Consider the following 144,179-nt stretch of genomic DNA (forward strand, 5'->3'; position numbering starts at 1 on the left):
CCCTGATCCCTTAACTTTTTTGAGCAGTCTATTAGTCTGAAATAAATAAGGATATTCTCAAAAACTGTAATGAAACACTATGTATAGTATAAAAGAATCATAACTTCCATGCCTTTGCTGGAGTCTTGCTTCAAATACAGAGTCGACAGCCTTGTCTCATTTAAGTCAGCACATAGGCACAGGTAAAGCCTCAAACTCTCGACCTCTCACAGCACATCTTGGCCAAGTCACTCCTGGCAATCACGAAGCAGAAGGCATAGAAAACACAGGTGGAACTGCATGTTGAAAGCACTCACATCAACACATTCTGAACTTCCAGAGTCAACACTTGTTGAACATCTATCTCTCAGGGGCCAGGCAGAGAGGCCACAGAGGAAATAAGACACAATCCCTCATAAGGAGGCTGAAGTTGCCCCGGAAGATTCACAATCACCACATAACAGGATCCGTGTGGTGAAGCTAGGCACAGAAGGCTGTGGGTGCAGTGAGGAGAAAGTGGACATGTGCCTGAATAATCAGAGTGTGTTTCATGAAGGAGTTTCTATCTGATCTGGGACTTGAAGGATGAGTATGAACTGACCAAGTGAAAAAGGAGGGGAGCCTGACCTGTGGTAGCGCAGTGGATAAAGCATCGACCTGGAAATGCTGAGGTCGCTGGTTTGAAACCCTGGGCTTGCCTGGTCAAGGCACATATGGGAGTTGATGCTTCCAGCTCCTCCCCCCTGTCTCTCTCCTCTCTCTCTCTCTCTGTCCCTCTTTGTCTCCTCTCTAAAATGAATAAATAAAATTAAAAAAAAATTAAAAAAAAAAAAAAAAGAAAAAGGAGGGGGAAGAGCATCAAGAAAATGAAAAGAGGGGATGACATATTCATTGACCGTGATAAGAAGTTCAGCGTGACACTTTGTTATTGGTAAAAGTAACTCCGGAGGGCAATGAAGACCGTAAGACTGGAGGTAGGTAGCTAACTAAACACATTCACTTCATATATATATATTTTCTGCATGCTAGCTTCTCTCTAGAGGAGAATAAAGACAAGAAAATAGTCATTAACAAGCTAATAACATAGTAAGTGCCATGCCCAGGAAAAAGCTGCTAGGAGCAGATTCTCCCAGACTTGAGTAACTTGGATTGCAGAAATACAATGAAAAAATACTTGGTGGAAGAAGGTAAGAGAAGTGATAGATTTAAAGGCTATTTAGGAGATAGATCATCTAGGAGATAGACCATCTAGTAGATTCTATATTGCTCGCTGTGCCCATGCTCCTTACAGTTTGCCACTGCAAATATCTCTGAGTCTTCACCTGTTGGCATCAGTGTTTGGCTTGCACAGAGCCAGGCTAAGAAGCACCAGGGACTCAGTAGTGAGGACCACCCATGTCAGATAGAAGTCAATGAATAAGCACCCCAGGTCTGCTTGTCCCTCAGGTGGGACACCTGTGAAGAATGCCTTACAAAGAGGACCCAGAGGGACTGAGTCCCACTTGACAACAGTGGTAACTTGTTCACTCCCAGACCTTGTCCTGTCTCCCCTCGCTTTGCTGTCTCACTTCCCCATGGTCCCGCCAGTGCTCCCTGGAACTGCCTCTCAAATAAACGACTTGTACTCAAATCCCTGTCCCAGAGTATTTGGGGGAACCTAACCTGAAACAACAGAAAAAAACTTTGTGAAAGTTTAGCTGATGAAAATGAAGGCTCAGATAGGAGGCCATGAGATTTCTAGCTTGGGAGATGCTGACCCCATCAGCTGAGATCAAGACTCTTCAGGATAGGAAGACAGAGTCAGGGAGAACAGAAAGATCCTGGAAAGACTGAGTTTCAGGTGCCAAGGGACTTGCTATCTCAAAATCCCGAGTACATGGTTAAGACTCTTGACTTAGGAAAAATTAAAAAGAAACTGAGCCAAAAAAGGACTATACAAGAGAAGAAACCACCAGAAATTAACATCATATCACCTTAAAGGGCAAGTACAGGATCTTCCTTTGACCCAAGAGCATATAAAGCCCTAGCTATTTCTTCCAGCCAGTTTCTGTATTTTAGCTTCACATAGTTGGAGGGACTCACTCCTTTGAAACCATACATAACTCCCCACCAGCAGCCAGCGATGGCAGCCGTAGAGTCACTGTCTCCACCATGGAAAAAGGCTCGGTGGGCAAGCTCCTTCCAGGAGTCTCCTGCAGCCAGGATGGCATCGAAGGCGATCATGGGGGCATCGTGTCCACTGCTGCCACCCCAGCCAGAATAGCTCACGGAGGTGTAGAACTGATCCCTCTCCTTCACATCATAGGGCTTGGGGAAGGTAGGGGCTGACTTGCCATTCCAAATCCCTCGAAGTTTTAGGTACGTTTCCCAATGGTCTTGGAAGTAGGACCAGTGCTGAAGATTCTTCTCCACAAAGTAGCCCGACTCGACAATGTACTTTTTAGCTTCCGGTAGTACCTCCATCAGTCCCTTTCCCCATTGCCAGGGAGGCTTGCCATTCACAGCATAGGCTGTAAAAAGAGCGGACACAAGGGCTCCCAGGTAACCGGTGGGGTGGTGGTGGGTCATTCGGCCACTCTCAGTGCTCACCTGGATCAGCATGTCCAGCTGGCTGAGGTGAGGGAACCTGAGGCCGATGCACATGGCTCGCATGGCAGCCCCGCACCCTCCCCCATGGTCATTGAAGGGAATCCTCCAGCCATCGGCTTTGTCTGGCTCCAGCTGCATGGCATAATGCACCGAGGTATCACCTGGCGCCGGGCCATGCATGTCTCCCATGCAGTCTTGGTAATGCTTAGCAAGGAGGGAATACAGTTGACCCAAGTCTGAGACTGTTCCAGCTTCCGCAAGAGCTTCTGCCGTGGCCAAGTGCATCACCGTGTCGTCGCTGACCCTCCACCTCTCGACATCTATGGCGTCCAAGCCACCAAGCGGGGTCAGCTGCTGGTGAATGTTCTCCCCATTCCGGAGTAACTCCCACTTGCCGTTGAAGTACCCCAGGGCATCTCCAGCTGCACTCAGCACCATGGCAGCCACATACTTCTCGATCAGTCCCTCACACATGGTGAGGCTGTCTTTGGGGGAAATTACTGGTGGCCGCAAAGCGTGGAGCGCGCGGGGCAAGGGCAGGGCCGAGTGCGAGGAGCTCAGGGTTCCGGGAAGAGGCCTGGTCGCTGCCGGGACCCAGCCGAGCTTTGCGCGACAGTTGTGGAGCTGCGTCGCCAGGCCCTGGGACCACGCCCCTCGTTTCACCAGACCCTGCGCGAGTGCAGAGGGAAAGCCCTCGGCCGGCCGGGAGAAACCGCGCTCTCACTGGTCTGCATTATTATACAGTGCAGAGCTGTATGTAAATAAGAAAGTCTCCAATACAAAGTCACACATCTGAGGCATAAACAGGAATTCTCTTAAGGCCAGGAATCCATTTAAGGCATAAACAGGAAAGCTCCTATCATGCATAAATGAAATCACGCAACATTATTACAAACAAAGGGTGAGAGGAAGGGCACGTAAATTGCCTCTAACAACTTAAACAAGTGGGGATGGGATGAATAGAAACACTCAGCTTCCTGGCTAACATGGAGGTGTGGGGAAGAGCTTAGCCTTTAGCAACTTAATTAAGTGAGGTGGGGGGATGGGCAGCAAGGACCTTGTCAGTTTACGGCCAGTCCCTCACACCTCTGTCCCCCCCAAATCTAAACTGCAAGGACCCTGTCAGTTTACAAGCTCCCACATAGAAGTATCCCACACATAGGTTTCAGGTAGACATTTCTATAGCATCTGAATTCTTGATTGTGTTGTATGCCCATCACCCAAAGTCAAATCATTTTCTGTCACTGTATATTTGTCCCTCTTTACTCCCCTCCCCCACAACCTCCTCCCTGTGGTAACCACTTCACTTTTCTCTGTGTCCATGAGTCTCATTTTTATATTCCACCTATGTGTGAAATCATATTGTTCTTAGCTTTTTTTGATTTACTTATTTCATTAATATAATGTTCTCAAGGTCCACTGATATGTCATAAATGGCAATATGTCATCATTTCTTATGGCTGCGTAGTATTTCATTGTATACATGTACCGCATCTTCTTTAGCCAATCCTCTCTTGAGTGACACTTTGGTGTTTCCATGTCTTGGCCACTGTGAATAATACTGTGATGAAATGGGGGTGCACGTGTCTTTGGGTACTAATGTTTTCAAAATTTTTGGGTAGATAATCCAGGAAAAAGATTGCTGGGTCATATGATAATTCTGTTCTTAGTTTTTTGAGGAACCACTCTATTGTCTTCCATTATGGCTGTACCAGTTTATATTCCCACCAGTAATGAGTGAGGGTTCCTTTTTTTCCACAGCCTCTCTACCACTTATTACTTTATTACCTGTCTTGTTGATAACAGACAATCTAACAGGTGTGAAGTGGTATCTTGTAGTTTTGATTTGCAATTCTCTAATTGCTAGCATAGATGAGTGTTTTTTCATATATCTGTTGGCCATTTGTATTGTTTCTTGGGAGAAGTGTCTATTTAGGTCCTCTCCCCATTTTTTCTTTTTTTAGATTTTATTTATTCATTTTTTAGAGCAAGAGGAGAGAGAGAGAAGGAGTGAGGAGCAAGAAGCATATGTGCCTTGAGCAGGCAAGCCAAGGGTTTCAAACCAGCAACCTCAGTGTTCCAGGTCCATGCTTTATCCACTGCACCACAGAAGGTACAAGTCAGGCCTCTCCCGATTTTTAAATTGAATTGTTTACTTGTTTGTTGCTGAGCTTTGTGAATTCTTTATATATTTTGGATATTAACCCCTTATCGGAGCTATTGTTTGTAAATATCTATTTGGTTGGGTGCCCTTTGGTTTTTTTTGTTTGTTTTGTTTTTTTTTTGCTGTGCAGAAACTTTTTAGTTTTATATAGTCCCATTCATTTATTTTTACCTTTATTTCCCTTGTCTTTGGGGTCAAATTCATAAAATATTCCCTACAGCCAAGGTCCATAAGTTTAATACTTATGTTTTCTTCTTTGTAATTTATTGTTTCAGATTTTAATTTATTTATTTGAGAGAGAGAGAGAGAGAGAGAGAGAGAGAGAGACAGGAAGGGAGAGAGTGAGAAACATCAATTTGTAGTTGGGCACTTTAGTTGTTCATTGACTGTTTCTCATACGTGCCTTGACTGTGGGACTCCAGCTGAGCCAGTGACCCCTTGCTCAAGCCAGTAATCTTGGGCTCAAGCCAGTGAACTTGGGCTTCAAGCTAGGGGCCTTTGGGCTCAAGTCAGTGACCATGAGATGTCTATGATCCCACGTTCAAACCCATGACCCTGTGTTCAAGCTGGTAAGCCTGCACTCAAGTCAGATGAGTCTGCCCTCAAGACGCCAGCCTCAGGGTTTTGAACCTAAGAATTCAGCGTGCCAGGTCATCGACATTCTATCCACTGTGCCACCGCCGGTCAGGTGAAAGCTTATTTTTCTTTAATCCAGCCTTTTATTTTGATTTTTTTCCCCTTTGATTCAAACTAGCATTACCTAGTGCTCTGACTCACCCATCTCCCTCTTCCTTGTTTAATCTTTAAGTCCTCTTGACAATGATGTTCTTCTGGTCAGCATCCAGCAGTCCTAGAAACTAGGTCCTGGGTCTGTAGACAGTGTCCAATCAAACTAATCATAGTATCTTGATCTCAGTTGTGTTTCAGTTCCAGACCCAGGAAAACAGAATGATCCCACAGAACAAATCCTTGCAAAATTGGACAGAAGAACTCTGTAAGGTATTTTTCCCCACCGAGAAGGAAGGAAGAGGTCAGAGCCACAAAGTGTGGAATAGCAAACGGCTTTATTGAGTACAGAGCACATTCTGCCCGGCAAGGTTCCCTGGCCCTGAGGTAAGATGGAGGCTAGGGAAGTTGCCCGGATTAAACCACGTGGGAGATATTTAAAGGGGTCCCTTTAGGGAAGTGGAGCTAACATGACGTGGTGAAATCCCACTGGCTGGTAGACGGTTGCTTTTTTTCCAAGGGTTCCTGCGAAGTTTCTTTTGGTGCGCTTGGTTGTGGGCGGTCCCAGCCAAATTTCGGGGGCCTGGGTTCCCACATGACCATCCCTCATTATCCACCGACCTTACAAACTCCATTGCTAAGATCAGGACCAAATGCAGTGATCAGTTATCCTCTCTCCTAATACCAACCAATCAGTAGAGACCACCATCTTGACTCTATTAGTCACTATGATTAATGATTCCCCCCCTACATAATCCATTCCCTGGAAGCCATTGGAGAGCCAGGCCTTTGAGCATGAGCTACCTCTGAATCCAGGCATCACACCATTTACTTGATTAATTGTTAGTTTCTTGGTTACAAACTCCTGTTTATGTCTTATGGGGCTTTATTATTTCTTTTTTAAAATTACTTACTGATTTTAGAGAAGAAGAAGGAAAGAGACACAGAAACACAGATCTGTTCCTGTATGTGCCCTGACCTGGGATCGAAATCGCAACCTTTGCATATTGGGTTGTGATAGCCTATCCATGGGCTATTGGCCATGGTTCTTTTTATTTTTTTTTTTTGGCCATGGTTCTTACTGGGCTTTGATGTGTGCAGGTAAATGGACCCTTTTAGTTTAGTAACACTCCCACTATTTCTTCTATTGATGAATGGCCCACTATAACCTAGAGTCTCAAGTCAGAAATATGGGGGTTCAATTGTTCCTCCCTCATATCCACATCCAATTAATCACAAAGACCTGACTCCATTTTAAAAAATATCTTCAAATTTTTCCCCTTCAACATATCCTCTGATATACTTCTGACCGCCATAATTTTTCCAAGTAGGTTTCTATTGACTCTCCTTGTCAATCCTCCATGATAGCGCAAAGTGATCTTTTCACAATATAAATGTGTTCCCTGGAGTAATAGTGCTTAAAATCATTCTCAGCACAAAATTAAACATCTCCCCTTCCCCCCAATCTAGCTACTATTTCCATTGCCTCTAAAGTCCTTCTTATTTGCAGAGTTCACTTCTTAAGGTACTTTGTGCTTTAACTCCTTTGGAAAGTTTTCCCTTTTCTCCCCAGCAGGGATTGTGTCTGTTTATTTTGGCACCATTAGCTGACTTGTACATACCTGTTGCAAGTCTTATCATGCTGCACTGTTATTAAAGGTTTACCATTTGACTTTGACTAACTCTGGAGGAGCTTACCATTCATCTGTAAACTTGTGCTTAAAAAATGTGGAATGGCCTGACCAGGCACTGGCGCAGTGGGTAGAGCATGCCATGGGATGCTGATGACTCAGGTTCGAAATCCCAAGGTCTGCTGGCTTGAAGCCCAAGGTCTCTGGCTTGAGCAAGGGTTACAGCAGTGGTCCCCAAACTACGGCCCGCGGGCCACATGCGGCCACCGGAGGCCATTTATCCGGCCCCCGCCGCACTTCCAGAAGGGGCACCTCTTTCATTGGTGGTCAGTGAGAGCACATTGACCATCTCATTATCCAAAAGCAGGCCCATAGTTCCCATTGAAATACTGGTCAGTTTGTTGATTTAAATTTACTTGTTCTTTATTTTAAATACTGTATTTGTTCCCGTTTTTTTTTTTACTTTAAAATATGTGCAGTGTGCATAGGGATTTGTTCATAGTTTTTTTTATAGTCCGGCCTTCCAATGGTCTGAGGGACAGTGAACTGGCCCCCTGTGTAAAAAGTTTGGGGACCCCTGGGTTACAGGCTCCTCTGGAGAGTGTTTCCTCCCACTCCTTTCAAGGCACATAGGAGAAAGCAATCAATGAATAACTAAAGGTGCCGCAACTATGGGTTGATGCTTTTCATCTCTCCCCCTTGCTGTCTGTCCGTCTCTTTCATTGTCTCGTTCACTAAACAAACAAACAAATATGGAATGAATTGCATCATAGGACTATCAACAACATACATAACCAATCTCTTTTAGGAGCACATGTTAAAATTTATTTTGTCCTGCGATTCTATTTTGGGAGGCTAGCACGGGGTTCCATGACTCTGCATTTTTGACAGTTTATGGATGATTTTCATGCAGAAAGTTCAGGGATTACATTCTGTGAAATCTTTACCCTTTGATAAGAGTGCCATTTCTTCTTAGGGGCGATTTTGAAAGCTAATTAAGGATAAGGGCTGTTTCCTATTACTCTAGGCTAGCGCCTAAATTCAGAAAATGCTTGTTGAGTGAATAACAAAACAACAGTAAATGAACAAACTCAAGGTGCTAAGTCAGCCATTTTTTATTTTATTTTATTTTTTATTTAGACGATTGGCATGGAGACTCATGGACATAGATAAATCAGCCATTTTACCCTAAAGGTCCCAGCAGCTCCCGATACTATCTACTGAAGCAAAAAGGGCCTTTCAAACCAAGCCTCTTGTGCAGTCTATCTCCTGCGCTGCAAGCACACTGGACTACATTTCCCAGAGGGCCAAGGATCTCTGCGCAGGCGCATTTGAAAAATGAGGCGTCCGTCCCTTTCCAGAAACTGTCAGGTCACTCCCATCCCGCCTCTTCCTCTGTCTGTCTGCTCCCTGTCCTGCAGTCTGAGCCCCAGAGTTCTGCTCGAGTGTGTCGTTGCCGGCCGGACTCATGAACTCGCCGCTGAGATTCGACGGGCGGGTGGTACTAGTCACCGGCGCAGGAGGAGGTGAGCACCGCAGGGCTGGAGGGCAAGGCCCTCCTTGATCTCACGCCGCGAGTCCCCCTTTTCGGGCTTGGGATTGCGCGCAGCCGCAGCTGCGCTTCCAGCGTGGGGGGTTGCGGGCAGCGTGGGGGCTCCGAGAGGAAGCGACTTGAGCTCAGGACTGGTCCCGGTGGGGCTCGGTGAGAGGGCGTAGGACGGCTATTGTCGGCGGACGGAATCTCGTGCAGGGCCAGGTGAGCGGGCCAGCCCTGCGTGGAGACCCAGAAACACCTAGTTACAAGGTCAGGTGCAGCTGCTTACCCGGCGCTCCCTGTGGCTGCCTCCCACCGGCCCACGTCTTGCGCGAGAGGGGCGGGCCGGCCAGTGTCGCGGGACAGGTGAAAGTCCGAACTGACGCTCCTCGCTGCGCACCCCTTGCGACCCTTCTTGCCCACAGACTTTCTTGGATCTCTCTCACAAGCCTTGTAAAGGTTACGGCAAAGCGCCTGGGAGCTGCGATCACCCCCGGAGCGGTAGAGCTATATCAGTTCCTCGCTTTGGAAAAGTCAAGCATTTAGTGTCTTTTCTTCTGCCGGGTGGTTTAGTTTTAGTTCTTGAGAGGGCCTTCTTTAAAGAGGGCATCCAAGAGTTCTCGCTGAGTTTGTGTGCTTATCAAGCCAGGCACTAGTAGTCCCCACTTACCCTTGGTCCAAAGTTATTAAATAGAAAATTCCAGAAATAAACAATTCATAAGTTAAAAGTTTTGCTGATTGATTTTAGAGAGGAAGGGAGAGAGAGAGAGGGGGCGGGGGGGGGAACATAGAATCGTTGTTCCATTTGTGCATTTATTGGTTGATTTCTTTTATGTACTCAAACTGGTTATGGAACCAATCCCCTGCAACCCTGACCTATCAGAACACGCTCTAACGGAGTTACCAGGCCAGGGCCATTGGTTGCTTCTTCTATGTGCCCTGAACCTGGATAGAACACACAACCTTGGTGTACGGGGAGGATGCTAACCAACTGAACTACCCAGGGATGCAATTCTTAAGTTTTAAATTGTGCATTGTTCTGGGTAATCCGATGAAATCTGGAGCAGTTCTGCTCTGCCCACCTCTATATGTTAGTCATCCCTTTGTGTAGCGTTATGATAAAGGTAAATCCTGACATATCTTTTTTTTTTTTTTTTTGCATTTTTCTGAAGCTGGATACAGGGAGAGACAGTCAGACAGACTCCCGTATGCGCCGGACCGGGATCCACCCGGCACGCCCACCATGGGGCGACGCTCTGCCCACCAGGGGGCGATACTCTGCCCATCCTGGGCGTGGCCATGTTGCGACCACAGCCACTCTAGCGCCTGAGGCAGAGGCCACAGAGCCATCCCCAGCGCCCGGGCCATCTTTGCTCCAGTGGAGCCTTGGCTGCGGGAGGGGAAGAGAGAGACAGAGAGGAAGGGGGGGGGGGTGGAGAAGCAAATGGGCGCTTCTCCTGTGTGCCCTGGCCGGGAGTTGAACCCGGGTCCTCCACACGCTAGGCCGACACTCTACCGCTGAGCCAACCGGCCAGGGCGTGACATATCTTTTGAAAGAATTATATAGTTTGGTTTTACATTGAGACAATTCTCTGATTAACTTAGGTCAATCTCTTTTAGAGACCTACCCCATTTCTTTCATCTGATGATTTTTTACTGTGCTACCTTAATTATTTGCATTCTGTTCGTAAATATTTGATGTACCTAAAAACCCTGTGTTTAGAACAAGTGCTTCTTCTGCCTTGATCTGATATGTTTTATATTTAATATATGAAGGCTTAAGTTAATATTGACTGAGTTCTCTCTAATTCAGAGTGGATTAAATTTTAAAATAAATTCTTTGGTGATCGTTTTAGTTTATATTTTAGATTCTTTTTAGAAGAACCTGATACTTTAGCCATCAATTTGTTATTTGTATGTTTATTTATCAATTAATTTCAATTTAAACTACCAATTAAATTCGTTGACTCATTTAAATTTAGAAATATGTACATGTTAAAATAATTTAAACAATACAAAAAGTAAGCCTTCTACCCTTGGTTGTTAGTCACATAGTTCTGGTCCCCAGAGGTAATTATTAACTGCCAGCCTCTTACATAGTTTTCTGTGCCTGTAAAGCTTATATAGCTATATATTCATTTTTGGATGTATCGATTTACACCTTGGATCTTTGAGTTGGAATTAAATACTCAATTACTACTTAATTAAGAATTAAATATGTGTTTGGTGATTATGTCAGAGTCCACTGCAGGATACAGAAATCACTAGATATTTGAAGCAGAAAAGAATTTAACTTGGCCATTTGTATTTTAGGCAGTTCTTCTTGAAACGACCTGTGGAACAATACAGAACTGGCCCATTAGGAGCCACAACCTGTGAGGCTGCCATTTGAACTGCCACAGCCCAAATAGTTATTGAAAACCAGGGACATAGAAAATGGAAGCTGCCATCCACAGATAGGGAGCTAGATCAAGAAATTGCTGCTACATCCCGTTTCTTTTTTCCTTTTTTTTGTTTTTTTTTTTTTACAGAGACAGAGAGAGTCAGATAGGGACAGACAGACAGGAACGGAGAGAGATGAAGAGCATCAATCATTAGTTTTTCGTTGCAACACCTTAGTTGTTCATTGATTGCTTTCTCATATGTGCCTTGACTGTGGGGCTACAGCAGACCGAGTAACCCCTTGCTTGAGCCAGCGACCTTGGGTCCAAGCTGGTGAGCTTTGCTCAAACCAGCTTAGCCCATGTTCAAGCTGGTGACCTCAGGGTCTCGAACCTGGGTCCTCTGCATCCCAGTCTGACACTCTATCCACTGCGCCACCGCCTGGTCAGGCTCCCCTGTTTCTTTAACACATAAGAAGCTTTAAGAATCAGCTTCTGAACCAACACAATAGCTGGAAGTTACAATAAGGTGGCTTCCCCCTTATTTCCACTTTCCAGATTTCATGCATTAATTGTGGAACCCAATTCACATCTAGCATCCTATCAGCTAGGTAGAATGGTAGGAAATGATAAGTAGACTAGGTGGATAGTAGGTAGAATGGTAAGAAATGATAAGACTAGGTGGATAGTAGGTAGAATGGTAGGAAATGATAAGTAGACTAGGTGGATAATACGGTTTTAAGCTTTCTCATTTCTGCAAGTAGAAGTGGGTGAAGTACATGTTGAGAGCACTAAATGAAGACATTATACTGTAGTTGATTACTTTAAAATAGAGATTGAATTAAGTGGACCAAAAATAATTATGCTAAATAACATTTGCTCAACTTTTTAATTGTTTTGTTTTTCATTAGGACTGGGCCGAGCCTATGCCCTGGCTTTTGCAGAGAGAGGTGCATTAGTTGTTGGTAAGTTGGATATTTTTTTCTTTTTAATCAAGTAGCTGGTAGCTAAAGAAATACATTCTTCACATACCAGCCACTTTTTTCTTTACATCAAATAATTTGTCAAGGTCAAATTTCAGTGCTGATTTTTTCTTCTGCCAGCAAAAATTTTTCCCCCTTGAGGCTGACTTTGTAACTTACTTTTTACTGTTATTTTAATTTTATTATTATTTAACATTAAAAAAATCTATTGATATTGAGAGAGAGAGAGAACATTGGTTTGTTTTAATTATTATTATTTTTATTTTTTACAGAGATAGAGAGTCAGAGAGAGGGATAGACAGGGACAGACAGACAGGAACGGAGAGATGAGAAGCATCAATCATTAGTTTTTTGTTTCGCATTGCAACACCTTAATTGTTCATTGACTGCCTTCTCATACGTGCCTTGACCGCGGGCCTTCAACAGACCGAGTAATCCCTTGCTCGAGCCAGCGACCTTGGGCTCAAACTGGTGAGCTTTTGCTCAAACCAGATGAGCCCTCGCTCAAGCTGGTGACCTCAGCGTCTTGAACCTGGGTCTTCCGCATCCCAGTCCAACACTCTATCCATTGCGCCACCGCCCGGTCAGGCTGTTCTAATTATTTATGCATTCCGTGGTTGATTCTTGTATATACCTTGACAGGGATCGAACCAGCACCTTTGGTGTATTGGGACAATGCTCTAACCAACTGAACTACCCAACCAGGGCTGTAACTTACTTTTTAAAGTCAGCTAGGTCATAGAATTTGCCACTTAACAAAATTGATAAAGATGGGACCTCATTCATTGTATAAAAGGAAATTATTTCATTTGGTGTAGTATGGGCTATAATTTTTTGAGATAGAAGGCTGATGTAAGATAAATCTCTAAGTGTAGGTATATTGCTAAGAGTATGAAATATTCAATAAATACATTTTGCCAGTTTAGAGTCAGGGAACCCAAAGTATGTTTTGTTTTTTGTTTTTTAATTTCTTTAATCAAAATTTTTCAAATGGAAATTTTTTACAGCAATTTTTAAAATTTTTAGTTGAAGAGTCTTTGCTTGAATTTTATTATGAGTGTTGAGTTAAAGGTGCTGTGTGGAAGAATCCCAAAGGGAGCAGGTTTCAGTAATCTAAATGGTTTGACCTGGCTCGATGTACTTGGTAGTTGGTGTGGGTACAGGAGCAGGTTTGTCTCCAGCCACGTCTGTGGGGTAATAGCTGAGAGAGAGAGCTCAGTGCAGGTTAGGTGCAGGTCGATGTTATGGCCCAATATTTATTAATATATTTTCTAGGTTGAAATGATTTGCCCACAATGACTTCCGAAACCCAGTTTTTCTACATCTTACCAGAGGAATACATGGAGACAAATTTCCCCTTCTTTGTTGTGATATAACAAATGAGTAAGTGGGCAACCAAATTTTCTACACAAAGAAAACTAAGCAGAACATTAAACAGCCTCTTCTGCCTCTGTGTGGATATGTAACTTACTTTTATAGAAAGGACACAGAGACCTTGGATGTTTTTTGTTTAAGATCATAGCCCTTGTTTGTTAATACATCTGCTTCTGTGGCAAGGATACATTTTGACATTATTGTATTTGGGTACAGGGAGTGTGGTTTTGGTCATTGTTGCCAGACTTTCCTGAGACTATTTCATGTCATGGCCTGATGACACACGTTGTTACTGTGTTTTTCTCTTTTTTTATATTGCAGTTTATATTTTGATATTTTTATCTTATAACTTTTTTTGTGTGTTTTTCTTAAGTGAGAAGCAGGTAGGCAGAGAGACAGACTTCTGCCTGTGCCTGACTGGGATCTACCCGGCAAGAACACGAGGGGCAATGCTCTGCCCATTTGGGGCAATGCTCCATTTCAACCAGAGCCATTTTAGCATCTGAGGCGAGGCCATGGTGCCATCTTCAGCGCCCAGGCTAACTTGCACCAGTGAGGCCTTGGCTATAGGAGGGGAAGAGAGAGAGATAGAGAGACGGGGAGAGGTGGAAAAGCAGATGGTCTCTTCTCCTGTGTGCCCTGACTGGGAATTGAACCCGAGACATACACACGCAGGGCTGATGCTTTTAACACTGAGCAAACTGGCCAGAGCCATAACATTTTTCTAATTTACATCTTTTCCACTCAATTCTGTAGGTGCAAGGACCTTGTTTTATCTTCTGTATCAGAGGCTCTAGAATGTTGCTTTGTACAAAGAAGGTAGTTTGTTCATTGGTTCTTTTATTGTTTGACTCTGGCTCTTTTGGAGCTGTGTGTCTTTGAGATTTGTTGAATAAATTTTTTTTTTTTTTTTTTTTGTGAATAAGATATAATTTTAGCTTATAAGCTTGTTTTATGAAAAATTTACAACACTGTATTTCTGTGGGGATTAGTTTTCCTATATTTGTGATCTTTGTTAGATTCTGATTTGGCATTTTTGAGTTCCAAGGAAAAGGTGAACAGTATTCTATTTCGTAACTGGTTTAGAGTTGGCATTGCAGCAAGTAGTGGCTAAAGTCTTAACAAAATTTGCCAAACTTAGCTGAGGGAGCCAGATTTAGTTTAGTTTCAGGGAGAAGAACTTGTGTGAAACTTTTGGTTGATTATTCCTATTGCTTTGTAGTCTGTGACCTCCGTGTGAGCTTTCTAGGCCACGAATGCTTGTGTTCGTCCCAAACAACCGCTGCCCTCTACTTGAGCTTTCTAAAACATAGATACTCCGCCTCTAGGTTGCTTCACATTTGCTAACCTTTCTCCTGTTGATATCTGTTCTTCTGAGCATTTTTTTAAACCTGAGTAACCAAAATACAGTAAAGAGGAATAAGCAAACCTAGGACATTATGACATCAAAGTGTCATGTTTGTGGAAAGAGTTTAATCGGGTAAATCTGTGACTAGCTCAGAGGCCAATAAGAAGTAAGACCTTAAGAAATAGAGTAGCTTGTTTCTCTTAGAAGTCAATTTTTGCTAGCTTATGCTGGGTTAACAAACAAATTTAAATAGCTTACATTAATAAAGGATTATTTCATGCTTATGTGTCCTTTCAGCTTCTGGTGAGCATGTCTCTCCTCTGTGTGTCTTCCTGATTTCCGGACCCCAGCTGAAGGAGCAGCTCTTTCTGGGACATTGCTCTTCTTGGGACAGAGGGAAAACACAGTAGATCCACTTGGTGGCTCTGTTCAGAAATGGCATGCCACTTGTACTCACATTTCATTGGCCAAAGAAAATCACCTGGCCAAGCCCGGAGTTAAGGGCATCACTTAATATATTCTCTAACTTCATGTTAACGTGATCGGTATATTTTATGTTCTGTGAAATAAAACATTATGGGAGATTTAAATCTGGATGTAAGAATTACCAAGCCTTGGCCTGATATTGTAACGAGGGACATTTGGTTTTGTATAAATTATGTCTTTCACAAAATGTTTGCCCATATTTGAAGAAAGTATTGAGAATGGAATAGTTTTGAGGTTTCCTCAGTAAGTGAGCCATATGCAGGTTACTGATACTGAGTTTTATCTTGACATGAATGCTATGATTGAAGTGTTCTAGTAAGAACTACCTTTTTTTTTTTTTTTGACAATAAGAAGGCAGAAAATTTTCTGTTTTTGAACTGAAGAAGTAACACCTTTGAGTACTTGAAATTACAATTGTTTTAAGATAAGATTGACATGATTTCTTTTCTGTGCTGCAGTTACATAATGGCTGGTAGAGTTAAGTCTTAAGTGCTTGCATTCCGATCAGAACCTGTGTTTTTCACTGCTGTGTGGTCGGGATAGCTAGCTGAAAGGTGAATTGTAGTGGTGAAAGTGAACTGCCTTTGAAGTTGGTCAGGCTTCAAATCCTGGCTCTGCTTCCTAATTACAGGACCTCTTTGGGTATTCGTAGCCAATTTACCCATTCCCGGGATTATGGTGGCAATTAAATGACAGAAAAAAATTAAAGCCCCTTGTAAGGGAAAAGAAAGGAGCCAATACTAAGCACTGTTCTCATGTACTAGACATGTCAAAGTGAGCCTGAGGTCTTTGCTCTGAGGACATCCAGCCGCCTTATAGAAAACACGTTTCACTTATAGATGCTTAGTGAGAAGGGCCTGCCTTAGGCCCTGGTACATTTCTTCAAGTGTAAGCATAGTGCTTTGCTTAGTAATCAATTAAGGCATATGTGCCAGTTGAATGAATAACTTATATTTGACATAAGAAGAAAGATTTCAAGAAAGCATGTGTGGATTCTAGCTTATAATAAATGAGCCAAATGTACAATGCCCACATCTGCCCCAGATGGGCACATTGGGGTTTATTATACTATTAATTCTTTTTGTGCATGTGTAATTTTCCATAAAAAAAAGTGGAAGCAGAGAGACCTGTTAAGTTATTGCAGTAATCACCATAAGAAATGGTGGTGATTTAGACAGGTGGTAGTGATGGAGGTGGTGGCACTGAGGTTAAATTTTAGATATATTTTGAAGGTAGCTATGGTAAGATGTGCTGATTTGCTGATGTAATGGAAGGAGGGAGATAGAGTGGCCATTTACTGAGATAGGAAAGACTGAAGGTGGGCCAGCCTGCAGAGATGAGACATTCCTGTTAGACTTTCAGATGGAAAGATTGAGCAGCAGGAGTGGAATATAGGACTTTGTAGTTGGGGGAACAGGTTGAAGTGATATAAATCCAAATATTTTCAGTTTATAGATAGTATTTAAAGCCAGGAGACTGGATCAGATTACCCTTATAGTGAGTACAGATAAAACAGTAATTTTTAGTCTTTTTCATCTCATGGCACATATAAACGAATTACTAAAATTCCGCAGCACACCAAAAAATATATTTTTTTGCCAATCTGACCAAAAAAAATAAAAAGATATAGTTTGGATTCATTCACACAGGATGGTTATTGTTGCATTGGTTGTTATTTTTTTTATTTGACAATCTAAGAGAAAAGAGGTCAGGGCCCCTGACTAAATAGTCACATATTGTAAGTTTTTAAAAGTCTTGCTGCACATTGGTTGAAAATCCCTGAGGTAAACAGAAGTCTGAGGACTGAACTCTGCGTGACTCAGTCTCTCGTTTTCTTCCCCCTTTAAGGATGCCCTTGATAACTTCTTGTGTTGATACAAAGAAAATCAATGAAAAGGACCTGAGTTAAGACACTGCTGTCTAAACCACCACTTCATTTTGGAGTCCTTCAACTATTTATATTTTTTCTCGTGAACTTGGTGGACTGTCTGGAAAAGCTTTCTCGTGAGCTAGGATGATGATGATTGCATCTCTCTACCAAACGGCGAAGGTGGGCTGACGGCTCTGTGTTTTCCCTGTTTTCCTCGGCTGTCCGGAAGCTTACGGTCAGCCTGACGCGTCTCCAGCTATAGCAGCGACCAGTGTGCTTTCAGGAGGCTGTCCTTCCCCGACAGAACATTGTCAATTTTTCTGTTCTTTAAGTCCCTGCACATGTATTTTGTATTTAAGTCACTTTAAATACTTTTGGTAGCAGTTAGAACATAAGCAGAATAAAGGAAGAGATCCCTGTTGGGTCCACAGCTCTAAAATCAATGAAATTATTCGTAATGCTATTGTTTCTGATAGAAAAGTATCAAAATGGGAAAAGGAATCACACATTGAAAATGGAAATGTCTAGAAAGACATCCAGTGAATGGCTAATAGCAGTTACCCCTGGGAGAGATTGAGGTAGGCAGTTGTAGAAAGGGGCATTCCGAGTTTGCATTTCTTAAAAACATAAAAAAGGTAAATAACCTCTCTAAAAAATAAATACATTTATAATATAATATTGTCCTTATCCTTTTGTACACTTCTCGGATAACTTAGTACAAAGGATGTCTTACGCATCAATACTTATATCTGATTTTGTAGAATTGGAAGCATTTTACTTCAGACATAAAAATAGCTTATAGCTATGTCATTGGTACAAACATTTGGTGACAAATCCTTGAATAACTATGTGAACATGAGTATGTGTAAAGTTAGTTATAAAGTACTCTTCAAATGTAAAGCATTATAATATTACTCTGGATAATTTCGTGGGAAGTTGGAAACTTCTGTATGAGCAATTTCCCTCGTTGAGCTACAGCAGTGATAGTCAACCTGGTCCCTACTGCCCACTAGTGGGCGTTCTAGCTTTCATGGTGGGCGGTAGCGGAGCAACCAAAGTAGAAATAAAAAGATAGATTTAATTATAGTAAGTTGTTTTATAAAGATTTATTCTGCCAAACTTAGCGAAAATTCGACATAAAGTACTTGGTAAGTAATTATTATTATATCCTTTAACTTGCTGTAACTCTGCTTTATAAATTTTATAAAGTAAAGTTACTTCCCTACTTTATAAATCACCATTACTGTGGAACTGGTGGGTGGTTAGAAAATTTTACTACTAACAGAGATACAAAAGTGGGTGGTAGGTATAAAAAGGTTGATTACCCCTGAGTTACAGCATAAAGAAGGAACTGCCTATAGTAAATTGAAGCAGTGAAGCGAAGCCTTCAGGTAATGTTGACGCTCAGATAGTACCTCTGTTTTTCTCTCAACATGTCAGTAAAAGAATTTGTGATTTGCAATGCATATGACAAATAATTAAACTCTTTTTTTCAGGTAAGGACACTTCAAAATCTGTAAGAAGGACAAATTTCCCTAATAAAATGTGATTTTAACAGGAGAACAATAAGAAATATAAATGGAGGATTTACAAATCTGTCACATTTTGGGATATTGTAATGGTTTCAACTGAAAAGGCTTTGTCCTTAACTGTCATCATCTTACCATTTTTAGTACCTATTTAAAGCTATTTATAGTGCTGGCCGGGTAGCTCAGTTGGTTAGAGCATCTTCCTGATGAGCCAAGTTTGCAGGTTCCATTCCTGGTCAGGGCACATACAAGAATCAACCAATTATGGCATGAGTAATGGAACAATTTTTCTCTCTCTCTCCTCTCTCTAAAATTAATAAGTAAATTAAATAAATATTAAAGCTATTTGTTTGAGTGAGGTGGCCATTTTATCATTTCCTCTGTACTTTCCCCAAAGAAAACCGATCTTTTCTTTTCTTTTTTTAGTAGAAATAGTTATCTTTTCAGAATAAAAGAAACTCGCTTGCAGTATGAGAGAAGCAGATGGCATTGTAGTAGGTCAGGTACTAGTCTGGATATTGACATTTTATACAGCCTTGGAGCCTGGGACAACCTACTTCACCTTTCCAGAACTGTGTCCTCTTCTGTGAAAGTTGGAACATCTGTTATGCTAAACTCCTAGAAAGTCTTGTGGAGAACAAATGCAGCAGTGTAAATATGGGTCTTTGAAAATGCAGAGTAGACACGTACTGGTATATGGTGGTTATTTAAAAAATTATTTATTATTGTTAGAATTTTAAGCCATATATTTAAGTTTTTTTTTTTTTTTTTTTTTTTTTTTTTTTTTTTTTTTTTTTTACAGAGACAGAGAGTCAGAGAGAGGGATAGACAGGGACAGACAGACAGGAATGGAGAGTTGAGAAGCATCAATCATCAGTTTTTCGTTGCAAGGTCTTAGTTGTTCATTGATTGCTTTCTCATATGTGCCTTGACCGCGGGCCTTCAGCAGACCGAGTAACCCTTTGCTCAAGCCAGTGACCTTGGGTCCAAGCTGGTGAGCTTTGCTCAAACCAAATGAGCCCATGCTCAAGTTGGCGACCTCGGGGTCTCGAACCTGGGTCCTCGGCACTCCAGTCCGACGCTCTATCCACTGTGCCACCACCTGGTCAGGCTAAGCCATATATTTAAATGGTAACAGTGTTACATAGTATTACTATTTCTCTTGCAAACAATTACAAAAATGTTTATCCAAGTCCTTCAGCATGTAACCAGTTTTTCTAGTTAAGTTGTAATCCCTATAATTTAGCTCTGGTGATAATGGCATTACTGAATGGGGTCAGTGTTAATTTAATGCTCTCAATATAGCGTCTTACCTTGAATAAAATCTATTCTGATACAGTTTCACAGCACATTATTGATCTCAATAAGTTAGTTACTCAGGCTTCAATGCTTACCTGTGTGGTTGCACTTTGACCAATTTCCACTTGGGGGTGGTGTTTTATTGCACAATAGAACAATTCTTAAATACTGCTTTTGCAATTTGCTTTTGAACTTCCCCTTCTTAGTTAAAAAGGGTCTTAAAGACTGTTAGCTGCATGTCTTCAAATCTTGATGTTTTTTGCTCGTTGCTTCCTGTCATTTGCATGGAAATGAACAATTAAGAGGAATTTAGTCTTGAGTCTTACCACTTTTTTAAAAAAAATCTTTTGAGGGATACGATTAGCCTTTTTCTATTATTTTTTGTGTTTGCAGCATTTTTTACATACAGTAAGACTGATTAGACTATATTGATAGAAAAAAATATATACCAGCCCACATTCTGAAAAACTTATTTCCTTAAAAAATAGTTAAGTAGAAACACATTAATTTAGCCAATTTTAAATATGGACGGGCATTTGCTGTTTCTCTGTATTATCTTTTTATCTCCTTTCCCACCCGGCCCTACTTGCAGCTCTCTTTCCAATCTAAAAAAGAAAAGAAGCATTCTTCAGAAGAAAAAATACTTGGATTTTTTTCAGGTGTGGTCATCAATGACTATTAAAAGACTTTAAAACTTAGTATATGCCATCATGCCATTTATTATTTAGTACTTTGTTATATTCCTAAAAAAATCTATGTAATAACCTTATAAAATCATCATTTTGCAATGCAGATTTTTGTCCCAAGTATTTAAAAAATTTTTTCCCTAGTATTTCGTATTCTATGTATTTTTCATTCATTTTTGCTTGTTATTTCATAAACTCTACCTTAAATTATTGTGTAGATTAATTTTGTTATCTGTCCCTGTTTAGTTACTGTATGCTAAAACTTACTGTGCAAGATTATAAATCTTGTAAGTTGTATCATTCTTATAAAACTATGTGTTTCTCTATAGATTTCCTTGCAAATAGTATATGCTCAATTAATATTTATATCTATATAATTGGTTATAGGCAGATGTTATGTGGTAAGTGTGGTCAGTTAAACATATAAAGATGGAGTATAAATTAGTGACTGAACACATAATAGTTCTGTATGTAATTTTGACCTTTTATTTTTTTTATTATTTTTTTTTCATTTTTCTGAAGCTGGAAACAGGGAGAGACAGTCAGACAGACTCCCGCATGCGCCCGACCGGGATCCACCTGGCACGCCCACCATGGGGCGACGCTCTGCCCACCAGGGGGCGATGCTCTGCCCATCCTGGGCGTCGCCATGTTACGACCAGAGCCACTCTAGCGCCTGAGGCAGAGGCCACAGAGCCATCCCCAGGGCCCGGGCCATGTTTGCTCCAATGGAGCCTTGGCTGCGGGAGGGGAAGAGAGAGACAGAGAGGAAAGCGCGGCGGAGGGGTGGAAAAGCAAATGGGCGCTTCTCCTGTGTGCCCTGGCCGAGAATCGAACCCGGGTCCTCCGCACGCTAGGCCGACGCTCTACCGCTGAGCCAACCGGCCAGGGCCTGTAATTTTGACCTTTTAAAAATAGGTTTATTTCTTTTATTGTAGACTGGCATAGTCTGTTTTATGAAAATTTATAATTTGCTTCTCTAATAGTTCAGTATAATTCTTGTTGTTCTTTGCCATTCCTGTAAACAAAGGTTTTCTTGACATGGAGAAGGTATTTCACATTGTTTTTAATCTTTTTTTTTTTAAGAGAACAGTAGACAGACAGACTTCTGCATGTGCCCCAGCCAGGATCTTTTTTTTTTTTTTTTTTTTTTTAAAAAGATTAAGCCCTGGCCAGTGGTAGAGCATCAGCTCAGCATGTGGATGTCCCAGGTTCAATTCCAGTCAAGACACACAGGAGGAGTGACCATCTGCTTCTCCACCCCTTCCCTCCTTTTCTCCCCCCCCCCCCCCTCTGTCTCTCACTCTCTCTTCCCCTCCCACAGCCATGGATCTATCTATTCAAGCACATTAGCCTGGGGCACTGAGGATGGCTCCCTGGAGCCTCTGCCTCAGGCGCTATAAACATAGCTCAGTTGCCAAGCAACAACCTAAGATGGGCTGAGCACTGCTACTCTGTAGGGCAGTGGCATATCCCCTGCAGCAGTGGTCCCCAACCCCTGGGCCACGGACCGGTACAGGTCCGTGAGCTATTTGGTACTAGTCTGCAGAGAAAGAATAAATAACTTACATTATTTCTGCTTTATTTATATTTAAGTCTGAAGGATATTTTATTTTAAAAAAATGACCAGATTCCCTCTGTTACATCCGTCTAAGACTCACTCTTGACGCTTGTCTCGGTCACGTGATACATTTATCTGTCCCACCCTAAAGGCAGGTCCGTGAAAATATTTTCTGACATTAAACCGGTCTGTGGCCCAGAAAAGGTTGGGGACCACTGCCCTACAGGGTAGCAGTGCTCAGCCCATCTTAGGTTGTTGCTTGGCAACTGAGCTATGTTTATAGCGCCTGAGGCAGAGGCTCCAGGGAGCCATCCTCAGTGTCCCGGGCTAATGTGCTTGAATAGATAGATCCCTGGCTGTGGGAAGGGAAGAGAGAGTGAGAGAGAGGGGGAGAGAGAGAGAGAGAGAGAGAAGGAGGGAAGGGGTGGAGAAGCAGATGGTCACTCCTCCTGTGTGTCTTGACTGGAATTGAACCTGGGACATCCACATGCTGAGCTGATGCTTTACCACTGGCCAGGGCTTAATCTTTTTTTTTTTTTTAACTGTGGGAAGAACACTTAATATGAGGTCTACCCTCTTAACAAACAGTAGTTCACTCTTTTTTTTTTTTTACAGAGAGAGAGAGAGAGGGATAGACAGGGACAGACAGACAGGAATGGAGAGATGAGACACATCAATCATTAGTTTTTCGTTGAGCGTTGCAACACCTTAGTTGTTCATTGATTGCTTTGTCATATGTGCCTTGACTGTGGGCCTTCAGCAGACCGAGTAACCCCTTGCTCGAGCCAGCGACCTTGGGTCCAAGCTGGTGAGCTTTGCTCAAACCAGATGAGCCAGCGCTCAAGCTGGCAACCTCGGGGTCTCGAACTTGGGTCCTCTGCGTCCCAGTCCGATGCTCTATCCATTGTGCCACCGCCTGGTCAGGCCAGTAGTTCCCTTTTATTCATGGTTTAACTCCAAAATTTCAGTTACTTTCCATAAACCCATCTGAAGCTATTAAATGGAAAACTCCAGAAATAAAAACACATTATTGTGTGTCTAATCTTAAAGTGATCTTTAGGTTTTTTTCTTCTCCTTCTTATTTTTTTTGCTAAACATGGGTTGAATCATGTTTTTTTTTCTTTTTTAAAAATGCAAAGTTAAACATTTTATGAAAGACCTGTGTTTAAATAGTCTTATTACATCTATATTTAAAAATAAGGAGGCGTGTTTTGAATGTACATACCTAATGGTGTGTTTAGTAAGGTAAGGATGGGGTAGGATGGATTTTGGCAAATGACTAAAGAAATTAACACTATTAATTTTATTACTTTAAAGGTCTGGAAATGAATTCACATTTGTTCACTTTTGCATTGCAGTGAATGATTTAGGAGGGGACTTCAAGGGAGTTGGTAAAGGCTCTGCAGCTGCTGATAAGGTTGTTGAAGAAATAAGAAGGAAAGGCGGAAAAGCAGTGGCCAACTATGGTACGGTATTTGAAAGAGCTATACTGTTGAAAATTTTTTTTCTTCAACTGCTATTGCGCACATTAATAATCATTGAGCAAACATCTCTGCATTCCAATATAATTATGAAATTAGATTTTATCTAAGTCAGACAAAGCTCTTTGGCTACATATTTTATATAGTATGTGAGAATTTTTAAAACTTTCGATGGAGATTATTTCACAAGTCTAACTTTTACTGTTTATTTAATATTTTTATTAATACGTACATGATATAATCAGTAAATTATTATAGATGCATATATGTGGAAGACAGAAACTGCAGGCCAAATTGTAAACAGGAGGCTGTGGTGTATTCCGAAAGGAAAGTTTATTTTAAGAGTGCCTGGATGCAAGTGGGCTGAGACTAGCAGAGGGTGTCAGCTCTGAGCTGCAGGAGGGAGCATCAGATACAGGGGTTACTGCAGGCCTTGGCTGGCTGGGGTTGCCTGCAACTAGACATGCCCAGATTAGCATATTCTGGTTTGTAGCCTTGGTACAGACTGTCTCCCTTTGCCAACCCTCATGTTCCTTCCAATGGCCTTGTCCCAGGGACATTTCTCATAACCTTCTTTGGGTGGGGGAGTTAAGGGGAGGGAGTGGTTGGGCGAAGGAGATGCTTACTGAAGAAGTTGCCCTAGGGAGAAGTTGGGTGAGGGGAATTTGAGTTTTAAAGGGGCTCTGGATTTAAAGGAGCCCTGAACCTAAACCTAATAATATGAATACATTCTTATTCTTTAAAGACCTGTTTTAGCTAAAAGATCCTATGTATTTTTATAGAATTACATTAAATTATTCTTTTTGAAATTGCTTAAAATTTTTTTAATGTAACATATAAAAAGTCAAAAGCCCCCTTCTATACTCAGCCTCCATATTTCATTATGCATAAGTAATCATTGCTATATGTAACTTCCTTATAAAACCTTAAGAGTCAAAGTTAGGCATTAAAGTGAAGTGAAAAGAAAAACAGCGAATATGACCTTTATGTTTCATATATAGATTCTAATAATATTTGTAAGGAAACCTCTTGAATAGATTTACTTTAAAAAACTAATGCTTACTGATTTTTTGCAAATTAGATTGTTTTTATGGGCAAGGGATTAACTAAGATTACCAGTGACTTCATTTTGAAATGTTAGAGGAAAGGAAATAAGATTTCTTTTGAGTGTTTGAGGGAATGAGACAGACTTTTAGTATCTTCTTTCCACATTAAGAATCTAAAAAAATATTTTCAGCTTTTTTGAAAAAAATTTTGGGGTTTAAAAAACTGTTTTATAATGATAAAAATTCTAGACCCTCCCTCATACTCAAGTTTTGATATGCAACCTGTATGTATCAGTCAGGATTCAGTCAGGAAAATGGAAGCCCCTCTAGATTTTCTAGGTGTGAGGGCTTTAATACGGAGAGTGAGAGGCTTACATAGCCATTGGGAGGGCTGGAGAGGTGCATGTCGGGGAAACTGTCGGCCAACTCACCCTGCAGCGGGCGGCTCTCAAGAGCTCAACAGGCTGTGCTGCCGACTTAACATCTTCCCACGAGACTGCCTGCGTCTGCAGGCTTCTCCTGCTCTCCCACGCCTGTGATTATCTCTTTTTGGCACATCTAACTCAGGACTGGATGGGTCCTCCTGCAATCTCAGAGATAGAAAGAGGCAGTGCTGATGTTGAATCCACAGCTGACCATTTCACACACAGCTCTGGGGATGTGAACCCTTTCTCTCAACTGATTAGCAGAAATTATGAAGACATACTATTTTGTCAAGCTTTATTTTTTGTGGTTAGTATTACAAAAATAGTAGGTTTTCTTTTCCATTTGTAGTTATATAGTGTTGAACATGCGTTTTCAAATTAAATATGCACCTTCGCCCCCGCCTCCCAAATCCTGATTTGCATCCTTAAGGAACTGTACCTAAGGGGCTATTTGAAATTAAATATACGGGGTGGGGCAAAAGTAGATTTATATTGTTCGTGTGGAAAATAATACAATAATGAATTCATAATAATATGAGGATAAACTCTGTTTGCATGCTCACAACTATCAATGTACTTTTGCCCTGCCTCTCGGGTAAATGAACCCTCAGTCTGTTGGAATAGCCACATTTCAAGCACTCATGCCACATGTGGTCCGTGGCTACAGCGTTGGCACAGGCACAGACATTTTTATGTTCATAGAAAGTGGTGTGGACAGGGCTGTTTTAGACAGTATTTGCCCAATATGTCCTTTTATACCCCCCCCTCTTTTGGGGGTACGTTAAAGAATTATCTTAGGGGCTAAATTTCTTTTGTAATATTAGATCGTCTATACTGTGATTTATTATGTACCTGAAATATAAATGTGTTTTTCTTGTAAATAAGTTCTGTTGAGTGAATAGTATTTGTTGTGTGCTTTGATCCACAGAATTTAGAAATCATTTTGAGAGATACCACTGAAGTTTTGTATACTTTTCCTTTCCCTCAGATTCAGTGGAAGCAGGAGAGAAGGTTGTGAAGACAGCGCTGGATGCTTTTGGGAGAATAGGTGACGTTTCTCTGCATTTGTGGTACTAACAGAATAGTTAGTGCCTTCCTAAGGAAATATCTTTCATTTCACTTTTATTTCCTGAAAACTTCATCTTTCTTGATAATCCTTTCTTGATGATCAAGTATTTAGGTTTTTTTTACAAATTGATTACTTTACATAACCTGTCTTATTTCACAAAGGACTTGAGGTGTGCCAGTTTTCTGTGTTTATGTGTTATTTGTTTTATGTATTTCTACACTTTAAGAGCTTCTAAAAAACTTACAATCATTCTCTCAGTTCCTTTTTAAGAGAGAGCCATATTCTAAGGTTAATGTAATTCTTTGAAAGCAAAGTTATAAAATAGTAAGAAAACTAACACATTATTAATTTCGTATTAAATATCACTCACCTTGTGCCTGTGTAAGGATAAACTGTCCACTTCTATACAAGTCTTGCTCACAGTGTTTTACGTAATGACTGCTTAGGCAGTGGTGATGACACGAAATGTCTCATACAGTTCTTGCCATATATTTTCACACAGACACATATACAACAGATAAGTTTATTAACTGTATTACGATATGGGGATTATTTGCTGTTCATTAAGTGGAAGTGGACCATCATGAAGGGCTTCCTCCTCATCTTCATGTTGAGTAGGCTGAGGAGGAGGAAGAGGAGGAAGAGGAAGGGTTGCTCTTGCTGTCTCAGGGATGACTGAGGCCAAGGAGGTAGAAAGGGAGGCAGGAGAGGCAGGCACACTGAGTGGAACTTTATGGAAAAACATCATAATTTCTGTCTGACTGTTTTGCATTTTCATTTCTTTAAAAATATTCTACATGGTGCCATCCTTCTTCCACCATTTGCTTTAGTTTCAGTGCCCATCTCATTGAAGGGTTTATGTGGCCATAGCAGTCAGAGCGGTCTTCAGTAAGTGGAGCCTTCCGTAGATGGTCTGATGTCAGTTTGTTTTCTGGCACTCCTTTTTTTACATCTTCTTCCTCGCTGTCTGGTGTTGGTTCAGAAGCAATGCCATGAAATTGTCTTCTGTGTTTTCCTCTGGCATGGTGTCTTTTAGCTCTTGAATTTCTCTAAGATCCGTATCTTGAAATCCTTCCCTCCCTACCCTGCAGCCTTTTTAGCCATATCCACAACTTCTTACATGGTTTCCTTGGTCAGCTCTGTTGTAAAACCTCTGAAGTCATGGACAACATCTGGATGTAGTTTTTTCCAGCAGAATTTATTGTTTCAGGCTTGATGGCTTTCAACAGCTTTTTCTATAACAACAATGGCATACATAGTCAGTGGTGTAATCCTTCCAGACTTTCATTTTGTTCTCTCTATTGGTGTTTTCTTTCATAGCATTGACAATCTTTTTCATAGAGTACTATGTATAATGAGCTATACACATTAAGGCTGACATTATGTTAGGGAGCAAGTAGACCACTCCAGTGGCTTCATTGTTGAACTTATTTTGGGGTCGTTGGTGGCGAGGGGCATTATCTAATACTCAAAGAACTTTAGAAGGTAGTTCCTTACTGGCAAGATACTGCCTGACTTCAGGGACAGGTGTCAAAGCCAATCCAGAAAAGGGGTTGTTATTGTCCAGGCCTTCTTATTGTACAACCAAAGCATTGGCAGCTGGTGTTTCTCTCTTCCGTCAAGGCCTGGTGTGTAGCAGCATTGCAGGTAAGGGAGGTCCTGATGCCTGACTGCATTTGCACAAAGCAGTAGTTAGTTATCCCTTCCCACCTCAAATTGTGGTGTTCATTTCTCTTCCTTACTAATAAGTGTCTTCTGTGGCATTTATTTTTTCCAGAATAGAGCGCTTGAATTTGCATTAAAAATCTGCTAAGGCAGATATCCTTTCTTGTCAGTGATTTTCTTAATGGTGTCTGGGAACTTGCCTGCTGCCTCTTAGTTGACAGAAGCTGCTTCTGTTATCTTGTCATTTTTTAAGCCCAACCTCTTTCTAAATTATCAAACCATCTATTGCTGGCATTAAATTCTACAGCTTTAGCTCCTTCATCTTCCTTTTGCTTTGAGTTGTCATATAATGCTTACTTTTTCTCAAGTCATATTAATGTCTACAGCCATGCCTTTCCTATAGCAATTCCACACCCACATAAAAGCTGCATTTTCAATATGAGATAAAATGATATTATGCAAAAAGTGAAAAGTTTTCATGACTGCTGGCATAGCTACAGTGATGGCTTCATGAATTTCCTTTATTCGTTTCCATGGTCCTTGTGTTGCATTCATTTATCTTGAAGTGCAGGCAACCACACATACAGCTCTCAATTTATGGTACATAATAAGAAATTCATATTTTTTTTTTTTTTAAATTTAAGACAAGGAATATTTTATTCAAACCCATCAGAGAAATGAACAGGTTGGGCTGTAACAAAGCATCATGTTTTAAAGCATAGGCCAGTGATTGTATATTAGAGTATACATTGCTACATACAGATTAACTGATCAGACCACAAGGTTTTTTTTGTTTTTTTTTTTTTCTGAAGCTGGAAACGGGGAGAGACAGTCAGACAGACTCCCACATGCGCCCAACCGGGATCCACCCGGCACGCCCACCAGGGGCGACGCTCTGCCCACCAGGGAGCGATGCTCTGCCCCTCCGGGGGGTCGCTCTGCCGCGACCAGAGCCACTCTAGCACCTGGGGCAGAGGCCAAGGAGCCATCCCCAGCGCCTGGGCCATCTTTGCTCCAATGAAGCCTTGGCTGCGGGAGGGGAAGAGAGAGACAGAGAGGAAGGAGGGGGTGGGGGTGGAGAAGCAAATGGGTGCTTCTCCTGTGTGCCCTGGCCGGGAATCGAACCCGGGTCCCCCACACGCCAGGCTGACGCTCTACCGCTGAGCCAACCGGCCAGGGCAGACCACAAGTTTTTAATGTTTAAAACAATAAGCTTGCCTGACCTGTGGTGACACAGTGGATAAGATGTTGACCTGAAATGCTGAGATCGCTAATTTGCAGTTCCAGGCTTGCCTGGTCAATGCACATATGAGAAGCAGAGTTGATGCTTCCTGCTCTTACCCCCAACTTCCCTTCTCTTTCTCTCTCTCTCTAAAAATCAATCAATAAAAAAAATCTTAAAAACAAAAATCAATAAGCTCCCTGTTAAAGCAATACCTTTGTGACATTTTAACTTTATTCCTCTCCTTCCTCACCCTTTTCTTCAACAGAGTCAACATCAGCCACCTCATAACCCTTTCAGGGGCAGCCACGTCCTCATGGGCTTCAGAGAACTCTCCTTCCCCGTATCCTCACCAACATGCAGTGGACAAAGGCACATGTGGCATACATCAGTCACACTGTGGTCCAGGAGAGCCCCGGCCTCAGCACTAGCCGCAGGGTTGCTCAGCGTGCACACAGCTTGCTGTGTTTTGTCCTGATCTCCACCTGGTACCATGGTGGGAGGCTGGTATTTAAAGCTAACTTTGGAGCCAGCAGGGTACCAGTTCACAGAGTGGATGGCATGTTTGGTCTTGATGGTGGCAGCATCAGCATTGGCAAGTTTGGGAGCCACATCACCTCGGTACAAGCAGCACCTGGTTGTCTGGCTCAAAGCACGTGCTGATGATCCCTGCTCCTTGAGAACACTTCCAGCATCACTAGTGGCACTTTATGTGGGTCCCATGCTGTTAATTTAGGTTTATAGCACTGCACTAAAAAATGAAAAATACAGAAACATCAGAGATCACTCTTTATTGCTCTATGCAGTTTCCTGAAGAGAGGAATTTCTCATGCAGAGCAGTTAGCATCACATGGCACTTGTATTTTTCCATTGATTTGAGAGAGAAGAGGAGAGAGAGAGAAAGAGAGGAAGGGAGAGAGAGAAGCACTGACTCACTATTCTGCTTAGTTGTGCATTCATTGTTTGCTTCTTGTATGTGCCCTGACTGGGGATTGAACTTGCGACCTTGGTGTGTAAGCACAACTCTCTGCCCACTGAGCAACCTGGCCAGGGCCCATCACATGGCATTTTAAGCAGAAAACTTGTGTACTTGAGATCACTGCAATAGAAACAGGAGGTGGCTGGAAAATTATCTTGGTAGAACAATATATACTACAGTTAAATGTATGCAGTTATTTAATACTGCATTTTTACAGTTGTTTGCATTTCTCCACTGTGAATGGCACCACATATGGCATGTGTCTGTTGTGTTTTTTGTTAAATTTTAACTTTTTGTAATACATGTATGTGTTTTATAGTAATGATTAAAATAGACTACTAGTAGTTACACATATTTTATGTATACATGACATGCCTAACTTTTTCTTAAAACTTTTGATATTTCTAGAGTATGTGATTTGTCTGCAAGTTTTTTCACATTGCTCCAAATACCCAAATTTTTTCCAATATATTTATTGAAAAAATATCCACATATAAATGAATCTGGACGGTTCAAATCTATGTTGTTCAGGATCAACTGTATAATAAAAATCTTAATTTTAGAGGAGTACTTCCAATATATTGTTCAGTCCACTCTTCTCTAGATAATCTTCCTGGTCTAGTTTTACACATTTTAAATAAGAGATTGATTTTTGAATTATAGAGAGAAGCATTAGTGCACATAAGCCCAACATGTTTACATTCTGAAAATGTTAATCTTTTGTAATTTGAACGTACTTCCCCCCTTTTTTTTTGTTTAGCATATTTATTTTTCTAGCAATGTTTGAGCTCATAAGAGACATGTTTGCATATATCTGACAGAGGGGTAGAGACCACAAAGGTGTGAAGTCGTAGGGTGAAAATAGCTACATGATGATGATTCACCTTAAAAAATAATTTCTTTTCATCAGAATACAATTATATGTTAAGATAATACATCCCTTCTAGCTCTAATGGTTTTCTTTCTGGGCTTTTGACTTTTGAGTGGGAAGGAAAAATATTTTAAGCTTTTAACTTTCTGAGAGAATTTTGAGGTTAAATGCGGAATGGCTTGTAGTTACCTCTGAATCCTTAGAACCTAAGAGTTGTGCAGTAGCTATTTCTATACATAAACTGATAGAATTTCAGCAGAAGGTAGAGGCGAAAAAATTTAGATAGGTAAATTTGAGAGCAAAGCACTCAAGCCATGCTTCCTGTGGTTTTATAAATGAGATTTTGTTTTTTGTTTCGCTATAGGTGTAAAATTTTGTTCTGATAGCTCTCTTTATCAGTTATATAAACACTTTTGCTTGGGGAGAAACTAATTTGGAAATACATGTAAATTGTTAGCAAATGCAAATTAATGTTTGCTTATATATTTGTGACTTGAATCTTTTTATATTGCAGATATTGTGGTTAACAATGCTGGGTGAGTATTTCTTTTCTCATTTTTAGTAATGTGCATGCAAAGTTTTTTTTTAAGTGTATGCTTCCTCCCCCCCCACCACGATTGACATAATATTTTTTTTTAGAATCCTGAGGGACCGTTCCTTTGCTAGAATAAGTGATGAAGACTGGGGTAAGTTGTTTTTAATATATGTCTCTGGAACATACCTATCTATTTAGCATTTTAATTTTTATAAATTTATACATTTAAGGAAAAACTTGCTTTTATCTACTTCTGCTAATGTAAGCGATGAATAAGCTTTATAACTGAAAATGATGAACACGTGGAAATTTTTTTTGCAATGTAAAAAAAAGCCTATATTTTTAACATTTGAGAAATTAAAAAAAATTTAAATCAGTTGTCAGAAGTTATTCAAAAGGACTTTGTACCTTTCGATTTGTTTCCCCCTTTTTTTTCCTTGAGAAGTTGCCAGCACTTTCTAGCAGTATTAACTCTCTCTGACAGCCTTCAGCACACGTGTCTGACTGTGTGAGTCCTATTTCAGGAGTAAGAGCAGGTCATGGAAGGGAGCCGGGGGCACTAGAAGTGATGGAGGTCTTGGTAGTGGGTGGGAAAAACCAAGATGGAATTTTTTTTTTCCCCCGAAGTTGGAAACGGGGAGGCAGTCAGACAGACTCCCACATGCGCCCGACCGGGATCCACCTGGCATGCCCACCAGGGGGCGATGCTCTGCCCATCTGGGGCATCGCTCTGTTGCATCCAGAGCCATTCTAGTGCTGAGGCAGAGGCCACAGAGCCATCCTCAGCGCCCGGGCCATCTTTGCTCCAATGGAGCCTTGGCTGCGGGAGGGGAAGAGAGAGACAGAGAGGAAGGAGAGGGGGAGGGGTGGAGAAGCAGATGAGTGCTTCTCTTGTGTGCCCTGGCTGGGAATCGAACCTGGGACTCCTGCACGCCAGGCCGACGCTCGACCACTGAGCCAACCGGCCAGGGCCAAGATGGAATTTTGAGGCTTCTAATAAATAGAAAAATTTTCCACTAGGAATGCCACATTGGAAAGATTAAGTTTAGGTGAAAAAATCACAGTTATAAAAAACCTGTTTTCTATTTGTTCTTCTTTGCTCTTACTGCCTCTGGCCATCAGAACTACAGCAAACAATGGTGGCTGAGACAGTGGCAGGCCTGATAACTGAGGTGAAATATATCATTGTTCGCAGTGTGTGCTTCTGGGGAATATTACTGGAAGTTCTTTTGGAAGAAGCAAACTATCTTTGTGACTTAGATTAAGCAAAGAAGGGCTTTTAGTTTCCTCTTCCCTTGTAATAATTAGGGTAAAAAAGAAGCTGAGAAAGATAAGATTTGTTGGCAAAGAGGGCTTATGTTGGCGCTTTCCTCTGACCTCTGGTTGGGCTCTGAGGTTGCCTCCTCTGGTTTCATCCTAAGCGCAACACTCCTAACACCCCCCGCCCCCCGCCAACATCCCTTTTTTTCGCTCTTGCATTATTTTTCTAATATATGCAAGAAATCATTTGATGAGGCCCCAGATTGAGACAAAAATAAGAATGTTTGAAACTTAATACTTAAAATAATCAAATTAAATCTAAATAAATTGGGTTAAAAAACTAAATCTAGAGGTTTACGTTTATTTAAAGTATTCCTCAGGTTGTCTGTTCATTAGATTGTCATCTCTAAAAACAGATGAGATTCTCTCTCTTCCTCTCCCCTCCCTCCCTTTTTCCATTTTCTCCCCATCTCTCCTTAATTCTCACTCATTTACAAACCTTGGGAAAAATAGAGATGTGGGGATATACTGAGCATTCTGTAAAGATTTCTTGATGATGAACTGTGTAGTTTATATTTATGCTTTAACTAATGTTTGTGTTTGTCCCAACTATATATGTAAAATTTTCGGATGTCTGTATTAGTGAATTTTTATACGAAGTAGGCATAAATTAACAAAGGCAAAAATGTTTACTCAGAGAATCATGTGACAATAGTTGACTTTGAATGCTAAGTATAAAATGAGCATCTGTTTATAAGTAAATCATTGCTTATGTTGATTCTGAGACAAATCTATTGGACTTTTTGACAAAGTATATAATAAACATAATTTTTGGTTTTAGATATAATCCACAGAGTACATTTGCGGGGCTCATTCCAGGTGACCCGGGCAGCATGGGATCACATGAAGAAACAGAAGTTTGGAAGGTAGAGTTGCATATGGCTTTCAGGGGGGAGTAGAGATGTGTGTGGGTTCTTGTGCAGAGGGAATGGTAATTGTTTTGGCATTGAGGAAAACGTTTTTGGATATGGGTAGGTCATTTAGTTACAGATTAGCTGAGCTGAACAACTTTCTATATTTTTTTCGCCTCCTACTTTTCATTATTAAGGATTTTTCTGCTGTTCTGATAGTTTAGCAGTACAGATTTTGAGGGCTTAGCTGTACTTTGTAACCAAAATATCATTTTGTGTATCCAGTGAGCAACTAGGGAGAGATGAGTGGCTGTTTCCCGCTCGTTAGTACTTGGGAAATGTGAGTTAGTCTTTATAAACTGTTTAGGAACTGTGGGACTCCCCTGGTTGTGACTTTGTGAGTGACACAGGCGTGGTAGAGCTGGTGAGTGAGTGAGATTGGGTCAGATTATGAGATGACACTGTTTTAGTTGGAGGTATTTAATGTTATCTGGAAATGGATGGAGAGGGTCAAAGTAGTGAGAACTAAAGAATTAGAACTGTTTTATCTAATATATCTTACTAAAATTTTTAGTTACATATTGCCAGTTTATTTTATGTTTATAAATATTTATTTATTTTTTCAATGGATAATTGATGTGCAGTCTTACACTTGAATTTATTTGGTTTTGACCTAAGATTTAAAAAAAAATATTTTTATTTATTGATTTTAGCAAGAGAGAAAGGGAAAGAGAGAGACAGAAGTATCAGTCTGCTCTTCTAGGTGCCCTGACCGGGGATCAAACTGGCAACTTCTGTGCTTGGTGACAATGCTTTAACCAACCAAGCTATCTGACCAGGGTGACCAGGGAGTCTTTTTTTTTTTTTTTAAGAGGAGGGGAGATAGACTCCCACAAGCACCTGAACCGGGATCCATCCAGCAGCCCCATCAGGGGCTGATGCTCGAGTACCAAGTTATTTTTAGCACCTGAGGCTGACATGCTTAGACCAACTGAACTATCCTCAGCATCCAGGGCCGTACTTGAACCAATTGAGACACTGACTGTGGGAGGGGAAAGGGGTGAGAAGAAGATGGTTGCTTTTCCTTTGTGCCCTGACCAGGAATCGAACCTGGGACCTCTATACGCCAGGCAATGATCTATCCTACTGATCCACTGGCCAGGACCAGGGATTCTTTTTAAAAGAGTTATATCTTGTAGTTGAATTTTGAGAGATTACTTTTATTATTAATATTATTTTAAATACATAATTCATGACTATAAGAACCTAATTATAGTATATGGAGTTGTTTCTTGACAGGTGTAATAGTACCAAGAAAAAAAAAAAGGCTCATAGAGTTGCGACATTATCAAAACATACAAAAGATGACATTGGGGATTGATTTTCCTTTTAGGATCATTATGACTTCATCAGCTTCAGGAATATATGGCAACTTTGGCCAGGCAAATTATAGTGCTGCAAAGCTGGGTCTTCTGGGCCTTGCAAATACTCTTGCAATTGAAGGCAAGAAAAACAACATTCATTGTAACACTATTGCCCCTACTGCTGGATCCCGGATGACCCAGACTGTCATGCCTAATGGTAAGTAGCTTAGATTTTTCAGTACTGTTACCCACAGATCTGTGTGAAGTGAGCTTTGCTAAAGTTTTTAATTTTCTGAATAGTTAAAAATTATTTTTTTTGCAGTTTCAAAACGTTATGTATAATATGTGTTCATTATAGAAAATTTAGAAAAGCACAAAGGAAAACAATTAAAAAGGAGCCGTAGTTCTACACACTGAGATACACTTTCATTCTGTATTGGTACATATATAAATTAAAAAAATTTTTTTTTTTACAGAATGAGATAATAGCATTATTACTGTTTTATAATAATAAGAACTTTTAAGAATAATTAATAAGGCTATTAGTCTGTTGGTTATTTAGTAGCATGCTGTTTAGTCGCTATGTGTTTGCATTTTCTCTACTTTATTCTTGTAATTGATTTCTAGCTTCATGCTGTTATGGTCAGAAATTATACTTGATATGATTTCAGTATTCTTGAATTTATTAAGGCTTGCTTTATGGCCACACGTGACCTATCCTGGAGAATGTTCTATGTGCACTAGAAGAGTTTATGTATGCTGCAGTATTGGGATGAAAAGTTCTGCATGTTATCTATGAAGTCCGTCTGATATAATATGTTGTGTAAGGCCAGTGTTTCCTTGTTGGTTTAGTAGTGATGAAGTTCTTTAGTTTTAGCTCCTCTGGGAAACTTCTCCAGTTCTAAGTGATAACCTTGCCCTGTAGATATTCTTGGTTGTAAGTTTTCTCCCACTCTTCCTTCTGGCTTGCAAAGTTTCTACTCAGTAATCAGCTGATAGTTTTATGGGGTTTCCTTTGTATGTAATAAGTAATTTTTTCTCTTGCTGCCTTTAAATTTCTATTTTTATTTTTAACTTTTCCCATCTTTAGATTCATATTGTTTAGGACTTTCTGTGCTTCATGAACCTAGATACCTGTTTCCTCCCTCAGGTTAGGGAAGTTCAGTGACTATTTCTTCAAATAAGTTTTCACTTCTTTCTTTTGCCCCTTCTGGGACCCCTATAAAATGTGAGTGTTAGTATTCTTGTTGTTCTAGTGGTCTCTTAAACGATACTAATTTTTTCTATTTGCAGCTCTGTTTGGGTGATTTCCACTATAATGTCTGATCTGTTCTTCTGTATCTACCAGTCTGTTAATTCCCTCTAGTTTATTTTTTTCTTTCAGTTGTGTTCTTCAGTGCTGATTTTTTTTTCTTAATATTTTTTCTTTGTTGAAATTCTTATATGTTTCTCATTCTTCACCTTAGTTCAGTGAGTATCTTTATGACCATTACTTTGAACTCTTTCAAGGTAATGAACTCTTGATCAGGTAAATTACTTATGTTCATTTCATTAGTGGCTTTGTCTGGGGTTTTATTTTATTCTTTTGTTTAGAATGTGTTTCTCTATCTCCTCATGTTGTTTGCCTTTCTGTGTTTGTTTCTATGAATTAGGTGAAACAACTAGTCCTTCCAGTCTTGAGCAAGTCGCCTTGCATAGGAGTGATCCCTGTATAGGCCATGTGTGCCAGGTGGTTTTGGCAGACTGACTAGAACCGGAGTAGGCATAGTTCTGGGAGTCCCAGGATGTGCTGCGTGGGGGGCATCTTGGTGGGTGGCTGGAGCTGGGCTGGCGTGGGTGTGTGGGTTGTCCTGAGAACTCTGTGCTGGAGACGCCCTGATGGGATGGCTGGAGCCCCAGTGAGTGTGAGCCTAGGGGTCCAGGGGTGTACTGTGTTGTGCTTGCTTTGGAGGATGGCTGGAGCTGGGGCATGTACCGCTGGGGCTGCCTTGGCAGATGGCTAGTTATGGAGGAGGCACAGGCTGGGGGTGACCAGGGCTGACTCAACAGTTCTACTCTGGCAGGAGGGTTGGTTCGGATTTTTGGTTGGGGGAAGGGGACCCCGGACACTCTTCACTTGGGGCATCTTTTGGGGATGGCTGGAGCTTGTGTGGGCCAGGGACTCAGGGATCGGTGGAATAGCCTTGGCAGGCAGCTAGAGTGTCTCGACCATGCTCCTACTCATGCTATTAGGTGGAGAGGTAATAGAAAAATGGTGCTCTTTGGTACCTCTGATCCTGGAGAGAGTTCCAGCAATTCTCTACCCATCTGGCAGACTTTCTAGGATTTGTAAATGGATTTCTTTCACATGTAGCCTAGGTGTCCTTTAAGTTGTTGTTTTCTCGCTGTCCCGGAGGGTGGATGAGTCAGCGTGCAGGCCCCTCAGTGGTATCCCTCTTGCTGTAGCTGTTATCTCCCCTGCTCTGTGTGTCCCTTTCTCGCTGTTGGACAGACTGCTGCGTCAGCCTCAGGCCCTCAGGAGGACTTGCTTCCTATGCAGGTGTCAGTTTGGTGTGTTAATGGGAGGAGGTGAGTTCAAGATCTCTCTCTGTCATCCTCTTGGGTCCCTATTTTCATTTTTACTTTTTATAGCTTATGAAAAGCTGAAAATTAATTTTGTCCCAGAGTTTTTCTTCTCTTCCTCTGAAATACTCAAAGGCTATCAAAGGAATCATTTGTTAAAACACCAGATGTTATGACTAACGTGTGGAGACATCTGCAGTTTTTTTTTCTTAGAGATATATTTGATAAGTGGAAAGTAATGTCTGTAACTTGAATGTTTCTTATGTGAAATGAAACATAATCCTGGACTGCATAGCCATGAACTTACTTCCTAAGCTGTATTAGTTATTTACTCTATGTGATAAATTACTCTAAAATTTAGTGGATTTTAAAACATTTATTATCTCACGGTTTCTGGGGTCAGGAGTCTTCAGTGGTTTAGCTGGGAATTTCTGGTTCTGGGTCTGTAGTGAGGTTTTGTTGAAGATGTTTGCTGGCACTACAGTCATCTGAACTCTTGTCTGGGTCAGAGGACCCACTTCCAAGCTCATACATGCACATGACAGTTATCAGGAGGCAGTCCTTCCTTCCTAGTTTTTGTCTGGAGACCTCAATTTCTCATCATGTGAGTTTCTCCATTGGACTACTGCTGATATGGCAGCTGGCTTCCCCCAGAGCTAATACAGTTTGAAAGAGAGAAACCCATCCACACAGGAAGTTGCAGTATCTTTTAATTTCAAAAGTGACATACTATTACCTCTGTTCTGCTCTACTGGTCACAGAGAACAATGCTGGGGCATTATGGGCGGGGACTATAAAAAGGGGTGAATAAGAGGAGATGAGGATCATTGGGGCCATCTTGAAAACTAGCTATCATGCAACCCAAAGTTGGGGCATTACCAATAACTTGCATCTGTCTTTGTTACCCTTTCATCCCAACCCCTTGTTTCCCCAAGATGTAGTCACTTAAAGAAAATGGTTATCATTTCCTTGCCATTTTTTCTTAAAAAATATTTTAAAATATTTAAATATTAGTTAAAATATTTAAAAATAATAAATATATTGCTAAAAACCCTTTATTGTTTGATTTTCTTATTTTGATATTCATAAATCATAATATATTGTATTTTGGGGGGAATTTCTAGTTTTTATACAATATTTCTAAGATTAGTTTGTATTATGTGTAGCTATACTTCTCTCATTTTCATAATTCTATAATAGTTGCATAATAGTCTATTATGTGGATTTATCTAATGCTTATAAATGGACATCGGGGTTTATTTCCAATTTACTTGCTTTTTTGAACAGGGTTACCATTCTTTTTTTTTAAACAATGTTTCCATTCTTGTTCATGTATCCGGAACAAGAATATTTCTAGGTTGTCTACTTACAAGTAAAATTGCTGAGTTTTATGTATAATATATAAATGGTAAACTTGATATAATACTAAGTAATTTTAAAAGGAGTTAAGCCAGTGTACTATTCAACAGTGGTTACAGAGTTCTTACTGATTCCTGGTTGGGTGGGAGTTTTCCAGGGTCAGCTCAGGCTCTACAGTTCTCTAGAAGAATTCACAGAACTCTCAGACAAAGCTGTAATCCTCATGGTTATGGTTTGTTACAGTGAAAAGATAAGGAGTAAAATCAGCAAAGGGCAAAGGCATATGGGGTGAAAAACTCAGGAGAAACCCCCATGAACGCTGTAGAGCAGGGGTCCCCAAACTACGGCCCGTGCGGGCCGCATGCAGCCCTGAGGCCATTTATCCAGCCCCCGCCGCACTTCCGGAAGGGGCACCTCTTTCATTGGTGGTCAATGAGAGGAGCATAGTTCCCATTGAAATACTGGTCATGGCCCTGGCCGGTTGGCTCAGTGGTAGAGTGTCGGCCTGGCGTGCAGGAGTCCCGGGTTCGATTCCCGGCCAGGGCACACAGGAGAAGCGCCCATCTGCTTCTCCACCCCTCCCCCTCTCCTTCCTCTCTGTTTCTTTCTTCCCCTCCGGCAGCCAAGGCTCCATTGGAGCAAAGTTGGCCTGGGTGCTGAGGATGGCTCTGTGGCCTCTGCCTCAGGCATTAAAATGGCTCTGGATGCAACAGAGCGACACCCCAGAGAGGCAGAGCATCAGCCCCTGGTGGGCGTGCCAGATGGATCCGGGTTGGGCGCATGAGGGAGTCTGTCTGACTGCCTCCCCATTCCCAGCTTCAGAAAAATGCAAAAAAAAAAAAGAAAAGAAATACTGGTCAGTTTGTTGATTTAAATTTACTTGTTCTTTATTTTAAATACTGTATTTGTTTCTGTTTTGTTTTTTTACTTTAAAATAAGATCTGTGCAGTGTGCATAGGAATTTGTTCATAGTTTTTTTTATAGTCTGGCACTCCAGCGGTCTGAGGGACAGTGAACTGGCCCCCTGTGTAAAAAGTGTGGGGACCCCTGCTGTAGAGTGTCGCCAGCCAGGGAGGCTCCCCTGAGCCTTGTTGTCCAGGCTTTTTATTGGAAGTCAGCCATGTAAGCTTGCAGATCCTGAGTGACTTACCTCAGCTACTTGGACTCTATCCCCTCTGAACAAAGACAGGTTCCACCATAAGCCACGTTGTTAGCATAAACCATCTGATCAAACTGGTTCTTTTACTGGTTTTTTGTGGCCCAAGGCCTCAGGCACACAGTAAAACTCTTCTTAGGCAGCCTAGACCAAGGCTCAGAGCGAACCCCTCAGGAGCTCTGAAGACAGGTGTTCTTGGGATTGTGTAAAGTTTAAGTGGCCCTAGTTGCTGAGTTAACCCTTTCCTGTATCCTGGTCCTTCCCATAACTTAGCATTGTTAATATATGCCAATCTAGTAAGACTAAAATTATATCTCATTGTAATATTCTCTGGAATTTCACTTATCTCCTTCATCCTGTTTTTTGTTTATAAGATTGGGTATAATATGATGCTAGCTAACCCGGGAGTTTGGAATGTGTTTCGAGTACTGGAAAGCAAGGATGTTTACTTACATTATTAATGACAATATCTGAAATAAAATGTGACATGTTCTATTCTTTTTTTTCACTGAAGGTAATAGTTGATGATTTGGATTTCATTGATGTGTTAATTGTTGCATTCAATACTATTGATATAAAGTTAGTGAACTTAAACATCTGAATATATATACATCTATCCTTTCACATTCCATTTTGCAATTGATATGTAAAGGAAGTCAGGGGAGTGTTACATATTGAGATGAATGTTCTGTAGGTTAAGAATTTGTTGTGTAATTTGAGATGGTTGAAGTCTCCCTTTGGTTTTCTCCTCATGCTTATAACAGAGGGAGAACAGTATACTATTAGATTGTTTTACATATTTATGAGCTTTCAGAGGCTAAAAAGTGAAGTTTTTGGAGCTGCTCTTTAATTTACAGGTACTGTAAATATCATTGTTACTTTAGTGTATTAATATAAAATTACATTTTATCATTTCACAATTAAAAATTGCAATTGTTTGATTCTTTAAAGATTATAAAGTATATTAACACATTGTATCTCATTTGATCCTTGAACAACTTGATGGAATAGGCAGGGAAGGCATTTTACTTACAGAGAAGACGCATGTCTGGGGGAACTGGGTGATGTGCTCACAGTCCTAAATTGCCTGCATGGCAGGCTCCAGTAAAACCCAGGTCGTCTTACTACATGTAGGACCTTTCTGCTCTGTTAAGTTGCTCACAGAGAGGATGCAATGGAAAAATATTTCTTAGACTTTGTTACTCATCAGTAATGGTTGCAAAGATCATTTCACATCCTTAACTTACTGGCATTACAATTGTCAAGGCTGTTTTTCTTCTAGCTTCTGGTTAAATAGTTGAGAGAGCAAAATAGTTTTGGGAATGAATGGTACCTGAGTACCTTATGTTAGATATAGCTTTGCTCACCTGTCTTTGACTAGGCAGCTCTAACTTGTCTTCTCCTGAATAGTGTTACCTATTTTGAAGGGTATTTCTGATGTATTTAAGATTAGAAGCTTGAGAAAGCTTTAGGAATATCTCTACTGGAATGGAAAAAGTTGTTTTTAAAGCCTTTAATGTTACACTAATTAATTATATACATCTAATTTTGTTCTTTTTATTGAAAATGCCTCTGAATTGCCTATAATTTTGTAAGTAAGAAATTTTCAGAAAGTAAAATAATTGCTTGAATATGTATATATTCTTATTTATAAACTTTTTGGGGGTATTTCTTTCAGATGTTTTGGAAGCTCTGAAGCCAGATTATGTGGCCCCCCTGGTCCTTTGGCTTTGCCATGAGAGCTGTGAGGAAAACGGTGGCTTGTTTGAGGTATTCTGTACCTTCCTGCTGTCTTTCAAAGCAATATTTGTGTAATTAAATATAAAAGGTTATTTAAAAATTAGTATTTTCCAGTTGCTCACATTTGTTAAGAATCTGCATCAGTTGATTTTTTTTTTATAAATAAATTTTTATTAATTTTAATGGGGTGACATCAGTAAATCAGGGTACATATATTCAAAGAAAACATGTCCAGATTATCTTGTCATTCAATTGTGCGGCATACCCATCACCTAAAGTCAGATTGTCCTCCGTCACCTTCTATTTAGTTTTCTTGGTGCCCCCCCCTCCCCTCCCCCTCTTCCTCCTTCCCTCTCCCCGCCCCCCTTACCACCACACTCTTGTCCATGTCTCTTGGTCTCGTTTTTATGTCCCACCAATGTGTGGAATCATGCATTTCTTGGTGCATCAGCTGATTTTTAAAAATATTATGATTATATTATAATTAAGGAACGTGTTGACAGATGTCCTGTTTTGAGAAGGTAACTGCAACTTTATAAATTCTCTTTTTACTTTGTTCTTCATTTTTGAAACCCTTAAGAAATGAAAATACTCATGGTTTGGTGTGCTTTGCTGAAGAGATAAAGTTTCATTTGGTTTGAGAAGCTCAATGGTAAAGTGGAAAGATTAGCTTAGGGTTAGAGTCAGCCAGGCCAGACTGTGAAGTTCTGTTCTGGAAATTGCTGGCTTGCTGGAAGTTTGTACAGATTAATCTCCCTGAGCATTAGTTTTCTGGTGTTTTGTTGTGGCAACTAGAAATCATACTTTTAAACTCTTAGCATAGAACATAGTACATAATACATAGCCGTTACCACACAATTTGAAATATTATGTCAGTATTGCGGGAATTTAGTCTGGGTGTGATAGATCAGTAAACACAACTTACTATTTATCTTAACTTTAAAAATAAACTCCTTTTCCTTGTTGCAAAGTGTTAATTTAAAAATAAACACCACATATAATTCCACCATCCTTTGAGATCCATAGTCAAAGTCCTTTTTAGATCTCTTTATGACACTTTATATAGTACATGTTGGATTTCTCATTTGAATTTGAGCTCTTCCTTTCTAGCATGAACTGTTATATTTTATGCACCCTTCTCCTTTATTTGATTATCTGTAGCAGTGTACCTGTTGTATGAGCAATTCTATGATATCTAGAAATATTTTTCGGTAGGAAAATAACCTGACTCTCTCTCATTTTTTTTTTTTTTTTTTTTTTTTGTATTTTTCCAAAGTGAGAGGGGTCAGAGAGACAGACTCCCACATGTGCCCAACCGGGATCTACCTGGCATGCCCACCAGGGGGCAATGCTCGGCCCCTCTGAGGCGTTGCTCCACTGTAGTCAGAGCCATTCTAGCACCTGAGGTGGAGGCCATGGGGCCATATTCAGTGCCCGGGCCATCTTTGCTCCAGTGGAGCCTTGGCTGTGGGAGGGGAAGACAGAGAAAGAGAAAAAGGGGAGGTGGAAGGTTGGAGAAGCAGATGGGTCTTCTGTGTGCCCTGGCCAGGAATCGAACCCGGGACTTCCACATACCGGGTCTATTCTCTACTGCTGAGCCAACTGGCCACGGCCAATCTGACTTGGTTTTAAGTGAATAATATATTAACCTGATTCATTTAAATAAAAATCTGATAAGTAATTAAAAACAATCTACATGTGTTTAAGCAGATATATGTGCCTCGATTGTTTTGATCAAAACCATTGAATGTGAATTGTGAAAAATTAGATGTGGAAAGAACTTTTACAACTCTAAATTTACAGAAGAGGACAATTTGATAATATCAGGCTCAATATTTGGCCTCCTGTTTTTTATCTCATTAGGGAATTTTTTATAAAACCTTTTTATCAATCAATCAATCAGAAGTCTTTTTATCTTTTATAGTTATATTTATTATTAAGTCTTTTTTTTTTTCTTAGCAAGAAAGAGTGACAGAGACAAAAAGCATCAACTCGTAGTTGTGGCATTTTAATTGTTCATTGATTACTTTTCACTGTCTTACCGGCAGTGACCGCCTTGCTCGAGCCAGTGACCCCTTGCTCAAGCCAACGACCATGGGATCATGCTGATGATCCCATGCTCAAGCTGGCAACCCTACACTCAAGCCAGATGAGCCGTGCTCTGGCCAACATCCTTGGGGTTTTGAACCTGGGACCTTGGTATCCTAGGTCAATGCTCTAGCCACTGGGCCATCACCAGTCATGCTGTTTATTATTAATTCTGTGAACAAAAATAATACATGCTTTTTGTATATGCATATAAATATACACATACATAAAATATGCAGAAAATTTGTAGGAAAAATTACCCATGGTATTACTATTAATATTCTTATATATTGTCTTCCAGTTTTTTATTAGATGTACATTTTACACTAATAGTTTTTTATATATACTCATTTTACACACATACTCAAACATACACAGTTAGGGTCATGTATAGATGAAGTTTTGTATGTTTTCTTGTGAACATTTTTAGTGAAGGACATTTGGTATGCATGATTGATAAACATAGGAAGACGTGTGTGTAATATCCTGACTTAGATCTTGAATGTAAATTTCCACTTCATTTGTAAAACCTAGTAGATAATTGGAATAGTAGATATAGATTCTTTGGCTCAGCTAAAGCTGTTGTTTGTAGCCCCTGAGAGGAGCTTGTACTTTGTCGCTTCTCTCCCAAAATACAAAAGATGGTTATCTTTTGACTATTGCCAAAACCACTGCTGATTTATTTACTCTGACAGCATCAGCGCTGATTGGTCTATTGTAAAAAGTGTGGGCATATTAAATATAAAGGCAAAGGATGATTAAAAAGTCATACCCTCGAGCCTATAGCCACTAAGATGTGTCCTGTCTACTGATAAACTTTCCTCTGTCATACGTGTGAAGAATTCTTAGGATGAGTTCTGGCACATTGTAGTTGCGTTATTTGAAGAGATGACAGATTTTCTTTACAGCAAACATTTTCTTCTGATGATATCTTTGATGGCCTCTAGAAAATAATTCATCTTTCTGTGTGGCAGTTAATATATTTGGTTATTTGCTTTATTTTCATATAAAGATGTTTCATTAAAATGACTATCCGTAGTTCATTAAGTCAGATCCAGGCTTTATTTTTCTTTGCTTTTTAATATTTTTATTCACTAGGACTTCCTAGAGGGATGTGTATTTCAAGCCTGTGATGTGCTAGGCAGATTTACTATTTATATTTAACCTTCATGGTTACCACATGAAGAGTGTATTATCACCTTTATGTTACCCAAGTGGAAACTTGGATTTAGGGACGTCACATAATTTGCCCATGGTCACACAGCTAGTCAGTAGAAGAACTGGTATCAAACCTTGGTTTCTGATATCAGAGCATGCTTTTCTACTACATCATGCTGCTTTTTCTACTCTGATAACATGAGCAGTGCAGCCAGTGGATTTTTGTAGAGCTGTATTATTTTTATCCACTCATCTGATATTCTAGTATTCTTAGTAAGATAGCTGCCTGTTTTTTTAATTTTAAACATTCTATTAGTGATTTCACATTAGATGATATAACTTTTTTCCCTCTTTTTGGTAGGTTGGAGCAGGATGGATTGGAAAATGTAAGTCTGTTTTGCCATACATTATTTCCATTTCTTTAAACCTGTGTACATATTAGAGCTGGATAAAGATCTTGTCAAATGCCTAGCCATTGGATGTAGTGCACACATGCAGACTTAACCATTGTTACACCAGCAGCTGTTCTAAGACCTGGAGGGGGTCCTGCCGGCCTGTGGCTTTCCTTTCTGTTGGCAGCTGTTACTGAGGATTTGCCTTTTCTTGTTCAGAGCTGGCTCTTCCTTCAGACACACAGTCCCCGTACTGATGTTTGTCCTCCCACGTCTCTGGCATCTCACGTGCTTGTTCTCACTATGTCAGCAGAGACATGAGTGGGAGGGAGGGCTGTTTTTGAAAAGATGGGAAGAGCCACAGCAGGCAAGTTTTCTGGTTCTCTCATTTAATTCTTTTCTTCCTTGGAGCATGAGGCATTGGGAGGAGACAGAGAGGAGTCACCTGGACAGTTTTGTGGCACAGAAATTGCAACTGATTTGTCAAAATGATTCCCCTTCAGCCTTATAGTGAATGACTTTGGCTTCAGCCCTCTCTTACTCCAGCCCTTACACTTTGTGAGCTTCAAATTGGATAATTGCTCTAAGGCAGTTTTTTTTAACTTTGTGAAAATTCCAATGTCCCAGTGTATGGTTTTAGTTGGCTAGGGCTATCAAAATTAATTGAATTATTTAAAAGGTACCATTACTAGAGGGCATAGTTATAATATATTGTAGACTATCAATATTTTCATTTGTTCTTTCCAATTATTAAAGTGACATTACTCAGGCATTTAAAAAAAAGACTTTATTGATTTTACAGGGAGAGGAGGGGGGGGATGGAGCGAGAAGTATCAACTCACATTTGCTTTACTTTAGTTGTTCACTGATTGATTGCTTGTATATTCCTTGATGGGGGAAGCCCAGGGTTTCTAATCGGCCACCTCAGGGTTCCAGATGAATGCTCCATCCTCTGTACCACCACAGATCAGGTATTATTCAAGCATTTTTAAGTGTCTTATGACATCAGTTTACGAAAAGAAGATCAATTGACACAATAAAAGCTATGTCTGGAACTTTATCAATAGGAAAGCTCTAGAAGCAGTCATTTTTGTCATTCTCCAAGATAAGTCTTCAGTTTAATCATCATCAAAGTCTGACCATTATGTTTAAATAAGATTACTAGTGGTTATTTATTTCTCAGTCCTTAATAAAAGAAAACTGTTAATTCTCCTCATGGAACTTATACAACTATAATGATATTTGTGAAAACGTGTATTTTAGTTGACTTCCTGTGGAGAAGGTGGAAGAGCAGAGGGAGAAAAAGGGAGAATTATTTGGGAATATCTGATGTAGTATTTGGTTATCTAGAATTTTCATGGGTCATCATCACTGGCCCACATTGTGCTGTTCAACACATCTCTTTCTGTTATCTTGAAGTGAATTTCCTGAATGATCTCTGGTCACGAAGTCAGTTTTTTGGCATGATAATAAACAATTTCACTGTTTGTGATTCAGCATTTTATTCTGCCTTTAGTAGTGTCAAAGTCAGAAGAGATGTTTTTCCTTTAGTTTCAAATATTTTTTTTTAATTGACATTATCTTACTGGGTTTGTTATTTTAGGAAAAATGCATTTTAAGGTATGTAGTAAAATTCTTTAGACATTAGAATCCTTCTTCTGAATATTTTTTTTAATTTTTATTTATTATCATTATTATTATTTTTTTGTATTTTTCTGAAGCTGGAAACGGGGAGAGACAGTCAGACAGACTCCCGCATGCACCCGACTGGGATCCACCCAGCACGCCCACCAGGGGCGATGCTCTGCCCACCAGGGGGCGATGCTCTGCCCCTCCGGGGCGTCGCTCTGCCGTGACCAGAGCCACTCCAGCGCCTGGGGCAGAGGCCAAGGAGCCATCCCCAGCGCCCGGGCCATCTTTGCTCCAATGAAGCCTTGGCTGCGGGAGGGGAAGAGAGAGACAGAGAGGAAGGAGGGGGTGGGGGGTGGAGAAGCAAATGGGCGCCTCTCCTATGTGCCCTGGCCGGGAATCGAACCTGGGTCCCCCGCACGCCAGGCCGATGCTCTACCGCTGAGCCAACCGGCCAGGGCCTGAATATTTTTTTTTAAAGTTAAAAAATAGTTCAAAGGGGGCTGACCCGTGGTGGCGCAGTGGATATAGTGTCGACCTGGAAATGCTGAGGTCGCTGGTTCGAAACCCTGGGCTTGCCTGGTCAAGGCACATATGGGAGTTGATGCTTCCAGCTCCTCCCCCCTGTCTCTCTCTCCTCTGTCTCTCTCTCTCCCTCTCTCTCCTCTCTAAAATGAATAAATAAAAATAAAATAAAAAAATTACAAAAATAGTCAAACTATTAAAAAAAACAGTTCAAAGGGCACTTAGGAATTTTACTTTACTTCTGTCTCCACTTAAAACTATGTGCTCAGTATCCTAGTTTTGTTTCTCTAACCAGTACGCTGGGAGCGGAGCCTTGGAGCAATTGTAAGACAGAAGAATCAGCCGATGACTCCTGAGGCAGTGAAGGCTAACTGGGAAAAGATCTGTGACTTTGAAAATGCCAACAAGTTGCGGACAATTCAAGGTAATGAGTCCCACTCAGTCTGGTCCTGGTCGGGGAACCAGAGGCAATCTTTTCTCTCATGGGATTGCTTTCTATTTTACCTGTGGTGACTTAGACAGTTGAATCATCTACAGCAGTGGTCCCCAACCCCCGGGCCGTGGACCGGTACCAGTCTGTGGGCCATTTGGTACCAGTCCGCAGAGAAAGAATAAATAACTTACATTATTTCTGTTTTATTTATATTTAAGTCTGAACGATGTTTTATTTTTAAAAAATGACCAGATTCCTTCTGTTACATCCATCTAAGACTCACTCTTGACGCTTGTCTCGGTCACGTGATACATTTATCTGTCCCACCCTAAAGGCCGGTCCGTGAAAATATTTTCTGACATTAAACCGGTCCGTGGCCCAAAAAAGGTTGGGGACCACTGACCTACAGTTTCTGTTTTAGTAAGAATTCGAACTTCTCAAATTTAATTTATGTATGTCAGTCCTGCTGTCAGTTTTTCAGTTTTTTTATAGTCCTATTTTTTTGGTGTGTGCATGGTTGGGGGATGGTATGAAGTGGGTTATACATTTGTGCTTAATTCATGTGGTCCTCATCTGATGGTTGGTTTCAAAGTCTTCCATTCCCTAATGATCTGCACCTTATCTATTTTATTTAGGGTTATCTCTTTTCTCTCTAGTGAACAGATTTTGCTATTTTAGCACTTGTCTCTGCTACTGTTTCTCTGTCTTTCTAAAATGCCCCTTCCCTTCTTCCTTTTATTGGTACTTTAGAAACACTCAAGGCCCATGATCAACAAAACCTCTCCTGATACTCTGGGCTTTATTGATCTCTCTCTTAGCTGAACTCTTACCACTTGAGCATCTAATCATAACTCCTTTCCACTGTGTTTGTTTCATAATTATGTGGTTTCTTAACTGCATAGTAAGTTACTTTGGAGGCAGAGACTGTGTCTTGTATGTACTTCTTTTGTATTCAGTGATAGCATAGAAAGGATTTAGTAAATACTTGTGACCTTGGCTTGAATCATCAATGATACACCACAGGCATAGATAACCAATAAAAGTTACTTTATTCTTTCCTAGTATAACTCAAGTGCATATAATATATAAAATTTAAAGGACCTTTCTGAGAAATATCATAAATTAGGGTTATTTTACAGAAAACTGCTTTTTTCCTCTTAGCAGTTTTATACTTAAGGTTTGATAGAAGAATGTATCTGAAAAAATGACTCTTCTTTTTTTTTCTTAATGACACTTTGCTGCCTACTGGTTGCACTTAAATTTTATTATGCTTTTTCTCAGTCAGATAATAATGTAATTCTTGTATCATTAATGATAATGTTTTCTGTATCTTTGTATTTAAGATAACTTTAGTCTGTGAATAACAGTTACCTATCAGTGGAATTGAATGAAAGAAAAAGGGAAGAAATATATTGAAACTTTCCTCTCATGTTCAAGTTCTATTTTATTGCCTTAAAATTATTAAATGAATATAAAGAAAAAGCTAACTAAATGAATTATATAATTATAAATGACAAGATATGATTAGTATTTGAAGTACAGTTAGAAAAACCCTCACATTTTTAATACAATTGAGACTTTCTAGAGCATCTGTCTATTCCATTTCTCATTTTAGATGATGAACTAAGTCCAGAAAAACTAAATAACTGGTCCCAGCTTTCTCGGTGTTTGAGCCACGAGTTACTCTGGTTGTTCATCTCTGAGTGCTGTACTTGTAGCCTGTGTCAAGGTGACTTTCAGTTAGATAGGTGCCCGCTAGGCAGCACTCGGAATGGGGCGGCCAGGGGAAGATTAGTAGGAAGAATTATCTCCACTAGTGTCACCAGGAGTGGCAGATATGTCTGGGCATCTCATGTTCTGTAGTTTGGTTGTAGTTCTATGAGTTTAGAACGAAGTTCTTACCTCTAAGGTGTTTTAGAATGGTCCCATAGTCTTCAGAATCATATGGCATATGTGGCTGCTTTTAGACCCCAAAGCAGCAGGTTCCCAACTTGTGTGGAGTCACTGGTCATAGTGATGGTTTTCTCTGGAAGAATTTTTCATACAGTACTGTCTTCAGAGCTACTCCTTGCACAGAGACCTAACGGGTAATTTCGGCACTGTTCCATCCTGAAGAAGGGCTGATGATGGGGAGAGAAGGGAAACTACTTGTCCCTCCACCAGACAGAAATTGCAAGTCTGTGGGCACGGATCCCACTTTACGGAGTTGTGAATTTTTCAAAGACATTGCAAAGCTCAGAGCCTCCTTAAGACCATAACCTGCAAAGAGTATGTTGGACAATGTCTTGTTTTCCATTGAAAACACCCCATTATCTGTGGTCTGTTTCAAAGACTTTCACCATTTTTTCCCATAATGGCCTGGCATTATACATTCAGATCATGAGTGCCAATCCAGAGTCTAGAGCAGGCTTGCTGAGTGTTATAGAATAATTATCTAGCACAGTGATATTCAGCTGGTGTGCTGCAAGAACTTTGAAAACATACACTACCTGACTTATTTAGTCAGGGGCACTGACCTCTTTTCCCTTAGATTGTGAAATTAAAAAATGACAACGGCTAACACAGCAATCTGTTGTGTGAATGAATCTGGTGTGAGTGAATCAAAATTATACCTGTTGTGTTTGGGCTTTTTTTTTTTGACATATTGGCAAAATATATTTTTTGGTATGCCTCAGAGTTTTAGTAGTTAGTTTATATGTGCCACGAGGTGAAAAAAGTTGAAGGTCACTGATCTAGCACATTGCAGCTTTTCTTAGTCACATCTTTAACAAAAGCATTATTATTGTTATTATCATTTTTTTTTTAGAATCAACTGGCAGTCTGATGGAAGTTCTAAATAAAATAAATTCAGATGGAGGAGTTTCAACAAATCATACCAGTCATGCGGCATCATCAACAGCTACATCAGGATTTGTAAGTGGGGAGGAAGGTCTAATGCTGTGCCTTCTCTGGAGATCTTTTTATTTTTTCTTTGTTCTTTCCATTGATACAAAAACTTATTTTTTCATCTATCAATATACTGTTTAATAGGAAAGATAAGCGACCTCAAAACTTTTCATCAAATATGTATTAAATATTTATGGAATTTGAATGAACAAAAGGCAAAAATATTGAATGTAGACTTTACTTTCTCCTCCTCAGTATACTTAAGACAACTTTTTTTTTGAGAAAAATTGACAATCTTACTTTAGTCACTATTTTTCTAACTTTTTAGAAAAGGCTAATTTATTTTAGTGCCTCTCTGAGCCATTTCTTTTTCTTTTTTGTGACAGTGTCAGAGAGACAGAGAGGGACAGATAGGGACAGACAGAAAGGGAGAGAGATGAGAAGCATCAATTCTTTGTTGCAGCTCCTTAGTTGTTCATTGACTGCTTTCTCATATGTGCCTTTACTCATACGTACTCGGCTACAGCAGACCGAGTAACCTCTTGCTGAAGCCAGCGACCTTGGGCTCAAGCTGGCGACCTCAGGGTTTCAAACCTGGATCCTCTGCGTCCCAGTCTGACGCTCTATCCACTGCGCCACTGCCTGATCAGGCTGAGCCATTTCTTTTAAGAGAAAGCATTGATATAATGTGTCTTGGAAATATTTCAACATGGCTACAAGTGAAGAGCTGCTTCACAGTGTGTCAGAAATGATGATAGAATTATGGTTATAGTTCATGTGTGAAGCTTGCTAACTTACAATCTCTTGTACTTATCTTAAAAAAAAAAAACTTGTAGTGCATGAATAGTAAGAAGTAAGTCATTGGACACATTCGATGTTGGTGTTTTGTGACTCAGGACAGATATAGGATAAAATTAACCTAATTTTAATTCTGAGAATATGATCAGTTTATAAGTGTGATTTTACTTTAGAATAGAGGTTGGCAACTTCTTTGGTAAACAGCCAGATAACTATTTTAGGCTTTCTGGACCACATACTGTTCTGTCACATACTTGTCTTGATTTTCTTTTTTTCACCAACTGCTTAAAAATGTAAAAATTATTTTTGGTTCTCAGTCATTGGTGACTCCTGCTTTAGAATGAAAGTGATTGAAAATTAAGCATCATTCTTTTATATCATAATATATCACATTAGTTAGGCATGTCATCACTAAATAGAAAAATACAATATCCAATTATATAAAAGACATTATTGGGAAGAGACTTCAGGTAAGATCTCATTTTAACTAAAATCGTATGGGGCAGTCTAATTTGTAGGCATTAAACAGTGTTTTGCTCATCTGTTTATATCTGAATTTTTATACAATAGGTACTATAGGGCAATTTACATTCCTATATATAACAAACTTGTTTATTTTTCTCTTATTTTTGAGTAGCTAATAGTTGTTAATCCAGCATCAGAGACAGGAAAGTTGAAAATGAGACATACTATCTGTTAACAAGAAGTAAGCAATAAAAAGTACTTATCTGTAAATGAAGTCCTTTTTTACACATTATCTAATTAGTTTCTATTAGAAAATCGAATATAGTGAAACAATTATAAAACCCCATCAGATTCATTAAAATGATAATTGTAGTCACATCTTTTCAAAAGCAAAAGTAGGTACATAAGCAATAAATAAATAGTCTTGAAAAGTTAAAATTTTAAAGATTTGACCCAAAGAGTACAAAAATAATTTCTTACATTTGTCCCATAGGATGGAGCTATTGGCCATAAACTTCCTCAGTTTTCCTCTGCTTACACGGAACTGGAAGCAATTATGTATGCTCTAGGAGTGGGGGCCTCGGTCAAGGAGCCCAAGGACATGAAGTTTATCTATGAAGGAGATTCTGACTTCTCCTGTTTGCCTACCTTTGGAGTTATTATAGCACAGAAATCTATAATGGGTGGAGGACTAGCAGAGATTCCTGGGCTTTCAATCAACTTAGCAAAGGTATGCATAATAAAAAAACCTTTATTTTGCCTTTTTTTCTGTTTCTTTAAATATGCTTGATAAGTACCCCATCCTATGTTTGTGTGTGTGTGTGTGTATGTGTGTGTGTGTGTGTATTAGTAAAACAGTTTGTAATGGTTGATTCAGAAGTAAAGAGTTAGCATATATTTTGGTTTTTCTTTTTAAGAAAAAAGAAGAAAGTTAGTTGAATAGGCAAACAAAAAGAAGAAAACCACCAATGTTCAGTCTCACAACCCTGGCATAATGTTATTAATTCTCGCTCAGCCATTTACTTGCTGTTTGACCAAGGGTAAAGCTTGTTTCCTCATCTATAAAATGGATATGATCATCCTTACCTGATGATATTAATGAAGGAGCCAGCCAGGCAATTAAGGTAGAAGAGTATTTGAGGCATAAAGAACAAGTGTGAAAAGCCCTGAGGCAGGTGCAGAGTTGGCTTGTCTTTGGAACAGCAATGAGGCCATTATAGCTGTGGAGTGAGCAAGGGGGCAATGGTGGGAGCACAGGCCCTTGTCGTCATTGTAAGGATCTCAGTTTATACTCTCATTAATGAGTGAGGTTATTAAGAACACTTTGAACTGAGGAGTGATAAGGGTTGTCTGTGTTCACTCACAGGCTCAGTTTTGCTGCTGTGTGGAGGATAAATTATATGGGAGCCGAGATAGAAGCATGGCAACCAGTAAGGAGCCTGAATGACTATAGTCATTCAAGCAAAAGGTATACATGGGGGGAAAGAGAAAGGAGTCAAGGATAAAGGTTTTTGGTTTAGATAACTGAGATAATACATATGTACAGAATGGGGCAAACGTAGGTTTACAGTTGTTTGTATGGAAAATAATACAGTAATTAATAAATAATGATATAAGAGGAAACAATACAAGTTTTGCATACTTAGAACTGTAAACTTACGTTTGACCCACACTGTATGCATATCTATATGTTATTTATAAGTATATAAACATTTGAGCTGTATAGTAGTTATATATGGCATTACTATATAAATAAAATGGATATATATAGTTACTTTAAGGTGGGGATAATTAGGAGTTGTTTTGAACAGATTTGAGATGTCTATTAGACATTCAGGTAGAGATACAAAGTTGAGTCTATGAATCTAGAGTTTGGGTAAGGTCTAATTGGGGTTTGCAGCATTGAAGTGATATTTAAGGACATGAGAAGAGGTGAACTCCCCTACTGTGTGCAGGTGAGTAGAGAAGATGCTGAGTCAGGGACCCTGCAGAGTTAGTGGATGAAGAGATGAGGAGAAATTAGCAAGGGAGACTGAGAAGGAATGGCTGGTGAGGTAGGAGTTACAAGGACTCTCAGGAAAATATGGGATTTGGAAAGCAAAGTGAATAAACTGTTTCAAGAAGGAAGGCATGAACAACTGTGAGAAAGCTTTTTAGGTGGGGTTTATCTCATTTCTTGGAGTAAGGTTTAGATTATGAGCCCAGTGATAACTGTCGAGTCATAGGTCATAGAGCTATGGATGATTTCTGCAACTGATTGATTGGGGACCCCATTAAGTGGAGGTTCTGCTAGCCCATTGCTGCTCTGAACTTACAAGAATGTTTTAGAGTATCGCATGAAGTTGGGAGGAGGTGAGAAATGTGCCGAATAGTTTGTTGTTTCAACCCCCCCCCCCCCCATGGTAATTGCTGCATAGAGTTCTTCAGTTTGCATGATGTCAGAACAAACAAAGCAGATGTCTCCAAATTGTCCTTCCGAGTGGAAAGAAAATCATAAATGGTGTTCAGAGTCTGTGGCCAGGAATGATAGCTATCTTGGAATTTGAGTGTCAGTCTTCCCAACGTGGCGTCGCCAGGCCATGTGGTGCAGTGAGGCCCTCCCATCCCTGCCAGCCCTTGCTCTCTTTTCCCCCTGTGGGTTCTGAGCAAGACTGGAATTAAGCTGTCTCAGGGCAGTAGAGTCTGGTCATTTGGATGTACGGGTCAGGTTTTGTTTTTCCTATACCCTTGTTTTACTACATATATTTGTATATTACCGTTTCGATACAAGGAGGTTAAGTGGCTGTGAAGTTAAACAGTGTCCTTAGTATCTACTCTCAGTAGATAATTTACAAGACGTTATATTAAGGAAATGTTGGCATTTATTTTGAACATAGTTTTGAAAGTTTATGTTTGTGTTTTGGTTGAGTTGTTTGTATTTGGTGTGTGTGACCTGTAAATACTTTACTAGCAGTGGCCAGTTGGTTCATTTTCATTTGACAGATCTTTATTGGATACCACCAGTATGTTCCAGGTACAGAGATAAGCACTGGAAGGACAGCTTAGTTTAGTGTCTTCATTGGCAAATAATCCGGTTATCAGTCAACAAGGATTTATGAATGTCAAGAAAGAAACAAATATAAAATATTTTCTCTGCTCCAAAAGACAGTTTTTAGATTGGGTAGCTGATTATTTCTGAGTCTGGTGATTAAGAATTAGAAGCCACACTAGACAGACAATTTGAGGGGAGTAGTGATATGAGCATGTGGACAGTGAAATGATTAGCATCTTTGATAAGCAGTATCCACAGCAATATCCCATGGGAGAAGGGAGTCTGCTAGTAACATTCTGCTTGTCCTCACATAGATTCTTCATGGGGAGCAGTACCTGGAGTTATATAAACCACTGCCCAGAGCAGGTGAGTACTTGATAGACTGATGACATAGTCACAGCATAATTTTGCTTTCTGGCTAACCTCCCAAACTGTGTTAAATTGGCAAAGAGTGACCTAAATAAACCATATCACAAGTTATTTATGTACTTGTTAGCCATTAGAATAGGTTGATATTAAATAATACCTGTTTTGGTTATCTTGAACTTTGTCCTTTTATAATCTTATTTAATAAATTACTTCAAAATGCTAACAATTTATCTTTATTGATGTATGTTTTATTAACAACTGAGAGGAGCATTTTTGTGTTTATGTTCTAAACTTAGTGTTGTGCATCTTCAGTTTTGGTGCTGATTTTTGTATAGAAAACCCTTTTAAAAGGTACAAAAATTTTTGTATCTTAAATAATATTTTATTTTTTTCAGTAATATTTATGCAGTAAAGCTTCTCTTTTTATTCTTTCACTATAATTTGATATATTTGTTTTGTTTTCTACTTTGATGTCAGAATATTGTCTAATTATATAGTGACCATATAAGATGGTAAAATACAAAAAAAAATCATTTCATATTATATAATGTAGAGGTCAGCAAGTAGCTAGAATCCTACTTTAATTTTTTCCTCAATCTTCTTATTTTACTAAAAGAAATGATCAGATTTTTTAACATTTTATTTATTTATTTTATTTATTCATTTTTAGAGAGGAGAGAGAGAGGGAGAGAGAGAGACAGAGGGAGAGAGAGGAAAGAGAATCAGAGAGAGAGAAGGGGGGAGGAGCTGGAAGCATCAACTCCCATATGTGCCTTGACCAGGCAAGCCCAGGGTTTCGAACCGGTGACCTCAGCATTTCCAGGTTGACGCTTTTATCCACTGCGCCACCACAGGTCAGGCATGATCAGATTTTTAGTGCTTAAGGCTCAGGAGCTTTATTACAGTGCTCGTGTCACTGCACAAGTCCTCACTCAGCTATCTGAGGCGCGCAGTGTGTGCTGGCTGCATGCATCAGATACCTGCTGGGTGAAAGGCACAGTATTTGGTTTTAGATGATTTTATAATTTGGGTGCACATCAAGGTCACCTGTTACTACATTATATTATATTACGTGTTATGTTAAATAAAATACGGTTCTAGATCCCAACCCTGGTGATTTTGTGTGCGTACGTGTGCCATGTTTGCGTGTAGTGGTGGTGATGGTGGAGGCTGGGAAGCGCCCTACATATTTTTTATGCATCCAGCCTAACGTGGTTCATGTGGGAACCAATGTTATAGGGAAATAGAAATGTGTAAGGCGGGTTCTGTCATTAAAGATTTTCAATATGAAGAGACTAGACATATATTCAAAAATGATTGCAACTGAAAAGTGCTTTTAATAGGAAGGTGTGGAAAATACGTTTCTTAATTTCTTGTACCTCCTTGGTCTCAAGTTATGTTTCTCATGAATCACTTTTATTACCTCCTGTGCATTTTCTTTAAGTAGTTTTGAAGTTTACTGTGTAATAAACGTAAATATTTAAAATTGAAGATACTTATGGTTTGGAACATCTCTAAAAACCCGCAGAAAACCAAGGTTTGACTAATATTTGTAATATCTCCATAACAGACATCAGTTGATGAGACGCATGAACTCAAGCATCAGGAGAGTGAAGTCCACATCTCTGTATCTCTTAATAGCTCGTTTGTCAGCGTCAGTGGTACTATCACAGGCTGACTTCCTGCTCCTGGGGGTAAAATAGACACATAATTGGATGGAGTGAAAGAAACTTCCTAGCAGCACTCTGTCTTCCATTGTGAACTAGAACATGTACCAGTCCGGGTTATGCTGGTCACTGGATTCACTGAGTTCAAATGTTTAATCTTTTTTTTTTGTATCTTTCTGAAGCTGGAGACAGGGAGAGACAGTCAGAGAGACTCCCGCATGCGCCCGACCGGGATCCACCGGCGCCCACCAGGGGCGTCGCTCTGCTGCGACCAGAGCCACTCCAGTGCCTGGGGCAGTGGCCAAGGAACCATCCCCAGCACCCGGGCCATCTTTGCTCCAATGGAGCCTCGGCTGCGGGAGGGGAAGAGAGAGACAGAGAGGAAGGAGAGGGGGAGGGGTGGAGAAGCAGATGGGTGCCTCTCCTGTGTGCCCTGGTCGGGAATCGAACCCGGGACCCCTGCACGCCAGTCCAACGCTCTACCACTGAGCCAACCGACAAGGCCCAAATGTTTAATCTTTATTATGATTCTACTTGATGTCTTTTTTTTTTTTTTTTTTTTTTACAGAGACAGAGTCAGAGAGAGGGATAGATAGGGACAGACAGACAGGGACAGAGAGAGATGAGAAGCATCAATCATATCAATCATCAGTTTTTCGTTGCGACACCTTAGTTGTTCATTGATTGCTTTCTCATATGTGTCTTGACCGTGGGCCTTCAGCAGACCAAGTGACCCCTTGCTCAAGCTAGCGACCTTGGGTCCATGCTGGTGAGCTTTTGCTCAAACCAGATGAGCCTGTGCTCAAACTGGTGACCTCGGGGTCTCGAACCTGGGTCTTTCCGCATCCTAGTCTGACGCTCTATCCACTGCGCCACCGCCTGGTCAGGCTGATGTCTTTCTTTTTTTATCTCACTACTCTCTCAAGGTAATTTCTGTTATTAGGGAAAAACAATATTTTATCTAGGAAGTGATTACCTACCTCTTATATTGAATTATTCAACATTATATTAGAACTGTTTCGAACCATAATTTTTAGTTTTGCTGAACTTACAGTAGAAATTATGTTAAATTCTCTGATGTTTTAATATAATAATTTATGGTTTTTAACACAATTTATTTACTTATGGTCTTTAAAACAGCCTCTTTATTTGTTTTACTTTTCATTTTAGGAAAACTAAATTGTGAAGCAGTTGTTGCTGATATCCTAGATAAAGGATCCGGTTTAGTAATTCTTATGGATGGTAACTCATTTCCAGTTCTTATAATATACTGTTAGATTGATAGACTTTGTATGTATAGTACTTTATCAAAGTGATTAGTAACTTGTAGCACTTCTAAAAATTTATAAGCTCTTTCAGAAAGTAAGGGAGGAGGGGAAGAAGAAATAGATTGGGGTAAGGGTAGAGAGAGTGGGGCATTTCAGGGGTTCTTGAGACAGTGTAACTGAAGCACAACAGATATGTGGCTGGTTTGGAGAACATAGAGGAGAATTATCCTTGCTGGAGTATGTTTTTGTCAGGAAGATTACATATACCCCTCAACTGATAATTAGGCAGTATTGTAGATATTCTTTTCTATGTTAGCTCTTTGGAACTTGGAACATATTTGACCTCTGAATCATTGTTCTAAATGGTAGGTAGGTCCCTAAACTTGCACATTCAAACCTGTTGAAGACATAATGTGATTTAAACACCAGAACCACAATTTTATTTGCAGTGGTAAAAAAAAGGTTATAGTAGTTTATTTTTATTTTTTTTTATTTTTTATTTTTTTGTATTTTTCCGAAGCTGGAAACGGGGAGAGACAGTCAGACAGACTCCCGCATGCGCCCGACTGGGATCCACCCGGCACGCCCACCAGGGGCGACGCTCTGCCCACCAGGGGGCGATGCTCTGCCCCTCCGGGGCGTCGCTCTGCCGCGACCAGAGCCACTCCAGCGCCCGGGGCAGAGGCCAAGGAGCCATCCCCAGCGCCCGGGCCATCCCCGCTCCAATGGAGCCTCGGCTGCGGGAGGGGAAGAGAGAGACAGAGAGGATGGAGGGGGAGGTGGAGAAGCAAATGGGCGCCTCTCCTATGTGCCCTGGCTGGGAATCGAACCCGGGTCAGGCACGCCAGGCCGACGCTCCACTGCTGAGCCAACCGGCCAGGGCCAGGTTATAGTAGTTTAATGAATGTTGAAGTACTAGTAATTAAACATATGCTACAGATATAGTGCATAAAACTTTATTTATTTTAAAGTTTAAGAACAAAACATTTTAGAAATAAAGGCCAGTAGAAAGTTTAATATTGACAATGTAGGCATTATCATTTTTGTTTTAAGTACATAAGAGGTTATACTGTTTGGGGACTTATTTTTATTTAATATATTGAGAACACTTTTTGATGCTCTTAAATATTTTACTATATCTTTTTTGTTAACTTGTGGTATTGCATCAGATGTTGGTTATCTCTCTTCTTCTCTTGTCTTCTCTTGTTTTTTAGATTTTCATGTTTTCTTATCATTCCAGATGTTGGCCAGTGTTTGGCTGCAGTTCTCCCAGTTTTCTTTTAGTCTTTTCATCATTCTACCAATGTAAACTACCACAAAACGAAGGTTCTGTAGTAACCTTCACTTTAATTTGTACTATTTTCTCTTGAGCTACACCATTTATTTAAATATAGCTTGGTGACATGTAATAATGTTTTAGAATGTGTAGTTAAAGCATAGATGAAATTAGATATTCAGTTTCTTAAGTAATAAAGACAACAATTATATTTTATTTATTTCTTAGCAAGAGAGACAGAGAGAGAGGAAGGGAGAAAGATGAGAAGCATCAGCTCCTAGTTTTGGTACCTCAGTTGTTCATTGATTGCTTTCTCATATGTGCCTTGACCAGGGGACTCCAGCTGAGCCAGTGACCCCTTGCTCAAGTCAGTGACCTTGGGCTCAAGGCAGCGACCTTGGGATCTTGATGATGATCCCACTCCCAAGCCAGCAATCCCACTCTCAAGTGGAATGAGCCTACACTCAAGCCTGTGACCTTGGGGCTTTGAACCTGGGAGCTCAGCATCCCAGGTTGACACTCTATCCACTATGCCTCCACCGGTCAGGCAAAATTTTATTTTAGATATGAATTACTATGACTTTCCTTATTTTTTTGTTATGATTGGATTTTTCTTTTAATGCCATTCAAAATCATATTCCTAGTTTTCTATAGCCGAGATACAGATAATACTCAAACCGCAAACTCCCGCTAGGAAATTAGTCAGTAGAAAGAGGGACATCTGTTTTACATTTGTTTATTACTTGCTTTCCTGTTCACTAACTTACATGTCATTTATTCATTAAGTAATTTAATTAATATGTATTAGGTGCCTTTTTTGTCCCAAGTACTATTCTAATTGGTGGTAATATAATGGTGAGCAAAACATCCATGAGCCCACCCTCAGGAAGCTTCTAGCTTCATTCCACTTATTTCCTCTTGTACATTCCAGGCTCTTTTTGATGCTTTGGCAGAATGTTTGAAAGTTTGAGTGTGAGATTACCACCAGTTTATAGTGGGAATGTTTGAAATGGAGAGAATTGAAATATGAAAATTGGGGAGGTTTAAAAAGAAGTGAGAGAAATTGCTATTTTATACTCAAGTGAGGATTTGTGATATCCTCTTCTTTCTGCCTTCCAGGATCTGGTAGTGAATTAATTAAAATGAATGTTTTTTAACCCAAAGTTAAGCATCTTTAAATTACAAAACCTTTTAGTAACTGGATTTTGTTCTTGAAACTTAAAGGAATTGTTGGTCATTTATTGGTTAGCTAGTTATATCTTTTGACAACTTAAAAATCTTTTTTTTCATTTACTTTTCAGTCTATTCTTATTCTGGGAAGGAACTTATATGTTATAATCAGTTCTCTATATTCGTTGTTGGCTCTGGAGGCATTGGTGGAAAGCGGAAGTCGGACAAAGTCAAGGTAGGCTATGACTTTATAAGCAAAATATATGTGTAGTTAAGGATCCTTATCTATATTTTGAATTTGTCATTTTACCATATGGGTAATTTCATAGAATAGAAGCTCAGTAATCCATACTTTTCTGAATCAGAATATGTTCCTTGGATTTGAAATGCTGTTTATATTTGCATATTTTAATATACAACATGTTATACATAGCGAAGTTTGGCTAAGATAAGCATAATGTACTTGAGATAATTATGGGTATATTTTTACTTTCTTATACCAGCTTTGCATCACTCAAAAGTCTTTAGAAAAGCCTAACACATACAAGTGGTTTTTGTAGAAATTAAAACCTTTATTCATTAAATAACTTAAACATTTCTCTTATGTAAGACAATTCTAATTACCATATTTCCCCATGTATTAGGCACTCCCATGTATAAGGTACACCTTAATTTTGGGGCCTGAAATTAGAAAAAAAAAATTACATAAAGTTATTGAACTCAAGTTTTATGCATCATAAAATTTATACAACTCCTCATTACTGTCAAAACTCCCATCCATTAGCTTGTCCTTATCTGTGTTTGATGATGAGTCACTGTAACAAGTGCAAAACAATGAGCACAAAGATAACCGTGAAAAGGCGGGAAATGCAAGTAAAAAGATCTGCAACCACTGTATAAGACACACCCAGTTTGTAGACCCCAAATTTTTTTGGGAAAAAGATGCATCTTATACATGGGGAAATACGGTATTATTTAGTTCTCAAATTCTATTTAAAAACGTATTTTTCTTAAATATATTTTAGAACTCGGATTTCATGCTAATTTAACCTGGCATTTACAATTTATTTGAGGTAATAAGGTTATATGATAATAAATATTCTTCTGGTTAAATAAAATATTAAAGTAATATTGAGAGACTGCTTCTGGAAAGATGGAATGAGGACTCCCTAAACCCTTTTCCCAGTTAAATAATGACAACTGGTAAAAAGTATAGTATATATATTTATATAAAAGAAAGTTTAATGTTTCTGGGAATTATCCTAAGGGAATTAGCATAAAATGCGAAGAAATATCTATTCAAGATCTATATCTTGCCTGACCAGGCAGTGGCACAGTGGATAGAGCGTCGGACTGGGATGCCGAGGACCCAGGTTCGAGAACCTGAGGTCGCCAGCTTGAGCGCGGGCTCATCTGGCTTGAGCAGAAAGCTCACCAGCTTGGACCCAAGGTCCCTGGCTCGAGCAAGGGGTTACTCGGTCTGCTGAAGGCCCGTGGTCAAGGCACATATGAGAAAGCAATCAATGAAAACTAAGGTGTCGCAACAAAAAACTGATGATTGATGCTTCTCATCTCTCTCCATTCCTGTCTGTCCCTGTCTATCCCTCTCTCTGACTCTGTCTCTGTCCCTGTAAAAAAAAAAAATCTTTTCTTGGTGAGGACAGAGAATCTGTGGCATTTGAGACAGAACTCTCTTCTTCCTTCCTTTTCTCCTGGTTCAGCATGATGGAAACTTCATGTCAGTCATGTTCAGCCAAGAGTACAGGATCCCTGTGCCCTTAGCTCCCAGCATAGGGCCATGCTGTCTTCCCAGGAGGAGCAGGTCCTTAGTTTTTGTCATTCCCTCACCAGTTAGCGATGCAGAAGCTCTGTTCCAGGTAAAAGTGACTAAGAGTTAGGGAGCTGTCTTCCTGACCAGTCCCCCTTTACCGGGTGGAAACTGTGTCCCAGCCACAGCAGGCTGGGAAGACAGGGCCCCTGGTCTCTCTTGCCCCAGTTTGCTCATAGAGTGTGGGTTCCATGCTGAGAGAGGCAAGCTGAAAGGCCAGCAGTTACTCCCCTTTCCCAGCACCCTTCTTGTAAAGGAGGGATGCTGTGGGAAAGTGGGCCGCTGTCTTTGTCTTCATCTCTGCTGCAGTGGTGCAGAATTTTTGCCCTGGGGGGTAGGAAGGGCAAGGCAGGCTATAATAATTGGAGTGTCAAAGCTTTTGTAACAGAGTCTTTGGAAGTTCAAAAGTAAAGTGCTTTCAAAAATAAGGTTACTTTAGTGATAATCAAGAAGAGGCTGGGCGCTCCATGAGAAGAGGGGTAAACTAGCCCATCTTGAAGTTTACAGAGAGAACCACAGAATGAGACAGCTAAGTGGATGTGCTGCACATCTCTAAGACTGGCCTCAAAGACTACTCCTGTAAAGAGGCCTGATTTTATTATTTCTTTATTTTTAAATCATTTTTTCATTTCAGTTGAGGTACAGTATTATACAACTTACTAAGTGATCATCCCTATAAATTTCATCTGACACCATTCATAGTTATTACAATGTTATTGAGTGTATTCCCTACACTGTACTTCCATCCCCACGATGTAACGTCCCCAGAATACTGTAACAACCAGTTTGTACTTTCGAATCCTTGCACCTTTTCACCCATCCCGCCCAACACCCCTCCCATCTGGCAGCCATCAAAATGTTCTCTGTGTCTGTGAGTCTGTCTGCTTGTTCATTTATTTTCTTTTTTAGATTCAACTGTTGATAGATATGTATTTATTGCCATTTTATTGTGCATATTTTTATCTTTTTTTTCATAAAAAAGACATTTTAACATTTTGTGTAATGCTGGTTTGGTGGTGATGAATTCCTTTAACTTTTTCTTGTCAGGGAAATTCTTTATATGTCTTTATGTTCTAAATGTTGGCTTTTCTGGCTAGAATAATTTTTTTAAACTTTTTAAAATTGAATTTTCTTGGGGTGTCACTGGCTAACACAGTTATACAGATTTCAGGTGCCCAGTTATACACCACATCTCTGTATAAGGTGCCCAGTTATACACCACATCTCTGTATAATGTATTGTTTGTTTTGGGTAGAGGAACCTTGCTGGTAGGTCGTTGCTTTCTATCACTTTGATAGTTCTTTTCAGTCCTTTCTGGCCTGCAGAGTTTCTGTTAAGAGATCAGCTGTGACTGTCTTACAGTAACTCCCTTGTGGGTAACTAACTGCTTTTTTCTTGCTGCTTTTAAGATTCTCTCCGTTTTTAACCTTTGGCATTTTAATTATGAAGTGTTCTGGTGTAGGCCTTTTTGTGTTCATCTTGTTTGGGCCTTTGCACTTCCTAGACTTATATATATATTTCCTTCACCAGGTTAGGGAAGCTTTCAGTCATTGTTTTATTAAAAAGGGTTTCAGTGTCTTGCTCTCTCTCTTCTCTTTCCAGCCCCCACATGATGAGAATGTTGGTGTGCTTGAAGTTGTTTCAGAGGCTCCTTACCCTAGCCTTACTATTTTGGATTCTTTTTTCTTTTCTGATTTGGTGTTTTTGCTTTCTTATATTCCAAATTGCTGATTTGATTCTTGGCTATATCTACTCTACTGTAGGTTCCCTGTAAAGTATTCTTTATTTCAGTCAGTGTATCCTTCATTTCTGACTGCTCTTTTCTTATGCCGTTGAAGTTCTAATTAAGTTCATTGAGCATCCTTATAACCAGTGTTTTGAAGTCTACATCCATTAGGTTGCTTGTCTCCATGTTATTTAGTTCTTTTTCTGGAGTTTTGTTCTGTTCATTCATTTGGGGCATATTTCTTTGTTTCCCATTTTGGCAGCTTCCCTGTGTTTGTTTCCATGTATTAGGTGGAGCTACTATGTCTCCTGGGCTTGGTAGGATGGTCTTATATCATAGATATTCTATAGGGTACAGTGGCACAGCCCCCCTGGTCACCCAAGCTGGGCACTCCAGGTGCGCCCCACTGTGTAGGCTATGTACAGTCTCCTGTTGTATTGAGCCTTGATTGCTGTTTGCATGTCAGTGGGATTTACCCCCAGGCCGATCTTCTGTGAGGGCTGGCTGTGACCATTAACTTCTAACTTCAGGGGGCTTTAGTGCCCCCTTGAATGTGTCACTTGTTGAGGTGGTTGTTTATTTTTTTTCTTTTCCAAGTGAGAGGAGGGGAGATAGTGAGAAAGACTCCCACATGTGACCCAACTTGGATCCACCTGGCAACCCTGGTCTGGGGCTGATGCTGTGCCCATCAGGAGCCATGCTCACAACCAAGCTATTTTTAATGCCTGAGGCGGTGGCTCCATGGAGCCATCCTCAGTGCCTGGGGCCCACTCATTTGAACCAATCTAGCCATGGCTGTAGGAGAGGAAGATAGAAGGGGGAAGGGTGTAGAAGCTAATGTCACTTCTCCTGTGTGCCTTGATTGGGAATTGAACCTGGGACATTCATATGCTGGGTTGATGCTTTACCACTGAGCAAACTGGCCAGGGCTGGTTAGGTGGTGTTTTGACATGGTCTAAAGCTGTCCACAAGGTGTGTTGGCTCTAGAGCATCCTGGGGTAATGTAGGCCAAAGTCATCTGCCACCTGTGTTCTACCCTGGGCCACCCAATATGAATTACAAAGCGATCCACAGATCGCTCCTACTTGTGCTGGGCTTGGAAGTGTCCAGACAAGGCCAAGCTGCAAACCAAGGGTAGCTGCTGCTAGTGCTGGGCCTGGGCCATTTAGCGAGAGGTACGGGGCTCACTGAGGCCAGAAGGTGCTTGTTGAGAGATTTTAGGAAAATCTGAAGCATGAGCCAAAACAGGCCTTTGTATGGAAAACAGATTGTATGGACCTACAAGTTGGGTGGGGCGGGATCTTAGGAATCACCAGGGCAGGGCAAACAGTGTGAGCCAGGTTGATGGAGACTCAGATATGGCTCCTTCCTGTGGCTCTGTGTAGGGGAGAGGATCACAGAAAAAGAAAAATGGCCTCTGCCAGCACCTTTTTTTTTCTGGCAGAAAACTCCCCTCCAGCTATCACCTTGAGATTGAGAATTTGGTTCCTCCCTATATGTCCCTGGCACCTTTCAAGCTGCTGCCCCAGGGCTGGAGCTCAGAAGGAGTGAATCTAAGTCCATGCATGGGCCCTTTAAGAGGAACCTCTAGGATTACAGTAGCCCTCTCCCTCACTCAGCCACAATCTCGGCTGATTTTTACACCAGAAGTTATGGGAACTTCGCTTCCTGGCACTGGAACCCTGGGCTGAGGAGCTCGATGTGGGGTTGGGACCCCTTGTGCCTTAGGGTGGACCTTTGCAGGCCAGGTATCCCTCCAAATTGTTATCTGTCACACATGGGCATGGCACCAGCCAGTTCTACATCTCTATCCCTCCTACCAGTCTTCAGTGTGTCTTCTTTAAACCCCTAGCTGTAGGACTTCCATTCTGCCAGATTTCAGGTGGTTCTGCATGATGGTTGTTCTGAAATTTAGTTGTAATTTTGATGTGGCTGTGGGAGGATGTGAGCACCACATTTACCTACACCGCCATCTTGACCAGCAAGAACCTGACTTTAATTGGATCTGACCTTGAAGCAATTTAGGCCCCAACGCATTGTTGAAAATAATAAAGCAATCACCTGGCAATTAGTGGAACCCATCATCTGGGTATGATACCAAAAGAGGCAGACAGTTTAACACATGAGGGGTAGATGGTCACAGAGACCTTGCTGAAACCATGAGCATCCCACTGTGCAACTTGACCAAAGCTGCACCCTCTGAGGAGCAACGTCAGAGTCTATACAATGTGGAAGAAATAAATTTACCAGTAGATAAAATATTTTAGCCAAGCCTTTAAATAAATAAACATAAATAAATAAGTTAATAACAACAAGCCCTGAAAGGAAGGGTAATTAGTATCCAGAGTTTCTGTTATCTGGAATGTCTGGTTATCAGCAGAAAATTACAAGACGTAAAAGAAGCAGGAGAATGTCACCCATAGACAAGAAAAATAAACAAAACAAAACTGGCAACAGAAACTGCCTTTGAGAGGACTTAATAATAGACAGCAGCTTTTACTTTAAGCAGCTATTACATGTTCAAAGAACTAAAGAAAACCATGCTTAAAGAAGTAAAAGATGATGACAGTGACTCAGAGAAAATCAATAAATAGAGAATATAAAAAAGTAGCAAATAGAAGATCAGGAGCTCAAAGTATAATAACTGAAATGAAAACTCTACTAGAGGGGCTCAACAGTAAGTTTGAACTGGCAAAAGAAAGACTCAAAAAGCTTGAAGCCTGACCAGGCAGTGGTGCAGTGGAAAGAGCGTTGGAGTGGGATGCGGAGGACCCAGGTTTGAGACCCTGAGGTTGCCATCTTGAGCGTGGGCTCATCGGGTTTAAGCAAAGCTCACTAGCTTGGACCCAAGGTCGCTGGCTTGAGCAAGGGGTTACTCGATCTGCTGTAGCCCCACAGTCAAGGCACATATGAGAAAGCAATCAATGAACAACTAAGGTGTTGCAACGAAAAATTAATGATTGATGCTTCTCATCTCTCTTTGTTCCTGTCTGTCTGTCCCTATCTATCCCTCCCTCTGACTCTCCGTCTCTGGAAAAAAAAAAAAAGCTTGAAGATTGATCTGTTCCATCTGTCTATGAATATCTGAAGAACAGAGAAAAGGTGAAGGGACCAAAAAGAGTGAAGCACCTCAGAGAAAAACATGGGATGCCATCATGTAATAGGAGGACCAGGAGGAGAGAGAGAAAGAAGCAGAAAAAATAATTGAAAGAATAATGACTTTGATAAACAATATTAATCTACATATCCAATAAGGTCAACCAACTCCAAATAGGTTGTAAATGCAAGGAGAGCTATACTCTTAGGAAAGTCTGTTTAAAGATTAAATCCATTTAGAGGTGACTTTGTCTAATTTTTATAGCTATCACCATCTTTTGCATTTGGAAAAGAGTCTTTACTTTTTCCTCCTTTGGGCCTACAGAATGGATCTGGTTGTATATAATTCCTTTCATTGAAGAGAGAAATCATAATGTAGATGAAGCTAGTATGCAGTTATGAATTTTTAAATGTATCTCCTGAACATAAAATATTTTAAAAAAGTTGTTATCCAACTTGCAGATTTTATTAAATATGGTCTCTTATCAAATACTAGTTTGGATAAAGAGAATAAAAATTACTTTGTTAGTATTTAACATATACCATTTTTCAATTTCAGGAAGCTGTAGCTGTACCTAATAGACGTCCTGATGCTGTACTGACAGACACCACCTCACTGAATCAGGTAATGATTGCATTATTGAAAAGTGATTAAGCCACCTGACTGCTGACATTTTTTAATTTATAACTCTTGAGACCCTATAACTTTTGAGTCTAAAAGTGTAGTGCATTTGTTCTTTGGAATAAAAAAAGAATGATATTCTTCTGTGGTTGGAATTCATTCTTTCTAAAGTTTTGCTTGTCAGGTTTTTTTCCCCACTAGTTATCAAAAGAAAATGTAAAATGGCTTTTTATTAGTCAATTCAACTAGCACCATGCTTTGTTGGTGATGCAGTGCCTGCCTTAGGGAGACGGCCCGCTTAGTAGTGAAGAGTTTCATGTAAGGTTTAGAGAACAGGATAGAAAGAGTGAAAGGGCAACTCTTAGTCACCCTCTTCTCTCTTGGGGAAGAAAGCCGAGCTGCACAGCTTGGAATCAGACTGTGCTATGCTAACTTTAGCAGACAGGCAAAATAAAGCATCTTAGGAGGGGTAGGTGATTTAATCTCTCTTGTTCTACATAAATAATTTGTTTTCTGATGGTGAATATAAAGTGCCTTATCAGTTAACAAATTCAACGAGCATGTAAAGATTGATTTAAGAAACCAAAGTTAGCCATAAAGATGAGAAAAATAACTTTGTTCTTGAGAGACCTAAAGATTCTTACCTAAGGGGCCAGAAGACTAACCACGTAGAGATAAAATAAAGTATGTGAAGCTCTGAAGTTATGCTGTGAGTGAACGTGTAATTACAACAATTTATGAAGTTCACTACTTTTTGTTGCAATTTTGATATGCTTGATGTGAGAACTTCTGTAGGATTTATGTTTGCTGGCAAATGGAAATATAATTTCAGGAGCCAGAAAGAAGTAAAGTTGGTACACATTAATTATATTTTTTCTGTGCTATATAATTGGATGATGGAGAGAGCAATACTGTTTTCTTCAGATTAGTTTTTGCTTTTAAATGTTTTCCCAATCCTTTCTTCTTACCAGTTTCTTAAGGATGCAACTATATTTATATTTAATTAAAGCTTCATAGTGAAGTTAATTTTTTTAGGGCATTAAAGACGAGAAAAGGCTGCCTGGTTTCGTGGTGGAATAAAACCACCCAGGCCCTTTTGTTATTTTTGGGTTACTGAAATAATAAAATATATTTGCTATAGATAAGAAAAACCGAATAGTTTCCAAGGTTTGAATTTCTATATACAATAGTAAAGAACTTTTTTTCTTTTACTTTTTCAGAGGAATAGAACCTTTTGTAGCTTTTAGCAGAGTTGACTGTTTTGCTGGTTGACAGATATTAAGTCAAATTTTTTTTTGTCTGTAAACAAGGAGCACTCATCATTTGACATAGATTCCTGACCATTTTGTATCATATGGTATTCGAGAATGTGATGAAAGCTACATACTGTTTCTGCAAATATCATTTGGCATAAAACTTTGCATAAATTTCACAAGGTTTGTGGGTTTTTAAAACTGGATTTGTGCAGTAGGAGATACAAATCAAGTAGAAAAACTGTGAGTTGCTGTCAAGGAGCCAAAAGGACACTAGACATCTGAATCACTAGGGCACCTTTTCCGAGCAACATGTGATTAAAACAAGACTGCATTGTGGAGTGAGTGCTGTAGGCATTCAGAGAAGGGATTCGCATTAGGGAATGTTACTCAAAAGGGTTTGGTAGGAAAGATGGGACTTAGCTGAACTAAAATGGTGTATAGATATTTTGTCTTCCCAGAGATGTAGAGCTTGTAATGTAGCGAGGAAGGGGATACGGAGTAACTGTCGCAGACAGTAAGAGCATGATGTGTATAGGAAGTAAGAGTTAGGGTATTTCCGTTGAAGAATAATGGGAGGTGATTGTGGATGGGCATATTTTAAGGAGAAGTGGGAATAAGAAAAAGATTATGCCATTATAGCATAAACTTTGTGCTAGGTATTTAAGTACGTGCTGTACCTTTTCAGTCAGTAAGGAAACTTGTATTTTTAGTTCTACTAATGTCACTTCTAGGACATTGTATTTATTATGTCTTTAGGGAAATCTCTTAATTTTCAAGCTGCTAGGAGATTACAAGTGTATGTTATAATTTTTCATAATAAATAGAAAATGAATCTTGATATGAGATGTTAGGTCTTGCATTGGAGGAGAATGAAAGACAGTCACCCAGGACTGTCTCTGTCTAGAAATGATTTTCTTCTTTTCCCCTCCTCTCTCTCCCATGCACTGTCTTGTATGCCCCTCCCAACCTCCTGGCTCTCTCTACAGTAGCTTTCACGGGCTGCTGAGACTGCTCTGCTAGAAATTGGGGTTTATTTTTCTGTTCATAGTAACTTGAAGTTTTTGGTGTTATGTTGAAGGCTTGGGATCTCTGTAGTTTTATTTGTTCTTACTGATCTGTATGCATTTTTGGAGAATGTGAGGATTTGGGAAGCACTAATTTCTGAACCTTTTTATTTAGCATTTAGTTTAACTTAATGGTACAATTTATAAAAATAAAATTAAGAACTGATTTACTCATGTATAGAAAATCCTCCTGCTCACATTTGATATACAAGTAAGATAATATGTAGCTAATTTTTCTTAGGTCTCTCTCTCTCTCTCTCTCTCTCTCTCTCTCTCTCTGTCTGTCTCTGAATTTTAGTGACTTTTATATCTAAGCAGAAATGAAACAAAATGAGAAAGAATCTTTTAGCTTTCCTTCTGAAATATAACATTCCTTCAAAATATTCAGAAAATAAACCTTGCCAGTATTCCTTATTATTTGGAGAATGGTTGTTTTCCATTATAATTGAATTAGTCATACATTCAGTCACTTACTTTAGTCATTTCTCGTGATGGGCTCTTTGGTCTCTGCTTGTTACTCTGCCATCTCTAAAAAGCAGTGCTGTAATTCGAGTAACATGAAATTTCTTATATTTCTTTAACCTAATTTCTTTAGAATAGTAGTTCCTTTTCACTTATAGGATTGACACTCTTGGAATAAGAATACTGGTACTAAGCTTAAAAACCTGGTTGTCTTACTCTGTTGCTAAAATTAAAAAAAATAAAAACTCATATATATTGAGGTATTAGTATTTACCAAGAATAATGCTTTGTAGGAGGTTTATTAACATCTTAGTTTTTTAAATTAGAAAGTTGAGGCATAGAGTGATAAAGAAATTTACCAATTACCCATTATTGGCAGGGCTGGCTCTGAACCCAGATCTGTCTGGTGCCAAAGCCCATGATCTATCATGTGTGTCATAACTTCCCCTTCAGACCCTGAAATGTATCTTTTTGTTCATTTGTATGCAGCATGTTAATGTATGTTTGCTTAGTATTTTGTTTTTCATGGGCTTTTTAGAAATTACCATTTATCTTTTGGTAGAATTTTAGATTTTCTGTTTTTCCTTGTAGTTCTATTAATTTTTACTTTATGTAATTTGAAGCTCTCTTATAAATTTTTGATTATATTCTCTTGATTAATTGACCCTTTATCATTATTAAATTACCTTTTAAAAAAATAAAAAATAAAAGTTATCATTTTGGCCCTGGCCAGTTTTCTCAGTGGGTAGAGCATTGGCCCAGCTTATGGAGGTCCTGGGTTCACTTCCAGTCAGGGCACACAACAGAAGCGACCATCTGCTAATCTTCCCCTTTCTCTCCCCCTTTTCTCCCTCTTTCTCTCTTGCAACCAGTGGCTTGATTGGTTTGAGCATTGGCCCTAGGCACTGAGGATAGCAAGGTTGGTCTGAGCGCATCAGCCTCAGGTGCTAAAAATAGCTCAGTTGATTTTAGTGTCAGCCCCAGACCAAGATTGCTGAGTAGGTCCCAGTCAGGGTGCATGTGGAAATCTGTCTCACTATCTCCCTCTTCTCACTTAAAAAAAAAGTTATCATTTTATCTTCCAACTTCTTATACAGAATCTTACTAGTCACCACTATTCAATAATACTTGCTAATTGGATTTAGTTATTTTTTGAGACATAAAGGGAAAAATATTGAGTCATTGAAAAAGTGACTAATTTTTGTAGCTCTCTTATGAGGGTGATGAGAAAGGGAAAGAGCTTATTAAAAATTGTACAAAGCGGCCCTGGCCGGTTGGCTCAGTGGTAGAATGTCGGCATGGTGTGCAGGAGTCCCTGGTTTGATTCCCGGCCAGGGCACACAGGAGAAGTGCCCATCTGCTTCTCCATCCCTCCCCCTCTCCTTCCTCTCTGTCTCTCTCTTCCCCTCCCACAGCCAAGGCTCCATTGGAGCAAAGTTGGGCCGGGCGCTGAGGATGGCTCTGTGGCCTCTGCCTCAGGCACTAGAATGGCTCTGGTTGTCACAGAGCGATGCCCCAGATGGGCAGAGCATCGCCCCTTGGTGGGCATGCCAGGTGGATCCCAGTTGGGCACATGCAGGAGTCTGTCTGATTGCCTCCCCGTTTCCAACTTCAGAAAAATACAAAAAAAAAAAAATTGTACAAAGCTTATTAGAAGAAATGTTTTTCTAATATTTTTTATAAATAAAATTTGTTTAAAAAGAATAATCAATAATTAAGGAAAACAAATACAGTAATTAAGGTTGTCAGGTATGCTGACATAGCTAGTCTTTACACAACATTTTAATAGTCCTTGAATGCTTAACATAGCAGTTTAGGAGAAAGGGAAGAAGTCTTGAGGCAGACCCAAAGGAGTCACAGTAATATATGGATACCTTGAAAACTTAGCTGTTTTGTGAATTTCTTCCCTTTGGTAATGAAAAGTACTCTCTAGTTTGAACTGTGCCCAATTTAAATACTAGGAAATTTGATGACTGTTTTCTTTATTGTTATATATATATATATATATCTTTCTGCTAATCCTGCCTTATCTAAGTAAAGAAGTGATATGAAAATCTGGACTAAGCAAAAATTTAATCTTAATGGCAAACTAGCCGTTGATGTTTTTGCAGGATGAGCTGATGCTCAGGATTTAATGTACCAGGAGAGTGGAAGTTTGTGTGAAGCCTTTTCTTTGATGATTACATGTCTGATTGTGTTACAAGCTTCAATTTAAAACACCCCATTAAGAAAGCATACGTTTTGCTTGGTTAGAAGAGGCTATAAACACTTACTTAATCTTCATTGTGTTTTAATGAGAGTAGATTGATGGATTTCTTATTGTTAATTTCTCCTTAGACATTAGTAACCAGTGTTGCCCCCAGATAGTGTTCTTGTTACCCCTTCCTATTATTTGATAGTCCTGCACAACTGATTTCAGTGTTAGATGTTACAAAAACATTTGATTTACAGATAATCTTTTTCTGAAGCTGGAAACGGGGAGAGACAGTCAGACAGACTCCCGCATGCGCCCGACCGGGATCCACCCGGCACGCCCACCAGGGGCAATGCTCTGCCCACCAGGGGGCGATGCTCTGCCCCTCCGGGGGGTGGGGGGACCAGAGCCACTCCAGCGCCTGGGGCAGAGGCCAAGGAGCCATCCCCAGCACCCGGGCCATCTTTGCTCCAATGGAGCCTCGGCTGTGGGAGGGGAAGAGAGAGACAGAGAGGAAGGAGGGGTGGAGGTGTGGAGAAGCAAATGGACGCTTCTCCTGTGTGCCCTGGCCAGGAATCGAACCCGGGTCCCCCGCACGCCAGGCCGACGCTCTACCGCTGAGCCAACTGGCCAGGGCCTAGAAATATTTTTTAATCAAAACTTCAGTTAGCTACATTATAACCTGTTATATTCAATAACCAGCTGTATTTCCTGTTTTTCTTTTAATGTATTCTGAGAAGGCACTGAATGCTAGTTACATTTATAATTCTTTCTGCACAGGCTGCTTTGTACCGCCTCAGTGGAGACTGGAATCCGTTACACATTGATCCTAATTTTGCTAGTTTAGGAGGTAAGTTGCTGGTAATATGTACCAATAAAAACATTAGCTCATTTATCTAAATAGATTTACAGACATTGCTACTTATGACTAGTAGTTTAACATTTTAAAAATAGCCCTCTCATAATATGTCTATGCAAAGGATATGGGAAGTTAGGAAATAGTGAGATTATGGTGGAAGGAAGCTCCTGCTTGTGCAAGGTGTAGGGTAGGACCATAGTGGTCAGTGTCTGAGTTATCATTGATGGTCAGGGTCATTGATGGAGAGAGCAAGAAACTGAAAGGTTACAGAAGGTTTAACTGCATATGTTGATATTGAAATCACTATGGATGATTTCATGGTTATACCCAGAGCTAAACAAACGAATGCTTTGTGTTCCCAGATCTCTTTCATTACTTTCTTGTTTTTTTCTTTCTTTATTTCATAATTTTCACCCAGGAAATATTATTTATAGAATATTTCCCATGTGTCTTAAAATAGAAGGTATAATTCATGTCAGTGCAGTTAAGGATATATTTTTGAAACCCTGAATTAATTATTCTTGGATTTTAACCCAAGAAACATGTCTATATTTAGCTAAATATTCTCTCTCTTTTTTTTTAGGTTTCAACAGACCCATATTACATGGATTATGTACATTTGGATTTTCAGCTAGGCATGTTTTACAGCGGTTTGCAGATAACGATGTGTCAAGATTCAAGGCAATTAAGGTACATGAATATTGTGCAATTTGAACAAGTTATATTTTTAATTTTTAGAGGAAAAAAGTTAATGACTTATTTAAATAGGTACTGTACTTAATATTTTTATTACATTCACTTGGCAATTAGCATGTTTTCTTTTTGAAGCTAAAATACCTCTATTACATATTTATCATGAAGAATATCATATACTGTTATAATTTTAGCATATTAATTGGATTGTTTTATAAATTAAATAGGAGCATACGTATATCAGCATATATACCTTAACAGAAACTTGAGATTTACCTTAAAAAATTTATGTTTGTAATTTGTCTTAATTTAATTGAAAATGTTAAGTGGTGGCTGCATTTGAATGCTAATAAACATTCATCCACATTAATGTAATAGTTGTGGCTTTGGCCAGGTGCTCAGTGGATAAAGAATTGTCCCTGCACACTGAGGTCGCTGGTTCAATCCCCAGTCATGGCATGTATGAGAAGCAGTCGATGAGGGCACAGCTAAATGGAGCAAGTAAATGGAACGAGTTGATGTTCTTTCTCTGTCTCTCTCTCAAATCAATGGAAAAATGAACTATATATATATATAATGGTTGCACACTGATTTTAGTTTTTCTACATTTAAGTGATTTCAAGTTTTCATTCATTATAAATTACAAAGAAAGCTCTCTGAATAATATCTTTGCATAACTATAAGTCAAAAGATACACAGTAAAAAAATTTTAAGAAAGTGTCAAATAACTCCCAAAGCTTTTATCAGTTTGTTCTCCATGAAGCAGTGAAAATGCATTTTTTGATGCCATACCTTTGATAACACTGGTTATTCTTGTGCTTTTCATTTTATTTTAACTATTTTTTATTATTCAATAATATGTACATAGAGCAAATAAGCTAGTATAGAAAATGATTAAATAAAAGTGGAATTATTTTATCCTGTACACCCACCCCAGATGTTATTCCTCAGACATAATTAGTACCAATTTTTTGTTTTATTTTTCAATTATAGTTGACATATGATATTACATTAATTTCAGGTATACAACATAGCGATTAGACATTTCTATAACTTACGAAGTGATCAGTCATCCCAATATGTCTAGTACCCTTTGATACCATACATTTTATTACAGTATTATTGACTGTATTCTGTATGATATACTTTACATCTCTGTAAATACTATTTTTAACTGCTTTCATTTGTTTTGGTGGTTACCTAGTCAACGCTACTTAATATAATTATATTTCTGTCTCTTAGTTTGCCAGGATTAAACACTATTTATTGACTCTCAACTTTGAAACACAAAGAATTAGTTTATACTAACTGTATCATTTCTCTAATTTTATCATATTGTTATTTTTTATAAATTTAAATATATTTAAACTGCTCTTTTCTTCCTTTTGTATGCTCTTTAACTTCTCTCCCATTTTTTTTCCTCACAAGTGGAAAAGATACATTTTAAAACATTTTTAACTCCAAAACTCATTTTTTTTAAAGGTTCGTTTTGCAAAACCGGTATATCCAGGACAAACGCTACAAACTGAGATGTGGAAGGAAGGAAATAGAATCCATTTCCAGACCAAGGTATGACTGATGTTTTGTTACCCACTTCACTAGATCCTATAATTTTGTTCCATCTTAACTATTTTTGGTTATTACCATGGATAAGAGACAAAACCTAGAAAGTTCTTGTATAATCAGTGAAAACTTTTATTTGGAAATAAAATGTCTATGTACCTTGTTCTTTATTTTCAATAAATTGGTTCCTGTCTGTGTAGCGGTAGTCCAGATGTTCTGAAAACCCAACCAACCATATACTTCTGACTCAAAGAATCAGTCAAGTTTTGTCAAAATATATTCTTCAAAAAATTAAAGACATGGTTTTCAGAGAGATATAAATAAAAACATGACAAAAAAATGTATTTAATTTCTTAATGAGGGAGCTAGCAAGCAAGATGATAAAACTGATTCAAAAGAGAATTAGAGCATGTAGTCCAACAGGAAAGGCATTCTAAAATGATTTTGCTGGGTTAGAGACAAGAGTAGTTAATGTCCTATGGAATAATAAAACCATGTCCTTTATGGTTATATTTTCCACTGGGCAGAAAGCATGTGCATACTAATCACACAAAAATCCAGAAATGAACATTTTATGTCACAGAGTCTAAGCCTAATTATAAGTGACAAGACAAAAGTATATCTCCCTGTAGAGTTAAGTAACTTTTGGATGAGGCAATTAACAGTGCTCCAGTAAAATACTAAAAGGGAATGCAACCATTCTTTATTTGTGAGTTTCTAAAGATCATTTTTGTTAACACAGTTGACCAGGCTGGTACTTTTTGTCCTGATCTGTTGACTACATGGATGGTTTGTGTTGAGCAGTTTAACCACCACCACCAATAATAACAGCTTCCATTCATTGAGTACCCATAAGCGGGCTGTACCGTTATTTCTAATATGCATAACAACTCTACATGTAATATAAGAAAAAAATCTAGGTTCAGGTCTTCTAAATAACTTACTCGTGGTCACATAGAAAGTGGTGGTTGGCCCTGGCCGGTTGGCTCAGTGGTAGAGCGTCGGCCTGGTGTGCAGGGGACCCGGGTTCAATTCCCGGCCAGGGCACACAGGAGAAGCGCCCATTTGCTTCTCCAACCCTTCCCTCCTTCCTCTCTGTCTCTCTCTTCCCCTCCCGCAGCCAAGGCTCCATTGGAGCAAAGATGGCCTGGGCGCTGAGGATGGCTCCTTGGCCTCTGCCCCAGGCGCTAGAGTGGCTCTGGTCGCGGCAGAGCGACGCCCCGGAGGGGCAGAGCCATCGCCCCTGGTGGGCATGCCGGGTGGATCCCGGTCGGGCTCATGTGAGAGTCTGTCTGACTGTCTCTGCCTGTTTCCAGCTTCAGAAAAAAAAAAAAAAGTTTTAAAGAAAGTGGTGGTTCTGGGTAGAGTCGCAGATCTGCCTAACTCAAAGCTTAGATCCCAGGGCCCTAAATGTTTTTATTATGTCATGATTTCTTTCATAAGTAAAAGACTTTCCAGAACTTTTTTTTTCTGTGCTTGCCTTATTTCTAGTTCCTTCTTGCTGGTTGCAGTGTCATTTTCCTTCCTAATTTATATGTGGTATTTATTTCAGTTTTCAAATTCTTCCTGTCTTAGGCTTCAGTTCAAGCCCCTCACCCCCCTCTTTCCCACCCATACAAACACACATACAGTATTAGCTTTTTCTGAACTCTTCTTACAATTAATGTTTGTACCACATAATCTGGAGCCCTCTTATTTTTTAGTTATTTTTTTGTAAGTTTTATTTTTTGAATAAGACATGAACTCAAAGTGTTTAGGATCATGACTGTAGTACAGGATTTTATTTTCTCACAATTCTAGTAATAAACACTATAGAAATAATTTCTATGGATGCAAACTTTCAGGGTTGAGAGATAATTTAATATCTAAATATAATACATTCTTGCCATTTTGATAAATTCTAAGCATGTCTTATCTTTCAGTATATTTGCTATTTTTCCCCTCAGGGAATAGATGTACTCTTTTGCTATTAATTATATGTAAGAATTAATCCTTTCTTCTTTCCCTCCTTCCCTCCCTTCCTCCCTCCTTCCCCTCTTCCCTCCCTCCCTCCTTCCCTCCCTCCCTCCTTCCCTCCCTCCCTCCTTCCCTCCCGCCTTCCCTCTTTTCCACCCTCTTCACTCTGACTGGGTAGCACAGTTGTTTAGAGCATCATCCCAATTCACCAAGGTTGTAGGTTCAATCCCTGGTTGGGGCACATACAAGAATCAACAAATGGATGCATAAATAAGTGGAACAACATATGAATGTTTCTCTCTCTTTCCCAAGACCAATAAATAACAAAAAATTTAAAAAACATCTTAAACTAATGTTTCAAATGATGTGCTTGGCTTGGTTACAAGAACGTAATTTACTAAAGTGTATTTTATTTATAAATTGTCTCTTTCCATGCCTTTCACTGTATAGAATTTGAAATAAAATGAACTAATTAGTTTTGTTGTTGTTGTTTTTTGTATTTTTCTGAAGTGAGAAGAGGGGGTGAGTCAGACAGACTTATTCCTGCATGAACCCAACTGAGATGCACCCGGCTTACTTACCAGGGGCGATGCTCTGCCCAGTTGCTCCGTTGTGGCTGGAGCCATTCTAGTGCCTGAGGTGGAGGCTATGGAGCTGTCCTCAGCGCCTGGGCCAACTTTGCTCCAATGGAGCCTTGGCTGAGGGAAGAGAAGAGAGAGAGAGAAAGGAGAGGGGGAGGGGTGGAGAAGCAGATGGGCACTTCTCCTGTGTTCTCTGGCTGGGAATCGAACCCAGGACATCCACATGCCAGGCCGATGCTCTACTACTGAGCCAACCAGCCAGGGCTGAACTAATTGTTTTAAACATCTTTTTTTCTGAAGTGTGATATGAAGTAGTCTGAGGATAATGATCTTGACTGTTAAAACTCAGATTTAATAAGTACCACCTTAATTTTTAGATACTATCCTATATATTTGTAACAATACCATAATTTCATGAAAGAATAGCCATTGGAATAATTTTTGATAAAGTGTTTAGAAATTAGAATTTGAGTTTCTTTAATATTTTGACAAAAGGCTCTTTAAGCATTTAGTTTATGCAATATACTCCTCTTATTTGAGGTAAGAACTAGAAGTGCTCCTTTTAAAAGAACAGTATTAACAGAAAACATGTACTGGATTGCCACTGTCTCGTGTAGATACTGTGTCATGCCTTCTACTGCTTGAGAATTCAGTTCTCACCCTGGCTGCGCCCCAGGTCATTGGAATTTTTGGAGATGAAACCTGGTCATACACATTTATCAAAAGGGCTCCAGTTTATTCTATAGTTAGGTTTTCGTAACAACTGTATTAAATCAGTAAGGGTTCATTCTTATTCATCTTGACTTTTAATTTATGAACTTTTTATTTAATTTGGACTTTTTTTTTAATATGAGGAAAAAATGTAAATTCTTTTAAATGACTTTATGTTGTTTCACATGAAGTTGTCTTGTCATTGCAATCATCAGAGTGAATTGGTTTATTTTTCCCTTTTGTACTCCTTTATAAGACCCAAGAAACCGGAGACATTGTTATTTCAAATGCATATGTGGATCTTGTGCCAACATCTGACGTTTTAGCCAAGACACCTTCTCAGGTAGGTTATAAAAAGTGGTATCTGAATCATTTCCTAATTTCTGAATTTTAGTTAGGATTTGAGAATGTTCAGACTACTTCAGAAAATTAAGAGCTGTGAAAGATTCTTAATTCTTGAACTAAAAGACATTAATTAAAACATCTTAGAATAAAAATATTTTGACAAAGGAATTTTTAAAAACTATTTGGAGGGGATACTGGGGTATCTTTCAAGAGAAAATAATTTATTTTCTAGTTTTAGAGTACCTAAATCAGTTGTTTAATGAGACTATCAAGCAAACAATATTTTGGAGAAAAATAAATGAAAAAGTTAAACATTTTCTACCTTTTCTTGGTTTAATATTTGTATAAAGCTTTGTATACAAATATCAAAACAATAGCATATATTATTCGTTTAAAACATTTTCGTTATTCTCTGTTACTATGCAGAGGCTTTTAAGATCAAAAACTTACAAAGTTTTAGAGCTAGAAAAAATTCAGTTTTTATATAATTTGGTCCCATTTTACAAATAAAGAAATAAGACCACTAAAATCGATTGATTTGTCCAATATCTTCCTATTGAAGTTAGTTAGGATATAGCTTGTCCAGTTCCTAATTTACTTTAAACTATTATTTCTGAATTCTGATAAAAGTAAAAACTTTCTTATGAGGGCTGAGATTCTGAAGGACATGAATAAATACATAAATACAAGGGAGGTGTGAAAGAAGTCTGGTTGTAAAAGAAAAACTAGTTTGCCTTATTTATGTGCAGCTTTTGGAAAATTCACCTTATTGAACATATATTTTGTAGTCACTTTTCCCCTTGACTCATTTCACATAACTTTCAAAATTAAACTTTCTTTTTTTCCTAGGGGGAGGATCTTCAGAGTACCTTAGTATTTGAGGAAATTGGTCGCCGTCTTAAGGATGTTGGGCACGAGGTGGTGAAGAAAGTGAAGGCTGTGTTTGAGTGGCATATCACTAAAGGTGGAGATACTGCAGCTAAGTGGAGTAAGTTACATCCCTGACTTGATAATGTTCCAAGGTAACTCTTAGTGTATAGAGATAAAGTAGCCTTGTTATAATTAAAGCCTCTCTCTTTGAAAGGTAAATCCTATGTTCTGAGGTCAGTTATTCTTCATGGGAATAACAGGTTTCAGGGTATCCAAAGGCATGTTTTTTAGAGGTGTAGGGAATCAAAATGAAAATACCTGATATTATTGTAATACCTGAATTAGTACTTTTAAACAGTCATTTTAGCTATGTGCTTCTTTAACTCTTTTTTCAAATTTCTCTTAAATATAAAGAAAGTTCATCAGATCAAATGCAATATTTTTGTCATTATATTTTGACATTTAAAATTTTTTTTATCCCCAAACATTAATAATTTGGATTATCACCTTAATTATCAGATTGTTATTTAAAAGGTGCCTATTTAAGTGCCTTGAAAATCATATTATTTCTCATTACAACTGAAGATCACTATAAATGCTCACTTAGACCAAAAAAATTAAAATGTATATTTAAGTCAACTGAAAATTTGAAATAATCTTCTATTACATATTCCTAAAAAACATTTTGAACTTTTGTTCAGTTGATTCTGGCTCAATGTAAAGAACTTTCTTTTTTAATGTAGCAGTTGCTGTTTCTTTCAGGCAGTGTATACTCATTATATAACATTCGGTGTAGAAAGGTGTAAAGAAGAAAATAAGGACGTATAATTCTACTACCCACAGTTAACGTATTCTGGAAGACATCTGTGCCTATAGGATCTTAATTCAGAGGGTAGAAAGGAAGGCACAAATGTGATCTGTATTTGGTCCCTCAAATTTCAAAGTGTCTAATATTTTCTAAATAACTTCATAGATTAACACTGCCTGTGTAGGTATCATCACTTTCTTCTCTGTCCTTCCTTTTTTTTTTTTTAATTTTTTTAAAATATTTTATTTATTGATTTTTAGAGAGGAGAGAGAGAGAGGGAGAAAGGGGAGGAGCAGGGAAGCATCAACTCCCATATGTGCCTTGACCAGGCAAGCCCAGGGTTTCGAACCGGCAACCTCAGTGTTCCAGGTCGATGCTTTATCCCACTGTGCCACCACAGGTCAGGCCCCTTTTTATTTTCTATGAATCCATGATGGAATTCAGCTTTTTCCTCATGGATGACAGTATGTCAGAGGTTGAGTTATAAGTAGAAAGCACAGGACTTTTGAAGCTAGTGGTGAAGAAGAGAGGCGAGATCTGTAAGAGTGAGAACAGGTGCTGGAACTGTGTCTCAACATTGGCAGAGTCACTCTTGGCAAACAGTTTCAGTAACCAAGAGTTTCCCCTTATCTTGGTGACCCTTTCCTTATAGACAATATTAGAAAATGTGCTTGCAGTTAAAAATTACCTTGAATTAACCTGGAAAAGGGATTTTTCCTTATATTTCCACTGGAAAATGGGAATATTAGAATCCTCCTGTTAATATTTATGTATTATTGATGCCTTGTGGTTTATGTTTGTTTCATCTTCTCTTCTTCAGATGCTTATTTATCAAAGTTAACAGTTAAACGGGATCTAAAAGCTTTCTCTGGCCTGACCAGGCGGTGGTGCAGTGGATAGAGCGTTGGACTAGGATGCGAGGACCCAGGTTCGAGACTCCGAGGTCGCCAGCTTGAGTGCGGGCTCATCTGGTTTGAGCAAAGCTTACCAGCTTGGACCCAAGGTCGCTGGCTCAAGCAAGGGGTTACTCAGTCTGCTGAAGGCCCGCGGTCAAGGCACATATGAGAAAGCAATCAATGAACAACTAAGGTGTCACAACAAAAAACTCATGATTGATGCTTCTCATCTCTCTCCATTCCTGTCTGTCTGTCCCTTTCTATCCTTCTCTCTGACTCTCTGTCTCTGTAAAAAAATAAAAGCTTCCTCTGAAAGGCTTCACTGTTCCCTTTGGTTACCCGTTGCCCGTTACTTGCCTGGATTCTCAGCTGTGCAGCTCTTCTCAGTGGGTTGTTGTTTCCTGCAGACTCTGTGGCACTGAGTTAATCACAGGAGCCGCAGCAGTGGAAGCTGGCCAGGTCTTTTGGCTTATGTACCTTAGAAGGCCATTCCTTGTTGGCGTCTCTGTTTTGCATCTTGGCACCTAGTAGCATGAAATAGATGATTCAGTGCTTTGATTTAGGGGATATCTAAGGTGCTTTCATTTTTTTCCCTTTTTTTTTTTTTAAACAAGAAGTTTTTTAAATGTTTTGCTAAACACTTTATCACCAAATATTTTACGTGCTAAATTGGCAGATCAGAACCTGGTGATAGAGAACGGGGGCTGAGTTACTCAGTTTACCATGGCTGGGCTCAGGTGTCTCTTGAGTTATGAAAGTGACTGACCTTGAACAAGTCTAGGAACCACAGGGTTTGGGCTCAGTGGCCTGGAAGGCACATCCCGTCCGCAAGGTCCTGGCCCACGCCCACCTTCCATGTTTCCTCCCTCGTCCTGCCATCCAGACAGCACCAATAACAGATCTCTAGGCCGCGTGTGGGTGCAGTGCTGGGGACAGGGGAGTCTTTTAAAACCAAGTTAGTCTGAGTCTAGGGAGGATTAGCACAGTGCTGGTGTCGGTGCTGGGTTAGGGTTGATTTTGGCTGTGGAGAAGGACTCCCAGCTGTGTCTTCTGAGGTCAGGCCTCTCTGAGGCCCTCTGCTCGTCTAGGTGTTGGAGAGCTGCCTGGGCGAGAGCCAGGGTGGCCTCCGTGCCGCTGGGCTGGCGGCTCTGAGAGAGGCCACAGTCTTTCTGGTTCTCTGTGGGCCAGGAGCGCATGTGTGACAGAGAGACGGGCCCTTGGTCCACGTGAGCAACTGGAAGAGGGCCTTGGTGAGACGTTCTGGGGAAAAAGGCTGTATCTGGAATGCTCACTTGCACCTTCTTTTTTCTATCTCTGGAGACAATGCTTTGATTATGAAGTATTATTTTAGAATTATTAAAAGCATTATGATCCATAGTTAGTGTTTCCTTAATTAGATGAGGTCAAGATAGAGGCCTATCTTACTTATTTTACTGTTAACTATTTTTAATATCAAGAACACAGTAATTTTGTGCTCTTTTTATTACTCCAAAATTTAATTGAATGCCTAGGCACGTTCGAACACCTTTTTTTGATATCCTGTGCCATTAGGTGTTTTACCCTTTTAAATAAAGGTTGTTCTTTGGCTTTTTATTTTTCTAGAGATTCTTGAATTAAGTTAGAAAGGTAAAAATGGACATCAGATGGAGAAAGAAATCTCTAAGCTCCCTGGGAACAGAACCTGCTGTTCATCACATTTATCTTACTGTGCATTGTGACATTTCATTTTGTGTGTGTGTGTGTGTGACAGAGACAGAAACAGAGAGAGGGACAGACGGGAAGGGAGAGAGAAGATGAGAAGCACCAATTCTTCGTTGAGGCACCTTAGTTGTTCATTGATTGCTTTCTCATATGTGCCTTGACCCGGGGACTACAGCAGAATGAGTGATCCCTTGTTCAAGCCAGCGACCTTGGGCTCAAGCTGGTGAGCCTTGCTCAAATCAGATGAGCCCATGCTCCAGCTGGCGACCTCAGGGTTTTGAACCTGGGTCCTCTGCGTCCCAGTCCGACACTGTATCCACTACGCCACTGCCTGGTCGGGTGACATTTCTAGTTATATGTCTCCTCCTACTTGACCTTGGGTTTAACATTGGATTACTTTATTTCTTGCTTCTAGTATGGTCTACTCTATAACACACAGAAATCCGATTTCATACATGTTCAATAAGTGCTAAAAGCCATATAGAGTGCACAGTTTTAGATGGAATCAGATACTTGCACTTAAAAAAGTACTGAAATTGGTGCCTTTTTTTCTATTTAAGCATTAAGTTTATTGTATGGATAGTGATATGTATTTTGTTTTTAATATGAGTAAAATATTCAGGAAGGATGTGGTACAATTGAAACATTTTATAGGTCAGCAATATGCTTTATAATATTTATTACTATTAAGTTCTGAAACCAGCTAAAAGTTGTTCCTAGGAAACCCTTTGGTTCCGATTCTGTTCTAAGCAACAGTAAAAATTCAGAGGAAATGAAAGATGACAGGAAAGCATCAAGAAGATTAAAGAATCAGAGGCTTTGTGTGGCCTATAGAATATTCTGCTTTTGGAAGTTAAACACAGTTACTGTTATCTAAAACTCCAGGAACCAAAAGCTCTAAAAATGAAAAGTTTTTTTCTCATAATTTTTTGTTGGCAGAACTTGACCTGAACTTATACAATGCAACTAACTGTCCTTATCTCACCTAGTACGAATTAGTTGAATATAGAAATCAGGTTATTTGTTTATAGAGTATTGCAATATTGGAGGTCTTTCATAATACATAACACTCGTTTTGTATTCATAATACATAATACCCCACCCATTATCTGCCTAAAATCTGAAAAATTCTGAATTCTTAAACCTGAAGGAGTTTAAATAGGAATTGGAACCTATTCATATATACAGATAATTCTTACGGAACAGAAGTGATAAGAGACATGGGAAAGGTACTGTTGGCTTTCACAGACGGGAGGATTGGTTCATTGCGTATCTGCTATGTGCCACGTTCTCTGCTAGGTTGTAGACTACAAATATGAAAAGACAGGATGTCTTTTTTGGTCTACAGAAATCAGTATTAGTGGAAAGTTTAAAATGGAGTTAAGGAAACAAGGGTTGTAGCATTGCAGATGAAAAGGATGGAAGACCTATATTAAGTTGATGGCAGTAATAGAGAGGAAAGGGCCTGCGGGGATCTATTGCTAAGATGGAATCAACTGACTTGGCCACTAGTAATGTCTGAAAAACAAGAGGAATGTGAAAGAGACAACTAATGTTCAAGTGTTGAGCCTGTGTTACTGAGGCTGTGACTCCAGCACTAGAAGCGGGAACCATGGGAGAGGAGAGAATTTAGGAGGAAGGTGATAAGCTGGAGTGCCAAAACTGTGGCAGCCTGGGATCCGGACTAGGTTGTGGGAACTGCAGGCCTGAAATTTAGGGATTAGTTCACAGCAGGAGACAGACTGGAAACCATATTCATGGAAATATTAGTTGGAACTCAGGGCATTAGCCTTGCTACTCTGCTTCCTGGCACACAGGAAGAAGTGGAAGGAGATCTTCGTTGGTCTTACACGATTATCTGCTGGTCATGGTTGATAGAATAATGTTTCCAGTATTTCCATTTATCTCAAAATAAAGTGAGCATCTTAGAACTTGACCAAAAAATTTTAAATATGCAATTTGTTACTCAAGACATGAATATTACTCCATATTTCCAAGTAAGAATTTGTTTATTGCTTGATTGTATCCAATAGCTGTAAAGTAGCTATAAAACTGAAACTTCTGACAAAGACAGGTTTGTTTTCATGTAATGGTGATAGTGTTACTAAGTAAAAACTTTTGTTTTCCTTAGGATGATAGGTTTAAGCTGGTTGGTATTGAGGATTTGGTTGTTTTCCTTCTAAAGGAAATTTGGTTCCTTTTACATATGTGTAATCTTTTCCATTATAGGAACATAATTGGATTTTACATTTATATAGCAAGATTATAGAAATATTAAGCATTATTGCTTCAATATTGTTAGTTAAGTAATAAAGTGAGTTGACTTTTAGATTTTTTTTTTTTTTTTCTGAAGCTGGAAACGGGGAGAGACAGTCAGACTCCCGCATGCGCCCGACCGGGATCCACCCAGTACGCCCACCAGGGGCGACGCTCTGTCCACCAGGGGGTGATGCTCTGCCCCTCCGGGGCATCGCTCTGCCGCGACCAGAGCCACTCTAGCGCCTGGGGCAGAGGCCAAGGAGCCATCCCCAGCGCCCGGGCCATCTTTGCTCCAATGGAGCCTTTGCTGCGGGAGGGGAAGAGAGAGACAGAGAGGAAAGGGGGGGAGTGGAGAAGCAAATGGGCGCCTCTCCTATGTGCCCTGGCCGGGAATCGAACCCGGGTCCCCCGCACGCCAGGCCGACGCTCTACCGCTGAGCCAACCGGCCAGGGCCAAAGTGAGTTGACTTTTAAAGGAATGTGTACTGTAAGGCCCTGGCTGGCTGGCTCAGTTGGTGATGTGACTGTAGCTCCTTCTCTGAGCGAGAGAAACCACCTACAAGAGGCTGGGGGATCCGAGTTGGGCTTGGGCTTCCTGCAGGACAGGTCTCAGTCACGTACGAGATAATTACATCTTTCTAAAGTGTAACTACGGCTAAAGCTTTATAAATGTTATACAGAGAGCAATGAAGCTAAATTTTTAATAGTTTTTCTGGTTACCCAGCCTGTTTTGGGAACACTTAATTCTTCTGTCAAAAAAGTTAATGGAAAGAAGCTAATTTGAATGTTTGTTCACAACAGTTAGGGCAATAAATATTTTATAAAATCTTAAGTGTAACAAGACTATTTGGAATATTTTTTTAAATTTATGTTATCTTGATGAATTCAGGTATTTGAAAGGTGATTACAGTGTGTATTCCCTTCCCACAACATGCTACCGTTTTAAAATTCAGCTTCTTCCTTTGTGACTGTAGCATGTTTGGATCTAAGACCTTGATCATGTAACCTCCACCATTTTAACTTCCTTGTATTATTCTACCTTGATTCACATTTAAAATGTTTCTTTTGTATAAACTTCTTCAGTGAAATTTGATTATTTTGAAGAACTTCTTTATAAAAAAGACATCTCAAAAAATAAAGAATTAAATTTGTCCCCTAAGTGATGGGTAATATGCAGTGAGAATAAGCAGCATGTTAAGTTGGAAACTGTAAAAATGCCTGCACTATCGTTAGTTTACTCTCATATTGTGAGGGAAATATGACACATTGTTTTTTTATTATTTTCCCCAGCTATTGACCTAAAAAATGCTACTGGAGAAGTATATCAAGGCCCTGCAAAAGGCTCTGCTGATGTAACAATCACACTTTCAGATGAAGATTTCATGGATGTAGTCCTGGGCAAACTTGATCCTCAGAAGGTAATAGTTGTAAAATGTTCATTCATTCATCATTATTGCTTCCTATTTGACAATTACAGTTTTTAGCTGACTTCCAAATTCTGATTTATAAAACAGAGTTCTTAAAACTCTGATGAAGACATAGTTAATACCAATATTTGAGTTGACAGATCATTAATTTTTCTAAGAGTTTCTATTGACACTCTCTCTGTTTTTTATTTTTTGTAAATTGTTTATTTTCTGATATTTTTAGATGAAAGAGAGAGAAACATTGATTTGTTCTTTCACTTATTTATGCTTTTATTGGTTGATTCTTACATGTGCCCTGACTGGGGATTGAACCCACAACCTTGGCATATTGGGTCTGACCCTCTAACCAGCTGAGCTATCCAGCCAGGGCACAACTGACACTCTTTAAAACTGAATTTTTGTTGAAATTCTTCTTAGCATATCAATAATATAAAACCCACATCTAGACTTTTAAATATATTATGTCATTAGTTCAAAGGGAAAAACTATGATATTGGTAGATACTGTAAAATTAGTCATTCCTGATATATAAGATTGAGAACTTGTCTTAATTATCATTGGAAACTGGAAATAGAAGGGTAGAATATAACAGGCAGTGCTGTATTGAAGGTGAAACATTTAGAGAGAGACATTTCAGTGGAAAGTCATGATTAAGACAAGAGTGCCCTCTCTGACCATAAGTTAATATTGAAAGGGGGAGGGGGTGGGGCACAAAGAAAACTAGATAGAAGGTGACAGAGGACAATCTGACTTTGGGTGATGGGTAGGCAACATAATTGATTGACAAGATAACGTGGACATGTTTTCTTTGAACATATGTACCCGGATTTATTGAAATCACCCTAGTAAAATTAATAAAAAATAAATAAATTAAAAAAAAAAAAGACAAGAGTGCCCTCTCTGACCATGATAAGTTAATATTGTTGTGAAACTTTTGGCCAATTTATAAAGACACAAAATTAAAGGAACTGGTGTAGCAATTAGAATGGAATAGGAAAATTTGTTATTTTCAAATCAAGATTGTGTAGCTAGAAATCCCAAGAGAATCAACTGATTGGTTCTTAGAATAGAGGAGTTCAAAGAAGTAGTTTGAATAAATGGAAAATTTTGGGGTTTTCTGGATAGAAAGACTAATTTAAAAAGAATTGTAAAGTAGTACAGTAAAAAATATCTTCTTTGTTGTCAGATAAATTGGAGTTTGAATCTTAGCCTTGCCACTTACTCTGTAAACCTCAATTTTCTTATTGGTAAAATGAATAATTATAACAATCCCAAAGCACTGTTATAATGCCTAAATCCAATGATATATGTGATGAGTTTAGTATAGTGCTTGGTACGAAGTCCCTCAATTTCTTTTTTTAGTAATTTGGGTTCTAGGGGTGCCTTGACATTGTGGAGCGTAGTTCTATAGGTGAATAGAAGAGAAATATAATTTCAGGGATGAAGAAAAAATAAGTCAGAATAATGGGTTGGCAAACTTTCTGTACAGCAAGCATCACATTGTAAATATTTCAGGCTTGGTAGGCCAGATGATCTCTATTGTGCCCACTCAGTTCCACCATTATAGAGTTAAAGTAGCCATAAATAGTATGTGAACGAATGGGTCTGGCTGTATTCCAATAAAACTTTATGTACAAAAACATCTGAATAGTTTGGCCCACAGGCTATAGTTTTCCAACCCCTGGATTAGAGTGTGACAGCATAGAGCAACGGTTCTCAACCTGTGGGTCGTGACCCCAGTGGGGGTCGAAGGACCAAAACACAGGGGTCGCCTAAAGCCATCGGAAAATACATATTTCCGATGGCTTTAGTCGCTGAGAAGCCGCGCTGCCGTCTGCAGCAGCGCTATTCAGCTTGAACGCACGCCGTTATGGAGCAGCGCATTAGTGTGTCTGGCGCTTGCTGACGTCATCAGTGGGCGGGTGCAACAAGCGCTGGAGGACAGAAGCCTAGGAGGCGGAGAGGCAAGAGGCAGAGAGCTAAGAGAGCCTGCGAGACAGCCTGCTGGTGTAAAAAAGGTTAATAATGTAAAAACAGTACACACACCATACACACAATACTGTGTAAGTGTAAGGTGCTTTGTGTGTAATCATTACACAGTACACAAAGCAGCTTACACTTACACAAAGCACCATACATTTACACAGTGTGAACTACATCGGTCTTATACTATAAGAGACCACTATAAGATGTAGTTCACACTGTTCCCCAATGTATAATTATCTCCCATATCTCCCAATATTTTCCCATATTCTGAATGAGGAAACTGCTGAAATCAGCGGTTTCCGGCATTGAATCCGCCTCCTATTGATTTCATTGGGAGTGCGGCAGATTTTGTGGAAGAGAGCTCCCGAGAATCTCGGGTTACCACACAATCCGCGGCAGCCTCCTTTTGATTTCAATAAGAGGCGGAGAAATAGTTTCCAACACATTTCTTCCTCTCCTATTCAAGTCAATGGGAGGCCACAGCAGATTCCGCTCAAATATAGAGCATGTTGCTTAATTTTCTCCACGCTAGAACTTTTCCTAGAGCAGAAAAATTCCAAAGGTGGAATCCGCCACCCCCAATAGACTGAAAGAGGCCTCACACTGAGGAATCTGCTGTGCGGATTCTGCAATGTAAAAGATCTGCCTCCTATAGATCTGCCTCCCAAAAGACTGAAAGAGGCCTCACACTGAGGAATCTGCTGTGCGGATTCTGCAGTGTAAAAGATCTGCCTCCTATAGACGTCTATTGGGGGTGGCGGAATGGTAGCCCCAATACACTAGGTAAGGAGGTCCATTAGTAATAAATATTTCTCAATATATAATTAAATATTGTTTTTGTGATTAATCACTATGTTTAAATTATGTTTGATTTGTAGCAATGAGAATACATAATGCATATCAGGTATTTACATTCCGAATCATAACTGCAGCAAAATTACAGTTATGAAGTAGCCACCAAAATTATTTTTGGTTTGGGGTCACCGCAACATGAGGAACTGTATTGCGGGGTCACGGCATTAGAAAGGTTGAGAACCACTGGCATAGAGGAACTATATATTTTAAATAAACTTGTCCACAATGGCCTGATAGAGACTTGATCAAAGTAAGGGGTGAGCCATATGCTAAGGAAACAATTAGTGCAAAGGCTAAGGCTGAGGAGACCCACGTATTAGAGCACTGTAACTGTGCAGAGGCCAGTGAGTAAAGTGAGCAGTGGGGATCATTGTAGGAGGTGAGATGGGAGGATAAGCAAAGGCTATATCACACAGGACCTTGCTGATCTTGATAAGGAGCTCAGAGCTTGTGCGTGATAGGAAGCATTGAGCTATGGAAAGACAGCATCTGACTTTTTTTTTTTTAAAGTAAGAAGCAGGGAGGCAGAGAGACAGAGATAGTTGCCCCAACCAGGATCCACCTGGCAAACCCTCTGTGGGGTGATGCTTTGCTCATTTGAGGCCGTTGCTCTGTTGCTCGACAACTGAGCTATTTTAGTGTCTGAGGCAAGGCCATGAAGCCATCCTCAGTGCCTGGGGCCAACTTGCTCCAACTGAGCCATGGCTGTAGGAGGTGAAGAGAGAGATAGTGAGGGATGGAGGGGTGGACAAGCAGATGGTTGTGTCTGTGTGCCCTGATCGGTAATTGAACCCGGGACATCTACATGCTGGGCCAATGCTCTACTGCTGAGCCAACTGGCCAGGGCCAGCAGCATCTGATTTTTAAAGATCATCTGGCTGCTGACTGGAATTGCTTTTGGGGTGAGAGTGGGCAATTAAGAGTTCTTTTTCAGACATATTTGAGATGTCTGTATACAAAGATTAAATGTAGGATTAAGGAAACATTTATATATAATTGTGAGGCATACCATTTCTTTGGGGGTGAATAGATTAATCTTTGATGGTACTGGGAAGTTGCATAGGAAATGGTAATGCTTCATGTCATTCCATATTCCTAAGTCAATACCATACAGAATGGAATTAAGTATAAAAAATAAAAACAGAAGCAAAAATTTGATGAAAACCTAGGTATTTTTTATTTTTAATGATAATCCTTAGAGAAATGCTAAGCTTCTTTGGTTCTATTACCTTCTCTCCAACCTCAGTGCGAGTTGGCCCTCTATCCCCAGGTTTCCCATCCACAGAAGCAGAGGCCTGACTGTATATTTATTGGAAAAAAATCTATGTGTAAGTGGACTTGCACAGTTAAAACCCATGCTGTTCAAGGGCTAGCTGTATTTTATTTAACTCAGTACATTCAAGTATTTTAAAATGCAATCAACATTAAAAATATTAATGGAATATTTTATATCCTTTTAAAAAATACTAAGTAAGTCTTTGAAATCCAGTGTCTATTTTAAATGTATAGCACATCTAGCCAGGAATAACCATATCTCAGTGTTCCATAGCCACATGTGCTTGCTAGTGGCCACTTTATTGCATAGCATAGGTTTACACATTCTGTCCTGACTTTGCTCTTCTGTCCCCTCTTGTCTGACTTATGTCGCTCCACTGCTACTGTTCTTGTGAAGTCACTGATGTCTGCTGTTTCGCTAATTCCAGTGAAGATTTCTCTGTGTTTTACTCAGCTCTTCAGGAGCATTTAGTTTCTTGAAGTGATTTCATTCCTTGGCTTTTGTGAAACCATATTCTCCTGTTTTGCTTTCTTCACCTTGGCTGTTCTTAATCTCCTTTGGTGTCTTCTACCCCACCCATTAAATTTTGGTGTTTCTCAAGGCTCACTTCGCAGCTCTTTTCTAAATCACACTTTCCTTAAATGAGTTCATCCACCCTATGTTATTTAAAGCTATGTGTTGACAACTCGCAGATTTAAGTCTCACTCAGTTGTCTTCTCTGAGTTCCACAGTGATGTAACCAGTTCTCTGCTTGCCCTTTATGATGAGAAATCTTACTGGCATCTCAATATAGAACTCATGATTTAGTGTTCTCCGTGGTCTTTTCCTTCTCAGGAATTGGCACCACCTTCTCTCTACGCAAATTAATATGCTCAGTAATACAGGAATTGTCTTGGCTTCTTTCTGTACCTCTGTTTCCTTTCTGTACTTGATCCTGCCTGATCTTTCTCTGAAATAATCTTAAGGTCATCTTCTCTTCATTGTAGGGCTATCTCTGTGATCCACGCCTCTGTTGTCTCTCACCTGGTTTACTAAACAGTTTCCTCACTGGTCTTACTGCTTCCAGTCTTAAAGTACTTGCTTACATTTTATATTTTTTTGACTCCTCTACTATAATATTATTTCCACATGAACAGGGAGAGATATTTATTTTCTAGCCTAGAATATTGCCTAGTATATCACAGTAGTTCAGTTAATACTTGAGTAGATTAAAGCAAAGATGGACATAAGGAACATAAACTTGGTAGCAGTAGTTTAGGCTATGTTGGAGTCAAAAATTTCTGCATGTCAGACTCCATGAAGTATTCCCATGAACCTGGGGAAAATAAAGATGATAATGATACACAGTATATTGGTACCCATAACCTATCAAAAATGCTGGTAAGTACTAAGACCTTAATAGAAAAAATGGGCAAAAGATATGAACCAGTAATTAATGAAAGACATGGAAATGACCAGTGTACATAAGGAAAACTGTAGATTTTCCCTAGTATCTAAAAATGCAAATTAAAGCATGTCATTTTTGCCTCGAATTTTGAAAAATTAAGGAAATAGTATTGTTAAGGTTGGGATAAGAGAATTCACATGTAGCTGGAAGGAATGTTAATTTGGGATCATCTTTCTGGAAGGCACTGTGGCAAAGGTTCACTGACTTTCTTCCTTTATGGCAAATCATATCTCAGCACTTATTGTGTGGCACTTCTAGACCCAAAGAAATACCTGAAGATTCAGTTTATTAAGTACGTAGTTAGGTCCATACAAGAGTGGTTGTTCATGTTGTAGCTCTTTTTTCTATTTGACCAATTTTTCAATACTCCTTAGTATCTGTGTGGGTTTGCTGTGATACCCTGGTGTCTCCCAGTGTACAGTTTGGAAACTATGGCAATATGGAAGTGTGGCCAAAAACCTTATGTAAGAAATGTCATGATTTAGTAATTCTTCTTCTAGGAATGTATTCTAAGAAAATAGTCAGATAGGAACAAAGATTTATATATATACAATTCTTCCACTTAGTGACAACCATCAAATATTGGTGCATTTACTTCAAGGAATTGGGTGTTCATACTTTAGGTTGTGAGTCCCTCTCAGATTCTGCCACCTGGCAAGAGGTCTTCACTGGCTCCTTCCCTGCAGGAGTCACAGGCTGTCATTCCTGTAACTGCATTGACAAGCAGTCTTATTTCTAAAAGTCCAGTCTCCTAATTTCAGTATCTAGCACTTGATCCTGATTCAGTGAGTTCTCCCTTATTATTTATTTCTGGGATCAGAAGTTTTTTGTTTTTTGTTTTTATAGAGGGACAGAGATAGAGAGAGGGATAGATAGAGACAGACAGGAACGGAGAGAGATGAGAAGCATCAATCATCAGTTTTTTGTTTTGACACCTTAGTTATTCATTGATTGCTTTCTCATATGTGCCTTGGCCGTGGACCTTCAGCAGACTGAGTAACCCCTTGCTCGAGCCAGTGACCTTGGGTCCAACCTGGTGAGCTTTTTTTTTTTTTTTTTTTGCTCAAGTCAGATGAGCCTGTGCTCAAGCTGGCGACCTTGGGGTCTTGAACCCGGGTGGTCCGCATCCCAGTCCAACGCTCTCTCCACTGCACCACCTCCTGGTGAGGCTGGGTTGGGATAAGAAATTTTAAGTTTTAGCTTTTCCTTCAGCTGATGAAGATTTGCTTCTGAGAGCAAGTTGCTACTAGTTAATGAGCAGGAAATATTGTTGAGCAAAGAACACCTGAGTCCAAGACTTGGTCTACTCCTTGCTGACTCTGTGGCCTTGAACAGGTTATTTAAGCTCGCTGAGTTTGTGTTCTCGTCTGTCAACTGGGGGTAAAGAATACCCCACTTCGGGATATAAAAGCGAGACTAAGAGACATTGATAAGAGTGTGGTGGTTAAGTGGGGTGGGGGGAGAGGAAGAGGGAAAGGGGGAGAGGGAGGGGCACAAAGAAAATTAGATAGAAGGTGATGGAGGACAATCTGACTGTGGGTGATGGGTATGCAACATAATTGACTGACAAGATAACCTGAACATGTTTTCTTTGAATATATGTACTCTGATTTATTGATGTCACCCCATTAAAAAAAATAAAATTAAAAAAACAAACAAACAAACAAACAAAAAGAAGACCCCACTTCAAGTTGATGGCTGTGCTTCTCAATTGAAATGAGATTTGTAGGGCTGCTTTGTAAATGTTAAGTATACATGACTATTACTATCATATTATATGATCTGGCTAAAAACTCCAGGGACTTCTTATTTCACATTCTATGCTATTTTCTCAAAAAGCTATAAAAACTGATTATTTTTATTTTTACTGATAGGGACCTTGACACTGAGGAAGAACTTTAGCACCTTGTACAAGGTTCTTTTGTCAGGTCAGATACAGAAGTACAGGAGCTCTAAGTGTTGTAACATGACAGCCTTTTGCTTGGTGATAATGTGTGCTATGCTCTTACCATGTGGGCACATTACACACTATTTCTTTTAACTCACACAACAGAGCTGCGTGGTTTAGGCACTGCTGTCCTGCCTTCGTAGCTGAGGAGGCCGGAGCTCACAGATGTTATCTAATTGGCCCAAGCTCAGCTTACTAGGAAGTGGCAGAGCCTAGATTTTACCCCAGGCATTCTAATGCTATACCCAGGATCTACTCACTTTGACACTGTCTTGTTTTATCATTTTATAGCTTTCTATTTCAGGAAGATTTAATATATTTAATCTGCTTTTAAAAGTTCTGAATTTAACATTCTAATTCTTAGGAATACAGTAGTCTTTTATTAATATGGTCTCAAATTCATGTTTAAGAATGCAGAGTAAAGCCAGAGGTGAAGGTAGAAGCAGAACTTCCAATCTGTCAGTTCACATAAGCTATTCTATGGTTTTCTAAAATATAAAAGGTGTCTATTTTTTCTTAGCTGTCAAGAATATCTATAATCATTAAACTATGATCGCTAGATAAAAGTTGCCTTAGTTGTCAAGAGTCAACTCAGTTGTATTCAATCTGAACAGTTATTATGTTTTTTAGCAATGATCTTTTAGAAACTCACATGAAAGGTAACATGGTAAAGTTCGGCACCCTTCCCCTCTCCTCTGCAGGCATTCTTCAGCGGCAGACTGAAGGCCAGAGGGAACATCATGCTGAGCCAGAAGCTGCAGATGATCCTGAAAGACTATGCCAAGCTCTGAAGGGCGCGCTCGCTCGTGTGATAAAGACAGAAGATACTCTTCACCCAAACACGCAGAAGCGATTCAGCAAAAGTGATCAAAACTAAGATGCAGGGGAAATTGCTTAACATTTTCAGATTTCAGATAACTTTTCAGATTTTCATTTTCTACTAATTTTCCATGTTATTTTTACAAGCAGCTCTAATATAACATAATTATCCTTCTTAGATCTTGTCTTCATAATAAAAAAATGTTTACTTAAGTCTAGTCTCTTTAGAATTGTGATAGCATGTATATGCTAGACTGGTGGTGCAGCGGATAAAGCACCTACCTGGACCTCTGGGGTCACCTGTTCAAAACCCTGAGGTCTCTGGCTCTGAGCGTGGGCTTGTCAGCATGGGGTCACTGGTTTGAGTAGGGGATCATCTGCATGATCCCAGAGCTTGTCGGCTTGAGCCCCAAGGTTGCTAGCATGAAAAAAGCCCCAGGTCGCTGGCTTAAGCAGGGGGACACTGGCACAGCCTTGGTCAGGGTACGTACAAGAAATTCAGTGTACAACTAAAGTGAAAGCAGCTATGAGTCGATGCTTTTCACCCTCTTTCTTGCTTCTGTCTCTCTCCAAAACTAAGAAGTAAAAAAGAATTGTGGTAGCATTTTTAAGTTGAAAGAAAAATTAAATGAGTAAGACCATTTTGATGTGTTTTACACTTTTTTTTTTGTATTTTTCTGAAGTTGGAAACGGGGAAGCAGTCTGACAGACTCCTGCATGTGCCCGACCGGGATCCACCCAGCATGCCCACCAGGGGGCGATGCTCTGCCCTTCTGGGGCTTCGCTCTGTTGCAACCAGAGCCATTCTAGCGCCTGAGGCAGAGGCCACAGAGCCATCCTCAGTGCCCAGGCCAACTTTGTTCCAATGGAGCCCTGGCTGCAGGAGGGGAAGAGAGAGACAGAGAGGAAGGAGGGGGGAGGGGTGGAGAAGCAGATGGGCGCTTCTCCTGTGTGCGCTGGCCGGGAATTGAACCCGGGACTCCTGCACGCCAGGCCAACGTTCTACCACTGAGCTAACCGGCCAGGACCACTTTTTGATTTTTTTTTTTATGTTCTCTAATTTATCAAAGCCCAGTTTTAACATGAATTTTCATCGATATACTCATTTTCATTCTTTGCTTTAAGGCAAGAGGAAGGTCTTTGTGTTTGCAAGTAGTTTTCTTTCTTTCTCTCCCCCTTTTGCTGGAAATTCTTTACTTTCATCTAATGCTTGTAAGTCTGTCAAATATAGATTTCTTGCTTAATTGGTCATCTTAAATCATAAGCTGGTGACTAGGAAGTACAAGCATATCCTTCTTTTCCCCAGCGTTTAGCTCAGATGATGTGTGCTGAGAAACACTCTTGATGGCTTGGCTGCAGCTGTCATCAGAAAGCGAGTGGATGGGTGCTCAGGCCAGGGATAGAGTAAGTTTCGGTCACGGAGCACAGCTGAGTAGAGAGTGTGTGGGTGTGGGGGGGTCTCAGGAAAGCGGACTTGGAGGTGAAGATTCGTAGGCAGGGAATATTTGGAAGTGTTTTTTGGGGTCAACACACACAGGGCAGTGTGGGGTAAACGAAGGAAGCAGGGCTAGGCAGACGGAGAAGTTAGGCTGTGGTGCGTTTTTACAATGCCTTCAGCAGGCATTTTAAGGAGCTCAGAAGCTGGATGGCCCTTCAGATTTGTCCTGAGTTAACTAGTCTCTGGGTATGACCTGCTCTGCCTGGTGAAGGCGCCAGGACCTGGGGCACAGCAGTAGAGCAATAGCTTATAGTCAGTTTTCCCAGCAGCTGGGTAAACATGCTTTCAGTCCTAACTAGGGCTCCTGGGGGCACACAGCACAGAACTTTGCTTCAGGGAACAAGACTGAGGGCACTCGAGTTTGGGGCTCAAGAGAGGTCTCAGAAATTTAGAATTTTAATGTTTAGCTCAGTGCTGGAAGAGCAGGGTATGTAGAAGCCATAGAAGAAAAGTTACATATTCGGCCTGTATGCCTTAGCCTCATGAACTCTGTATAGTATCATCAAATCAATTCAGAGTGATACATTGTTATGGAAACCAAATTAACAAAACAAGGGCAGTCTTTTAAGTTGGTCTTTTATAATAGCTATTGTCCCTGTTAAGCTTGGAAAAGCTTAGTGCTCTTCCAAATTGGAATCGCATATTGAAATTAATCAAATGTCATCATACATTAATAAATATGTTGTATATATACAGTAGATGCTTAAAATGTGTTGAGAAAGTGATGTTTCAATTATCTTACTAACTTACCTCTGTCAGCCTTAAAGGGCAGAGAGACACTGGCATCCGGATTTGGCAGCAGCTTCTTTATTGGTCCCCAGGCTCCTGAACCTTTCTGTAATAGCTAATATTATTGAGTGCCCCATCCTTAATTTGTTACTTCCCTTTTCTCCTTCAATGAGAAATATATTAACTTCTTAATGAACTTATGAGTTCATCTCTTGTCTCTTTTGTAATTATCTTTGTCTACCTATTTTTTTCAGAATTATTTATTTATTTATTTTTATTTTTCTGAAGCTGGAAACGGGGAGAGACAGTCAGACAGACTCCCGCATGCGCCCGACTGGGATCCACCCGGCACGCCCACCAGGGGGCGATGCTCTGCCCCTCCGGGGCGTCTCTCTGCCGCCACCAGAGCCACTCTAGCGCCTGGGGCAGAGGCCAAGGAGCCATCCCCAGCGCCCGGGCCATCTTTTGCTCCAATGGAGCCTTGCTGCGGGAGGGGAAGAGAGAGACAGAGAGGAAGAGAGGAAGGAGAGGGGGAGGGGTGGAGAAGCAGATGGGCGCTTCTCCTGTGTGCCCTGGCCAGGAATCGAACCCGGGACTTCTGCACGCCAGGCCGACGCTCTACCACTGAGCCAACCGGCCAGGGCTATTTTTTTTTTTTTTTTCAGAATTTTTGATTGAGGTTTCAGCCTTTTCTTTTTGGTAGACATTTTCTTCCCTGGTAATTTAATCGACAGTCTTCAAGCATTCACTAAGTACTGTGAACTCGCAATCTGCATCTTTAGCTTTGATCTTTCCATAATTCCCCAGTCCCATCCACAGCTCCAAACCATTACTAGACTGCAGTAATTCTCTGTTACTGCAGATAAATGTCTAAAATAAACATGGGATCTCTCTCTCTCTTTCCTTTCCCAAATCTGTGTCTGTTCTGTTTCTCTCTTAGTGAAGAGCATCACCTTTGGCCTAAACCAGTCATCTTCGACTCTTATCTTGCCACACCTCATATTTAATCCACCAACTTTTGTCACTTTTATTTCCTGGATATTTATGGCTTTTCTTCTTTGGTACCACTACCCAAGTTTGTCCTTACACTTGATGACTTTCCCTCTGGTCTCGCCAGTCTTTGCCCACACACCCTCACCACCCATCAGAGGGGCCTTCTGACCGTGTGATTTTCCAACTGAGAAAACTGGAATGGTTATCTTAATTCAGATTCTTTAACATGGTTCAAGGTTATATCCGTTGTGATTCTTTCAGTTGCAAGTAAAACCAGTTCAAATTGGTGTAACAGAACGTATCCACATAACTTCAGGATTAGACTGGCTTTCAAGAGGCTTGATCAAGCAATTCAGTGTTTTCTAGGTCCAAACCCCTGCTGTCTCCCTGCCTGCTCTACCCACCTGCCCCATGTTATCCTCCTGGAAGCTCCTGGTTATTCCTGTTGTGGTACAAGAAGGCAGCCAACAGTCCCATCCCAAATCAACCAGCAGAAACAGAAGTCATAGGTTCTCTCAGAAGCCCCCGTGAAGTTCACTCCTGGTCTCCCTAGTTGTGATGGGGTTAATAGCCAATCCCTGAACCCATCACAACAGCCAGAGTTGGTGGATGTATTCATTGGACTGCATCTGCAAGGGCCTTACATGTAGCTAAAGGTAAAGGGGATTCCCAAGACTTCCCCAGTTTTGGTGGTTTCCTGGGAGGCCTCACAGCACTCAGCCTAGAGTTGGACTCAAGACTGATTTATTACAGCAAAACAAAGCAAAATCAGAAAAGGGAAAAGGCTGCATGAAGGCAAGGTCCAGAGGAAAGCAGGAAGGGACTTTCAAGAGTTCTCCCCATGGAGTTACATAGAACATGCTTAATTCCCCAGCATCACACTGTGACGACAGGCATGGAATGACTACCGAGACTCAGTGTCCAAGGTTTTAGTTGGGAGGTTGGTCACATAGGCTTCTGCCAGAGCACGTACCAAAATTCCAGCCTCCTAGGAGGAAAACAGGCAGTTAATATAAACCACATGGTTTGTACAGCTCAGCACAGGGAGCCACTTTTTTCAATGAAGGAATGGTGGGAACCTTCCTCAGATCTAAGTTCCCAGATGCCAGCCAAGGGCCAACCTTGCAAGCAAGATTTCTAAGGATAGCCGTCTCAAGCGTGCCGTGTTAACTGCTGTGCTGATGGGACCAGCTGCATCTAAGCTACAAGGCCTGAGAGAGAATCGCATGTGATAACGGAATTTTGGGTCCTGGGGTGCCGAATCAGGAATGTCTACCCAGGGGCTCCTTGGCTCTCCTAAGCTGCTTTTCACCTCATCGTGTGGTAAAATCCTCTATACTCTTAGGCATCCCACACGTGTCGCCTGTGCAAAGCTGTTCTTAACCAACGCTCGTAGAACAGTCTCGGACTTCTCACAGAACTTGGTATCTATATTTTAAAGCAAATAGTCTGAGAAAGCTGATTTCTAAAATGATAGAAAAATAGATATGAGTAATAATCTATTAATAATAATACTACCCTAACATTAACTTTGTCCTTTAGGTCAACAAATACTGCAGTGAAACTAAATGATAATCCAGTCCCATTGATATTCTGAAGTTGAGAAGCCTCAGAAGCTGCAAGTTACGGAGAGGGCTTTTCTGAAGAGCAGAAGATTTTAGGTCAGTGTGGACTAAGCTACTTAAGAGGGGAGAGGAAAGAAAATAACTTATTTAAAAACCCACAAATAGGCAAAACAGAAAAATAACAAGTCTTGGTTAAAAGACGAATCTAGATTTACATCACACGTATATGCAGTAAATAAACATTTTAGCTGAAGTTGCCTAGTAGGTGACATCTAGATACGAGGGTTAGAATTGTTTAAAAAATAAAAGGAGGCCTGACCTGTGGTGGTGCAGTGGATAAAGCGTCGACCTGGAAGTGCTGAGGTCGCCAGTTCGAAACCCTGGTTTGCCTGGTCAAGGCACATATGGGAGTTGATGCTTCCAGCTCCTCCCCCCTTCTCTCTCTCTGTCTCTCCTCTCTCTCTCTCTCTCTCCCTCTCCTCTGTAAAATGAATAAATTAAAAAATATATATTTAAAAAGAATAAATAAAAGGAAACCTGAAGAAGTAAAATGTTGAGGCACTAAAATTCAGAGCTGTTCGCAGGCTCATCCAGATCCCTTCTTTTAAGAAACTTTGTTGAATAAGTTTTGAGTCCACAGTAGACAAGTAAAAAAAGAGAGAGAGAGAGCTGTATGGTTTTGGCAGCAGTGGCTGGGGGAGTTTTTGAGGGCAGCATGGAGGAAGACAAAAGGAAACCAGAAAACACAGATAAGAAGTCTTACTTCAATGAGCACCAGGTGAAAGGGGGCTGAACAGCTCTATATCCATCAGTATCTTTTGAAGTTACATCAGGGGTCAGCAAACATGTTCTGTAAAGGGCCGGATAGTAAATATTTTAGACTTTGCAGCCCACTTACGGCCTATTCATTTCCTTAAATAGCATTTTAACAAACATAAAAACCTGCACTCAAACAGGCCCGGGGCTGGGTTTGGCCTGTGGGTGGACGTAGGTGTTGAGAGCACTGGTTTAGAAAACAAAACTTTAAAGTGTCATTTTTATTTGCTTTAAATCCTAATATTATGTAAGTATGAATTCACATGAATTACGCAAGGATGACAAGCTCTGCCCCACTCCCACATCTGGGCAGTTACAACCTGCAGCTCATCCTTGGCCCCGCTCCCACTGGAGCCCCGCTCCCACTGGAGCCCTGTGCCTTCCGAGGACGGGGCTGATGCGGACCTGTCCACTGTGGCGCCGGGCTCTACTCGTTTGCAAACCAGCGACTCGGGCATCACCTTTCCATCCTCACCAGCACTCGTGAACCACTGCCCTATCTGTAAACAGCACTTCTTCTGAATAGTTTTCTCAGATGAAATCTTTTCGGAGGTGGAATTATTGGGTCACAGGTGAGAGCAGCTTTACGGCATCCTGTACAGCCTCAAGGGTCCGCTTGTGCTTGTCCCATGTTGGCAGGAAGGAAAGGAGAGCAAGTGTCGGCATATTTAGGAGTGCTGAGTTCTGCGACAGAAAACGAAAGTGACAGGCTTCTGTGAGCCAGCGCCTGCAGACTGCAGCAGGGCTTCAGTTCCCAGCACCACTAACTGTGTGCCGCCAAGCAAGAAAAGCAATGGGAGCAGTGAGATTTATCGTATTTCCCCAGATATAAGACACTCCCGTGTACAAGACGCACCTTAATTTTGGCGCCCGAAATTTGAAAAAAAAATGTATTACATAAAGTTATTGAACTCAAGTTTTACTCATCATAAAATTCATACAGCTCCTCATCACTGTCAGAACTCCCATCCATTAGCTTGTCCTCATCTGTGTCTGATGACAGATCACCGTCTTCAACCATGAGCGCAAAAATAAGTGCAAAAAAGCGGGAAATGCAAGTAAAAAAACTACAACCACTGTTTTTAGACACCAAATTTTTCGTAAAAGGTTGCGTCTTATACATGGGGAAATACGGTAGATTTCTGATTCAAAGGAGGTGGCTGTGGGAGCACACTAGGACCAGAAGTGGCCGCTGGCCTGTGTGCAGAGGATGGCCAGGCCCCTGCTCTGGCTGGGAAAGCACGTCCCGCTCATAGAGTGTGTCGTGAGGAGGTGGGTAGTGCTGTGTGAGCAAATGATTTGAATCTTTGGCCTTTTTGAATAATCAACTGAAACTGAGGCTCAGTGGCAACCAAGCCACAGTCCAAAGTGAGCCACTGCCTTGGCCCGCTTTCCAAAGGAGGGCATCTGGACTGTGAGGGTATTTCATCTAGATTTCAGATTGTGAAATTAGAGAGGGGTGTTTGGGACCACTACATTCTGGCCCACCAGCTCCTGTAGCAATAGGCCTCTCTCATTTTCCCTCTGCCTGGTTAGGAGGACTTAAGTTTATTGGCCTGCAAGGGGGCTGTAAGTTTGAACAGAGAGGAACAAACCATTTTCCCTTCCTCTTAACCTTTCAGGTTAATATGAGTGCTATTCCAGCAACATGGCTTTTGTTACATATAACCATAGTGATTAACAAATAGTAATTTTCAGTGCCACTAGTGGGTAGTCAGCTCAGTATTTACTGAACCTTTCATGTGCAATAGGCATTGGAGATTTAGATGTGAATAAGGAAGAGAAGATATATATGTAACCTCAAGCAGCCGATTACAATGAATGAGTATATTTAATTTTATTGTTATGTCTTAAAGTTGCTATTATTTAAAGAAATTCTTTAGCAGCTGTTCATTGTTTCTGAAGTTTGATTTAATTTTTATTCAAATTTCTAACCTAAAATTAAAACAGTTTAGCTATTACTGCCCCCTACACCCCACCCCACCCCTGGCAATCATCAGTCTGTTCTCTGCATCTACTTGAGCTTGGTTTTCAAATTGTCATTTTTAATTAATTAGATAATTAACATTTTCCCATGAATTGTTTAAAAAATAAGCATTTCCCCACATGTGAACTAATAGTTCTGTTGTTTAGAGTTGACAATTTAAAAAACAAAAACAAATACATTTGGACATTGGGCAGATGGCAGTGAAATTCCAAGTGAGCTGTCCCAGGTCACAGCAGGAGAGGTGTGAGTCATACCAACCAGGTCTCCAACCTCTGGCTGTGTTTAGTCTGCTATGCATTCTAAGCAGTGCTTCTAAATATTTTTCCATCCCTATCTTTAAAGGATAATATGATTAAGGTGAATGGGGCTCTGTAAAGTGCTGTTTCTTTAAAGCAGGCAGTATTTTTTACTTTATAACTTTGGAATTATAGAAAAGTCTTAAAGGTTTTTTAAAATTCTGACTGTCCTTGCAGAGCTGAAAACATGCCCCTAACTCACACCCTGGTCAACCTTTGATATATTACAGTTCCACTCCCCAAGAGCCTTTTTATAACACCTCAGGGACTCAGACCTCCAGACCTCCACTCCTCCTCCAATATCCAAACTGATACAATATTCTTTGTCTTTTTTTTTTTTGATACTATCTTGTAGTTGACAGAGATTCTCTCTTGAATTTAATTAGGCTTATGCGGTAGCTATTATAAAAGAATAATACTTAGAGAACTGAGACATGGTCTATTAACTCCACTTTCTAGACAGTAACTCACCTTTATCTTTTCTGTAAATCTTAAAGATGAAATTATTTCTTGTAAACATTGAATTGCTATAGAACTATGACTTTATCATTCAGCCGTTTACAAGAAATCATAGGTTCCAGTTCTCCAAATTGTTAATTAATATGTTATTTGATTTTCACTTCATAAATCCAGTGAGTATTACTTTAATCACTTATTCAATAATTAGACTACAACAAAAATTATTTAAAGTCTCATCTTTTGTAAAAGCATTGGACTTTCTAAACTGTTAACTTTAATTCAACTTTACTGAAAATCATTTCAAGACACTGGAAAACTAACTTTAGAAGTTCTGATAATCAATGGACATGTTTTATACTTAATTTCACTTTTATATGTCAAAGAATGAACTTTTTCATGACATTGTATTCTAAGGCTACATTAGAAAGTTATTTGATATAATAATATATTGACACTATTGATTGGCATAGTTGAAATAGAGATTATCCATTGCTGAAGTAGATTAATGTCTCAACTCAGCCTGTACAGCCCTGCATGGTTGGCTCAGCAGTAGGGCATTGGCTTAGCATGTGAAAGTCCTGGGTTCAATTCCAGGTGAGGGCACACAGGAGAAGCTACCTCCCCCTTCTCTCTCCACTCCTCCCCCTTCTCTCTCTCCCTCTTCTCTTCCCACAGCCATGGCTTGAATAGTTCAAGCAAGTTGGCCCCAGGTGCTGAGAGGATGGCTCCATGGCCTTTCCTCAGGTGCTAAAATAGCTCAGTTGCTGAGCAACAGAGCAGCATCCCCTGGTAGGGACTTGCTAGATGGATCCCGGGGCACATGTGGGAGTCTGTCTCTGCCTTCCTACCTCTAACTTAATGAAAAACAAACAAAAACAAATAAAACATATACAGGCAGCTTTTGTGAGCCATCTTATATACTGAGGCTTATTTTTATTCCTTTTCTAATTTGAAACAGCTACTCCTATGAAGAGGGAGGAATGGTTGCCCTTGGCCGAAAACTCAAGTCCATTTGCTTCTGGTAACCAGCCCTGTGGAGTGGACGAAGTCACTTTCTAGGCTGGTTTCCTAGCTGTTAAGAGCTTGGACTATGTGATCCCCAGGAGGTCTTTTAGTTTCCAGATTTTAGGACTCTATGAACATTAAAGTTCTAGCGTTGCTTTGAAATCAAGTATTTCACTTGATCAAGTAAGAATTATATGGTATATGTATGTCCAATGAAAAGCCAGTGATAAAAAGGTAGAAAATGGTATAATTAAGATATAAACAGTCTTGGTGGGGGAAAGGTGGTGGGAGCCCAAGTTTTCAAGCCTTATTGATCACTTCTCACTTAATATTTAAATTGAAAGAGTTCCCATCCGCTTACAGTAAGAACTCTGATATCCTCACCACCATGTCCATGTATTCTTTGTGGCTTTTGATGGCTTTCTTATCACCTTTTGATATGATTTTCTGACTTTATAGAATAGTCAGTTTCTCATCTCACTCTATTCAGCTACTTTCTTATTGTGCATTGAATGTAAATGTGGAATAGCATTCATTTTTGTTGGTACCACCCACCACCACCACCACCACCATAGACCATTATTGAAGTGTTAAGATTAGCATGGAGGCCCTGGCTGGTTGGCTTGGTGGTGGAGCATTGGCCTGGCATGTGGGAGTTCCGGGTTCGATTCCTGGCCAGGGCACACAGGAGAAGCGCCCATCTGCTTCTCCACCCCTCCCCCTCTCCTTCCTCTCTGTCTCTCTCTTCCCCTCCCGCAGCCGGGGCTTCATTAGAGCAAGGTTGGCCCGGGCGCTGAGGATGGCTCTGTGGCCTCTGCCTCAGGCGCTGGAATGGCTCTGGTCGCAACAGAGTGACACCCCGGGTGGGCAGAGCATCGCCCCCTGGTGGGCATGCTGGGTGGGTCCCGGTTGGGCGCATGCGGAAGTCTGTCTGGCTGCCTCTCCGTTTCCAACTTCAGAAAAATACCAAAAAAAAAAAAATTAGCATGCAGTGGTTTATATCACAGCCTTAGCCCAGCAGGCTACTTGTGGAATATATTAGACTAGACACTGGCTCTTAGAACTGCCTTCGCCACTGCCACCACTGAAAAGTTCCACACAGGATGACTCCTCCTTTGTCTGCCCAACCCATCTTCCATGCCTTCAGAAGCTCCAATCTCCTTCTACTTTGTTTTACTTAACAGTTTAGCCCTGTTTCCCAACCAGGCCATTGGAGGGCCTCTATTTATAGCTAACGAGAGTTCAGTATACATGGCTAAAGAAAAAGATTTCTCTCCCTAAGAGAAATTCTACCTCTAGCTTACATGTATTTTTTCCTTCCGGGTAAAGTGGGACAGCAAGGTAGGAAGAGGAGAATAGGAAGACTCAGAGATAGCTTGGGGAAAGGATGCCAGGTAAGGGAGCTAGTGCCCAAGTGCCCTGTGCCAGCGGCTTTACTGGTATCAACCCAGCTAATCATCACAACAAGCCTATGAGGTAGATAATGTTACTGGCCCCAGTATAAAGATGAGAAAACAGGTCAGGAGAGACTAAATAACTTTCTCAAGAGCATAGTGCTATTTAAGTGGCAGATTGGGGATTTGGGTCCAAGCAGTCTTTGTGCTCAGTCACTGTAAAATGCTGCTGCCTTATGCATTATGCTGGTACCACACCTACGTCATTATTGCAGTTTATTGATATGAGTTATTTGCATTTTTCATCCTTTTTTCCAGAGAGGAAGCTTTCCCAAAGTCACAATATTGGTGCCTAAAGTCTAACCCAGCTTGTTTAACTCCTAAGTCTATGTGGCATGTAGCCTTGCTGGGCTTTCCATTTAAAATATTAATATGCTTTTACTTGGGTTTATCAGCAGAATTTTTAAAATGACTCCATTAAAAATGTGCAAGGTTTTATAATAAACATCACAAGGTTGATGCCTAAGGACATTTTTCAAAAAAAATATTTTTATTGAAAGATATTTTAAAAGTTGACAGTGTGAGCAGCAGAAAGAAAAGGAGAGAGAGTGCATCAAAGAAGATTAAAGAAAACACTTTCAGGTAGTCAGATGTGCCATTGGGCAAGAAACACACACAAATGGGATTGTGGGTGTGGGGGAAACAGCTGTGTTAGGCTTGCTCGCTGGTTTCCTGGCAGCAGGCACTTTGCCTGATTAGTGTGTGAGCACATGGCAGCACCACGTGTGGACAGTCTGTGTAAGGCTACGGGTGCTTGCACTCAGAGGGGATTGTGGGGGGCGAATTGCCAGCCTATTACTGTGAGGGGTCACTCGCTGTTTGTTCTTCTGAGAAGCGGTTTTCCCTATTTGCTCGTCTGCCACTGGGAGAATCTATTAAATGGGAATGACCCAACGCTTTCTGGCTCCGCAGTTTCTCTATCGTCTTCCTGAATCCAGTGTGGACCTGCCTGGCCTTGGCCACCAGTATTACAGTGTGATACTAGTATTGTTCTATTTTTGAAATTCCAAAACCCATGGATTCTGGTTAAAAAAAAAAAAAAAAAAAAAAGCTTACCATGTACTTCAACTTGTCAAAAATTAACTGGCAAGTATGAAAAAAAAGTCATTTATGTTAACCGTTGCAATAAAAATACTGAGTTGTCATTGTCTTTTGAAATGACAGGTCCCACAGAAACATTTAACACATACAAATTATAGAAAGAGTGATAGGGATATTGTCTGTTTTTAAAGAGTAGCCTAACAGAGAAATTAAGGAAATTTAGGCCCAACAGAATCAATAGCATCAATGTCCACTCACCAGTGCCCAAATCCTTTTTTAAATGTACCTGGCAAGTAGTTGTGCAGCCCCTGCTCAGTTACCTTTAGTGACAGAGAGTTCCGTTTCCTAAGGCAGGGAGGGGCTTCTTTAGGAAAACGGGCTGTGCTATGTGTTAGAAAATTCAGTGGGCCTGACCAGACAGTGGCGCAGTGGATAGAGCATCAGACTAGAACCTGGGTATGTGGAGGACCCAGGTTCGAGACCCCAAGGTCGCCAGCTTGAGTGTGGGCTCATCTGGTTTGAGCAAAGCTCACTAGCTTGGACCCAAGGTCGCTGGCTCGAGCAAGGGGTTACTCAGTCTGCTGAAGGCCCACAGTCAAGGCACATATGAGAAAGCAATCAATGAACAACTAAGGCAGGGGTCGGGAACCTATGGCTTGCGAGCCAGATGTGGCACTTTTGATGGCTGCATCTGGCTTGCAGACAAATCTTTAATAAAAAAAAGATAATGTTAAAAATATAAAACATTCTCATGTATTACAATCCATTCATTTCCTACCGCTCATGTTCATGGTTGTGGGTGGCTGGAGCCAATCACAGCTGTCCTCCGGGAAAACACCAAATTTTTATTGGATAATGCATAATGTACACGGGTCGTTGTGAGGTCAGGAAGTAAACTTCCCTCCTTTTAATCAAGTGGTCAGCTAGCTAATTGCAGAAACCCTTTTGACAAAGAAGATGGCTAAAAGAAAAAAAGATGAGGAGTATCATACTTTTTAGCAGGAATGAACAGAGGAATTCGCCTTTGTAGAGAGAGCAGGTTCTGCAGTGTGTCTAATATGCAATGATAAAATTGCATCAATGAAACGGTCAAATATAAAGCGGCACTTCAACACACGCCATACTACATTTGCATCAAAATATCCAGTGGGGGACAGCAGGAAGAAAGCATGTCAAGAGCTACTGTGCAGAGTGCAAGCTAGTCAGCAGCAACTCCGTGTTTGGACCCAACAAGGTGACTAGAATTCAGCTAGCTTTGCTGGTGCTTTCTGCAATTGTGAGAAACGGAAAGCCATTCACGGATGGGGAGTATGCCAAAACATTCATGTTTGATGTTGCCAATGAACTTTTTGACGACTTTTTGGATAAAGACAAGATAATCAAATGAATAAAAAACATGCCTCTGTCAGCAAGAACTATTCACGATCGTATCATCATGATGGCAAATCAAATTGAGGCAACACAAGTGAAGGACATAAATGCAGCACCATTCTTTTCTTTCTTGCTTTGGATGAGTCAACAGACGTAAGCCATTTATCCCAGTTCAGCATGATTGCAAGGTATGCTGTCGGTGACACTTCGTGAGGAAAGTCTTGCTGTTTTGCCTATGAAAGAGACAACAAGAGGGAAGGATTTATTCAAGTCTTTCACTGAGTTCGCTAAAGAAAAAAATCTACCGACGGATAAACTTATTTCGGTGTGTACTGATGGTGCTCTGTGCATGGTGGGGGAAAAACAGAGGATTCGTAGTGCTTCTTCGTGAACATGAAAAGAGACCCATTCTAAGTTTTCACTGCATCCTACATCAGGAGGCACTTTGTACTCAGATGTGTGGCGAGCAGCTTGGTGAGGTGATGTCACTGGTCATTAGGGTGGTCAACTTTATTGTTGCCTGAGCGTTAAATGATCACCAGTTTAAAACACTGCGGATGAAGTTGGGAATAATTATCTTGGTCCACTTCTGCACATCAATGTGCGTTGGTTGTCAAGAGGGCAGGTGCTCAGCCATTTTGCGGCTTGTCTGAGCGAAATCTGGACTTTTCTTGAAGTGAAAAACATCGAGCATCCTGAGTTAGCTAACATTGAGTGGCTCTTGACATTCTACTATCTCATGGACATGACTGATCATCTGAACCAGTTCAATGTGAAAATGCAAGGCGTTGGAAATACAGTCTTATCCCTTCAACAAGCAATGTTTGCATTTGAAAACAAACTGGAACTCTTCATTGCCGACATTGAAACAGGTCATTTACTACACTTTGAAAAACTGGGAGAGTTTAAAGATGCATGCACAGCAAGTGACCCTGCTCAACATGTTGATCTCCAGCAGCTAGCGGGCTTCACATCTAATCTCCTGCAGTCATTCAAAGTGCGCTTTGGAGAATTTCGTGAGCACACTCGTCTTTTTAAGTTCATCACCCATCCACACGAGTGTGCAGTGGACCTGAGTTACATCCCCAGTGTCTCCGTCAGAGATTTTGAGCTACAAGCTGCTGACCTGAAGGCCTCAGACATGTGGGCGAGTAAGTTTGAGTCACTGAATGAAGATTTGGAAAGACTTGCACGACAGCAAACAGAGTTGGTGAGCAAACACAAGTGGAGAGAAATGAAAAACCTTTAACCCACGGACCAGCTGATTGTCAAAACCTGGAACGCACTTCCCGTCACATACCGCACACTGCAACGTGTGAGTATTGCTGTACTGACAATGTTTGGCTCTATGTATGGATGTGAGCAGTCTTTCTCACATCTAAGGAACGTTAAGACCAACCTACGATCACGTTTAACGGATGGAAGTCTCAATGCCTGCATGAAGCTTAACCTCAACATGTATCAACCAGACTACAAAGCCATCAGCAAAACCATGCAGCACCAGAAGTTGCATTAATGGTAAGAAGTACTTTATTCATCATTGATTAGTAACCGCATAACAACGTTATTAAAAAGAATTCAGAGACTTATTGTACTTTAAAAGTGTTGGTCTTACATAAAATGCACACATTTACTTGTATTTAGTGTTAAACATATTGTATGGCTCTCATGGAATTACATTTTAAAATATGTGACGTTCATGGCTCTCTCAGCCAAAAAAGTTCCCAATCCCTGAACTAAGATGTCGCAACAAAAAACTGATGATTGATGCTTCTCATCTCTCTCTGTTCCTGTCTGTCTGTCCCTGTCTGTTCCTCTCTCTGACTCTCTGTCTCTGTAAAAAAAAAAAAAAAAAATTCAGTGGATTGGTGAAATATGTTTCCTTATATGGTCTGTTGATTTTGGTTTTGGCTCAATGAAGCAAGAGAAATTAAATTTCTCTTGTTCTGTGGACTTGGTTCAAACTTTTTTTAAAGGAGGGAATGTGGTCTTATGGGAACAATGTTGGACTTGGAATCAGGACACTGATCTCAACTTCATAGAATGGCAGGTCTGAGGGCCAGTATGTGATGCCCGAGAATCTCTTCTCTCGAATGTTCTTTGGCTTGTCTCGAGGGGTTGTTTTAAGAGTTAATTAAAAATGAATATAAAAGTTTTAATAACATTGCCTATACTTGTGTGTTCTATGATTCATTAAATTGGTGCAGACAATGCTCTAAATGTAAGCACTTGAGTGTAGAGTTTAATGATTCAGATATTCCGCTTAATTATACAGGAATTGTCAAGACCTGGAGCACTTGTGGGCAGGAGTTTGTCTGTGTGGGTTCCAGACAAAGATTCCACTTGGGGTGGGTTCCACTTGTCAGAGATTTTATGCCAGCAGAGGGAACACTTGTTTCAGTCTACCTGCGGACGAGTCCGGTCTTTCTCGTGGGTAGGAGAGGCTTTCAAGTTCTCGCCTTGAAGCTATCTGTCACAGATTTGTCCCTCAGCCCCTAGGGACCTTCCACAGCATGTTGGCTGGTTCCCTTAAGGACAGAAGTCCTAATCTGATTTCAGCCGGTGGACTGTGGCTGCAGGATCCCATCTGGTTCTGTTTACCTTTCCCAGGGTGAGACTTTATTTCTCAGCTGATTGTGATGGTCTGCTTTTATGGGACAGATTTCTGGGACTCAGCAGAACCACAGTGTTCTGCCTTTTGGATTAGATTCACCTAATACCAAACCATTTCCTAAATAACACCTCAGTTTTCTAAACTTCTGAGACACCATGTCTTAGACTAGTGGTTCTCAAAATATAGCCTCTGAACCAGAAGCATCAGCAGCTCCTAGGAGTTTGTTAGGCAAGTTTTTCGGCCCCACTCCAGACCTATGGATTTCAGGATCTCTGAGGGGAGGGCCCAGCAAGCTGTGCTGTAGTAAGCTCTCTAGGGGCTTCTGAAGCACACGAACGCTGAGTGCCCTGCCTTGGGACTGTTTGGTTGCCCTCTGCAGAGGCAGACTAGGCCACTTCATCTTCCCCTCCCTGTCCTAGTCCTAGAGACAAGTTCCTGCCTGCTGTCAGCTCTCAGTGTCTCTCTACTAGTGTGCTGCTGCAATCCATCAGAAGGTTCACCCTTGTTTCTACATATCAGTGGTCTAGGTGAAGTCAGATTACCATGGGAGCATAATGAACCACTGTTCTGGTGCTGTGACTTATAGACACCCATCCTGATCTGAATCAACCAGACACTGAAACTGCAACGTCAAGTAACATACACATGGGGTGGAGGTGATGGTGGGGTGGAGGAGGGGCTCAAAGGGGATGGGAAGCCAATTGGGACAATGCCGTTTCATACTGAGGATAACTTTGCTCTTGTCTCCTATTCCCATCTACTTCTGTTTTTCTTTCTTCCTACAGGAGCAGGTGAGTAGTGTGACAATGTTATTAGCTAATAAAGAGAAGAGAGCATTACCTTATTTATAGACTTTGGGCGTTAATATCTAGAGGTTTAAATTTAAAGGCTGAGGTAGGTCTTCATGATTGCTACTTAATTTCCTCAGGAATAACTAAGTGGGAGCTACAATACATCTTTGTTTAGCAGCTATGGTTTTCATTAAATTTAATTAAGACTCCCAGAAGCTTTAAATTTAGGGCAACTTCAAAATGCAGGTGGCTTCTGTTAAGTATAATTATATTCCCTTTATAGCTGCCATGGTTTGGGAGAGCTGGGCTGTCAGACTAAAAATTTCTAACACGCTCACCAGTGCTTTGTTTCAAGGGTTCCTTTCCAAGCACAGCACCGCCCCCTTTACCTTCACCTTCCCTCCCTTTTTCCCTCTCTCCTTTCCACCTGCTCCCTTCCTCCCTTTCTGCAGAAGGCCTCGCTAATATGAACTTAACAGGAGCTGCCCAGTTACGCTTACAACCTCACTGATGGGTTGAGGGCAACATTTCCGAGATTGGTTGTCTCAGGATTCTAAGTCAATCTGGTTGACCACTGGGGCAGGCGGGGGCCCTTGAGCTGCCAGTGGAGTCTGGGTGCAGAAACCAAGCAGCCAGCCACAAGGACCGCGGAGAATGAGAACAGGGCGTGGGGCTTGTCCTCCGGGCTAACACCAGCTGCCGCAGGAGTGGAAGCAGACAGGTGTGTGGAGCGCCCCCGGCCTTCTGTTCACCGCTCTTTTCTGTGAATCAAGTGCATCCTTATTACTGCTAGATTTAGAAAGGGATTTGTGCAAAGTTCTTAGGAAGGTAGTCCAGTAACTTTGCAGAAAGCCTTGTGATGTAATCATCACTGTTTCCCAAAAGACATGCTGAATTACAAGTAATTTACTTTAGGTCAGTTTTGTGAACCCTCACCTGGAAATCTGAGGTGGGTTTAGGGAGTAGGAAGAGGAGGAGGAGAAGTTATTAAACAGCTACAGTGTGCAAAACTAATCCTTCAGGTTCTAAGATTTTCTTCTCAGAGGTCCCAGAAAAATTGCATTTTCTGTAATTGTGCTGAAGTTTCATATCAGCATTTTCCTCACCTAGCTAAGAGCGTAATACATCATTGCAAAGGTAATGAGAGAAGGTTGTCAGGAGTTTGATGAAGTCCAAGATCTTTCATACTCTTGATATCAGCTACACTTCCCTGCATCTAAACATAGTATCTAGGTCAGTTCCTTTTCTTTGGAAGCAAACAATTTTCATATAGAGTTGTAAGCAGATTCCTATACTACTGATGTACAGTTTACTCAGTTCCAACTATAATCCAGTGCACGTTTAATGACATACATAATTGTTATTATGATCTGTGGTCACTGGGGATAAGTGTGAAGCAATTGCATAAATTGTTTTACTTAGGGTTATTTTAATACAGTTAAACAAACCCAGTGTACATTTTGTTTCTTTTTGATAGTTATTCAGTATCTCTAAGTCAGCATTACTAAGAATCAATTTTTCAATATTACTCATTTTCCTGCTATCCATAAAAAATAAAAACATTTCTCTGCAATTCATGATTGAACATGGACTGGATGTTAGATGATACCAAGGAATTTTATTAAGGGTGGCATGGTGTTTTGGTTAGGTAGGAAGATGTCCTTGTGCTAGGGAATGCACACTGAATTAGGAAGCGTTGAAGCGATATGATTGGTGATTATACTATTCTTACTCCTTCTGCTCGGTTTTACCATGTGCATGATAAGAAGCTGGACCCCTCCCACGTGCATGCTGCAACACAGAGCTGCCCTCTGAGCCAGCCTCATGTCAGGCCTCAGGCGTGGCCCTTTATTAGAGATGGCAGTCACTGCTGCTTGACCCGTTTAAGGAATCTGCTCTGTCTTGGTTTCCTGAATTCTGGATTATGTCCTCTTCTCCGATACCCCGACCTCCTGATACAGCAGGTTGAGGTAAGAGGCCCTGCTGTGCCCTCAGACCTAAGATGTGTTTTCCAACTTTGTTTACCAGAAGCCCCTGATATAGCGGAATCACTGGACATTTGTGTGACCCAATAAAGGCCATCGACAGAATGACCTCCCACCCTCTGTCCAGTGTGGAAAGATGAGCAGGGAAGCCTGAGAAATGTAAGGGCTTTTCTCCAGTTCCTGCAGCAAATAGAAGGAGCCTCACCCATCTCAGAGGTCCGGAGCCCAGGGAAAGGAGAGGGGGCGCTGTGGGCACCAGGCGTGACGGCGGGGAAGCTGAGGCGTTCCCGCTGGGGAAGGAAGGGCCCCAGCCCCAGGCCGTGTTGTGGGGTGCTCCCTCCTCCCCCGGCTTATGCCTCCTGCCCACCTTACCACCTCCATTTCTAGAAAGTGGTTCTTAAGTACTCCCTACAAGTTTTCCCTCTATCTGCTTGCTGATGGCTAAAATACTTGTAAGGGGAGAAGGTATTTCAATCTGTAATTAGTGATAAAATGAATAAAAGTAACCACCTGGTTGAGATGAAGCACTTGAATTCATTTACCCTAAAGTGCAATCAGTCAACCAGTGTTAAGGGGGGGATAGGAGAGCTTTTCCTAATGAGAGAGGAAGGCGGGGGTGGCGAAGGTGCTGAGAAGTCAGGGGCTGCTCAGACACTCGGGGCTGCCAGCGGGCTAAGGAGGGTCATCCCGGCCTTGTGGCCACTCAGGCCCCAGCGAGGCGGAAGACCCGGGGGGGGGGGAGGGGGGCAGCCCTACTGGGGGTGGGGGGAGGAGCCTTCCTGGTGCTTTTGAAGCAAGAAAAGCTCCCTGCTGCTGTTGGGCGATGGGAGCCACCGACATTGCTCTACAGCATGAAGTTTCCTTTCTCAGAATGGGCTGGGGAGCAGGCCTGGGAGCTTTAAATAAGGTGCCCGTGACTCGGAGCCAAAGCCAGGGAACCGGCAGCCTGTCTGACACGTGTTCTCCATGTACTTCGGTGCCGGGAGGGCCACCTCATTGTGGATACTGTGACAAATGAAGACTGGGGCCGCACAAGTGAAACAGGTGAGCCGTGATCCTAATACAAGATGTTTTCCCTTGTGCCTTTAAATCCTTCCTCTTCGCTATAAATTAATTATAACTGTTAATGGGCTTTGACTTTGTCTAAATCACTGTGTTTATTGTGAAAAGATAATTCAGAAAGGTTTTATTTTTTAATAAAGATTACCCATGACTGCTCCCTGAACTATCTCCCATACAGTGTTAGACATAAGGAAATCAGGACATAACTTTGCTCCATGACCAACATAGCAGTGCTGTACGCAGACCTTTGCGCCAGGGACTCGAGCAGAACCCAGTCTATATTTTCAGTGCATTTGTAAATGGCTTGGAATGAGGAGGAATAAATTAAGCTGATTGTAAGGGGACATGAGTCCCAGCCACATTATCGCCTCTCCTGACCTTATGCCGTCTCTATTGCAGTGATTAGCTCATTAAGGGCATGTTTTTGCCTTTCTGAATTGTTCAACAAGCTATTAAAGCATCTGCAATAGTGGAAGCCAATACGAGATACTTCTCCTTCCTCTGAGTTTGAAGATGTTTTAAAATGTACAGGGACTTACTGGATTGCTAATTAAAGTTGAACCCCTAAAAGGGCTTGTTCTTTAGAGGATCATGACTTGGTGAGCAGTTTTTATCTGCCTTCAGAAAACAGGCTAAATTTTTCTTCATCAGGCTCTTATAAGAGTTAGAAGGTGTATAACAATAATGCTATGATACTGAGACAGGGGGACAGCAGTCTAGCAGTGAAGCAGGGGGAGTCTGGAAAATTCTGGAAATCCTGGCAAGGGAGCAGGTCCAGAATCCAGGCCGGGAGTGACTGTAGTGATTGGTTATGGCATCTGTGATGGCCCGAGTTGGTGCAGGCTGCAAGTGAAGTCTTGAAAGTTTTCGCAGATTTTCTAATCTTTTGAATCTTTGAAATTGATATGTGTTGAGAAAAGTTAGCATCCTTCCAGAGTTAACAACACATAGGGACTCATGCAGTGGTTTTCAGTTTATGGTCACTGAAACAACAGTATCGCATCATCCAGGTACTTGTTAAAATGCACATTCTTGGGCCCAGATCAGATCTGCTGAGCCAGCAGTCTGTTCTAACAGGTTTCCAGGTGATTCTGATGCGTGCTTGAGTTGGAAGGCCTCCAGTCAACAAGCCTTCAGGGGATCCCAGCAACAGGAACGTGGGGTCTCCAGCGGAACGCACTCTTGGTGAGCTGGTGAAGGTTAGAGTTTGGTTTGTCACCTCGCAGTTAGTGAGGGAGGGGATAGGGGGCTGAGTTTTGGTGGCTAAAGTTGGCCACACATCTGACAAAATTAATTTTTTTCTATAAATCTGGGAGCTATCTTGCTCTTTCATATAAAATACTCCTGAGTCTAAGAAGGGCAGTACTGAGTTCAATAGGAAAAGGAAAAAGAATGATTCTGTGAAACACCAAGACACAGACCTGACTGATGGTTCAGTTGACAATATGAAAATTGCCATGCCCCAAAGGGAACTTATTTGATAATATTAAATGAAATTTTATTCAAATGAAAGCATATAAAAATTAACTATGGATAGGTGATTACCGTGAAATGGTTGCATTTCAATAAAGGTGATTTTCATTTGCAGAAATTACATTTTAAACCAGCTGAGAGGCAAATAAGTAGGGGAAAAGAGTCATGGGATTTTTAGTCAGTTAGTGTTGGATCAGTTATGTAAAAGGTCTACAATGAGAATTAAATGGTATAAAATATGATTAAATGCAAAACCCTTTTTGCATATCATTGTACATGTAAAGTTGTTCTTCAGATTAAGGTTAATTCATTTGGCAATGTAAGGAAATCCAACTGGAATATGAAATTTTAGGAATATCTTCCTTCATCAATGTAATCAGAATTTATTCAGTGGCTACAAATGTGGGCAGAAGAGTAATGGTATCCCTTTCTTCAAATAACATTGGGAAGAATCAGCCCCTTTCATAGAAAGGGTGAGTAAACTTTTGACTGGAGTTACGCCAAAATGAAAAGGATACAAAATTAAAACGAACAAACTTTACCTCAAGCCAAACTCAGAGCTTTTGAAAATGAGGACAATAGGCATCAAGGAGAAACAATATACAAAAGAAACAAAAATCACCTTGGGGATGCCTTAACTTAGGGACATGAGACTCCTAATTTTCTAAAATTACCCCTTCCCTTTTATGGCTATTATATACTAAACCATTTATTCCTTACTGCATGTTGCTTTTGGCTGAATAACTTCCCTATCAGACTCTACTGAAATAGCAAAGACTGAAATTGTTTCTGCGTATTATATTAGACACTGACTAAAAGAGGATTCCTCAAGTCCTCAGATGTGCACTGTAGGGCTTCCTCTTCCCATTGCATGTTCTAGAAGGAAATCGTGAATCAGATTTCCATCTATCATTTTACAAACAGTAGTTTATTGAATCTTTTAAATAAAATTTATATATTTCTGCTGCTAGATGTATAGAAAGAAATGGAATAATATATCTTTCTTGGAGCTCTAGTGAGGACTATTTTATGTTAATATTCTCTTTAACACATACTTGAAGGTAAAAGTCTGTTCAGCACCAAACATAATCATAAATGCAATTAGAAAACAAGACTACCTTTTAACTTAGAGCTGTTTTTCAACCTAGTAGGACATAAACTCATCTTAGAAGGCTGGAGACATATACATACACACATAATTTAACTTGGCAGAAGTACCTCTTCCCATAGCAGGCCAGTGAAAGTCTTTGTAATTCATAGCATGGGAAGAAAACGTTTATTATAGTTAAGCAATGAGAATAAAATGATTAAGATGTTAGAAGACAGAATGTGGGAATAGGTATTAAAAGGAGGGAAGGAAGGTCTAATATATTAACTATAAGCCAAGTGTTTCTATACGTTATATCATATAATCTTCAAAACAATGCTTCAAGGATAATACCTCCATTTTACAGATGAAGTACAGAGGGATCAAGAATATCCTCAAGATCTTGGACTAAAAATAGGAATTTATTACAGAAATTTTTAACAACACCCCAAGTTTTTGGTGTTGGGAATGGTAAGACCCAAGCAACGCCAGAGCCTTGATGGGGTGAATAGTTAATAAAAACATACACAAGGTGACCTGTGCCGTTCCTAATTCGCTGCTCCAACCTGTGCCTGCCAGACTCCCAGGGCCATTGGATAGTCTCGGGAGACTGCCTCCTCTCAATGCTGCTTCTCCCTGACTTTACAGGTAAAATCTTGGCCAAACGAATTGATCAAAGGGGGTGGAAAAAAGTCCACTATCCAGAATATAAAAATAACTCTACAGCTCAACAATAAAGACACAACCCAATTAAAAAATCTGGCAAATAATTCAAATAGATATTTCTCCAAAGGAGATATACAAATGCCAATAAGCACATGAAAAAATGCTCAACATCACTAGTTATTAGGAAATGCACATTAACATCACAAGGAGATACCTTTTCATACCCACTAGGATGTGGAGAAGTTGATATGCACTCATCTTGCTGAGGGGAATGTAACATGGATAGCCACTGTGGAAAAACTCGGAAGTTCCTCAAAAAGTTAAACACGGATTTATCACATGACTCAACCATTTGACTCCTACATATATATTTAGAAGAATTGAAAACATGTCCATACAAAAATGTATACATGGATGTTCATAGCCCAAAAGTGGAAATGCAAATGTCCATCAGCTAATGAATGGATGAATGAAATACAGTATATCCATGCAATGGAATATTACTCCGTCATAAAAAGGGAGAGGCACTAATACATGCTGCAATGTGGATGAGCCTTAAAAACATAAAAAGAAGCCAGGCATAAAAGACCAGATATTGCACGATTCCTTTTTTATGAACAATTCAGGATGGGAAACCCGGGGAGACAGAAAGCGGATCAGTGGTTTCCAGAAGCTGGGGGATAGATGGGAATGGAGAGTGATGGCTAGTGGGTCAGGAAAATGTGCTGGAGTTAGGGACACAGGCTGCACATTCTAGTGAATAAACTAAAAGCCACCAAACTGCACTTTAGAAAGGTGAGTTTGATGGTATATGAATTATATGCCAATAAAAAACTATATCTTACTAAAAACAGAAAGATTAACAAAATCAAAAGCTTTTTTTTGATTAGACAAGATTGACAAACTCTAAAAAAGTAATAAGGAAAAAGAGAAGATAAAATTTAAAGTAGAACAGAAAGAAAATGGCCTTATAAATAAATACAGATATAACAAGAATGTAAAAATAATAAAAGATTACTATAGCATCCCACAGTAACATGAAGTTTATTTCTTGGGATTGATCATGTACAGGCTCAACTTTTTATCTTTTCTGGGAGAGCCATTGTGGGGGGGGGTGGGGCTGGGGTGGGGGGCACCAGCAGGCCACCTCTGAAGAGGACTCAAAGGGAACAAGAGTCCCTTTAACCAAAATCTGCAGCTCTGGGCAGCCAACTAACGGGAAATTTCTGCACTTGCTGCACAGATTTGGAAGTTTGGGCCATCCTTGGGTCTCAGAATTATCTGTTTAAGCCAGACTGGGCAGTTACCACTAGATGGCATTGCTTTGCAGCTAACGGATAAATTTGAACTACACAACTTCGCAACTGTTTGCCCCTGGTTGTAGCGGCTCATCATGGACATTTCATTAACTTGATAATTAAACATCTCTTCATGTACATGACTGATTTTTTATTTTTTGGTTTGCATTCTGCTTATCCGATTATGGGCTTTACTGTACTATGAACAACTATATGCAAGAGAGCCTAAAACTTAGATGAAATGGATATTTCCCTTGAAAAATATAAAACGGCATAACTAGCACAAAATATAGACAACTTGAATAGAACTACAAACATTAAATAAATTGAACTGGCATTTAACAACTTCCCCAACCTGGAGCCCCAGGCTCGCTTTGTTATACAGGTAAATTCTGCCACACTTTAAGAAACAGTTGATTCCTAACTCATAACAGGTATTCCAGACAATGGAAGAGGTTAAAAACTGCTCGGCTCATTTTACAGATACAAAGTGGTAAGGCTCAGAATGTGTATTTGGGTGTACCTTTCTGCCGGGAGGTGTGGCTCCTCCGTGCCAGCCAGCCTTTGGAGCCTGGATGATGCCCACTGTGCCCAAATATGTACCACAGAGAGCCAGGCCACCTCTCCCTATCCCCCCTCCCTCTCCAGCAGACAGGCTCCATTCTCTGGATTGAAGAGCTTGGGTGGTGGGTGGGGCTGAATGCCACACTGAGGCACAGAGGAGGGGAATACACCTCTGACTGTGAGGCTGGTGGGTGAAAAGAGGTACCTGTGCCTGGGAACTACCAAGTGTCAGAACCAGAAGTCACCACGGAGACTATGAGTTCCTGGACATGCGGGCATCCCTTCTCACTGACCAGCTGAGTGAATGCCCTTTTCCCTGAGGTGAGGTTGTAACTACCTGGTAACCACTCCCTCCTAGGACAGCTGGCTCAGCAGGTCTTTCCCTGGGCCTCGTTGAAATCTTCCCTGGGGCATTCCCTGAGAACAAGATCTGCTCCAGCTGCCAAACTGGGAAGGTACACAGCAACCTGCTGGGAAGAAACCGGGACCCCAGGTCTGTGGTGCCTCACACACTGGGGACTTGAAGCAGATGAAAGACCAAGGCAGTGCAGGGTCTGGGCTGGAGGAGCCAGTGCGTTAGCCATTTTGTATACAGCTGCGGGACAGCATGTGATCATGTAAATGTGCTGGAAAATCCCATATTAGCTAGAGGCTTCTGCTACACTAATACCATTTCTCTTTTAGTTCATATATAGGGATTCCCGCAAGAAAGACTGCATGTAAGAATTCATTTACCCAAGATAAAAAACTTGTCTCTGTGGAGACAAGTTTAAAATAAACAACATAGAAGATAATCTGAATAAAGGGAAAGACAACTCATGTTCTTAGAGGAGAAAGATGGTGATGCTTCCTAAATGATCTATGATTTCAATCCCATTTATTTCATTTGAATTTTTTGGATGCATTTAATAGCTATTACTCTAAAATTTATACCAAATAAAGTCCACAAATAACAATTCAATCTCTTTATCTTAAAAAAATTATGGTAAACACATAACATGAGGTTATTCTTTTAAACAAATTTTTCAGTGTTCAGCACAGTATTGTAACTGTGAGCACAATGTTGTACTGCAGATCTCAGAGCTTCTTCACAGTGAGCCAATCTTGAAAAAGAAGAGGAGGTAGGGTAACAGTCCCTGGCAGATATCAAGACATACTGCAAAGCCATGGTAATAAAAAGTGTCATATCGGTGCAAGGGCAGACAAATAGATCAATGAAAAGGAACAGAGAGCTCAAGAACAGACTCATGTATTGATTGGAAATTAATATATAAAGGTGGCACCACAAGTCAAAGGGGGAAAAGGATTGTGTAGCAGATGCTATTGGAAAAACAGACTCATTATATGGAAAAAAATAAGATTGATCTGGTCATAATACCACATCCAAAGGTGGATTTGAGAAATTAAAGAACTAAATGTGAAAGTTAAAACTACACAGTTGTTAGAAGAAAATATAGAAATATTATTTCTGACCTTAAAGTTGGGAAGGATGTATTCAATAAAACCTCCAATGTAAAATCCATAAGAAAAATAAAGCTGATTTTTATTTTATCTGGGCTGTGTTATTACAACGATGAGAATGTTAATGGACTGTTATTAATGTGGCTGATGCCAGCACAGACTCACAGGCACAAGATTCAGGGAACTGCTGGAAACTAACAAGTAAAAGTTAAATGGCAAAGTATAGGAAGAGAAAATGTACAGAACACATACTAAGTTTTACAAGAACATATGCAGATAAAAGAATTAAGTATTCGAATAAAGAACTGTTATGGAAAAAGCAGATAAAAAAGAAAACATGAAAACGAAGAAGAGGACACTGCATTGTTGCCTATGAGGAGGGAGAGAAATGGTGGTGGGGCCGGGGGATTTGAAAATACACATGGGGAATAAAGAAAGAAAGGAGTTCATGAGTAAGGAAGAAGAGAGGAGTCATATGGACCACTGAACCCAGTCCTACCAACTCAGCCTGATGCCTTTAGTCTTATTTTCCAAAGGAGACCCAAAAAAGAAAAAGTTAAAGATACTTGTCTTTTAAGCTTCCAGCCCACTTCCCAGCCTAGTTTTCTCCCTTAAGAGTATGGAAACATCTGTCCTTGAGGTAATCAGGTAAGCTCAGAGGCTGTCTTGATGATCATCTGAAGGTGACCTGATGTGTATAGGACACCTGTCACAGAGGATAGACTCAAATGCTCGTTTCCTGTTCCTTGTTCTAATATATTTCTTTTCATCTGCTTTCCCCCTAAAAGTTCTTTATCTGATACATTAAAAAATTTCTCACTGTTGGGTACGTTCTTCTCCATTTTTTCTCTATCTCTTGAAGTGTGGCCACGTTAGTACTCTATATACTACAGGCGTGTCTCCTGAGGGAGTTGCCTGTCGTTAATGCAGCGGGGAGACAGCAGGAGCAGTGTGGGCGGCCACGTCCCCTGATGACTCTTGTTGCCTTAGTGCCCCCAACCCTCCATCCTTACCCAGGAATCGGTCCTGTGATGGATGCTACTAAAGCCCTTGCTCTCCCATCCTCAACTTGTGGTTTCTTAGCCCGAAGTAAAAGAATGCAAATACTTGTCAGATTTCATTTTGTTAAATTTGCCCTCGGCCTGTTGTTTGTGCTATCAAAGGAGTTCCTCCAATTTTATATCATTGTGTACATTTTTGTTGGCCCTTGTGGGCTGAGTTGGGACAACTTGGTGAATGTTACAGAAAGGTATATTCAGCCTCAGCATAAGGAAAACCTATTCAAACCAGAACGGTCTTTTTTTATTATTATTTATTTATTTTTTTACAGAGACAGAGAGTGAGTCAGAGAGAGGGACAGACAGAGACAGACAGACAGGAATGGAGAGAGATGAGAAGCATCAATCATTAGTTTTTCTTTTTTCTTTTTTTAACAGAGGCAGAGATAGACAGGGACAGAAAGACAGGAACGGAGAGAGATGAGAAGCATCAATTATCAGTTTCTCGTTGCGCGTTGCGACTTCTTAGTTGTTCATTGATTGCTTTCTCACATGTGCCTTGACCGCGGGCCTTCAGCAGACCGAGTAACCCCCTGCTGGAGCCAGCGACCTTGGATCCAAGCCTGTGAGCTCTTTGCTCAAGCCAGATGAGCCCGCACTCAAGCTGGCGACCTTGGGGTCTCGAACCTGGGTCCTTCTGCATCCCAGTCCGATGCTCTATCCACTGCGCCACCACCTGGTCAGGCAAACCAGAACGGTCTTAACATGGAATAAATGCCCATGGGAGGTGGTGAATTTCTTGTCACCAGAGGTGTTTCAAATGTGGCTTCTAGATCAGGTGGGGATGCTGGAGTCCGGTGGGTCTTGGACCTTCCCGTCACATTAGCGTCACCTGGGGAGTTGTTAGCCCTCCCCATGCTTCCCCTCGGACATTCTTATTTAGTTGGTTTGGGGTGGGACCTGACACCTGATTTCATTCTCAGAGCTCTCAGGTGATCCAATGGCCCCACAGCTGAGGGACGCATTTGTGGAAACCAGTTAAAGCTGAGGTTAAGAAAGTTGGGTCTGATAGCCTGAAGTTCTTACATTTATCTCTGAAATGATATTATTTTAACTTTCTATTTGGTATAAAGCTTTTGCTCAGGTGCTTTGTGATGCTGACCTCCTCTTCCTCCATATTTTCTTTCAATTTGGTTCTGTCCCTGGTGTCCACCTGTAGCCTCTTTGTAGAGGAAGTGGGCTGCCGCTCTGACTCATGCGTGGTTGGCCTATTCTGCTCCCCCTGAGATCCATTGCCCTAAAGCTCTCTTACCCCCCTCCCCCCCCCCGCTGGAAATCACAGCACTTTCACCAAAGGGATGATTTCCTGTAGAACTATTTATTTTATTTATTTATTTATTTATTTATTTATTTATTTATTTATTTTTACTTTTTTTTTTCTTTTTCTGTACTTTTCTGAAGCTGGAAACGGGGAGAGACAGTCAGACAGACTCCTGCATGCGCCCGACTGGGATCCACCCGGCATGCCCACCAGGGGGCGATGCTCTGCCCCTCCGGGGCGTCGCTCTGTTGCAACCAGAGCCACTCTAGCACCTGGGGCAGAGGCCAAGGAGCCATCCCCAGCGCCCGGGCCATCTTTGCTTCAATGGAGCCTTGGCTGTGGGAGGGGAAGAGAGAGACAGAGAGGAAGGAGGGGGTGGGGGTGGAGAAGCAAATGGGCACTTCTCCTGTGTGCCCTGGCTGGGAATCGAACCCGGGGTCCCCCGCACGCCAGGCCGACGCTCTACCGCTGAGCCAACCGGCCAGGGCCACTGACTATTTAAATAGCAGCACAACATTGAAGAAAACACATTTAACTGTGGAAAGACCATTGACAGTAGCTGTAAGTGTAAATTTCCTTTTTTTGGGTTCATATGTTGTATTAGTTTAAAAAACCCTAGACTCTTGTTGGCTTAAGACAATTGGAAAAGGCATTAAGGAATGATTGCAGGGCCTCCATCTAGGGGTGCTTGTTAATCATCTGCAGCCTGCAGGGAAAAGGTGAGGCTGGGGAGGGGAGGGAATAAGGGCAGAGAGAGAGATCAGTTTCAGAACCGCACTTGTAATGGAAGTGACTACCTGAAGTCCCTGTATCAGAGAGCCTCCTCCCTGTTTTCCTGCAAAGGAAACTTATGAGACTTAAGTTCTCAAATGTCCATTTTCTTTTGTCCTTTTCAGACTTGCTGTCTGCTCCTTTCCTCTCTGTAGCTCCCCTGAGGGCAGATGGGTAGGCTGGCTCAGCTGCGGCTCAGTGCCGTTTTATAGAGGTAATTCTTATATCTTTTGTCATCTTTCAGGAAAAAGATCAGGGCTTGACATTATAATAGGCCTCCTTAAATACCTGGGAGATGGAAAAGTTCACTAAAAAATAATATTGCTTCTGGGTAAATAGCAACAATTCTTGTTCCAAAACCTTAACCTTCCAACCATTAAAATGTTAAATGTAAACAAGAAAGACACTTTTTGTGGCCTTAAATAAATAGCTTCCTTTAAAAAAACATCCTTCTCAGATGAAGTATCCCAGCTAGTTCCATGGATTTCTCCCTTTAACCTGACAACTGGCCATATTTACTCTTTCTAAATTCTTAGGTTGGGTGAGGTGGGGAGTATTGGAGTGTATTTTTTTAAGACATGAACAAAATTCTGTTTGTCACCTCACTGATGAGCACTCCTGCTTTTGCGGGGTGGGCTTTTTGCAGCTAAGACTGAAACATGTCCCTCTTCACTCAGCCATTGAATTGCCCTCCTGGAGCAGGTTACTGTCACGTCCTGGCTGGCTAGCTGGAGGAGGAGGAGGAGGAGGAGGAGGAGGAGGAGGAGGAGGAGGAGGAGGAGGAGGAGGAGGAGGAGGAGGAGGAGGAGGAGGAGGAGGAGGAGGAGGAGGAGGAGGAGGAGGAGGAGGAGGAGGAGGAGGAGGAGGAGGAGGAGGAGGAGGAGGAGGAGGAGGAGGAGGAGGAGGAGGAGGAGGAGGAGGAGGAGGAGGAGGAGGAGGAGGAGGAGGAGGAGGAGGAGGAGGAGGAGGAGGAGGAGGAGGAGGAGGAGGAGGAGGAGGAGGAGGAGGAGGAGGAGGAGGAGGAGGAGGAGGAGGAGGAGGAGGAGGAGGAGGAGGAGGAGGAGGAGGAGGAGGAGGAGGAGGAGGAGGAGGAGGAGGAGGAGGAGGAGGAGGAGGAGGAGGAGGAGGAGGAGGAGGAGGAGGAGGAGGAGGAGGAGGAGGAGGAGGAGGAGGAGGAGGAGGAGGAGGAGGAGGAGGAGGAGGAGGAGGAGGAGGAGGAGGAGGAGGAGGAGGAGGAGGAGGAGGAGGAGGAGGAGGAGGAGGAGGAGGAGGAGGAGGAGGAGGAGGAGGAGGAGGAGGAGGAGGAGGAGGAGGAGGAGGAGGAGGAGGAGGAGGAGGAGGAGGAGGAGGAGGAGGAGGAGGAGGAGGAGGAGGAGGAGGAGGAGGAGGAGGAGGAGGAGGAGGAGGAGGAGGAGGAGGAGGAGGAGGAGGAGGAGGAGGAGGAGGAGGAGGAGGAGGAGGAGGAGGAGGAGGAGGAGGAGGAGGAGGAGGAGGAGGAGGAGGAGGAGGAGGAGGAGGAGGAGGAGGAGGAGGAGGAGGAGGAGGAGGAGGAGGAGGAGGAGGAGGAGGAGGAGGAGGAGGAGGAGGAGGAGGAGGAGGAGGAGGAGGAGGAGGAGGAGGAGGAGGAGGAGGAGGAGGAGGAGGAGGAGGAGGAGGAGGAGGAGGAGGAGGAGGAGGAGGAGGAGGAGGAGGAGGAGGAGGAGGAGGAGGAGGAGGAGGAGGAGGAGGAGGAGGAGGAGGAGGAGGAGGAGGAGGAGGAGGAGGAGGAGGAGGAGGAGGAGGAGGAGGAGGAGGAGGAGGAGGAGGAGGAGGAGGAGGAGGAGGAGGAGGAGGAGGAGGAGGAGGAGGAGGAGGAGGAGGAGGAGGAGGAGGAGGAGGAGGAGGAGGAGGAGGAGGAGGAGGAGGAGGAGGAGGAGGAGGAGGAGGAGGAGGAGGAGGAGGAGGAGGAGGAGGAGGAGGAGGAGGAGGAGGAGGAGGAGGAGGAGGAGGAGGAGGAGGAGGAGGAGGAGGAGGAGGAGGAGGAGGAGGAGGAGGAGGAGGAGGAGGAGGAGGAGGACCTGAAGGATGGGAACAGGGGCTTCTTATTCATGGAATCATAGCACTTCCTTGAGATGAAGAGAAAAACACGAGTTTATGTGGATTATTTTAAATTCACTTTTATTTTTCCTGTGGGGGAGACATAAAGATAATGCTTACATGAAACAGGAATGCCAGGCTTCATCTGCATGTTTTTGGCACAGTTGGCTGATGTCCAGTGCCCTGCAGGCTTCTAGAGAACAAAGCACAATAGTGGTTGCCCAAGTGGCGGGTGAGGAATTTCAGTTTTGTCCTAGCTCTAATTGATACCCAAAGATTTTACTTTAGAAATCTGGTCCCCCCAAAAAGTAGGGGTGGATAAGAGTTAGAGCTCTAAGGGATTCTTAGGAGTTCTGGGCTCCCTTATGAATCATTTGCATGACTATAAGAACTAGACTTAAGAAGTTCCTAACCAAGATTCAGTGTCCTGTGGCTTGGTGGAGGTTGACAATGTCGGCAAGACCAGTGTGACAGTTATACCACCTCCCTTGCAGGTTCTGGGAGCCTTTCCCCAGTGGAGGGCACAGGCATCATCCTGGAGAAATGGAGACTATTACAACCAGGAGGAATTTTGGTGTCTTAGCCCAGTAAGAGGTCCTCAGAGCAGGGCAGCTACCTGACCTCTGGGTTTGAGCTGCTTGGAACTTTTGGTTGAATTTAAACATTGACCAGATAAGAGCACACATGTACATTAGCTGCTATTGAATACAGCTATCAGAAATCATGCTAGCAGATGGAATGGACATGGATTTTATTAATTGTACAATTTGAACTTTCTTTTTTTTTTTTTTTGTATTTTTCCAAAGTTAGAAGTGGGGAGGCAGTCAGGCTGACTCCCACATGTGCCTGAATGGGACTGGGATCCACCTGGCATGCCCACCAGGGGGCGATGCTCTGCCCCATCTGGGGCATTGCTCCATTGTGGCTGGAGCCATTCTAGCACCTGAGGCAGAGGCCATGGAGCCATCCTCAGAGCCCGGGCCAACTTTGCTCCAATGGAGCCTTGGCTGTGGGAGGGGCAGAGAGAGATAGAGAGAGAGGAGAGGGGGAAGGGTAGAGAAGCAGATGGGTGCCTCCCCTGTGTGCCCTGTCTGGGAATCGAACCTGGGATTTCCACATGCCAGGCCGACGCTCTACCACTGAGCCAACTGGCCAGGGTATCTGAACTTTTTCAAATTAGCTAAACTTCACCAGAGTAAAAACATTGTGAGTAAAACATTTGATGAGTAAAAACATTGTGAGTATATATAATGCCTTGGTATACACTTTTATCTAAGTTCCATGTTTATATGTTAGTCACTGATCTTTTCTAGTTATTATTATGATCAGTTCAAACAGTCCTCTGACTTATGTCTTTATTTTCATGTTATCTGCTCTTGGAAAAATGTGGATTCCTTTGGTAGACTATGGTGTGCTTAAACCTGCTCAGCCTTGCATTTTTTTGTACCCTCTGTGTGTTCTCTATCATGGAGAAGCTGACCAGTGAAGACTGTTGTTTTTTAAATCTGTTGTTCGCTGGCTTCTCATGACTTTAGCTAGTAAAGCACCAGTGAGAGACTGGAGGGGGATGTAGGGGAAAAGGAGAAGGGAAAAGCTAGCTAGTGTATTTCCCCTCCTCTTCCTTTGCCTTGGGCTCATTCTCTAACAGTGACTGAATGTATCTCAGGGCTCCAACTTCCATTCTACAAGCCCACCATGGTTCCAGCCTTTGTTGGCTGATGGATGCTGCTGAGCTCCAGCAGTTTTGTCTCCTCTCCAAAGATTTTATTTATCCATTTTTATTGGAGAGAGAGAGAGAGAGAGAGGAAAGAGATAGAGAGAACAGGGGGAGGAGCAGGAAGCATCAAGTCCCATATGTGCCTTGACCAGGCAAGCCCAGGGTTTTGAACCGGCAACCTCAGCATTCCAGGTCGACGCTTTATCCACTGCACCACCACAGGTCGCCTCCTCTCTGTATTCTGCAGCCTAGTGGTGGTACTGGCTTTCTGCTCTTCCTACTGTCTGGGTTACCACATCATCATCTCATTTGACTCTAGCTTCTCTATCCCTGAGTAACTCATTAAATCCCCTCTGTTATAAATACTTGCAGTGGTACATAATTCTGCCTTCTCATTTTGTAAAGAAGGCATTTGAAGTTTAAAGAAATTATAGTGTGTTTCCTAAGGCTATCTGGAAGTCAGGCTTTTGACATTTCAATCACTGACAATTCAGTTAAGAATCCAGAGGTAAGACAATAGTAGTCTCTTTAATGTAAATAGCTATAAAAACAGACTTGCATTAATACCAGTGAAATCACTCCTCTAAGTAGACCTATTTTACATTTGGGTCTTTAATTAATTTTGAGTTAATTTTTGTGTATGGTGTAAATCAGTAGTCTAGTTTTATTTTATTTTATTTTTTTGCATGTGACTGACCAGATTTCTCAACACGATTTATTGAAGACACTGTCCTGTTCCTATTGTACATCCTGCCTCCTTTGCCAAAATTAACTGACCTTATATATGTGGGTTTATTTCTGGACTTTCTATTCTATTTCATTTATTTGTGTTTTGTTTTGAGGACAATACCATACTGTTTTGATGTTGGTAGCTTTATAATATAGTTTGAAACCAGAGCATGGAATGCCTCTAGCTTTGTTCTTTTTCCAGATTTCTTTGGATATTTGGGGTCTTTTGAGGTTTTATAAAAATTTTAGGATTATTCTTTATCTGTGAAAATTGCCATTGGAATTTGACAGAGAGTGCACTGAATCTATTCACTTTGGGAAATATAGACACTTTAAAAATATTAATTCTTCCAATTTATGAGCATGAAATATTTTTTGTATTTTTTTCAATTTCTTCCATTAATGTGTTATCGATTTACAGTGTACAGGTCTTTCACCTCCTTGGTTAAATTTATTCCTAGCTATTTTATTCTTATTGATGCAATTGTAAATGGGGGTGTTTTCTTAATTTCTCTTTAGATAGCTTGTTCTTAGTGTATAAAAACAAAGATTTTTCTGTATTGACTTTATACCTGCAACTTTACTGAATTTGTTTATTAGTTCTAATAATTATCTGGTGGAGTTCTTAGGGGTTTCTATATATAAAATCGTGTTGTCTGCTAATAGAGTTTTACTTTTTTCTTTCTGATTTGGATACTTTTAATTTCATTTTCTTGTCTAACTGCTATGGCTAGGCCTTCCAATAGTATATTGAAAAAAAGTGTCATGTAGGTATATTTGTCTTGTTCTTGATTTTAGAGGAGAAACATTCAGGTTTTCAACATTGAGTATAATGTTAGCTGTCAGATTGTCATACGTAGCCTTTATTATGTTGCAGTATGTTTTGTTTATACCGACTTTGTTTTATTTTTTAATTTTAATTTTTAATTTATTGTATTGACATGGTTTCAAATGTCCCACTCAATGTAACACCCTCTACATACCGCATGGTGTCCCCCGCTACCCTTGCAAAGTCTCTTTCCACCCTCATTTACCCTCCTTTGCCCCTTCCCCCTACCTCCACTCCCCCTTTTCCCTCTGGTTAGTGCTACCCTGTTGTCTGTAAATATGTGTTATGTGTATATGTTTTTGGCTAATCCCTTCACCTTCTTTGATCCAGTCCCCTCTTCCACGTTCCCTCTGACAGCTGTCCATATGTTCCCTGGGACCCTGCTTCTGATTCTATATTGTTCCTCAGTGTTCAAACCCTCTTTGTTGAAAAATTTTTTTTTAATCATAAATGGACGCTGGATTTTGTCAAATGCTTTTTCTGCATCTGTTGGAATAATCATATGATATTTATCTTTCATTTTGTTAATGTAGTATATCACGTTGATTGTTTTGTGGATGTTGAACCCTCCTTGCATCTCTGGAATAAATCCCACTTGATTATGATGTATGATCCTTTTAATTTATTGTTGTATTGAGTTTGCTAATATTTTGTTGAGGATTTTTGCATCAATGTTCATCAGGGTTATTGGCCTGTAATTTTCTTTTTTTGTGGTGTTCTTGTTTGGTTTCAGTGTCAGGGCAATGTTCGCTTCATAAAATGAGGTAGTATTCTCTTCAGGTTTGACGAGGATTGGTATTAAATCTTCTCTTAATATTTGGTAGAATTATCAGAGAATCTGTCTCGCCCTAGGCTTTTGTTTGTTGGAGAAATATGATTATTGATTCAATCTCCTTACTAGAAATTGGCCTATTCAGATTTTCTGTATCTTTATGACTCAGTCCTGGCAGATTATATGTGTCTAGAAATGCATCCATTTCTTGTAGGTTGTCCAATTTATTCACATATAATTGTTCAAATAATCTCTTATGATCCTTTATATTTCTGTGGTTTCAGTTGTAACTTCTTTCATATCTGATTTTATTTACTTGAGCCCATTTTTGCTTTTTCTTGGTGAGTCTACCTAAAAGTTTGTCAATTTTGTTTAACTTTTTAAAGAATCAGCTCTTACTTTAATTGAGCTTTTCTTTTTTTTTAATTGATTTTAATTTATTGTGTTTACATAGATTCTAGTGTTGCTCCGAATGCATCCCCTGTCCCCCATATTCCCCTCAACATCTCCATTGCCCCCCTCCCCATAAGACCCTACCCCCTTCCCTTCAGGTTTACTCCATCCTATCATTCCCTTTCCCTCTGTCCTCTTTTCCTCTGGTCCCTTTGATCTCTCCTCTGTCTCAATTCCGTTCCTCAGTTTATATTGTTCATTGGATTCCTTAAATGAGTGAGGTCATATGATATTTTTCTTTTTCTGCCTGGCTTAATTTACTTAACATAATAGTTTCCAGGTCCATCCTTATTATCGCAAAAGGGAAGATTTCCTTCTTTTTCATGGCCCCATAGTATTCCATTGTATATATGTACCACTGTTTTTTAATCTACTCATTCACTGACAGACACTTGGGCTGTTTCCAGATCTTCGCTATTGTGAACATGGGGGTGCATTTCTCCTTTTGAAACAGTGCTATGGTGTTTTTGGGCTATGTTCCTAAAAGTGGAATAGGATGGGTCAAAAGGAAGTTCGATTTTTAATTTTTTGAGAAACCTCCATACCATTTTCCACAGTGGCTGCACCATTCTGCATTCCCACCAGTAGTGCAGGAGGGTTCCCTTTTATCCACATCCTTGCCAGCACTTACTCTGTGTTGTTTTGTTGATGAGTGCCATTCTGACCGGTGTGAGGTGATATTTCGTTGTGGTTTTAATTTGCATTTCTCTAATGATTAGTGATGTTGAGCATTTTTTCATATGCGTATTGGCCATCTGTTTGTCCTCTTTGGAGAAGTGTCTATTCATTTCTTTTGCCCGTTTTTTGATTGGATTGTTTGTCTTCCTGGTATTAAGTTTTACAAGTTCTTTATAAATTTTGGTTATTAACCTCTTATCAGATGTATTGTCAAATATGTTTTCCCATTGTGTAGTTTGTCTTTTTAGTCTGTTCTTACTGTCTTTGGCTGTGCAAAAGCTATTTAGTTTGATATAGTCCCATTTGTTTATCCTGTCTTTTATTTCACTTGCCTGTGGAGATAAATCAGCAAATATATTGCTGCGAGAGATGTTGGAGAGCTTACCGCCTATGTTTTCTTCTAAGATGCTTATGGTTTCATGGCTTACATTTAAGTCTTTTATCCATTTTGAATTTATTTTTGTGAATGGTGTAAGTTGGTGGTCTAGTTTCATTTTTTTGCAGGTAGCTGTTCAATTTTCCCAACACCATTTAAAAGAGGCTGTCTTTACTCCATTGTATGCCCTTACCTCCTTTGTCAAATATCAGTTGTCCATAAAGCTGTGGGTTTATTTCTGGGTTCTCAGTTCTGTTCCATTGATCTATATGCCTGTTCTTATGCCAGTACCAGGCTGTTTTAGTACAATGGCCTTGTAGTATAACGATATCAGGAAGTGTGATACCTCCCAATTTATTCTTCTTTTTTAAGATTGCTGAGGCTATTCATGTTCTTTTTTGGTTCCGTATAAATTTATGGAATATGTGATCTATATCATTAAAGTATGTCATTGGTATTTTAATTGGTATTGCATTACATTTATAAATTGCTTTGGGTAATATAGACATTTTAATGATATTTATTCTTCCTAACCATGAGCACGGTATATGCTTCCACTTGTTTGTATCTTCCTTGATTTCTTTTATCACTGTTTTATAATTTTCTAAGTACAAGTCTTTAGTCTTCTTGGTTAAATGTACTCCTAGGTACTTTATTTTTTTGGTTGTAATAGTGAAGGGGATCATTTCCTTAATTTCTCTTTCTGACTGTTCATTGCTGGTGTATAAAAATGCCTCTGATTTCTGAGTATTAATTTTATATCCTGCCACTTTACTGAATTCGTTTATCAGGTCCAGTAGTTTTTTGACTGAGACTTTAGGGTTTTCTATATATAATAACATATCATCTGCAAATAATGATAGTTTTACTTCTTCTTTTCCAACTTGAATGCCTTTTATTTCTTATTCTTGTCTAATTGGGGTGGCTAGGATTTCCAGGACTATGTTGAATAAGAGTGGTGAAAGGGGGCACTCCTGCTTTGTTTCTGATCTTAAGGGGCTTGCTTTTAATTTTTGCCCATTGAGTATGATGTTGGCTGTGGGTTTGTCATAGATGGCTTTTCTCATGTTGAGGTATGTTTCCTGTATTCCCACTTTGTTGAGAGTTTTGATTATGAATGGGTGCTGAATTTTATCAAATGCTTTTTCTGCATCTGTTGAAATTATCATGTGGTTTTTCTCCTTCCTTTTGTTTATGTGATGAATCACATTGATTGTTTTGTGAATATTGTACCAGCCTTGCCTCCCCAGAATAAATCCCATTTGATCATGGTGTATGATTTTTTCCATATATTGCTGGATCCAGTTTGCTAATATTTTGTTGAGGATTTTAGCATCTATATTTATCAGGGATATTGGCCTATAATTTTCTTTCTTTGTGTTGTCTTTGACTAGTTTTGGAATCGGAATTATACTCACCTCATAAAAGGAGCTTGGAAGTCTTCTTTCCTCTTGTATTTTTTTTTTTTTGTATTTTTCTGAAGTTGGAAACGGGGAGGCAGTCAGACTGACTTCCACATGCGCCTGACTGGGATCCACCTGGCATACCCAGGGGGCGATGCTCTGCCCATCTGGGGTGTTGCTCTGTTGCAACCAGAGTCATTCTAGCACCTGAGGCAGAGGCCATGGAGCCATCCCCAGCGCCTGGGCCAACTCCGCTCCAATGGAGCCTTGGTTGCTGGAGGGGAAGAGAGAGACAGAAAGGAAGGAGAGGGGGAGGGGTGTAGAAGCAGATGGGCGCCTCTCCTGTGTGCCCTGGCCGGGAATCGAACCCGGGACCTCTGCATGCCACGCTGATGCTCTACCACTGAGCCAACCGGCCAGGGCCCTTCTTGTATTTTTTGAAATAGCTTTAGAAGGATAGGAGTTAGTTCTTCTTTGAATATTTGGTAGATATCACTTGTGAAGCCATCAGCCCCGGGACTTTTCTTTGTTGGGAATTTTGTGATAACTGTTTCGATCTCATTTGTTTAAATCGGTCTGTTTAGGTTTTCTGATCCTTCCAGATTGATTTTTGGAAGATTGTATGTTTCAAAGAATTTGTCCATTTCATCTAGGTTGTCCAGTTTTTAGGCGTACAGTTCTTCATAGTATTTTCTTACAATATTTTGTATTTCTGTTGTGTCAGTTGTTATTTCTCCACTCTCATTTCTAATTTTATTTGAGTCCTCTTTCTTTTTTTCTTAGTGAGTCTAGTTAAAGGTTCATCGATGTTGTTTACCTTTTCAAAGAACCAGCTTCTAGTTTCATTGATCTTCTTTATTGTTTCTTTAGCCTCTATGTCATTTATTTCTGCTCTGATCTTTATTATTTTCTTCCATCTACCACCTTTGGGCTTTACTTGCTGTTATTTTTCTACTTTTTTTAAATTTTGGGTTAAGTTATTTATTTGAGCTTTTTCTAGCTTCTTAATGTGTGCCTGTAGTGCTATGAACTTCTCTCTCAGTACTGCTTTCGTTGTGTCCAATAAATTTTGAGTTGTTGTATGCTCATTATCACTTGTTTCTAGGAATTTTTTTTATTTCTTCTTTGATCTCATTCTTAATCCATTCATTATTTAACAACCTGCTATTTAGTTTCCATGTGTTTGAGAATTTTTGAGTTTTTTTGTTGTTGTTGATTTCTAGTTTCATTCCTTTGTTCTCAGAGAAAGTGCTTGATATGATTTCAATCTTCTTTAATTTGTTGAGACCACTTTTGTGCCCTAACATGTGGTCTATCTAGAGAATGTACCATGAGCACTTGAAAAGAATGTATATTCTGCTGCTTTAGAGTGAAAGGTTCTGAAGATATCTATTAAATTGAGTTGATCTAGTGTTTCCTTAAGTCTGCTATTTCTTTGTTAATTTTCTTTCTTGAGAATCTATCTAGTGATGTTAGTGGGGTATTGAAATCCCCTACTATTATAGTATTGCTGTTGATCTCGCCTTTTATATCCATCAAAGTCTCCTTTATATATTTAGGTACTCCTATTTTAGGTGCGTAGATATTTATAATAGGTATAACTTCCTGTTGGATTACTTCCTTTATCATTATGTAGTGTCTTTCTTTATCTCTTACTATATCCTTTGTTTTAAAGTTCATTTTGTCTGATATAAGTATTGCTACCCCAGCTTTTTTTCATTGCCATTTGCATGAGATGTTTTACCTTCAGTCTATGTGCATCTTTTGTTTTAAGGTGTGTCTCTTGTAGACAGCATATGTACAGGTCCTGTTTTCTTATCCATGCTGCTACCCTATGTCTTTCGATTGGATCGTTTAATCCATTTATATTTAAAGTTATTATTGATATATAGTTGTTTCTTGCTATTTTATTCTTTAAAGCTCTATTCCTCTTTTCCTATATTCTTTTCCCACTTTGATCTGTTTATAACAGGCCCCTTAACATTTCCTATAGCATTGGTTTGGTTGTAATGAATTCCTTGAATTTTTTTTTTTTTTTTTTGGTCTGGGAAGCTTTTTATTTCCCCTTCAATTTTAAATGATAGCCTTGCTGGATAAAGTAGTCTTGGTTGTAGGTTCTTGTTCTGCATTACTTTGAATATTTCTTGCCATTCCCTTATGGCCTCAAGTGTTTCTCTTGAGAAGTCTGACGTCATCCTTATGGGGGCTCCTTTGTAGGTGATAGCCATTTTTTTCTAGCAGCTTTTAATATTTTCTCTTTATCACTTAGCTTTGGTATTTTAATTATGATGTGTCTTAATGTAGGTTTCTTTGGGTTTCTCTTTGATGGAGTTCTCTGTGCTTCTTGAACTTGTGAAATTTCTCCTGCATTGGTTTAGAGAAGTTTTCAGCTATGATATGATTGAAAAAATCTCTATTCCTTGTTCTTTCTCTTTTTCTCCACCTCTATGATGTGGATGTTATTACTCTTTATGTTGTCACCGAGCTCTCTAAGAGTTTTCTCAGACTTTTTGAGTCTCTTTTCTTTTCTCTTCTCTGCTTTCATGCCTTTATTTTACTTGTCCTTCAACTTGCTGATTTGATCCTCAGCTCCATCCATCCTGTTTTTAATTGCTCCCATTGTGGTCTTCATTTCTGATATTTTCTTTGTCATCTCCGACTGCTTCTCTTTTAATATCTCAATATCCTTTTTTATACTTGCTATTTCTTTATTTAGGTGTTCATAATGACCATCCATTGTTGTTCTAAGATCCCTAAGCATCTTTACAATCATTATTTTGAACTCTGCATCCGAAAGTTTGGTTATTTCCATATCACTCAGTTCATTTCCTGGAGGTTTCTCTTGGGGTTTTATTTGGATTGCACTTCTCTGTCTTCTCATTATGTCTGTGTGTTTGGGTGTTTTGTTTATAGAGCTGGTTGAGTCTAGGCTTGGTGTTGTCTGCCTCCAGTTTTCAATTGTGTTATTTCTAGGTCTTCTTGGGTTGGCATCATCTATTATTTGTAATCCACTTTCAGATTTGAGCCACTTTGAAGTCTTGATTTGTTTGTTTCCTTTACAGGTGATAGTCTTGTTTGCTGATCTCTGCAGGGTGCTTATTTGAAACTGTTTCCAGGAATGTGGTGACTCTGAAGGCCTCTTCTGCCAGTTACTTTCTCTGGTGGCAGGGTGTTTTCTCAGCTTCAGTAGGGGAAGTGTATCTCAGATCTCCATGGAGACCTGAGTTACTGCCCTTCCTCCTCACTTCTTGTTTTCAGCTGTGTGTTGTTGTGCTGATTGGAGCTGGAGAGATGTCTGGAGTTGTGTGACCTGGAAGCACTTTGTCTTTTGTTTTGTGAAAGGATCAGCCCCTCCCCTAGCTATGGCCACCTCCAGCACTGGATGAGTCAGCTTCTCAGGTCATCCCCTGCATTCCTCTGCCCCTCACCATCTCACTGTCTCTCCCCTTTCTTTTTGGAAGACAAGTTGGCCCTTTCAACACACCTCTTTCCTTGGTCACCAGCAAGTGGCTGTGAGCAGTAATTTCTGCTCTTTTCCTTGGACTGAGAGCCCTTCTGGGCTCTCTGCCTCACCCCACCCCCCTCTGATTCCTGTAAGCAGGGGAGATTCAGGCGCTCCCTACCAAGTTTGTTGTGGTTTCTTCTTTGCTCCTTGTTTTTTGAGAGCTGTTCTTGTATTCCAGAGTTGGTTTTTTATGCTGATTGTTCATAAATTAGTTTGTAATCCAGTTCGGTGGTGTGACCTGGGAGTCTGTGTGTCTGCCTACTCCACTACCATCTTTAGGTCTCTCAGAAATGGTATGTATCTGTATTCCTCTTTTTCTATATCTTTTCCCCTTTTGATATGTTTATAATAGGCCCCTTAACATTTCTTGCAGCGTTGGTTTGAGTGTAATGAATTCCTTGAGTTTTTTTTTTTCTGGGAAGCTTTTTATTTCTCCTTCAATTTTAAATGATAGCCTTGCTAGATAAAGTGGTCTTGGTTGTAGGCTCTTGTTTTGCATTACTTTGAATATTTCTTGCCATTCCCTTCTGGCCTCAAGTGTTTCTGTTGAGAAGTTGAGTGTGATTCTTATGGAGGCTCTTTGTAGGTGATAGCTTTTTTGTCTCTAGCAGCTTTTAATATTTTCTCTTTATCTCTTAGCTTTGGTATTTTAATTATGATGTATCTTGGTGTAGATTTCTTTGAGTTTCTCTTTAATGGAATTCTCTGCACTTCTTGAACTTGTGTGACTTTTTCCTGCATCAATTTAGGGAAGTTTTCCAGCTATGATTTGATTGAACAACGTCTCTATCCCTTGTTCTTTCTCTTCTTCTTCAGGAACCCTTATGAAGCAGATATTATTTCTCTTCATGTTTTCATAGAGCTCTCTTAAAGTTTCCTCAGACTTTTTGAGTCTCTTTTCTTTTTGATGCTCTGCTTCTGTGCCTTCATTTATATTGTCCTTTAACTCGCTGATTCGATCTACAGCTTCATCCATCCTTTTTTTAATTCCTTCCATATTGGTCTTCATTTCTGATATTCTGTTTGTCATTTCTTACTGATTCTTTTTAAAATATTTCAATGTCCTTTTTTTATACTTGCTATGTCTTTATTTAGTTGTTCATTATGCCCATCTGTTGTTCTTAGATCTTTGAGCATCCTAACAATCATTATTTTAAACTCTGTGTCCAGTAATTTTGTTATATCTGACTCTTTCAAGTTGTTTTTTTTCTGGGGATTTCTCTTGATTCATTTTGGTTGCATTTCTCTGCTTTCCCCTTCTGTCTGTGTATAGTAAGTGTGTGGCCGCTGGAGTCCAATGGGTGTGGCCTCTGTGTTCCGTAGGTGTTGTCTGTCTGCAGGCCCATCACCCCCTTTGCTGCTCTTTTGGAGTTTGGGTATGGGCATTGCCAGCACCAGCCTGCTGCAGCAGTCACTGCTGTTTCCACCTCTTCTCCATGGGAGGGGCTATAATCACATGCCTGGTCTACAATCCTTGGCTGGCCTTGGCCTTCGCCCTGCCTATGTTCAGCTGCAGGTCACTGCCTGTTCCCCAGCTTTCGCCTTACTCCCGCAGGCGGAGCCGCACTCAAGCCTTGGCCGCAAACCCTGGCCCCATGGGCTGGGCAGGGCTGCGTGTCAGCGCTTAGCCGTGGATCTCTGCAATTCCCAGCTTTTATCTTTCCTCTGTGGGCAGGATCGTAGTCAGGACCACTCTTGCTCACTGACCTGCAGTCGGGTTGGACCACTTTTGTTAGCCCATTCCGCTCTTGTGGGCGAGACTGAGCTCACACCAGGCCTCAGTCATGGCCGGCCCAGCTTCCACCACTGCTGACAGAACTGTGCTTTCGCATCCACCACCTTCCGCCCTCCAGTGAGCCCTCAGCAGTGTGGGGGCGCTGCTGCTCAGACCTCATAGCTCAATACTGTATTCCTTAAGGCTCCCTTTTTCTAAGCGACTCTGTTCTGAGTGCCACAATAGAGCTTGTTTGACTGGTATCCTGCTTCCCTTTGTTGATATTGCTGGTTCCAGGGGAAATACTTACTTTAGATTTGGGGGGTAACTCAGCCCAAGCCCAGGGATTAGGGTGGCTGTCCCTCAAAGTGTTTCTCCCTGTGCCTCCTAGATTATACTCTCTTCTTGCTACTCTGGTCCTCTCAACTCTCCCTGTCTCCCAGAGTACTGGGTTAGTGGTTGTGAAAGAGGTTTTCTGCACAGTCCCTTTAAGAAGAATCCTGGGTCTAAGAAATCTGTCTCTTTTTTACAAACAGTAACCAGACTTTTTTTGCAGCTAAACACTGTCCATATGCTTCTTCTAGGCTTTGGGGCTGCAGGCTGGGGCTTTGTTCCTGGGGCCCAGGACCCTCCCTATCCGCTAAACTCACTTCCTGCCATGAGAGTCTCTCTGAGCTGCCGTTCGCTCCAGGGAGCTGGGCTGCCCTCTCCGTATTTCCGCTTTTCCTACCAGTCTCAGTGTGGCTTATTCAGTTTTCCTTGGTTAAAGAGTCCTCTTAGTTTAGTCCAAAGTTGACTTCCCAGATGATGGTTCTTAAAATTAAGTTGTAATCCACTTTGGTTCTGGGAGGTGGAAGTTGGTACATCCACCTACTCCATCGCCATCTTGCCGCCCCTCATTGATCTTTTCTATTGTCTTTTTAGTCTCTATTATTTATTTCCGCTTTAATTTTTGTTAATGTCTTTCATCTGCATTTTTCACAAAAATTAAAGGATATTTCAAAATGAATATGAAGTGATAAAAAAGAAGCATTTTTTTATTTAATAAGAACATCAGAAAAGCAAGTAACAAGTCAAAGAAAGTTGTTTGATCATGCAAATGAGATGCAAAAACAACTTTTATTTCATTTGTGAAAATGCACTATACAAAAGGCTGAAAGTCCTGAGTATCTACATCAGGAGTCCCCAAACTATGGCCTGCGGCTGGCATGAGGCTCCCTGAGGCCATTTATCTGGCCCCCGCTGCACTTCCGGAAGGGGCACCTCTTTCATTGGTGGTCAGTGAGAGGAGCACATCCTGTGCTCCTGGAGTACTGTATGTGGTGGCACCGCAAAGCGCAGTGTCACTCACGTACAGTACTACTTCTGTTTTGTTTTTTTACTTTAAAATAAGATATGTGCAGTGTGCATAGGGATTTGTTCATAGTTTTTTTAATAATCTGGCCCTCCAGTGGTCTGAGGGACAGTGAACTGGCCCCCTGTGTAAAAAGTTTGGGGACTCCTGATCTACACGTTTCCTGATCTTGAAAGTGCATTTTGAAATATCCCCTAATTTTTGTGAGCAGTATACTAACTTTGGGCTTTCTTAGTTCTTTTTCTAGTTCTTTGAAGTGTAAAGTTAGATTATTTGAGATTTTTCTTGTTTCTTGAGGTAGTCCTCTATCACTATGAACTTCCCTCTTAGAAGTGTTTTTGCTGTGTCCCACAAATTTTTGGTATGTATATTTCCATTTTCATTTGTCAAGAGATAAATTTTGTTCCCCTAATTTATGTATTCATTAGTTGATTCTTGTATGTGCCGTGACCAGGGATTGAACCTGCACCCTTGGCATGATGTTCTAATCAACTGAGCTATCCAGCTATGGCCTATAGTTTGATTTCTCCTTTGATTTTTTTCATTGACCAATTGGATATTTAATAGCATATTGTTTAATTTATACATATTTGTGATTTTTCCAGTTTCTTCTCATAATTGATTTTTAGTTTCATACTATTGTAGTTGGAAAAATGCTTGCTATGATTTCAATCTTCTTAAATTAATTAAAACTTGTTTTGTGGCATAACATGTGATCTATCTGCTGCTTTTGTATGGCATGTTCTTATATATCTATTAAGTCCATTTGCTGTGAAGTGTCATTTAAAGCCATGTTTCCTAGTTGATTTTCTGTCTGTCTGACCTATCCACTCATGTAAGTGTGGTATTAAAGACCACTACTATTATTGTATTGCTGTCAAAATTTCCCTTTAGATTTGTTAATACTTGCTTTATATATTTAGTTATTCAAATCAGATTTTCAAGTAAGAAAATCTGAAGAATTTTTTTGCCCAATTCTACTCCCTTCTCATTTAGTTTTTATCTTTACCCTCCCAATAATCTTCTTGTAGCCCTGGCTGCTTAGCTTCGTTGGTCTGAGCATTGTCCCATAATGCCAAGTTTAGGGGTTCTATCTCCAGTTAGGGCACATACAGGAAGCCCAGGAAGCCAGTGAATTCATAAGTAAGTGGAACAATAAATGAATGCTTTGTTCCCTCTGTCTCTCTGTCTCATTCCTCCCTCTGTCTCTCTAAAATCAATCATTAATAATATTAAAAATATTTAAAAAATAATCCTCTTGTACTCCTTACTCTGACTCAGTGTACGCTTAGTGGAAGTCCTAATTGACAGTACTTCTTTTGGCCACTCCCTGCTGCTTTAGTTGAGTTTGCTGAGTTACTGTCCCGCCTCCAGCATCTCGGCACTGTCCCATGTCTCCAGCAGAATGCAGCACTATCAGCTGATTCTGTTATTATTTTGGGAAATTTTACTGACTTCATTTAGGCCATAAATGTGGCACACAACTATAGCAACCACAAGGGAGGTGAGGGAAATATGTTTATTTGTCTTTTGTAGCTGAACATATTCCAGGCCCCCACAAAACAGAGTTCTGCTTCTGAGAAAGAAGGAAAGAATGGGTATTCAGTAGATAACCAGTAGTTTCTGACCCACTTTAGTTTTATTGAAGGAAAATCTTGACTTCATGAAAGCAAAGAGCCTGTTAATAATACAGATGGTACTCAGGCACGAGGAGGAGACAGCTGACAATCAGCCCTTTGGTGTAGTTTGAGAAGGGATTTCTGCCTTTGGAAAGGGGAGGAAAGAATTAAAGTTGAGACTCTACTCCTATGATTTGAATCTCTTATTTTACAGATAAGGAAATTGAGGCCCAGAGAAATTAATCCTTCTTCTTTTAAGTATTTATTGAGCACCAAGAAGTGTATATTTTAAGTACTTGGGGTTCATTAATGAACAAAACAGACAGAGTTCTCTGTGCTCAGTGTATTAAGGCCCTGTGGCAGAATGGGGACTAGGATCCAGATGTTTTAAATGCCATTGCTATATTGCTCAGGGCCAAAAGGACTGTGGCTTTAAGGTTACTGGAAATTCAAGTAAGGTAAATATTATGACTGAAAACCATCAGAGGTTTGTCTGGTTGCTTTGGGAAGTATTGGGAGATTCTGAAACAATCTTTGCCTTGCCTTATGAATCTGATTGATCTCCAAGTCAAACAAAATCTGCTGACTACCTCTCATTTCCTAACCCTCAAAGCGTGTCTTTTTTAAAATTTCCTTTCAGGTTTTTTTATTTATTTGTTTTTTTTTATATTGTAAGTGTGAGGGAGCCAGAACAGACAGAAGAAGTCTCATCTCTCCTTCAAAATAATACTTAGAGAATATCCCATTTGAGTGAAAATAGGTATATAGTTCTTCAAGGATTTGCTTTAGGTTGACAAGTTATTTTTGAACAAAATGTGAAAAAAGTAATGAGAGATATTTTGAATAATCATATCTAAATATTCATAACAAAAAGTGTTCTTCTTCACATTCATTTTGGAAAAGTATCTTTTTTAATGCTGCTGCCGTTAATTAAAAAACTTTGGAATGTCTCCTACTGATTTCAGAACCACTTTATAAGTCTCACAAGAAATTTGGTGTCATTACTTTATAAAGAGACCCCTAGCTGATCAAAATACAGTTTCTTGGAAGGACCACTTACCTTATTTTCCAGATCTGACTGAATATCTTTGTCTATTCTCACCACTGAGGAGATTTAAAAGTCTATATCACAAACTAAAGGCAATTCTTAAAAAGATATTAAAAATATTTTGACTAATGACAGTATTGTTGGAGTAATGTCACATAGTCCCATCCTCCCAAGGTGTCTGCTTGGAAAAAGTATAACTATTTTGGCAGCTATTGATCCACCTACTCTACGAATAGTTCAAATACATAATCCGGCATTCTTCTTTATCCAAGTCTAAGCAAATACTTTGTATGTCAAATTTTTCAATAGTTTTGCCTATATCCCATTATTTTAAATGGGAAAAATTGTAAAGGGTTTTTAGCCCAACCCCAAATCACAAAAAAATTTCCCCTCAAATCACTAAATAATTTTTA

General features: G+C 40.5%; 1 protein-coding gene and 1 pseudogene across 1 annotated transcript; one reads left to right on the top strand and one right to left on the bottom strand.

The window, feature by feature from the left end:
• Window positions 1-1,893: 1,893 nt before the first annotated feature.
• On the bottom strand, window positions 1,894-3,182 carry LOC136402451 (ADP-ribosylhydrolase ARH1 pseudogene; annotated as a pseudogene).
• Window positions 3,183-8,450: 5,268 nt separating this feature from the next.
• HSD17B4 (hydroxysteroid 17-beta dehydrogenase 4) lies at window positions 8,451-96,401 on the top strand. The gene is made up of 24 exons (XM_066382082.1): window positions 8,451-8,615; window positions 11,916-11,969; window positions 23,499-23,606; window positions 26,081-26,140; window positions 31,413-31,434; window positions 31,538-31,584; window positions 33,535-33,619; window positions 34,998-35,185; window positions 41,724-41,815; window positions 45,393-45,417; window positions 47,873-48,001; window positions 50,817-50,923; window positions 52,653-52,889; window positions 55,505-55,556; window positions 58,397-58,468; window positions 61,072-61,175; window positions 68,150-68,215; window positions 73,969-74,038; window positions 74,631-74,737; window positions 76,223-76,309; window positions 79,808-79,894; window positions 80,746-80,884; window positions 87,721-87,848; window positions 96,071-96,401. Exons 1-24 carry the CDS (start codon window positions 8,558-8,560, stop codon window positions 96,158-96,160), a joined length of 2,214 nt encoding a protein of 737 aa, XP_066238179.1. The 5' UTR covers window positions 8,451-8,557; the 3' UTR covers window positions 96,161-96,401.
• The last annotated feature ends 47,778 nt before the right edge of the window (window positions 96,402-144,179 follow it).

The sequence above is a fragment of the Saccopteryx leptura genome, chromosome 4, assembly GCF_036850995.1.
Source record: "Saccopteryx leptura isolate mSacLep1 chromosome 4, mSacLep1_pri_phased_curated, whole genome shotgun sequence".
NCBI lineage: Eukaryota > Metazoa > Chordata > Mammalia > Chiroptera > Emballonuridae > Saccopteryx > Saccopteryx leptura.

Coding starts and splice junctions, on each gene's coding strand:
- HSD17B4 (XM_066382082.1), top strand. CDS start 8,558: ATGAACTCGCCGCTGAGATTCGACGGGCGGGTGGTACTAGTCACCGGC. Junction 35,186..41,723: donor CCAGACTGTCATGCCTAATG/GTAAGTAGCTTA, acceptor TATTTCTTTCAG/ATGTTTTGGAAGCTCTGAAG. Junction 61,176..68,149: donor GGAAGTCGGACAAAGTCAAG/GTAGGCTATGAC, acceptor TTTCAATTTCAG/GAAGCTGTAGCTGTACCTAA.